At 50.3% G+C, this 144,179-nt stretch overlaps 2 long non-coding RNA genes and 2 pseudogenes across 9 annotated transcripts; 3 read left to right on the top strand and 1 right to left on the bottom strand.

Annotated features, from left to right (window-relative positions):
- Positions 1-62,529: 62,529 nt before the first annotated feature.
- Positions 62,530-64,793, top strand: LOC132497271 (phosphoethanolamine/phosphocholine phosphatase-like; annotated as a pseudogene).
- Positions 64,794-66,612: 1,819 nt separating this feature from the next.
- LOC132498035 (uncharacterized) lies at positions 66,613-76,063 on the top strand. Its single transcript, XR_009533663.1, has 3 exons — positions 66,613-66,843; positions 74,667-74,861; positions 76,000-76,063. It is a non-coding gene; the product is annotated as an uncharacterized LOC132498035 (long non-coding RNA).
- On the bottom strand, positions 67,150-134,039 carry LOC132498033 (uncharacterized). 8 transcript variants are annotated; one of them, XR_009533655.1, is made up of 7 exons: positions 133,849-134,039; positions 132,605-132,701; positions 86,453-86,529; positions 79,959-80,035; positions 79,303-79,422; positions 74,643-74,885; positions 67,150-73,888 (listed from the first exon to the last, which is right to left on the bottom strand). It is a non-coding gene; the product is annotated as an uncharacterized LOC132498033 (long non-coding RNA). The 8 variants fall into 8 exon arrangements; XR_009533660.1 differs by lacking the exon at positions 132,605-132,701 and having other exon boundaries at positions 67,150-68,099; positions 72,208-73,888; XR_009533661.1 differs by lacking the exon at positions 132,605-132,701 and having other exon boundaries at positions 67,150-72,447; positions 73,354-73,888.
- Positions 96,403-98,114, top strand: LOC132496723 (dipeptidase 2-like; annotated as a pseudogene).
- Positions 134,040-144,179: the final 10,140 nt, after the last annotated feature.

Below are 144,179 nucleotides of genomic sequence, written 5' to 3'. Positions count from 1 at the left end.
CTATAGAGGCCTTTATGCTCCTCCTAGGCCTTGCCTTGACACTGTCCTTAAATAAGGCCTTGACCCTATTCCTAACTAAGGGCCTAGCCATAAACCTAGCTCGAGCCCCAGCCCCAGCACCAGTCCTAGCCCCAGTCCCAGTCCCAGCCCCAGCCCCAGCCCCAGCCCCAGGCCTAGCCTTAGCCTCAGCCCCAGCTCCAGCCCCAGCCCCATCCCTAGCCTCAGCCCCAGCCCCATCCCTAGCCCCAGCCCCAGCCCCAGCCCTAGCCCCATCCCTAGGCCCAACCCCAGCCCCTGATGCTGATCCTACAGAGGCCGTTATGCTCCTCCTAGGCCTTGCCCTGACACTGTCCTTAACTCAGGCCTTGACACTCCTACTAACTCAGGCCATGATACTGTCCCTAAATAAGGCCCTGTCAGTGTCCCTAACTAAGGGTCTGACACTTCTCCTAACTCTGGCCCTGCCATTATACATAAAAAAGGCTCTGACGCTCGTCCTAATCGAGGGCCTGACACTGTCCCTCACTAAGGCCCTGACACGACTTCTAACTCAGGGCCACATTATACCTAACGAAGGCTCTGATGCTAACCCTAACTATGGCCCTGACAGTGACCCTAACTAAGGTCTTGACACTATTCCTAACTAAGGGCCTAGCCCTAGCCCTAGCCCTAGCCCCAGCCCCAGCCCTAGCCCCAGCCCAAGACGCAGGCCCAACCCTAGCCCTAGCCCCAGCCCCAGCCCCAGTCCTAGCCCCAGCCCCAGGCCCAACCCCAGCACCTGATGCTCATCCTACAGAGGCCCTTATGCTCCTCCTAGGCCTTGCCCTGACACTGTCCTTAACTCAGGCCTTGACACTACTACTAACTCAGGCTGTGATACTGTCCGTAACTAAGGCCCTGACAGTGTCCTAGCTAACTAAGGGCCTGACTCTCCTCCTAACTCTGGCCCTGCCATTATACATAAAAAAGGCTCTGACGCTCGTCCTAATCGAGGGCCTGACACTGTCCCTCACTAAGGCCCTGACACGACTTCTAACTCAGGGCCACATTATACCTAACGAAGGCTCTGATGCTATACCTAACTATGGCCCTGACAGTGACCGTAACTAAGGCCTTGACACTATTCCTAACTAAGGGCCTAGCCCTAGCCCTAGCCCCAGCCCCAGCCCTAGCCAAAGCCCTAGCCCCAGTCCTAGCCCCAGTCCCAGTCCCAGCCCCAGCCCCAGCCCCAGCCCCAGCCCCAGCCCCAGCCCCAGCCCCAGCCCCAGCCCCAGCCCCAGCCTTAGCCTCAGCTCCAGCTCCAGCCCCATCCCCATCCCTAGCCCTAGCCCCAGCCCCAGCCCTAGCCACAGCCCTAGCCACAGCCCTAGCCACAGCCCTAGGCCCAACCCCAGCCCCTGATGCTGATCCTACAGAGGCCGTTATGCTCCTCCTAGGCCTTGCCCTGACACTGTCCTTAACTCAGGTCTTGACACTACTACTAACTCAGGCCGTGATAGTGTCCCTAACTAAGGCCCTGACAGTGTCCCTGTCTAAGGGACTGAATGTCCTCCTAACTCTGGCCCTTCCATTATACATAAAAAAAGCTCTGACACTCGTCCTAAGCGAGGCCCTGAGACTGTCCCTCACTAAGGCCCTGACACTAATTCTAACTCAGGGCCAAAGAATACCTAACGAAGGCTCTGATGCTAACTCTAAGTAAGGCCCTGACAGTGACCCTAACTAAGGCCTTGACACTATTCCTAACTAAGGGCGTAGTCCTAGCCCTAGCCGCAGCTCCAGCCCCTAACCCTGATCCTAGAGAGGCCATTATGCTCCTCCTAGGCCTTTCCCTGACACTGTCCTTAACTAAGGCCTTGACACTATTTCTAATTAAGGCCCCAGGCCCAGCGCCAGCCCCAGCGCAGCCCCAGCCCCAGCCCCAGCCCCAGCCCTAGCTCCAGTCCCAGCCCCAGCCCTAGCCCCAGCCCCAGCCCCAGCCCCAGCCCCAGCCCCAGCCCCAACCCCAGCCCCAGCCCCAGCCTCTGATGCTTATCCTACAAAGGCCCTTATTCTCCTCCTAGGCCTTGCCCTGACACTGTCCTTAAATCAGGCCTTGACACTACTAATAACTCAGGCCGTGATACTGTCCCTAAGTACGGCCCTGACAGTGTCCCTAACTAAGGGCCTGACTCTCCTCCTAACTCTGGCCCTGCCATTATACATAAAAAAGGCTCTGACGCTCGTCCTAATCGAGGGCCTGGCACTGTCCCTCACTAAGGCCCTGACACTAATTCTAACTCAGGGCCACATTATACCTAACGAAGGCTCTGATGCTAACCCTAAGTAAGGCCCTGACAGTGACCCTAACTAAGGCCTTGACACTATTCCTAACTAAGGGCGTAGTCCTAGCCCTAGCCCTAGCCGCAGCTCCAGCCCCTAACCCTGATCCTAGAGAGGCCCTTATGCTCCTCCTAGGTCTTTCCCTGACACTGTCCTTAACTCAGGCCTTGACACTACTACTAACTCAGGCCGTGATACTGTCCCTAACTAAGGCCCTGACAGTGTCCCTGTCTAAGGGACTGCATGTCCTCCTAACTCTGGCCCTTCCATTATACATAAAAAAAGCTCTGACACTCGTCCTAAGCGAGGCCCTGAGACTGTCCCTCACTAAGGCCCTGACACTACTTCTACCTCAGGCCCTGTCAGTATACCTAACGAAAGCTCTAATGCTAACCCTAACTAAGACCTTGACAGTGACACTAACTAATGCCTTGACACTATTCCTAACTAAGGTCCTAGCGCTAGCCCTAGCCCCAGCCCCAGCCCCAGCCCTAGCCCTAGCCCCAGCCCCAGCCCCAGCCCTAGCCACAGCCCTAGGCCCAAGCCCAGCCCCTGATGCTGATCCTCCAGAGACCCTTATGCTCATCCTAGGCCTTGCCCTGACACTGTCCTTAACTCAGGCCTTGACACTCCTACTAACTCAGGCCATGATACTGTCCCTAAATAAGGCCCTGTCAGTGTCCCTAACTAAGGGTCTGACACTTCTCCTAGCTCTGGCCCTGCCATTATACATAAAAAAGGCTCTGACGCTCGTCCTAATCGAGGGCCTGACACTGTCCCTCACTAAGGCCCTGACATGACTTCTAACTCAGGGCCACATTATACCTAACGAAGGCTCTGATGCTAACCCTAAGTATGGCCCTGACAGTGACCCTAACTAAGGTCTTGACACTATTCCTAACTAAGGGCCTAGCCCTAGCCCTAGCCCCAGCCCCAGCCCTAGCCCCAGCCCAAGACGCAGGCCCAACCCTAGCCCTAGCCCCAGCCCCAGCCCCAGCCCCAGCCCCAGCCCCAGGCCCAACCCCAGCACCTGATGCTCATCCTACAGAGGCCCTTATGCTCCTCCTAGGCCTTGCCCTGACACTGTCCTTAACTCAGGCCTTGACACTACTACTAACTCAGGCTGTGATACTGTCCGTAACTAAGGCCCTGACAGTGTCCTAGCTAAGGCCTTGACACTATTCCTAACTAAGGGCCTAGCCCTAGCCCTAGCCCTAGCCCCAGCCCCAGGCCCAGCCCCAGCCCCAGTCCCAGCCCGAACCCCAGGCCGAGCCCCAGCCTCTGATGCTTATCCTACAAAGGCCCTTATGCTCCTCCTGGGTCTTGCCCTGACACTGTCCTTAACTCAGGGCTTGACACTACTCCTAAGTCAGGCCGTGATACTGTCCCTAAATAAGGCCCTGACAATGTCCGTAACTAAGGGCCTAACTCTCCTGCTAACACTGGCCCTGCCATTATACATAAAAAAGGCTCTGACGCTCGTCCTAATCGAGGGCCTGGCACTGTCCCTCACTACGGCCCTGACACGAATTCTAACTCAGGGCCACATTATACCTAACGAAGGCTCTGATGCTAACCCTAACTATGGCCCTGACAGTGACCCTAACTAAGGCCTTGACACTATTCTTAACTAAGGGCCTAGCCGTAGCCATAGCCCGAGCCCGAGCCCCAGCCCCAGCCCTAGCCCCAGTCCCAGCCCTAGCTCTATCCCCAGCCACCGCCCCAGTCCGAGCCCCAGCCCCAGGCCCAACCCTAGCCCCTGATGCTGATCCTACAGAGGCCCTTATGCTCCTCCTAGGCCTTGCCCTGACACTGTCCTTAACTCAGGCCTTAACACTACTACTAACTCAGGCCGTGACACTGTCCCTAACTAAGGCCCTGACAGTGACACTAACTAAAGCCTTGACACTTTTCCTAACAAAGGGCCTAGCCCTAGCCCTAGCCCCAGCCCCAGCCCTAGCCCCAGCCCTAGCCCCAGTCCCAGCCCCAGCCCCAGCCCCAGCCCCAGCTCCAGTCCCAGCCCTAGCCCCAGCCCTAGGCCCAGTCCCAGCCCCAGTCCCAGCCCCAGCCCCAGCCCCAGCCCTAGGCCATGATGCTGATCCTATAGAGGCCCTTATGATCCTCCTAGGCCTTCCCCTGACAATGTGGTAACTAAGGCCTTGACACTATTTCTAACAAAGGCCCCAGGCCCAGCCCCAGCCGCAGCCCCAGCCCCTGATGCTGATCCTATAGAGGCCTTTATGCTCCTCCTAGGCCTTGCCTTGACACTGTCCTTAAATAAGGCCTTGACCCTATTCCTAACTAAGGGCCTAGCCATAAACCTAGCTCGAGCCCCAGCCCCAGCACCAGTCCTAGCCCCAGTCCCAGTCCCAGCCCCAGCCCCAGCCCCAGCCCCAGGCCTAGCCTTAGCCTCAGCCCCAGCTCCAGCCCCAGCCCCATCCCTAGCCTCAGCCCCAGCCCCATCCCTAGCCCCAGCCCCAGCCCCAGCCCTAGCCCCATCCCTAGGCCCAACCCCAGCCCCTGATGCTGATCCTACAGAGGCCGTTATGCTCCTCCTAGGCCTTGCCCTGACACTGTCCTTAACTCAGGCCTTGACACTCCTACTAACTCAGGCCATGATACTGTCCCTAAATAAGGCCCTGTCAGTGTCCCTAACTAAGGGTCTGACACTTCTCCTAACTCTGGCCCTGCCATTATACATAAAAAAGGCTCTGACGCTCGTCCTAATCGAGGGCCTGACACTGTCCCTCACTAAGGCCCTGACACGACTTCTAACTCAGGGCCACATTATACCTAACGAAGGCTCTGATGCTAACCCTAACTATGGCCCTGACAGTGACCCTAACTAAGGTCTTGACACTATTCCTAACTAAGGGCCTAGCCCTAGCCCTAGCCCTAGCCCCAGCCCCAGCCCTAGCCCCAGCCCAAGACGCAGGCCCAACCCTAGCCCTAGCCCCAGCCCCAGCCCCAGTCCTAGCCCCAGCCCCAGGCCCAACCCCAGCACCTGATGCTCATCCTACAGAGGCCCTTATGCTCCTCCTAGGCCTTGCCCTGACACTGTCCTTAACTCAGGCCTTGACACTACTACTAACTCAGGCTGTGATACTGTCCGTAACTAAGGCCCTGACAGTGTCCTAGCTAACTAAGGGCCTGACTCTCCTCCTAACTCTGGCCCTGCCATTATACATAAAAAAGGCTCTGACGCTCGTCCTAATCGAGGGCCTGACACTGTCCCTCACTAAGGCCCTGACACGACTTCTAACTCAGGGCCACATTATACCTAACGAAGGCTCTGATGCTATACCTAACTATGGCCCTGACAGTGACCGTAACTAAGGCCTTGACACTATTCCTAACTAAGGGCCTAGCCCTAGCCCTAGCCCCAGCCCCAGCCCTAGCCAAAGCCCTAGCCCCAGTCCTAGCCCCAGTCCCAGTCCCAGCCCCAGCCCCAGCCCCAGCCCCAGCCCCAGCCCCAGCCCCAGCCTTAGCCTCAGCTCCAGCTCCAGCCCCATCCCCATCCCTAGCCCTAGCCCCAGCCCCAGCCCTAGCCACAGCCCTAGCCACAGCCCTAGCCACAGCCCTAGGCCCAACCCCAGCCCCTGATGCTGATCCTACAGAGGCCGTTATGCTCCTCCTAGGCCTTGCCCTGACACTGTCCTTAACTCAGGTCTTGACACTACTACTAACTCAGGCCGTGATAGTGTCCCTAACTAAGGCCCTGACAGTGTCCCTGTCTAAGGGACTGAATGTCCTCCTAACTCTGGCCCTTCCATTATACATAAAAAAAGCTCTGACACTCGTCCTAAGCGAGGCCCTGAGACTGTCCCTCACTAAGGCCCTGACACTAATTCTAACTCAGGGCCAAAGAATACCTAACGAAGGCTCTGATGCTAACTCTAAGTAAGGCCCTGACAGTGACCCTAACTAAGGCCTTGACACTATTCCTAACTAAGGGCGTAGTCCTAGCCCTAGCCGCAGCTCCAGCCCCTAACCCTGATCCTAGAGAGGCCATTATGCTCCTCCTAGGCCTTTCCCTGACACTGTCCTTAACTAAGGCCTTGACACTATTTCTAATTAAGGCCCCAGGCCCAGCGCCAGTCCCAGCGCAGCCCCAGCCCCAGCCCCAGCCCCAGCCCTAGCTCCAGTCCCAGCCCCAGCCCTAGCCCCAGCCCCAGCCCCAGCCCCAGCCCCAGCCCCAGCCCCAACCCCAGCCCCAGCCCCAGCCTCTGATGCTTATCCTACAAAGGCCCTTATTCTCCTCCTAGGCCTTGCCCTGACACTGTCCTTAAATCAGGCCTTGACACTACTAATAACTCAGGCCGTGATACTGTCCCTAAGTACGGCCCTGACAGTGTCCCTAACTAAGGGCCTGACTCTCCTCCTAACTCTGGCCCTGCCATTATACATAAAAAAGGCTCTGACGCTCGTCCTAATCGAGGGCCTGGCACTGTCCCTCACTAAGGCCCTGACACTAATTCTAACTCAGGGCCACATTATACCTAACGAAGGCTCTGATGCTAACCCTAAGTAAGGCCCTGACAGTGACCCTAACTAAGGCCTTGACACTATTCCTAACTAAGGGCGTAGTCCTAGCCCTAGCCCTAGCCGCAGCTCCAGCCCCTAACCCTGATCCTAGAGAGGCCCTTATGCTCCTCCTAGGTCTTTCCCTGACACTGTCCTTAACTCAGGCCTTGACACTACTACTAACTCAGGCCGTGATACTGTCCCTAACTAAGGCCCTGACAGTGTCCCTGTCTAAGGGACTGCATGTCCTCCTAACTCTGGCCCTTCCATTATACATAAAAAAAGCTCTGACACTCGTCCTAAGCGAGGCCCTGAGACTGTCCCTCACTAAGGCCCTGACACTACTTCTACCTCAGGCCCTGTCAGTATACCTAACGAAAGCTCTAATGCTAACCCTAACTAAGACCTTGACAGTGACACTAACTAATGCCTTGACACTATTCCTAACTAAGGTCCTAGCGCTAGCCCTAGCCCCAGCCCCAGCCCCAGCCCTAGCCCTAGCCCCAGCCCCAGCCCCAGCCCTAGCCACAGCCCTAGGCCCAAGCCCAGCCCCTGATGCTGATCCTCCAGAGACCCTTATGCTCATCCTAGGCCTTGCCCTGACACTGTCCTTAACTCAGGCCTTGACACTCCTACTAACTCAGGCCATGATACTGTCCCTAAATAAGGCCCTGTCAGTGTCCCTAACTAAGGGTCTGACACTTCTCCTAGCTCTGGCCCTGCCATTATACATAAAAAAGGCTCTGACGCTCGTCCTAATCGAGGGCCTGACACTGTCCCTCACTAAGGCCCTGACATGACTTCTAACTCAGGGCCACATTATACCTAACGAAGGCTCTGATGCTAACCCTAAGTATGGCCCTGACAGTGACCCTAACTAAGGTCTTGACACTATTCCTAACTAAGGGCCTAGCCCTAGCCCTAGCCCCAGCCCCAGCCCTAGCCCCAGCCCAAGACGCAGGCCCAACCCTAGCCCTAGCCCCAGCCCCAGCCCCAGTCCTAGCCCCAGCCCCAGGCCCAACCCCAGCACCTGATGCTCATCCTACAGAGGCCCTTATGCTCCTCCTAGGCCTTGCCCTGACACTGTCCTTAACTCAGGCCTTGACACTACTACTAACTCAGGCTGTGATACTGTCCGTAACTAAGGCCCTGACAGTGTCCTAGCTAAGGCCTTGACACTATTCCTAACTAAGGGCCTAGCCCTAGCCCTAGCCCTAGCCCCAGCCCCAGGCCCAGCCCCAGCCCCAGTCCCAGCCCGAACCCCAGGCCGAGCCCCAGCCTCTGATGCTTATCCTACAAAGGCCCTTATGCTCCTCCTGGGTCTTGCCCTGACACTGTCCTTAACTCAGGGCTTGACACTACTCCTAAGTCAGGCCGTGATACTGTCCCTAAATAAGGCCCTGACAATGTCCGTAACTAAGGGCCTAACTCTCCTGCTAACACTGGCCCTGCCATTATACATAAAAAAGGCTCTGACGCTCGTCCTAATCGAGGGCCTGGCACTGTCCCTCACTACGGCCCTGACACGAATTCTAACTCAGGGCCACATTATACCTAACGAAGGCTCTGATGCTAACCCTAACTATGGCCCTGACAGTGACCCTAACTAAGGCCTTGACACTATTCTTAACTAAGGGCCTAGCCGTAGCCATAGCCCGAGCCCGAGCCCCAGCCCCAGCCCTAGCCCCAGTCCCAGCCCTAGCTCTATCCCCAGCCACCGCCCCAGTCCGAGCCCCAGCCCCAGGCCCAACCCTAGCCCCTGATGCTGATCCTACAGAGGCCCTTATGCTCCTCCTAGGCCTTGCCCTGACACTGTCCTTAACTCAGGCCTTAACACTACTACTAACTCAGGCCGTGACACTGTCCCTAACTAAGGCCCTGACAGTGACACTAACTAAAGCCTTGACACTTTTCCTAACAAAGGGCCTAGCCCTAGCCCTAGCCCCAGCCCCAGCCCTAGCCCCAGCCCTAGCCCCAGTCCCAGCCCCAGCCCCAGCCCCAGCCCCAGCTCCAGTCCCAGCCCTAGCCCCAGCCCTAGGCCCAGTCCCAGCCCCAGTCCCAGCCCCAGCCCCAGCCCCAGCCCTAGGCCATGATGCTGATCCTATAGAGGCCCTTATGATCCTCCTAGGCCTTCCCCTGACAATGTGGTAACTAAGGCCTTGACACTATTTCTAACAAAGGCCCCAGGCCCAGCCCCAGCCGCAGCCCCAGCCCCTGATGCTGATCCTATAGAGGCCTTTATGCTCCTCCTAGGCCTTGCCTTGACACTGTCCTTAAATAAGGCCTTGACCCTATTCCTAACTAAGGGCCTAGCCATAAACCTAGCTCGAGCCCCAGCCCCAGCACCAGTCCTAGCCCCAGTCCCAGTCCCAGCCCCAGCCCCAGCCCCAGCCCCAGGCCTAGCCTTAGCCTCAGCCCCAGCTCCAGCCCCAGCCCCATCCCTAGCCTCAGCCCCAGCCCCATCCCTAGCCCCAGCCCCAGCCCCAGCCCTAGCCCCATCCCTAGGCCCAACCCCAGCCCCTGATGCTGATCCTACAGAGGCCGTTATGCTCCTCCTAGGCCTTGCCCTGACACTGTCCTTAACTCAGGCCTTGACACTCCTACTAACTCAGGCCATGATACTGTCCCTAAATAAGGCCCTGTCAGTGTCCCTAACTAAGGGTCTGACACTTCTCCTAACTCTGGCCCTGCCATTATACATAAAAAAGGCTCTGACGCTCGTCCTAATCGAGGGCCTGACACTGTCCCTCACTAAGGCCCTGACACGACTTCTAACTCAGGGCCACATTATACCTAACGAAGGCTCTGATGCTAACCCTAACTATGGCCCTGACAGTGACCCTAACTAAGGTCTTGACACTATTCCTAACTAAGGGCCTAGCCCTAGCCCTAGCCCTAGCCCCAGCCCCAGCCCTAGCCCCAGCCCAAGACGCAGGCCCAACCCTAGCCCTAGCCCCAGCCCCAGCCCCAGTCCTAGCCCCAGCCCCAGGCCCAACCCCAGCACCTGATGCTCATCCTACAGAGGCCCTTATGCTCCTCCTAGGCCTTGCCCTGACACTGTCCTTAACTCAGGCCTTGACACTACTACTAACTCAGGCTGTGATACTGTCCGTAACTAAGGCCCTGACAGTGTCCTAGCTAACTAAGGGCCTGACTCTCCTCCTAACTCTGGCCCTGCCATTATACATAAAAAAGGCTCTGACGCTCGTCCTAATCGAGGGCCTGACACTGTCCCTCACTAAGGCCCTGACACGACTTCTAACTCAGGGCCACATTATACCTAACGAAGGCTCTGATGCTATACCTAACTATGGCCCTGACAGTGACCGTAACTAAGGCCTTGACACTATTCCTAACTAAGGGCCTAGCCCTAGCCCTAGCCCCAGCCCCAGCCCTAGCCAAAGCCCTAGCCCCAGTCCTAGCCCCAGTCCCAGTCCCAGCCCCAGCCCCAGCCCCAGCCCCAGCCCCAGCCCCAGCCCCAGCCTTAGCCTCAGCTCCAGCTCCAGCCCCATCCCCATCCCTAGCCCTAGCCCCAGCCCCAGCCCTAGCCACAGCCCTAGCCACAGCCCTAGCCACAGCCCTAGGCCCAACCCCAGCCCCTGATGCTGATCCTACAGAGGCCGTTATGCTCCTCCTAGGCCTTGCCCTGACACTGTCCTTAACTCAGGTCTTGACACTACTACTAACTCAGGCCGTGATAGTGTCCCTAACTAAGGCCCTGACAGTGTCCCTGTCTAAGGGACTGAATGTCCTCCTAACTCTGGCCCTTCCATTATACATAAAAAAAGCTCTGACACTCGTCCTAAGCGAGGCCCTGAGACTGTCCCTCACTAAGGCCCTGACACTAATTCTAACTCAGGGCCAAAGAATACCTAACGAAGGCTCTGATGCTAACTCTAAGTAAGGCCCTGACAGTGACCCTAACTAAGGCCTTGACACTATTCCTAACTAAGGGCGTAGTCCTAGCCCTAGCCGCAGCTCCAGCCCCTAACCCTGATCCTAGAGAGGCCATTATGCTCCTCCTAGGCCTTTCCCTGACACTGTCCTTAACTAAGGCCTTGACACTATTTCTAATTAAGGCCCCAGGCCCAGCGCCAGCCCCAGCGCAGCCCCAGCCCCAGCCCCAGCCCCAGCCCTAGCTCCAGTCCCAGCCCCAGCCCTAGCCCCAGCCCCAGCCCCAGCCCCAGCCCCAGCCCCAGCCCCAACCCCAGCCCCAGCCCCAGCCTCTGATGCTTATCCTACAAAGGCCCTTATTCTCCTCCTAGGCCTTGCCCTGACACTGTCCTTAAATCAGGCCTTGACACTACTAATAACTCAGGCCGTGATACTGTCCCTAAGTACGGCCCTGACAGTGTCCCTAACTAAGGGCCTGACTCTCCTCCTAACTCTGGCCCTGCCATTATACATAAAAAAGGCTCTGACGCTCGTCCTAATCGAGGGCCTGGCACTGTCCCTCACTAAGGCCCTGACACTAATTCTAACTCAGGGCCACATTATACCTAACGAAGGCTCTGATGCTAACCCTAAGTAAGGCCCTGACAGTGACCCTAACTAAGGCCTTGACACTATTCCTAACTAAGGGCGTAGTCCTAGCCCTAGCCCTAGCCGCAGCTCCAGCCCCTAACCCTGATCCTAGAGAGGCCCTTATGCTCCTCCTAGGTCTTTCCCTGACACTGTCCTTAACTCAGGCCTTGACACTACTACTAACTCAGGCCGTGATACTGTCCCTAACTAAGGCCCTGACAGTGTCCCTGTCTAAGGGACTGCATGTCCTCCTAACTCTGGCCCTTCCATTATACATAAAAAAAGCTCTGACACTCGTCCTAAGCGAGGCCCTGAGACTGTCCCTCACTAAGGCCCTGACACTACTTCTACCTCAGGCCCTGTCAGTATACCTAACGAAAGCTCTAATGCTAACCCTAACTAAGACCTTGACAGTGACACTAACTAATGCCTTGACACTATTCCTAACTAAGGTCCTAGCGCTAGCCCTAGCCCCAGCCCCAGCCCCAGCCCTAGCCCTAGCCCCAGCCCCAGCCCCAGCCCTAGCCACAGCCCTAGGCCCAAGCCCAGCCCCTGATGCTGATCCTCCAGAGACCCTTATGCTCATCCTAGGCCTTGCCCTGACACTGTCCTTAACTCAGGCCTTGACACTCCTACTAACTCAGGCCATGATACTGTCCCTAAATAAGGCCCTGTCAGTGTCCCTAACTAAGGGTCTGACACTTCTCCTAGCTCTGGCCCTGCCATTATACATAAAAAAGGCTCTGACGCTCGTCCTAATCGAGGGCCTGACACTGTCCCTCACTAAGGCCCTGACATGACTTCTAACTCAGGGCCACATTATACCTAACGAAGGCTCTGATGCTAACCCTAAGTATGGCCCTGACAGTGACCCTAACTAAGGTCTTGACACTATTCCTAACTAAGGGCCTAGCCCTAGCCCTAGCCCCAGCCCCAGCCCTAGCCCCAGCCCAAGACGCAGGCCCAACCCTAGCCCTAGCCCCAGCCCCAGCCCCAGTCCTAGCCCCAGCCCCAGGCCCAACCCCAGCACCTGATGCTCATCCTACAGAGGCCCTTATGCTCCTCCTAGGCCTTGCCCTGACACTGTCCTTAACTCAGGCCTTGACACTCCTACTAACTCAGGCCATGATACTGTCCCTAAATAAGGCCCTGTCAGTGTCCCTAACTAAGGGTCTGACACTTCTCCTAACTCTGGCCCTGCCATTATACATAAAAAAGGCTCTGACGCTCGTCCTAATCGAGGGCCTGACACTGTCCCTCACTAAGGCCCTGACACGACTTCTAACTCAGGGCCACATTATACCTAACGAAGGCTCTGATGCTAACCCTAACTATGGCCCTGACAGTGACCCTAACTAAGGTCTTGACACTATTCCTAACTAAGGGCCTAGCCCTAGCCCTAGCCCTAGCCCCAGCCCCAGCCCTAGCCCCAGCCCAAGACGCAGGCCCAACCCTAGCCCTAGCCCCAGCCCCAGCCCCAGTCCTAGCCCCAGCCCCAGGCCCAACCCCAGCACCTGATGCTCATCCTACAGAGGCCCTTATGCTCCTCCTAGGCCTTGCCCTGACACTGTCCTTAACTCAGGCCTTGACACTACTACTAACTCAGGCTGTGATACTGTCCGTAACTAAGGCCCTGACAGTGTCCTAGCTAACTAAGGGCCTGACTCTCCTCCTAACTCTGGCCCTGCCATTATACATAAAAAAGGCTCTGACGCTCGTCCTAATCGAGGGCCTGACACTGTCCCTCACTAAGGCCCTGACACGACTTCTAACTCAGGGCCACATTATACCTAACGAAGGCTCTGATGCTATACCTAACTATGGCCCTGACAGTGACCGTAACTAAGGCCTTGACACTATTCCTAACTAAGGGCCTAGCCCTAGCCCTAGCCCCAGCCCCAGCCCTAGCCAAAGCCCTAGCCCCAGTCCTAGCCCCAGTCCCAGTCCCAGCCCCAGCCCCAGCCCCAGCCCCAGCCCCAGCCCCAGCCCCAGCCTTAGCCTCAGCTCCAGCTCCAGCCCCATCCCCATCCCTAGCCCTAGCCCCAGCCCCAGCCCTAGCCACAGCCCTAGCCACAGCCCTAGCCACAGCCCTAGGCCCAACCCCAGCCCCTGATGCTGATCCTACAGAGGCCGTTATGCTCCTCCTAGGCCTTGCCCTGACACTGTCCTTAACTCAGGTCTTGACACTACTACTAACTCAGGCCGTGATAGTGTCCCTAACTAAGGCCCTGACAGTGTCCCTGTCTAAGGGACTGAATGTCCTCCTAACTCTGGCCCTTCCATTATACATAAAAAAAGCTCTGACACTCGTCCTAAGCGAGGCCCTGAGACTGTCCCTCACTAAGGCCCTGACACTAATTCTAACTCAGGGCCAAAGAATACCTAACGAAGGCTCTGATGCTAACTCTAAGTAAGGCCCTGACAGTGACCCTAACTAAGGCCTTGACACTATTCCTAACTAAGGGCGTAGTCCTAGCCCTAGCCGCAGCTCCAGCCCCTAACCCTGATCCTAGAGAGGCCATTATGCTCCTCCTAGGCCTTTCCCTGACACTGTCCTTAACTAAGGCCTTGACACTATTTCTAATTAAGGCCCCAGGCCCAGCGCCAGCCCCAGCGCAGCCCCAGCCCCAGCCCCAGCCCCAGCCCTAGCTCCAGTCCCAGCCCCAGCCCTAGCCCCAGCCCCAGCCCCAGCCCCAGCCCCAGCCCCAGCCCCAACCCCAGCCCCAGCCCCAGCCTCTGATGCTTATCCTACAAAGGCCCTTATTCTCCTCCTAGGCCTTGCCCTGACACTGTCCTTAAATCAGGCCTTGACACTACTAATAACTCAGGCCGTGATACTGTCCCTAAGTACGGCCCTGACAGTGTCCCTAACTAAGGGCCTGACTCTCCTCCTAACTCTGGCCCTGCCATTATACATAAAAAAGGCTCTGACGCTCGTCCTAATCGAGGGCCTGGCACTGTCCCTCACTAAGGCCCTGACACTAATTCTAACTCAGGGCCACATTATACCTAACGAAGGCTCTGATGCTAACCCTAAGTAAGGCCCTGACAGTGACCCTAACTAAGGCCTTGACACTATTCCTAACTAAGGGCGTAGTCCTAGCCCTAGCCCTAGCCGCAGCTCCAGCCCCTAACCCTGATCCTAGAGAGGCCCTTATGCTCCTCCTAGGTCTTTCCCTGACACTGTCCTTAACTCAGGCCTTGACACTACTACTAACTCAGGCCGTGATACTGTCCCTAACTAAGGCCCTGACAGTGTCCCTGTCTAAGGGACTGCATGTCCTCCTAACTCTGGCCCTTCCATTATACATAAAAAAAGCTCTGACACTCGTCCTAAGCGAGGCCCTGAGACTGTCCCTCACTAAGGCCCTGACACTACTTCTACCTCAGGCCCTGTCAGTATACCTAACGAAAGCTCTAATGCTAACCCTAACTAAGACCTTGACAGTGACACTAACTAATGCCTTGACACTATTCCTAACTAAGGTCCTAGCGCTAGCCCTAGCCCCAGCCCCAGCCCCAGCCCCAGCCCTAGCCCCAGCCCCAGCCCCAGCCCTAGCCACAGCCCTAGGCCCAAGCCCAGCCCCTGATGCTGATCCTCCAGAGACCCTTATGCTCATCCTAGGCCTTGCCCTGACACTGTCCTTAACTCAGGCCTTGACACTCCTACTAACTCAGGCCATGATACTGTCCCTAAATAAGGCCCTGTCAGTGTCCCTAACTAAGGGTCTGACACTTCTCCTAGCTCTGGCCCTGCCATTATACATAAAAAAGGCTCTGACGCTCGTCCTAATCGAGGGCCTGACACTGTCCCTCACTAAGGCCCTGACATGACTTCTAACTCAGGGCCACATTATACCTAACGAAGGCTCTGATGCTAACCCTAAGTATGGCCCTGACAGTGACCCTAACTAAGGTCTTGACACTATTCCTAACTAAGGGCCTAGCCCTAGCCCTAGCCCCAGCCCCAGCCCTAGCCCCAGCCCAAGACGCAGGCCCAACCCTAGCCCTAGCCCCAGCCCCAGCCCCAGTCCTAGCCCCAGCCCCAGGCCCAACCCCAGCACCTGATGCTCATCCTACAGAGGCCCTTATGCTCCTCCTAGGCCTTGCCCTGACACTGTCCTTAACTCAGGCCTTGACACTCCTACTAACTCAGGCTGTGATACTGTCCGTAACTAAGGCCCTGACAGTGTCCTAGCTAACTAAGGGCCTGACTCTCCTCCTAACTCTGGCCCTGCCATTATACATAAAAAAGGCTCTGACGCTCGTCCTAATCGAGGGCCTGACACTGTCCCTCACTAAGGCCCTGACACGACTTCTAACTCAGGGCCACATTATACCTAACGAAGGCTCTGATGCTAACCCTAAGTATGGCCCTGACAGTGACCCTAACTAAGGTCTTGACACTATTCCTAACTAAGGGCCTAGCCCTAGCCCTAGCCCTAGCCCCAGCCCCAGCCCTAGCCCCAGCCCAAGACGCAGGCCCAACCCTAGCCCTAGCCCCAGCCCCAGCCCCAGTCCTAGCCCCAGCCCCAGGCCCAACCCCAGCACCTGATGCTCATCCTACAGAGGCCCTTATGCTCCTCCTAGGCCTTGCCCTGACACTGTCCTTAACTCAGGCCTTGACACTACTACTAACTCAGGCTGTGATACTGTCCGTAACTAAGGCCCTGACAGTGTCCTAGCTAACTAAGGGCCTGACTCTCCTCCTAACTCTGGCCCTGCCATTATACATAAAAAAGGCTCTGACGCTCGTCCTAATCGAGGGCCTGACACTGTCCCTCACTAAGGCCCTGACACGACTTCTAACTCAGGGCCACATTATACCTAACGAAGGCTCTGATGCTATACCTAACTATGGCCCTGACAGTGACCGTAACTAAGGCCTTGACACTATTCCTAACTAAGGGCCTAGCCCTAGCCCTAGCCCCAGCCCCAGCCCTAGCCAAAGCCCTAGCCCCAGTCCTAGCCCCAGTCCCAGTCCCAGCCCCAGCCCCAGCCCCAGCCCCAGCCCCAGTCCCAGCCCCAGCCCCAGCCCCAGCCCCAGCCCCAGCCCCAGCCCCAGCCTTAGCCTCAGCTCCAGCTCCAGCCCCATCCCCATCCCTAGCCCTAGCCCCAGCCCCAGCCCTAGCCACAGCCCTAGCCACAGCCCTAGCCACAGCCCTAGGCCCAACCCCAGCCCCTGATGCTGATCCTACAGAGGCCGTTATGCTCCTCCTAGGCCTTGCCCTGACACTGTCCTTAACTCAGGTCTTGACACTACTACTAACTCAGGCCGTGATAGTGTCCCTAACTAAGGCCCTGACAGTGTCCCTGTCTAAGGGACTGAATGTCCTCCTAACTCTGGCCCTTCCATTATACATAAAAAAAGCTCTGACACTCGTCCTAAGCGAGGCCCTGAGACTGTCCCTCACTAAGGCCCTGACACTAATTCTAACTCAGGGCCAAAGAATACCTAACGAAGGCTCTGATGCTAACTCTAAGTAAGGCCCTGACAGTGACCCTAACTAAGGCCTTGACACTATTCCTAACTAAGGGCGTAGTCCTAGCCCTAGCCGCAGCTCCAGCCCCTAACCCTGATCCTAGAGAGGCCCTTATGCTCCTCCTAGGTCTTTCCCTGACACTGTCCTTAACTCAGGCCTTGACACTACTACTAACTCAGGCCGTGATACTGTCCCTAACTAAGGCCCTGACAGTGTCCCTGTCTAAGGGACTGCATGTCCTCCTAACTCTGGCCCTTCCATTATACATAAAAAAAGCTCTGACACTCGTCCTAAGCGAGGCCCTGAGACTGTCCCTCACTAAGGCCCTGACACTACTTCTACCTCAGGCCCTGTCAGTATACCTAACGAAAGCTCTAATGCTAACCCTAACTAAGACCTTGACAGTGACACTAACTAATGCCTTGACACTATTCCTAACTAAGGTCCTAGCGCTAGCCCTAGCCCCAGCCCCAGCCCCAGCCCTAGCCCTAGCCCCAGCCCCAGCCCCAGCCCTAGCCACAGCCCTAGGCCCAAGCCCAGCCCCTGATGCTGATCCTCCAGAGACCCTTATGCTCATCCTAGGCCTTGCCCTGACACTGTCCTTAACTCAGGCCTTGACACTCCTACTAACTCAGGCCATGATACTGTCCCTAAATAAGGCCCTGTCAGTGTCCCTAACTAAGGGTCTGACACTTCTCCTAGCTCTGGCCCTGCCATTATACATAAAAAAGGCTCTGACGCTCGTCCTAATCGAGGGCCTGACACTGTCCCTCACTAAGGCCCTGACATGACTTCTAACTCAGGGCCACATTATACCTAACGAAGGCTCTGATGCTAACCCTAAGTATGGCCCTGACAGTGACCCTAACTAAGGTCTTGACACTATTCCTAACTAAGGGCCTAGCCCTAGCCCTAGCCCCAGCCCCAGCCCTAGCCCCAGCCCAAGACGCAGGCCCAACCCTAGCCCTAGCCCCAGCCCCAGCCCCAGTCCTAGCCCCAGCCCCAGGCCCAACCCCAGCACCTGATGCTCATCCTACAGAGGCCCTTATGCTCCTCCTAGGCCTTGCCCTGACACTGTCCTTAACTCAGGCCTTGACACTACTACTAACTCAGGCTGTGATACTGTCCGTAACTAAGGCCCTGACAGTGTCCTAGCTAAGGCCTTGACACTATTCCTAACTAAGGGCCTAGCCCTAGCCCTAGCCCTAGCCCCAGCCCCAGGCCCAGCCCCAGCCCCAGTCCCAGCCCGAACCCCAGGCCGAGCCCCAGCCTCTGATGCTTATCCTACAAAGGCCCTTATGCTCCTCCTGGGTCTTGCCCTGACACTGTCCTTAACTCAGGGCTTGACACTACTCCTAAGTCAGGCCGTGATACTGTCCCTAAATAAGGCCCTGACAATGTCCGTAACTAAGGGCCTAACTCTCCTGCTAACACTGGCCCTGCCATTATACATAAAAAAGGCTCTGACGCTCGTCCTAATCGAGGGCCTGGCACTGTCCCTCACTACGGCCCTGACACGAATTCTAACTCAGGGCCACATTATACCTAACGAAGGCTCTGATGCTAACCCTAACTATGGCCCTGACAGTGACCCTAACTAAGGCCTTGACACTATTCTTAACTAAGGGCCTAGCCGTAGCCATAGCCCGAGCCCGAGCCCCAGCCCCAGCCCTAGCCCCAGTCCCAGCCCTAGCTCTATCCCCAGCCACCGCCCCAGTCCGAGCCCCAGCCCCAGGCCCAACCCTAGCCCCTGATGCTGATCCTACAGAGGCCCTTATGCTCCTCCTAGGCCTTGCCCTGACACTGTCCTTAACTCAGGCCTTAACACTACTACTAACTCAGGCCGTGACACTGTCCCTAACTAAGGCCCTGACAGTGACACTAACTAAAGCCTTGACACTTTTCCTAACAAAGGGCCTAGCCCTAGCCCTAGCCCCAGCCCCAGCCCTAGCCCCAGCCCTAGCCCCAGTCCCAGCCCCAGCCCCAGCCCCAGCCCCAGCTCCAGTCCCAGCCCTAGCCCCAGCCCTAGGCCCAGTCCCAGCCCCAGTCCCAGCCCCAGCCCCAGCCCCAGCCCTAGGCCATGATGCTGATCCTATAGAGGCCCTTATGATCCTCCTAGGCCTTCCCCTGACAATGTGGTAACTAAGGCCTTGACACTATTTCTAACAAAGGCCCCAGGCCCAGCCCCAGCCGCAGCCCCAGCCCCTGATGCTGATCCTATAGAGGCCTTTATGCTCCTCCTAGGCCTTGCCTTGACACTGTCCTTAAATAAGGCCTTGACCCTATTCCTAACTAAGGGCCTAGCCATAAACCTAGCTCGAGCCCCAGCCCCAGCACCAGTCCTAGCCCCAGTCCCAGTCCCAGCCCCAGCCCCAGCCCCAGCCCCAGGCCTAGCCTTAGCCTCAGCCCCAGCTCCAGCCCCAGCCCCATCCCTAGCCTCAGCCCCAGCCCCATCCCTAGCCCCAGCCCCAGCCCCAGCCCTAGCCCCATCCCTAGGCCCAACCCCAGCCCCTGATGCTGATCCTACAGAGGCCGTTATGCTCCTCCTAGGCCTTGCCCTGACACTGTCCTTAACTCAGGCCTTGACACTCCTACTAACTCAGGCCATGATACTGTCCCTAAATAAGGCCCTGTCAGTGTCCCTAACTAAGGGTCTGACACTTCTCCTAACTCTGGCCCTGCCATTATACATAAAAAAGGCTCTGACGCTCGTCCTAATCGAGGGCCTGACACTGTCCCTCACTAAGGCCCTGACACGACTTCTAACTCAGGGCCACATTATACCTAACGAAGGCTCTGATGCTAACCCTAACTATGGCCCTGACAGTGACCCTAACTAAGGTCTTGACACTATTCCTAACTAAGGGCCTAGCCCTAGCCCTAGCCCTAGCCCCAGCCCCAGCCCTAGCCCCAGCCCAAGACGCAGGCCCAACCCTAGCCCTAGCCCCAGCCCCAGCCCCAGTCCTAGCCCCAGCCCCAGGCCCAACCCCAGCACCTGATGCTCATCCTACAGAGGCCCTTATGCTCCTCCTAGGCCTTGCCCTGACACTGTCCTTAACTCAGGCCTTGACACTACTACTAACTCAGGCTGTGATACTGTCCGTAACTAAGGCCCTGACAGTGTCCTAGCTAACTAAGGGCCTGACTCTCCTCCTAACTCTGGCCCTGCCATTATACATAAAAAAGGCTCTGACGCTCGTCCTAATCGAGGGCCTGACACTGTCCCTCACTAAGGCCCTGACACGACTTCTAACTCAGGGCCACATTATACCTAACGAAGGCTCTGATGCTATACCTAACTATGGCCCTGACAGTGACCGTAACTAAGGCCTTGACACTATTCCTAACTAAGGGCCTAGCCCTAGCCCTAGCCCCAGCCCCAGCCCTAGCCAAAGCCCTAGCCCCAGTCCTAGCCCCAGTCCCAGTCCCAGCCCCAGCCCCAGCCCCAGCCCCAGCCCCAGCCCCAGCCCCAGCCTTAGCCTCAGCTCCAGCTCCAGCCCCATCCCCATCCCTAGCCCTAGCCCCAGCCCCAGCCCTAGCCACAGCCCTAGCCACAGCCCTAGCCACAGCCCTAGGCCCAACCCCAGCCCCTGATGCTGATCCTACAGAGGCCGTTATGCTCCTCCTAGGCCTTGCCCTGACACTGTCCTTAACTCAGGTCTTGACACTACTACTAACTCAGGCCGTGATAGTGTCCCTAACTAAGGCCCTGACAGTGTCCCTGTCTAAGGGACTGAATGTCCTCCTAACTCTGGCCCTTCCATTATACATAAAAAAAGCTCTGACACTCGTCCTAAGCGAGGCCCTGAGACTGTCCCTCACTAAGGCCCTGACACTAATTCTAACTCAGGGCCAAAGAATACCTAACGAAGGCTCTGATGCTAACTCTAAGTAAGGCCCTGACAGTGACCCTAACTAAGGCCTTGACACTATTCCTAACTAAGGGCGTAGTCCTAGCCCTAGCCGCAGCTCCAGCCCCTAACCCTGATCCTAGAGAGGCCATTATGCTCCTCCTAGGCCTTTCCCTGACACTGTCCTTAACTAAGGCCTTGACACTATTTCTAATTAAGGCCCCAGGCCCAGCGCCAGCCCCAGCGCAGCCCCAGCCCCAGCCCCAGCCCCAGCCCTAGCTCCAGTCCCAGCCCCAGCCCTAGCCCCAGCCCCAGCCCCAGCCCCAGCCCCAGCCCCAGCCCCAACCCCAGCCCCAGCCCCAGCCTCTGATGCTTATCCTACAAAGGCCCTTATTCTCCTCCTAGGCCTTGCCCTGACACTGTCCTTAAATCAGGCCTTGACACTACTAATAACTCAGGCCGTGATACTGTCCCTAAGTACGGCCCTGACAGTGTCCCTAACTAAGGGCCTGACTCTCCTCCTAACTCTGGCCCTGCCATTATACATAAAAAAGGCTCTGACGCTCGTCCTAATCGAGGGCCTGGCACTGTCCCTCACTAAGGCCCTGACACTAATTCTAACTCAGGGCCACATTATACCTAACGAAGGCTCTGATGCTAACCCTAAGTAAGGCCCTGACAGTGACCCTAACTAAGGCCTTGACACTATTCCTAACTAAGGGCGTAGTCCTAGCCCTAGCCCTAGCCGCAGCTCCAGCCCCTAACCCTGATCCTAGAGAGGCCCTTATGCTCCTCCTAGGTCTTTCCCTGACACTGTCCTTAACTCAGGCCTTGACACTACTACTAACTCAGGCCGTGATACTGTCCCTAACTAAGGCCCTGACAGTGTCCCTGTCTAAGGGACTGCATGTCCTCCTAACTCTGGCCCTTCCATTATACATAAAAAAAGCTCTGACACTCGTCCTAAGCGAGGCCCTGAGACTGTCCCTCACTAAGGCCCTGACACTACTTCTACCTCAGGCCCTGTCAGTATACCTAACGAAAGCTCTAATGCTAACCCTAACTAAGACCTTGACAGTGACACTAACTAATGCCTTGACACTATTCCTAACTAAGGTCCTAGCGCTAGCCCTAGCCCCAGCCCCAGCCCCAGCCCTAGCCCTAGCCCCAGCCCCAGCCCCAGCCCTAGCCACAGCCCTAGGCCCAAGCCCAGCCCCTGATGCTGATCCTCCAGAGACCCTTATGCTCATCCTAGGCCTTGCCCTGACACTGTCCTTAACTCAGGCCTTGACACTCCTACTAATTCAGGCCATGATACTGTCCCTAAATAAGGCCCTGTCAGTGTCCCTAACTAAGGGTCTGACACTTCTCCTAGCTCTGGCCCTGCCATTATACATAAAAAAGGCTCTGACGCTCGTCCTAATCGAGGGCCTGACACTGTCCCTCACTAAGGCCCTGACATGACTTCTAACTCAGGGCCACATTATACCTAACGAAGGCTCTGATGCTAACCCTAAGTATGGCCCTGACAGTGACCCTAACTAAGGTCTTGACACTATTCCTAACTAAGGGCCTAGCCCTAGCCCTAGCCCCAGCCCCAGCCCTAGCCCCAGCCCAAGACGCAGGCCCAACCCTAGCCCTAGCCCCAGCCCCAGCCCCAGTCCTAGCCCCAGCCCCAGGCCCAACCCCAGCACCTGATGCTCATCCTACAGAGGCCCTTATGCTCCTCCTAGGCCTTGCCCTGACACTGTCCTTAACTCAGGCCTTGACACTACTACTAACTCAGGCTGTGATACTGTCCGTAACTAAGGCCCTGACAGTGTCCTAGCTAAGGCCTTGACACTATTCCTAACTAAGGGCCTAGCCCTAGCCCTAGCCCTAGCCCCAGCCCCAGGCCCAGCCCCAGCCCCAGTCCCAGCCCGAACCCCAGGCCGAGCCCCAGCCTCTGATGCTTATCCTACAAAGGCCCTTATGCTCCTCCTGGGTCTTGCCCTGACACTGTCCTTAACTCAGGGCTTGACACTACTCCTAAGTCAGGCCGTGATACTGTCCCTAAATAAGGCCCTGACAATGTCCGTAACTAAGGGCCTAACTCTCCTGCTAACACTGGCCCTGCCATTATACATAAAAAAGGCTCTGACGCTCGTCCTAATCGAGGGCCTGGCACTGTCCCTCACTACGGCCCTGACACGAATTCTAACTCAGGGCCACATTATACCTAACGAAGGCTCTGATGCTAACCCTAACTATGGCCCTGACAGTGACCCTAACTAAGGCCTTGACACTATTCTTAACTAAGGGCCTAGCCGTAGCCATAGCCCGAGCCCGAGCCCCAGCCCCAGCCCTAGCCCCAGTCCCAGCCCTAGCTCTATCCCCAGCCACCGCCCCAGTCCGAGCCCCAGCCCCAGGCCCAACCCTAGCCCCTGATGCTGATCCTACAGAGGCCCTTATGCTCCTCCTAGGCCTTGCCCTGACACTGTCCTTAACTCAGGCCTTAACACTACTACTAACTCAGGCCGTGACACTGTCCCTAACTAAGGCCCTGACAGTGACACTAACTAAAGCCTTGACACTTTTCCTAACAAAGGGCCTAGCCCTAGCCCTAGCCCCAGCCCCAGGCCTAGCCCCAGCCCTAGCCCCAGCCCTAGCCCCAGTCCCAGCCCCAGCCCCAGCCCCAGCCCCAGCTCCAGTCCCAGCCCTAGCCCCAGCCCTAGGCCCAGTCCCAGCCCCAGTCCCAGCCCCAGCCCCAGCCCCAGCCCTAGGCCATGATGCTGATCCTATAGAGGCCCTTATGATCCTCCTAGGCCTTCCCCTGACAATGTGGTAACTAAGGCCTTGACACTATTTCTAACAAAGGCCCCAGGCCCAGCCCCAGCCGCAGCCCCAGCCCCTGATGCTGATCCTATAGAGGCCTTTATGCTCCTCCTAGGCCTTGCCTTGACACTGTCCTTAAATAAGGCCTTGACCCTATTCCTAACTAAGGGCCTAGCCATAAACCTAGCTCGAGCCCCAGCCCCAGCACCAGTCCTAGCCCCAGTCCCAGTCCCAGCCCCAGCCCCAGCCCCAGCCCCAGGCCTAGCCTTAGCCTCAGCCCCAGCTCCAGCCCCAGCCCCATCCCTAGCCTCAGCCCCAGCCCCATCCCTAGCCCCAGCCCCAGCCCCAGCCCTAGCCCCATCCCTAGGCCCAACCCCAGCCCCTGATGCTGATCCTACAGAGGCCGTTATGCTCCTCCTAGGCCTTGCCCTGACACTGTCCTTAACTCAGGCCTTGACACTCCTACTAACTCAGGCCATGATACTGTCCCTAAATAAGGCCCTGTCAGTGTCCCTAACTAAGGGTCTGACACTTCTCCTAACTCTGGCCCTGCCATTATACATAAAAAAGGCTCTGACGCTCGTCCTAATCGAGGGCCTGACACTGTCCCTCACTAAGGCCCTGACACGACTTCTAACTCAGGGCCACATTATACCTAACGAAGGCTCTGATGCTAACCCTAACTATGGCCCTGACAGTGACCCTAACTAAGGTCTTGACACTATTCCTAACTAAGGGCCTAGCCCTAGCCCTAGCCCTAGCCCCAGCCCCAGCCCTAGCCCCAGCCCAAGACGCAGGCCCAACCCTAGCCCTAGCCCCAGCCCCAGCCCCAGTCCTAGCCCCAGCCCCAGGCCCAACCCCAGCACCTGATGCTCATCCTACAGAGGCCCTTATGCTCCTCCTAGGCCTTGCCCTGACACTGTCCTTAACTCAGGCCTTGACACTACTACTAACTCAGGCTGTGATACTGTCCGTAACTAAGGCCCTGACAGTGTCCTAGCTAACTAAGGGCCTGACTCTCCTCCTAACTCTGGCCCTGCCATTATACATAAAAAAGGCTCTGACGCTCGTCCTAATCGAGGGCCTGACACTGTCCCTCACTAAGGCCCTGACACGACTTCTAACTCAGGGCCACATTATACCTAACGAAGGCTCTGATGCTATACCTAACTATGGCCCTGACAGTGACCGTAACTAAGGCCTTGACACTATTCCTAACTAAGGGCCTAGCCCTAGCCCTAGCCCCAGCCCCAGCCCTAGCCAAAGCCCTAGCCCCAGTCCCAGTCCCAGCCCCAGCCCCAGCCCCAGCCCCAGCCCCAGTCCCAGCCCCAGCCCCAGCCCCAGCCCCAGCCCCAGCCCCAGCCCCAGCCCCAGCCCCAGCCTTAGCCTCAGCTCCAGCTCCAGCCCCATCCCCATCCCTAGCCCTAGCCCCAGCCCCAGCCCTAGCCACAGCCCTAGCCACAGCCCTAGCCACAGCCCTAGGCCCAACCCCAGCCCCTGATGCTGATCCTACAGAGGCCGTTATGCTCCTCCTAGGCCTTGCCCTGACACTGTCCTTAACTCAGGTCTTGACACTACTACTAACTCAGGCCGTGATAGTGTCCCTAACTAAGGCCCTGACAGTGTCCCTGTCTAAGGGACTGAATGTCCTCCTAACTCTGGCCCTTCCATTATACATAAAAAAAGCTCTGACACTCGTCCTAAGCGAGGCCCTGAGACTGTCCCTCACTAAGGCCCTGACACTAATTCTAACTCAGGGCCAAAGAATACCTAACGAAGGCTCTGATGCTAACTCTAAGTAAGGCCCTGACAGTGACCCTAACTAAGGCCTTGACACTATTCCTAACTAAGGGCGTAGTCCTAGCCCTAGCCGCAGCTCCAGCCCCTAACCCTGATCCTAGAGAGGCCATTATGCTCCTCCTAGGCCTTTCCCTGACACTGTCCTTAACTAAGGCCTTGACACTATTTCTAATTAAGGCCCCAGGCCCAGCGCCAGCCCCAGCGCAGCCCCAGCCCCAGCCCCAGCCCCAGCCCTAGCTCCAGTCCCAGCCCCAGCCCTAGCCCCAGCCCCAGCCCCAGCCCCAGCCCCAGCCCCAGCCCCAACCCCAGCCCCAGCCCCAGCCTCTGATGCTTATCCTACAAAGGCCCTTATTCTCCTCCTAGGCCTTGCCCTGACACTGTCCTTAAATCAGGCCTTGACACTACTAATAACTCAGGCCGTGATACTGTCCCTAAGTACGGCCCTGACAGTGTCCCTAACTAAGGGCCTGACTCTCCTCCTAACTCTGGCCCTGCCATTATACATAAAAAAGGCTCTGACGCTCGTCCTAATCGAGGGCCTGGCACTGTCCCTCACTAAGGCCCTGACACTAATTCTAACTCAGGGCCACATTATACCTAACGAAGGCTCTGATGCTAACCCTAAGTAAGGCCCTGACAGTGACCCTAACTAAGGCCTTGACACTATTCCTAACTAAGGGCGTAGTCCTAGCCCTAGCCCTAGCCGCAGCTCCAGCCCCTAACCCTGATCCTAGAGAGGCCCTTATGCTCCTCCTAGGTCTTTCCCTGACACTGTCCTTAACTCAGGCCTTGACACTACTACTAACTCAGGCCGTGATACTGTCCCTAACTAAGGCCCTGACAGTGTCCCTGTCTAAGGGACTGCATGTCCTCCTAACTCTGGCCCTTCCATTATACATAAAAAAAGCTCTGACACTCGTCCTAAGCGAGGCCCTGAGACTGTCCCTCACTAAGGCCCTGACACTACTTCTACCTCAGGCCCTGTCAGTATACCTAACGAAAGCTCTAATGCTAACCCTAACTAAGACCTTGACAGTGACACTAACTAATGCCTTGACACTATTCCTAACTAAGGTCCTAGCGCTAGCCCTAGCCCCAGCCCCAGCCCCAGCCCTAGCCCTAGCCCCAGCCCCAGCCCCAGCCCTAGCCACAGCCCTAGGCCCAAGCCCAGCCCCTGATGCTGATCCTCCAGAGACCCTTATGCTCATCCTAGGCCTTGCCCTGACACTGTCCTTAACTCAGGCCTTGACACTCCTACTAACTCAGGCCATGATACTGTCCCTAAATAAGGCCCTGTCAGTGTCCCTAACTAAGGGTCTGACACTTCTCCTAGCTCTGGCCCTGCCATTATACATAAAAAAGGCTCTGACGCTCGTCCTAATCGAGGGCCTGACACTGTCCCTCACTAAGGCCCTGACATGACTTCTAACTCAGGGCCACATTATACCTAACGAAGGCTCTGATGCTAACCCTAAGTATGGCCCTGACAGTGACCCTAACTAAGGTCTTGACACTATTCCTAACTAAGGGCCTAGCCCTAGCCCTAGCCCCAGCCCCAGCCCTAGCCCCAGCCCAAGACGCAGGCCCAACCCTAGCCCTAGCCCCAGCCCCAGCCCCAGTCCTAGCCCCAGCCCCAGGCCCAACCCCAGCACCTGATGCTCATCCTACAGAGGCCCTTATGCTCCTCCTAGGCCTTGCCCTGACACTGTCCTTAACTCAGGCCTTGACACTCCTACTAACTCAGGCCATGATACTGTCCCTAAATAAGGCCCTGTCAGTGTCCCTAACTAAGGGTCTGACACTTCTCCTAACTCTGGCCCTGCCATTATACATAAAAAAGGCTCTGACGCTCGTCCTAATCGAGGGCCTGACACTGTCCCTCACTAAGGCCCTGACACGACTTCTAACTCAGGGCCACATTATACCTAACGAAGGCTCTGATGCTAACCCTAACTATGGCCCTGACAGTGACCCTAACTAAGGTCTTGACACTATTCCTAACTAAGGGCCTAGCCCTAGCCCTAGCCCTAGCCCCAGCCCCAGCCCTAGCCCCAGCCCAAGACGCAGGCCCAACCCTAGCCCTAGCCCCAGCCCCAGCCCCAGTCCTAGCCCCAGCCCCAGGCCCAACCCCAGCACCTGATGCTCATCCTACAGAGGCCCTTATGCTCCTCCTAGGCCTTGCCCTGACACTGTCCTTAACTCAGGCCTTGACACTACTACTAACTCAGGCTGTGATACTGTCCGTAACTAAGGCCCTGACAGTGTCCTAGCTAACTAAGGGCCTGACTCTCCTCCTAACTCTGGCCCTGCCATTATACATAAAAAAGGCTCTGACGCTCGTCCTAATCGAGGGCCTGACACTGTCCCTCACTAAGGCCCTGACACGACTTCTAACTCAGGGCCACATTATACCTAACGAAGGCTCTGATGCTATACCTAACTATGGCCCTGACAGTGACCGTAACTAAGGCCTTGACACTATTCCTAACTAAGGGCCTAGCCCTAGCCCTAGCCCCAGCCCCAGCCCTAGCCAAAGCCCTAGCCCCAGTCCTAGCCCCAGTCCCAGTCCCAGCCCCAGCCCCAGCCCCAGCCCCAGCCCCAGTCCCAGCCCCAGCCCCAGCCCCAGCCCCAGCCCCAGCCCCAGCCCCAGCCTTAGCCTCAGCTCCAGCTCCAGCCCCATCCCCATCCCTAGCCCTAGCCCCAGCCCCAGCCCTAGCCACAGCCCTAGCCACAGCCCTAGCCACAGCCCTAGGCCCAACCCCAGCCCCTGATGCTGATCCTACAGAGGCCGTTATGCTCCTCCTAGGCCTTGCCCTGACACTGTCCTTAACTCAGGTCTTGACACTACTACTAACTCAGGCCGTGATAGTGTCCCTAACTAAGGCCCTGACAGTGTCCCTGTCTAAGGGACTGAATGTCCTCCTAACTCTGGCCCTTCCATTATACATAAAAAAAGCTCTGACACTCGTCCTAAGCGAGGCCCTGAGACTGTCCCTCACTAAGGCCCTGACACTAATTCTAACTCAGGGCCAAAGAATACCTAACGAAGGCTCTGATGCTAACTCTAAGTAAGGCCCTGACAGTGACCCTAACTAAGGCCTTGACACTATTCCTAACTAAGGGCGTAGTCCTAGCCCTAGCCGCAGCTCCAGCCCCTAACCCTGATCCTAGAGAGGCCATTATGCTCCTCCTAGGCCTTTCCCTGACACTGTCCTTAACTAAGGCCTTGACACTATTTCTAATTAAGGCCCCAGGCCCAGCGCCAGCCCCAGCGCAGCCCCAGCCCCAGCCCCAGCCCCAGCCCTAGCTCCAGTCCCAGCCCCAGCCCTAGCCCCAGCCCCAGCCCCAGCCCCAGCCCCAGCCCCAACCCCAGCCCCAGCCCCAGCCTCTGATGCTTATCCTACAAAGGCCCTTATTCTCCTCCTAGGCCTTGCCCTGACACTGTCCTTAAATCAGGCCTTGACACTACTAATAACTCAGGCCGTGATACTGTCCCTAAGTACGGCCCTGACAGTGTCCCTAACTAAGGGCCTGACTCTCCTCCTAACTCTGGCCCTGCCATTATACATAAAAAAGGCTCTGACGCTCGTCCTAATCGAGGGCCTGGCACTGTCCCTCACTAAGGCCCTGACACTAATTCTAACTCAGGGCCACATTATACCTAACGAAGGCTCTGATGCTAACCCTAAGTAAGGCCCTGACAGTGACCCTAACTAAGGCCTTGACACTATTCCTAACTAAGGGCGTAGTCCTAGCCCTAGCCCTAGCCGCAGCTCCAGCCCCTAACCCTGATCCTAGAGAGGCCCTTATGCTCCTCCTAGGTCTTTCCCTGACACTGTCCTTAACTCAGGCCTTGACACTACTACTAACTCAGGCCGTGATACTGTCCCTAACTAAGGCCCTGACAGTGTCCCTGTCTAAGGGACTGCATGTCCTCCTAACTCTGGCCCTTCCATTATACATAAAAAAAGCTCTGACACTCGTCCTAAGCGAGGCCCTGAGACTGTCCCTCACTAAGGCCCTGACACTACTTCTACCTCAGGCCCTGTCAGTATACCTAACGAAAGCTCTAATGCTAACCCTAACTAAGACCTTGACAGTGACACTAACTAATGCCTTGACACTATTCCTAACTAAGGTCCTAGCGCTAGCCCTAGCCCCAGCCCCAGCCCCAGCCCTAGCCCTAGCCCCAGCCCCAGCCCCAGCCCTAGCCACAGCCCTAGGCCCAAGCCCAGCCCCTGATGCTGATCCTCCAGAGACCCTTATGCTCATCCTAGGCCTTGCCCTGACACTGTCCTTAACTCAGGCCTTGACACTCCTACTAACTCAGGCCATGATACTGTCCCTAAATAAGGCCCTGTCAGTGTCCCTAACTAAGGGTCTGACACTTCTCCTAGCTCTGGCCCTGCCATTATACATAAAAAAGGCTCTGACGCTCGTCCTAATCGAGGGCCTGACACTGTCCCTCACTAAGGCCCTGACATGACTTCTAACTCAGGGCCACATTATACCTAACGAAGGCTCTGATGCTAACCCTAAGTATGGCCCTGACAGTGACCCTAACTAAGGTCTTGACACTATTCCTAACTAAGGGCCTAGCCCTAGCCCTAGCCCCAGCCCCAGCCCTAGCCCCAGCCCAAGACGCAGGCCCAACCCTAGCCCTAGCCCCAGCCCCAGCCCCAGTCCTAGCCCCAGCCCCAGGCCCAACCCCAGCACCTGATGCTCATCCTACAGAGGCCCTTATGCTCCTCCTAGGCCTTGCCCTGACACTGTCCTTAACTCAGGCCTTGACACTCCTACTAACTCAGGCCATGATACTGTCCCTAAATAAGGCCCTGTCAGTGTCCCTAACTAAGGGTCTGACACTTCTCCTAACTCTGGCCCTGCCATTATACATAAAAAAGGCTCTGACGCTCGTCCTAATCGAGGGCCTGACACTGTCCCTCACTAAGGCCCTGACACGACTTCTAACTCAGGGCCACATTATACCTAACGAAGGCTCTGATGCTAACCCTAACTATGGCCCTGACAGTGACCCTAACTAAGGTCTTGACACTATTCCTAACTAAGGGCCTAGCCCTAGCCCTAGCCCTAGCCCCAGCCCCAGCCCTAGCCCCAGCCCAAGACGCAGGCCCAACCCTAGCCCTAGCCCCAGCCCCAGCCCCAGTCCTAGCCCCAGCCCCAGGCCCAACCCCAGCACCTGATGCTCATCCTACAGAGGCCCTTATGCTCCTCCTAGGCCTTGCCCTGACACTGTCCTTAACTCAGGCCTTGACACTACTACTAACTCAGGCTGTGATACTGTCCGTAACTAAGGCCCTGACAGTGTCCTAGCTAACTAAGGGCCTGACTCTCCTCCTAACTCTGGCCCTGCCATTATACATAAAAAAGGCTCTGACGCTCGTCCTAATCGAGGGCCTGACACTGTCCCTCACTAAGGCCCTGACACGACTTCTAACTCAGGGCCACATTATACCTAACGAAGGCTCTGATGCTATACCTAACTATGGCCCTGACAGTGACCGTAACTAAGGCCTTGACACTATTCCTAACTAAGGGCCTAGCCCTAGCCCTAGCCCCAGCCCCAGCCCTAGCCAAAGCCCTAGCCCCAGTCCTAGCCCCAGTCCCAGTCCCAGCCCCAGCCCCAGCCCCAGCCCCAGCCCCAGTCCCAGCCCCAGCCCCAGCCCCAGCCCCAGCCCCAGCCCCAGCCCCAGCCTTAGCCTCAGCTCCAGCTCCAGCCCCATCCCCATCCCTAGCCCTAGCCCCAGCCCCAGCCCTAGCCACAGCCCTAGCCACAGCCCTAGCCACAGCCCTAGGCCCAACCCCAGCCCCTGATGCTGATCCTACAGAGGCCGTTATGCTCCTCCTAGGCCTTGCCCTGACACTGTCCTTAACTCAGGTCTTGACACTACTACTAACTCAGGCCGTGATAGTGTCCCTAACTAAGGCCCTGACAGTGTCCCTGTCTAAGGGACTGAATGTCCTCCTAACTCTGGCCCTTCCATTATACATAAAAAAAGCTCTGACACTCGTCCTAAGCGAGGCCCTGAGACTGTCCCTCACTAAGGCCCTGACACTAATTCTAACTCAGGGCCAAAGAATACCTAACGAAGGCTCTGATGCTAACTCTAAGTAAGGCCCTGACAGTGACCCTAACTAAGGCCTTGACACTATTCCTAACTAAGGGCGTAGTCCTAGCCCTAGCCGCAGCTCCAGCCCCTAACCCTGATCCTAGAGAGGCCATTATGCTCCTCCTAGGCCTTTCCCTGACACTGTCCTTAACTAAGGCCTTGACACTATTTCTAATTAAGGCCCCAGGCCCAGCGCCAGCCCCAGCGCAGCCCCAGCCCCAGCCCCAGCCCCAGCCCTAGCTCCAGTCCCAGCCCCAGCCCTAGCCCCAGCCCCAGCCCCAGCCCCAGCCCCAGCCCCAGCCCCAACCCCAGCCCCAGCCCCAGCCTCTGATGCTTATCCTACAAAGGCCCTTATTCTCCTCCTAGGCCTTGCCCTGACACTGTCCTTAAATCAGGCCTTGACACTACTAATAACTCAGGCCGTGATACTGTCCCTAAGTACGGCCCTGACAGTGTCCCTAACTAAGGGCCTGACTCTCCTCCTAACTCTGGCCCTGCCATTATACATAAAAAAGGCTCTGACGCTCGTCCTAATCGAGGGCCTGGCACTGTCCCTCACTAAGGCCCTGACACTAATTCTAACTCAGGGCCACATTATACCTAACGAAGGCTCTGATGCTAACCCTAAGTAAGGCCCTGACAGTGACCCTAACTAAGGCCTTGACACTATTCCTAACTAAGGGCGTAGTCCTAGCCCTAGCCCTAGCCGCAGCTCCAGCCCCTAACCCTGATCCTAGAGAGGCCCTTATGCTCCTCCTAGGTCTTTCCCTGACACTGTCCTTAACTCAGGCCTTGACACTACTACTAACTCAGGCCGTGATACTGTCCCTAACTAAGGCCCTGACAGTGTCCCTGTCTAAGGGACTGCATGTCCTCCTAACTCTGGCCCTTCCATTATACATAAAAAAAGCTCTGACACTCGTCCTAAGCGAGGCCCTGAGACTGTCCCTCACTAAGGCCCTGACACTACTTCTACCTCAGGCCCTGTCAGTATACCTAACGAAAGCTCTAATGCTAACCCTAACTAAGACCTTGACAGTGACACTAACTAATGCCTTGACACTATTCCTAACTAAGGTCCTAGCGCTAGCCCTAGCCCCAGCCCCAGCCCCAGCCCCAGCCCTAGCCCCAGCCCCAGCCCCAGCCCTAGCCACAGCCCTAGGCCCAAGCCCAGCCCCTGATGCTGATCCTCCAGAGACCCTTATGCTCATCCTAGGCCTTGCCCTGACACTGTCCTTAACTCAGGCCTTGACACTCCTACTAACTCAGGCCATGATACTGTCCCTAAATAAGGCCCTGTCAGTGTCCCTAACTAAGGGTCTGACACTTCTCCTAGCTCTGGCCCTGCCATTATACATAAAAAAGGCTCTGACGCTCGTCCTAATCGAGGGCCTGACACTGTCCCTCACTAAGGCCCTGACATGACTTCTAACTCAGGGCCACATTATACCCAACGAAGGCTCTGATGCTAACCCTAAGTATGGCCCTGACAGTGACCCTAACTAAGGTCTTGACACTATTCCTAACTAAGGGCCTAGCCCTAGCCCTAGCCCCAGCCCCAGCCCTAGCCCCAGCCCAAGACGCAGGCCCAACCCTAGCCCTAGCCCCAGCCCCAGCCCCAGTCCTAGCCCCAGCCCCAGGCCCAACCCCAGCACCTGATGCTCATCCTACAGAGGCCCTTATGCTCCTCCTAGGCCTTGCCCTGACACTGTCCTTAACTCAGGCCTTGACACTACTACTAACTCAGGCTGTGATACTGTCCGTAACTAAGGCCCTGACAGTGTCCTAGCTAAGGCCTTGACACTATTCCTAACTAAGGGCCTAGCCCTAGCCCTAGCCCTAGCCCCAGCCCCAGGCCCAGCCCCAGCCCCAGTCCCAGCCCGAACCCCAGGCCGAGCCCCAGCCTCTGATGCTTATCCTACAAAGGCCCTTATGCTCCTCCTGGGTCTTGCCCTGACACTGTCCTTAACTCAGGGCTTGACACTACTCCTAAGTCAGGCCGTGATACTGTCCCTAAATAAGGCCCTGACAATGTCCGTAACTAAGGGCCTAACTCTCCTGCTAACACTGGCCCTGCCATTATACATAAAAAAGGCTCTGACGCTCGTCCTAATCGAGGGCCTGGCACTGTCCCTCACTACGGCCCTGACACGAATTCTAACTCAGGGCCACATTATACCTAACGAAGGCTCTGATGCTAACCCTAACTATGGCCCTGACAGTGACCCTAACTAAGGCCTTGACACTATTCTTAACTAAGGGCCTAGCCGTAGCCATAGCCCGAGCCCGAGCCCCAGCCCCAGCCCTAGCCCCAGTCCCAGCCCTAGCTCTATCCCCAGCCACCGCCCCAGTCCGAGCCCCAGCCCCAGGCCCAACCCTAGCCCCTGATGCTGATCCTACAGAGGCCCTTATGCTCCTCCTAGGCCTTGCCCTGACACTGTCCTTAACTCAGGCCTTAACACTACTACTAACTCAGGCCGTGACACTGTCCCTAACTAAGGCCCTGACAGTGACACTAACTAAAGCCTTGACACTTTTCCTAACAAAGGGCCTAGCCCTAGCCCTAGCCCCAGCCCCAGCCCTAGCCCCAGCCCTAGCCCCAGTCCCAGCCCCAGCCCCAGCCCCAGCCCCAGCTCCAGTCCCAGCCCTAGCCCCAGCCCTAGGCCCAGTCCCAGCCCCAGTCCCAGCCCCAGCCCCAGCCCCAGCCCTAGGCCATGATGCTGATCCTATAGAGGCCCTTATGATCCTCCTAGGCCTTCCCCTGACAATGTGGTAACTAAGGCCTTGACACTATTTCTAACAAAGGCCCCAGGCCCAGCCCCAGCCGCAGCCCCAGCCCCTGATGCTGATCCTATAGAGGCCTTTATGCTCCTCCTAGGCCTTGCCTTGACACTGTCCTTAAATAAGGCCTTGACCCTATTCCTAACTAAGGGCCTAGCCATAAACCTAGCTCGAGCCCCAGCCCCAGCACCAGTCCTAGCCCCAGTCCCAGTCCCAGCCCCAGCCCCAGCCCCAGCCCCAGGCCTAGCCGTAGCCTCAGCCCCAGCTCCAGCCCCAGCCCCATCCCTAGCCTCAGCCCCAGCCCCATCCCTAGCCCCAGCCCCAGCCCCAGCCCTAGCCCCATCCCTAGGCCCAACCCCAGCCCCTGATGCTGATCCTACAGAGGCCGTTATGCTCCTCCTAGGCCTTGCCCTGACACTGTCCTTAACTCAGGCCTTGACACTCCTACTAACTCAGGCCATGATACTGTCCGTAACTAAGGCCCTGACAGTGTCCTAGCTAACTAAGGGCCTGACTCTCCTCCTAACTCTGGCCCTGCCATTATACATAAAAAAGGCTCTGACGCTCGTCCTAATCGAGGGCCTGACACTGTCCCTCACTAAGGCCCTGACACGACTTCTAACTCAGGGCCACATTATACCTAACGAAGGCTCTGATGCTAACCCTAACTATGGCCCTGACAGTGACCCTAACTAAGGTCTTGACACTATTCCTAACTAAGGGCCTAGCCCTAGCCCTAGCCCTAGCCCCAGCCCCAGCCCTAGCCCCAGCCCAAGACGCAGGCCCAACCCTAGCCCTAGCCCCAGCCCCAGCCCCAGTCCTAGCCCCAGCCCCAGGCCCAACCCCAGCACCTGATGCTCATCCTACAGAGGCCCTTATGCTCCTCCTAGGCCTTGCCCTGACACTGTCCTTAACTCAGGCCTTGACACTACTACTAACTCAGGCTGTGATACTGTCCGTAACTAAGGCCCTGACAGTGTCCTAGCTAACTAAGGGCCTGACTCTCCTCCTAACTCTGGCCCTGCCATTATACATAAAAAAGGCTCTGACGCTCGTCCTAATCGAGGGCCTGACACTGTCCCTCACTAAGGCCCTGACACGACTTCTAACTCAGGGCCACATTATACCTAACGAAGGCTCTGATGCTATACCTAACTATGGCCCTGACAGTGACCGTAACTAAGGCCTTGACACTATTCCTAACTAAGGGCCTAGCCCTAGCCCTAGCCCCAGCCCCAGCCCTAGCCAAAGCCCTAGCCCCAGTCCTAGCCCCAGTCCCAGCCCCAGCCCCAGCCCCAGCCCCAGCCCCAGCCCCAGTCCCAGCCCCAGCCCCAGCCCCAGCCCCAGCCCCAGCCCCAGCCCCAGCCTTAGCCTCAGCTCCAGCTCCAGCCCCATCCCCATCCCTAGCCCTAGCCCCAGCCCCAGCCCTAGCCACAGCCCTAGCCACAGCCCTAGCCACAGCCCTAGGCCCAACCCCAGCCCCTGATGCTGATCCTACAGAGGCCGTTATGCTCCTCCTAGGCCTTGCCCTGACACTGTCCTTAACTCAGGTCTTGACACTACTACTAACTCAGGCCGTGATAGTGTCCCTAACTAAGGCCCTGACAGTGTCCCTGTCTAAGGGACTGAATGTCCTCCTAACTCTGGCCCTTCCATTATACATAAAAAAAGCTCTGACACTCGTCCTAAGCGAGGCCCTGAGACTGTCCCTCACTAAGGCCCTGACACTAATTCTAACTCAGGGCCAAAGAATACCTAACGAAGGCTCTGATGCTAACTCTAAGTAAGGCCCTGACAGTGACCCTAACTAAGGCCTTGACACTATTCCTAACTAAGGGCGTAGTCCTAGCCCTAGCCGCAGCTCCAGCCCCTAACCCTGATCCTAGAGAGGCCATTATGCTCCTCCTAGGCCTTTCCCTGACACTGTCCTTAACTAAGGCCTTGACACTATTTCTAATTAAGGCCCCAGGCCCAGCGCCAGCCCCAGCGCAGCCCCAGCCCCAGCCCCAGCCCCAGCCCTAGCTCCAGTCCCAGCCCCAGCCCTAGCCCCAGCCCCAGCCCCAGCCCCAGCCCCAGCCCCAGCCCCAACCCCAGCCCCAGCCCCAGCCTCTGATGCTTATCCTACAAAGGCCCTTATTCTCCTCCTAGGCCTTGCCCTGACACTGTCCTTAAATCAGGCCTTGACACTACTAATAACTCAGGCCGTGATACTGTCCCTAAGTACGGCCCTGACAGTGTCCCTAACTAAGGGCCTGACTCTCCTCCTAACTCTGGCCCTGCCATTATACATAAAAAAGGCTCTGACGCTCGTCCTAATCGAGGGCCTGGCACTGTCCCTCACTAAGGCCCTGACACTAATTCTAACTCAGGGCCACATTATACCTAACGAAGGCTCTGATGCTAACCCTAAGTAAGGCCCTGACAGTGACCCTAACTAAGGCCTTGACACTATTCCTAACTAAGGGCGTAGTCCTAGCCCTAGCCCTAGCCGCAGCTCCAGCCCCTAACCCTGATCCTAGAGAGGCCCTTATGCTCCTCCTAGGTCTTTCCCTGACACTGTCCTTAACTCAGGCCTTGACACTACTACTAACTCAGGCCGTGATACTGTCCCTAACTAAGGCCCTGACAGTGTCCCTGTCTAAGGGACTGCATGTCCTCCTAACTCTGGCCCTTCCATTATACATAAAAAAAGCTCTGACACTCGTCCTAAGCGAGGCCCTGAGACTGTCCCTCACTAAGGCCCTGACACTACTTCTACCTCAGGCCCTGTCAGTATACCTAACGAAAGCTCTAATGCTAACCCTAACTAAGACCTTGACAGTGACACTAACTAATGCCTTGACACTATTCCTAACTAAGGTCCTAGCGCTAGCCCTAGCCCCAGCCCCAGCCCCAGCCCTAGCCCTAGCCCCAGCCCCAGCCCCAGCCCTAGCCACAGCCCTAGGCCCAAGCCCAGCCCCTGATGCTGATCCTCCAGAGACCCTTATGCTCATCCTAGGCCTTGCCCTGACACTGTCCTTAACTCAGGCCTTGACACTCCTACTAACTCAGGCCATGATACTGTCCCTAAATAAGGCCCTGTCAGTGTCCCTAACTAAGGGTCTGACACTTCTCCTAGCTCTGGCCCTGCCATTATACATAAAAAAGGCTCTGACGCTCGTCCTAATCGAGGGCCTGACACTGTCCCTCACTAAGGCCCTGACATGACTTCTAACTCAGGGCCACATTATACCTAACGAAGGCTCTGATGCTAACCCTAAGTATGGCCCTGACAGTGACCCTAACTAAGGTCTTGACACTATTCCTAACTAAGGGCCTAGCCCTAGCCCTAGCCCCAGCCCCAGCCCTAGCCCCAGCCCAAGACGCAGGCCCAACCCTAGCCCTAGCCCCAGCCCCAGCCCCAGTCCTAGCCCCAGCCCCAGGCCCAACCCCAGCACCTGATGCTCATCCTACAGAGGCCCTTATGCTCCTCCTAGGCCTTGCCCTGACACTGTCCTTAACTCAGGCCTTGACACTACTACTAACTCAGGCTGTGATACTGTAAGTAACTAAGGCCCTGACAGTGTCCTAGCTAAGGCCTTGACACTATTCCTAACTAAGGGCCTAGCCCTAGCCCTAGCCCTAGCCCCAGCCCCAGGCCCAGCCCCAGCCCCAGTCCCAGCCCGAACCCCAGGCCGAGCCCCAGCCTCTGATGCTTATCCTACAAAGGCCCTTATGCTCCTCCTGGGTCTTGCCCTGACACTGTCCTTAACTCAGGGCTTGACACTACTCCTAAGTCAGGCCGTGATACTGTCCCTAAATAAGGCCCTGACAATGTCCGTAACTAAGGGCCTAACTCTCCTGCTAACACTGGCCCTGCCATTATACATAAAAAAGGCTCTGACGCTCGTCCTAATCGAGGGCCTGGCACTGTCCCTCACTACGGCCCTGACACGAATTCTAACTCAGGGCCACATTATACCTAACGAAGGCTCTGATGCTAACCCTAACTATGGCCCTGACAGTGACCCTAACTAAGGCCTTGACACTATTCTTAACTAAGGGCCTAGCCGTAGCCATAGCCCGAGCCCGAGCCCCAGCCCCAGCCCTAGCCCCAGTCCCAGCCCTAGCTCTATCCCCAGCCACCGCCCCAGTCCGAGCCCCAGCCCCAGGCCCAACCCTAGCCCCTGATGCTGATCCTACAGAGGCCCTTATGCTCCTCCTAGGCCTTGCCCTGACACTGTCCTTAACTCAGGCCTTAACACTACTACTAACTCAGGCCGTGACACTGTCCCTAACTAAGGCCCTGACAGTGACACTAACTAAAGCCTTGACACTTTTCCTAACAAAGGGCCTAGCCCTAGCCCTAGCCCCAGCCCCAGCCCTAGCCCCAGCCCTAGCCCCAGTCCCAGCCCCAGCCCCAGCCCCAGCCCCAGCTCCAGTCCCAGCCCTAGCCCCAGCCCTAGGCCCAGTCCCAGCCCCAGTCCCAGCCCCAGCCCCAGCCCCAGCCCTAGGCCATGATGCTGATCCTATAGAGGCCCTTATGATCCTCCTAGGCCTTCCCCTGACAATGTGGTAACTAAGGCCTTGACACTATTTCTAACAAAGGCCCCAGGCCCAGCCCCAGCCGCAGCCCCAGCCCCTGATGCTGATCCTATAGAGGCCTTTATGCTCCTCCTAGGCCTTGCCTTGACACTGTCCTTAAATAAGGCCTTGACCCTATTCCTAACTAAGGGCCTAGCCATAAACCTAGCTCGAGCCCCAGCCCCAGCACCAGTCCTAGCCCCAGTCCCAGTCCCAGCCCCAGCCCCAGCCCCAGCCCCAGGCCTAGCCTTAGCCTCAGCCCCAGCTCCAGCCCCAGCCCCATCCCTAGCCTCAGCCCCAGCCCCATCCCTAGCCCCAGCCCCAGCCCCAGCCCTAGCCCCATCCCTAGGCCCAACCCCAGCCCCTGATGCTGATCCTACAGAGGCCGTTATGCTCCTCCTAGGCCTTGCCCTGACACTGTCCTTAACTCAGGCCTTGACACTCCTACTAACTCAGGCCATGATACTGTCCCTAAATAAGGCCCTGTCAGTGTCCCTAACTAAGGGTCTGACACTTCTCCTAACTCTGGCCCTGCCATTATACATAAAAAAGGCTCTGACGCTCGTCCTAATCGAGGGCCTGACACTGTCCCTCACTAAGGCCCTGACACGACTTCTAACTCAGGGCCACATTATACCTAACGAAGGCTCTGATGCTAACCCTAACTATGGCCCTGACAGTGACCCTAACTAAGGTCTTGACACTATTCCTAACTAAGGGCCTAGCCCTAGCCCTAGCCCTAGCCCCAGCCCCAGCCCTAGCCCCAGCCCAAGACGCAGGCCCAACCCTAGCCCTAGCCCCAGCCCCAGCCCCAGTCCTAGCCCCAGCCCCAGGCCCAACCCCAGCACCTGATGCTCATCCTACAGAGGCCCTTATGCTCCTCCTAGGCCTTGCCCTGACACTGTCCTTAACTCAGGCCTTGACACTACTACTAACTCAGGCTGTGATACTGTCCGTAACTAAGGCCCTGACAGTGTCCTAGCTAACTAAGGGCCTGACTCTCCTCCTAACTCTGGCCCTGCCATTATACATAAAAAAGGCTCTGACGCTCGTCCTAATCGAGGGCCTGACACTGTCCCTCACTAAGGCCCTGACACGACTTCTAACTCAGGGCCACATTATACCTAACGAAGGCTCTGATGCTATACCTAACTATGGCCCTGACAGTGACCGTAACTAAGGCCTTGACACTATTCCTAACTAAGGGCCTAGCCCTAGCCCTAGCCCCAGCCCCAGCCCCAGCCCCAGCCCCAGCCCCAGCCCCAGCCCCAGCCCTAGCCTTAGCCTCAGCCCCAGCTCCAGCCCCATCCCCATCCCTAGCCCCAGCCCCAGTCCCAGCCCTAGCCCCAGCCCTAGCCACAGCCCTAGGCCCTACCCCAGCCCCTGATGCTGATCCTACAGAGGCCGTTATGCTCCTCCTAGGCCTTGCCCTGACACTGTCCTTAACTCAGGTCTTGACACTACTACTAACTCAGGCCGTGATAGTGTCCCTAACTAAGGCCCTGACAGTGTCCCTGTCTAAGGGACTGCATGTCCTCCTAACTCTGGCCCTTCCATTATACATAAAAAAAGCTCTGACACTCGTCCTAAGCGAGGCCCTGAGACTGTCCCTCACTAAGGCCCTGACACTAATTCTAACTCAGGGCCAAAGAATACCTAACGAAGGCTCTGATGCTAACTCTAAGTAAGGCCCTGACAGTGACCCTAACTAAGGCCTTGACACTATTCCTAACTAAGGGCGTAGTCCTAGCCCTAGCCGCAGCTCCAGCCCCTAACCCTGATCCTAGGGAGGCCTTTATGCTTCTCCTAGGCCTTTCCCTGACACTGTCCTTAACTAAGGCCTTGACACTATTTCTAATTAAGGCCCCAGGCCCAGCGCCAGCCCCAGCGCAGCCCCAGCCCCAGCCCCAGCCCCAGCCCTAGCTCCAGTCCCAGCCCCAGCCCCAGCCCCAGCCCCAGCCCCAACCCCAGCCCCAGCCCCAGCCTCTGATGCTTATCCTACAAAGGCCCTTATTCTCCTCCTAGGCCTTTCCCTGACACTGTCCTTAACTCAGGCCTTGACACTACTACTAACTCAGGCCGTGATACTGTCCCTAAGTACGGCCCTGACAGTGTCCCTAACTAAGGGCCTGACTCTCCTCCTAACTCTGGCCCTGCCATTATACATACAAAAGGCTCTGATGCTCGTCCTAATCGAGGGCCTGGCACTGTCCCTCACTAAGGCCCTGACACGACTCCTAACTCAGGGCCACATTATACCTAACGAAGGCTCTGATGCTAACCCTAACTATGGCCCTGACAGTGACCCTAACTAAGGCCTTGACACTATTCCTAACTAAGGGCCTAGCCCTAGCCCTAGCCCTAGCCCCAGCCCCAGGCCCAGCCTCAGCCCCAGCCCCAGCCCCAGTCCCAGCCCGAACCCCAGGCCGAGGCCCAGCCTCTGATGCTTATTCTACAAAGGCCCTTATGCTCCTCCTAGGTCTTGCCCTGACACTGTCCTTAACTCAGGGCTTGACACTACTCCTACGTCAGGCCGTGATACTGTCCCTAAATAAGGCCCTGACAATGTCCGTAACTAAGGGCCTAACTCTCCTGCTAACACTGGCCCTGCCATTATACATAAAAAAGGCTCTGACGCTCGTCCTAATCGAGGGCCTGGCACTGTCCCTCACTACGGCCCTGACACGAATTCTAACTCAGGGCCACATTATACCTAACGAAGGCTCTGATGCTAACCCTAACTATGGCCCTGACAGTGACCCTAACTAAGGCCTTGACACTATTCTTAACTAAGGGCCTAGCCGTAGCCGTAGCCCGAGCCCGAGCCCCAGCCCCAGCCCTAGCCCCAGTCCCAGCCCTAGCTCTATCCCCAGCCACCGCCCCAGTCCGAGCCCCAGCCCCAGGCCCAACCCTAGCCCCTGATGCTGATCCTACAGAGGCCCTTATGCTCCTCCTAGGCCTTGCCCTGACACTGTCCTTAACTCAGGCCTTAACACTACTACTAACTCAGGCCGTGATACTGTCCCTAACTAAGGCCCTGACAGTGACACTAACTAAAGCCTTGACACTTTTCCTAACAAAGGGCCTAGCCCTAGCCCTAGCCCCAGCCCCAGCCCTAGCCCTAGCCCTAGCCCCAGTCCCAGCCCCAGCCCCAGCCCCAGCCCCAGCCCCAGCCCCAGCTCCAGTCCCAGCCCTAGCCCCAGCCCTAGGCCCAGTCCCAGCCCCAGTCCCAGCCCCAGCCCCAGCCCCATCCCCAGCCCCAGCCCTAGGCCATGATGCTGATCCTATAGAGGCCCTTATGATCCTCCTAGGCCTTCCCCTGACAATGTGGTAACTAAGGCCTTGACACTATTTCTAACAAAGGCCCCAGGCCCAGCCCCAGCCGCAGCCCCAGCCCCTGATGCTGATCCTATAGAGGCCTTTATGCTCCTCCTAGGCCTTGCCTTGACACTGTCCTTAAGTAAGGCCTTGACCCTATTCCTAACTAAGGGCCTAGCCCTAAACCTAGCCCTAGCCCCAGCCCAGCCCTAGCCCCAGCCCCAGCACCAGTCCTAGCCCCAGTCGAAGTCCCAGCCCCAGCCTCAGCCCCAGCCCCAGGCCTAGCCTTAGCCTCAGCCCCAGCTCCAGCCCCAGCCCCATCCCTAGCCCCATCCCTAGCCTCAGCCCCAGCCCCATCCCTAGCCCCAGCCCCAGCCCCAGCCCTAGCCCCAGCCCTAGGCCCAACCCCAGCCCCTGATGCTGATCCTACAGAGGCCGTTATCCTCCTCCTAGGCCTTGCCCTGACACTGTCCTTAACTCAGGTCTTGACACTACTACTAACTCAGGCCGTGATACTGTCCCTAAATAAGGCCCTGACAGTGTCCCTAACTAAGGGTCTGACACTTCTCCTAACTCTGGCCCTGCCATTATACATAAAAAAGGCTCTGACGCTCGTCCTAATCGAGGGCCTGACACTGTCCCTCACTAAGGCCCTGACACGACTTTTAACTCAGGGCCACATTATACCTAATGAAGGCTCTGATGCTAACCCTAACTATGGCCCTGACAGTGACCCTAACTAAGGTCTTGACACTATTCCTAACTAAGGGCCTAGCCCTAGCCCTAGCCCCAGCCCCAGCCCTAGCCCCAGCCCAAGACGCAGGCCCAACCCTAGCCCTAGCCCCAGCCCCAGCCCCAGTCCTAGCCCCAGCCCCAGGCCCAACCCCAGCACCTGATGCTCATCCTACAGAGGCCCTTATGCTCCTCCTAGGCCTTGCCCTGACACTGTCCTTAACTCAGGCCTTGACACTACTACTAACTCAGGCTGTGATACTGTCCGTAACTAAGGCCCTGACAGTGTCCTAGCTAACTAAGGGCCTGACTCTCCTCCTAACTCTGGCCCTGCCATTATACATAAAAAAGGCTCTGTCGCTCGTCCTAATCGAGGGCCTGGCACTGTCCCTCACTAAGGCCCTGACACTAATTCTAACTCAGGGCCACATTATACCTAACGAAGGCTCTGATGCTAACCCTAACTATGGCCCTGACAGTGACCCTAACTAAGGCCTTGACACTATTCTTAACTAAGGGCCTAGCCGTAGCCGTAGCCCGAGCCCGAGCCCCAGCCCCAGCCCTAGCCCCAGTCCCAGCCCTAGCTCTATCCCCAGCCACCGCCCCAGTCCGAGCCCCAGCCCCAGGCCCAACCCTAGCCCCTGATGCTGATCCTACAGAGGCCCTTATGCTCCTCCTAGGCCTTGCCCTGACACTGTCCTTAACTCAGGCCTTAACACTACTACTAACTCAGGCCGTGATACTGTCCCTAACTAAGGCCCTGACAGTGACACTAACTAAAGCCTTGACACTTTTCCTAACAAAGGGCCTAGCCCTAGCCCTAGCCCCAGCCCCAGCCCTAGCCCCAGCCCTAGCCCCAGTCCCAGCCCCAGCCCCAGCCCCAGCCCCAGCTCCAGTCCCAGCCCTAGCCCCAGCCCTAGGCCCAGTCCCAGCCCCAGCCCCAGCCCCAGCCCCAGCCCCAGCCCCAGCCCCAGCCCTAGGCCATGATGCTGATCCTATAGAGGCCCTTATGATCCTCCTAGGCCTTCCCCTGACAATGTGGTAACTAAGGCCTTGACACTATTTCTAACAAAGGCCCCAGGCCCAGCCCCAGCCGCAGCCCCAGCCCCTGATGCTGATCCTATAGAGGCCTTTATCCTCCTCCTAGGCCTTGCCTTGACACTGTCCTTAAATAAGGCCTTGACCCTATTCCTAACTAAGGGCCTATCCCTAAACCTAGCCCTAGCCCCAGCCCCAGCACCAGTCCTAGCCCCAGTCCCAGTCCCAGCCCCAGCCCCAGCCCCAGCCCCAGGCCTAGCCTTAGCCTCAGCCCCAGCTCCAGCCCCAGCCCCATCCCTAGCCTCAGCCCCAGCCCCATCCCTAGCCGCAGCCCCAGCCCCAGCCCCAGCCCCAACCCCAGCCCCAGCCCCAGCCTCTGATGCTTATCCTACAAAGGCCCTTATGCTCCTCCTAGGCCTTGCCCTGACACTGTCCTTAACTCAGGCCTTGACACTACTACTAACTCAGGCCGTGATACTGTCCCTAAGGTCCTGACCGTGGCACTAACTAAAGTCTTGACACTTTTCCTAACAAAGGGCCTAGCCCTAGCCCTAGCCCCAGCCCCAGCCCTAGCCCCAGCCCTAGCCCCAGTCCCAGCCCCAGCCCCAGCCCCAGCCCCAGCCCCAGCCCCAGCTCCAGTCCCAGCCCTAGCCCCAGCCCTAGGCCCAGTCCCAGCCCCAGCCCCAGCCCCAGCCCCATCCCCAGCCGCAGCCCTAGGCCATGATGCTGATCCTATAGAGGCCCTTATGATCCTCCTAGGCCTTCCCCTGACAATGTGGTAACTAAGGCCTTGACACTATTTCTAACAAAGGCCCCAGGCCAAGCCCCAGCCGCAGCCCCAGCCCCTGATGCTGATCCTATAGAGGCCTTTATGCTCCTCCTAGGCCTTGCCTTGACACTGTCCTTAAGTAAGGCCTTGACCCTATTCCTAACTAAGGGCCTAGCCCTAAACCTAGCCCTAGCCCCAGCCCAGCCCTAGCCCCAGCCCCAGCACCAGTCCTAGCCCCAGTCGCAGTCCCAGCCCCAGCCTCAGCCCCAGCCCCAGGCCTAGCCTTAGCCTCAGCCCCAGCTCCAGCCCCAGCCCCATCCCTAGCCCCATCCCTAGCCTCAGCCCCAGCCCCATCCCTAGCCCCAGCCCCAGCCCCAGCCCTAGCCCCAGCCCTAGGCCCAACCCCAGCCCCTGATGCTGATCCTACAGAGGCCGTTATGCTCCTCCTAGGCCTTGCCCTGACACTGTCCTTAACTCAGGTCTTGACACTACTACTAACTCAGGCCGTGATACTGTCCCTAAATAAGGCCCTGACAGTGTCCCTAACTAAGGGTCTGACACTTCTCCTAACTCTGGCCCTGCCATTATACATAAAAAAGGCTCTGACGCTCGTCCTAATCGAGGGCCTGACACTGTCCCTCACTAAGGCCCTGACATGACTTCTAACTCAGGGCCACATTATACCTAACGAAGGCTCTGATGCTAACCCTAAGTATGGCCCTGACAGTGACCCTAACTAAGGTCTTGACACTATTCCTAACTAAGGGCCTAGCCCTAGCCCTAGCCCCAGCCCCAGCCCTAGCCCCAGCCCAAGACGCAGGCCCAACCCTAGCCCTAGCCCCAGCCCCAGCCCCAGTCCTAGCCCCAGCCCCAGGCCCAACCCCAGCACCTGATGCTCATCCTACAGAGGCCCTTATGCTCATCCTAGGCCTTGCCCTGACACTGTCCTTAACTCAGGCCTTGACACTACTACTAACTCAGGCCATGATACTGTCCCTAAATAAGGCCCTGTCAGTGTCCCTAACTAAGGGTCTGACACTTCTCCTAACTCTGGCCCTGCCATTATACATAAAAAAGGCTCTGACGCTCGTCCTAATCGAGGGCCTGACACTGTCCCTCACTAAGGCCCTGACACGTCTTCTAACTCAGGGCCACATTATACCTAACGAAGGCTCTGATGCTATCCCTAACTATGGCCCTGACAGTGACCGTAACTAAGGTCTTGACACTATTCCTAACTAAGGGCCTAGCCCTAGCCCTAGCCCCAGCCCCAGCCCCAGCCCCAGCCCAAGACGCAGGCCCAACCCTAGCCCTAGCCCCAGCCCCAGGCCCAACCCCAGCACCTGATGCTCATCCTACAGAGGCCCTTATGCTCCTCCTAGGCCTTGCCCTGACACTGTCCTTAACTCAGGCCTTGACACTACTACTAACTCAGGATGTGATAGTGTCCGTAACTAAGGCCCTGACAGTGTCCTAGCTAACTAAGGGCCTGACTCTCCTCCTAACTCTGGCCCTGCCATTATACATAAAAAAGGCTCTGTCGCTCGTCCTAATCGAGGGCCTGGCACTGTCCCTCACTAAGGCCCTGACACTAATTCTAACTCAGGGCCACATTATACCTAACGAAGGCTCTGATGCTAACCCTAAGTAAGGCCCTGACAGTGACCCTAACTAAGGCCTTGACACTATTCCTAACTAAGGGCGTAGTCCTAGGCCTAGCCCTAGCCGCAGCTCCAGCCCCTAACCCTGATCCTACAGAGGCCCTTATGCTCCTCCTAGGCCTTGCCCTGACACTGTCCTTAACTAAGGCCTTGACACTATTTCTAATTAAGGCCCCAGGCCCAGCGCCAGCCCCAGCGCAGCCCCAGCCCCAGGCCGAGCCCCAGCCCCAACCCCAGCCCCAGCCCCAGCCCCAGCCTCTGATGCTTATCCTACAAAGGCCATTATTCTCCTCCTAGGCCTTGCCCTGACACTGTCCTTAACTCAGGCTTTGACACTACTACTAACTCAGGCCGTGATACTGTCCCTAAGTACGGCCCTGACAGTGTCCCTAACTAAGGGCCTGACTCTCCTCCTAACTCTGGCCCTGCCATTATACATAAAAAAGGCTCTGATGCTCGTCCTAATCGAGGGCCTGACACTGTCCCTCACTAAGGCCCTGACACGACTTCTAACTCAGGGCCACATTATACCTAACGAAGGCTCTGATGCTAACCCTAACTATGGCCCTGACAGTGACCCTAACTAAGGCCTTGACACTATTCCTAACTAAGGGCCTAGCCCTAGCCCTAGCCCTAGCCCCAGCCCCAGTCCCAGCCCCAGCCCAAGACGCAGGCCCAGCCCTAGCCCTAGCCCCAGCCCCAGCCCCAGTCCTAGCCCCATCCCCAGGCCCAACCCCAGCCCCTGATGCAGATCCTACAGAGGCCCTTATGCTCCTCATAGGCTTGGCCCTGACACTGTCCTTATCTCAGGCCTTGACACTACTACTAACTCAGGTCCTGTCATTATACCTAACGAAAGCTTTGATGCTAAACCTAACTAAGGCCCTGAGAGTGACACTAACCAAGGCCTTGACACTATTCCTAACTAAGGCCCCAGCCCTAGCCCGACCCCTAGCCCCAGCTCCAGCCGTAGCCCAAGCCCAAGCCCCAACCCCAACCCCAGCCCCAGCCCCAGCCGCAGCCCTAGCCCCTGATGCTGATCCTATAGAGGCCCTTATGATCCTCCTAGGCCTTCCTCTGACAATGTGGTAACTAAGGCCTTGACACTATTTCTAAGGCCCCAGTTCTAGCCCCAGCCGCAGCTCCAGCCCTTGATGCTGATCCTACAGAGGCCCTTATGCTCCTCCTAGGCCTTGCCCTGACATTGTCCTTAACTCAGGTCTTGACACTACTACTAACTCAGGCCGTGATAGTGTCCCTAACTAAGGCCCTGACAGTGTCCCTGTCTAAGGGACTGAATGTCCTCCTAACTCTGGCCCTTTCATTATACATAAAAAAAGCTCTGACATTCGTCCTAAGCGAGGCCCTGAGACTGTCCCTCACTAAGGCCCTGACTCTACTTCTACCTCAGGCCCTGTCAGTATACCTAACGAAAGCTCTAATGCTAACCCTAACTAAGACCTTGACAGTGACACTAACTAAGGCCTTGACACTATTCCTAACTAAGGTCCTAGCGCTATCCCTAGCACCAGCCCCAGCCCCAGCCGTAGCCCTAGCCCCAGCCCCAGCCCCAGCCCTAGCCACAGCCCTAGGCCCAACCCCAGCCTCTGATGCTGATCATACAGAGGCCCTTATGCTCCTCCTAGGCCTTGCCCTGACACTATCCTTAACTCAGGCCTTGACACTACTACTAACTCAGGCCGTGATACTGTCCCTAAATAAGGCCCTGACAGTGTCCCTAACTAAGGGCCTGACGCTCCTCCTAACTCTGGCCTTGCCATTATACATAAAAAAGGCTCTGATGCTCGTCCTAATCGAGGGCCTGACACTGTCCCTCACTAAGGCCCTGACACAACTTGTAACTCAGGGCCACATTATACCTAACGAAGGCTCTGATGCTATCCCTAACTATGGCCCTGACAGTGACCGTAAGTAAGGCCTTGACACTATTCCTAACTAAGGGCCTAGCCCTAGCCCTAGCCCCAGCCCCAGCCCTATCCCCAGGCACAGCCCTAGCCCTAGCCCCAGCCCCAGCCCCGTCCTAGCCCTAGCCCCAGGCCCAACCCCAGCACCTGATGTTCATCCTACAGAGGCCCTTATGCTCCTCCTAGGCCTTGCCCTGACACTGTCATTAACTCAGGCCTTGACACTACTACTAACTCAGGCTGTAATACTGTCCGTAACTAAGGCCCTGACAGTGTGGCTAACTAAGGGCCTAACTCTCCTCCTAACTCTGGCCCTGGCATTATACATAAAAAAGGCTCTGTCTCTCTTCCTAATCGAGGGCCTGGCACTGTCCCTCACTAAGGCCCTGACACTAATTCTAACTCGGGGCCAAATTATACCTAACGGAGGCTCTGATGCTAACCCTAAGTAAGGCCCTGACAGTGACCCTAACTAAGGCCTTCACACTATTCTTAACTAAGGGCGTAGCCCTAGCCTTATCCCTAGCCTCAGCCTCAGCCCCAGCCCCAGCCCTAGCCTCAGCCCCAGCCACAGACCTAGCCCATGATGCTGATCCTATAGAGGCCCTTATGATCCTCCTAGGCCTTCCCCTGACAATGTGGTAACTAAGGCCTTGACACTATTTCTAACAAAGGCCCCAGGTCCATCCCTAGCCGCAGCCCCAGCCCCATCCCTAGACCCAGCCGCAGCCGCAGTCCCAGTCCTAGCCCCAACCCCAACCCCAACCCCAGCCCCAGCCCTAGCCCCTGATGCTGATCCTATAGAGGCCTTTATGCTCCTCTTAGGCCTTGCCCTGACCCTGTCCTTAAGTAAGGCTTAGACCCTGTTCCTAACTAAGGGTCTAGACCTAAACCTAGCCCTAGCCCCAGCGCCAGCCCTAGCCCCAGCCCCAGCCCCAGTCCTAGCCCCAGTCCCAGTCCCAGCCCCAGCCCCAACCCCAACCCCAGCCCCAGCCCTAGCCCTAGCCCTAGCCTTAGCCTCAGTCCCAGCCCCAGCCCTAGCCCCATCCCTATCCCCAGCCCTAGCCCTAGCCCCAGTCCCAGCACCAGCCCTAGCCCCATTACTTTCCCTAGCCCCAGCCCTAGCCCCAGCACCAGCCGTAGCCCTAGCCCTAGTCCCAGCCCCAGCCAAAGGCCCAGCCCCTGATGGTGATCCTACGGAGGCCCTTATGCTCCTCCTAGGCCTTTCCTTGACAGTGTCTTTCAGTAAGGCTTTGACATTACTACTAACTTAGGCCGTGATACTGTCCCTAACTAAGGCCCTGACAGTGTACCTAACTAAGGGCCTGACTATCCTCCCAACTCTGGCCCTGCCATTATACATAAAACAGGCTCTGACACTCGTCCTAACCAAGGCCCTGAGGCTGTCCCTCACTATGGCCCTGACACTGCTTGTAAGTCAGGCCCTGACTTTATACCTAATGAAGGCTCTGATGCCAACCCTAACTATGACCCTGACAGTGACCCTAACTAAGGCCTTGACACTATTCCTAACTAAGGGCCGAGCCCTAGCCCTAGCCCTAGCCCTAGCCCTAGCCCCAGCCCCAACCGCAGGCCCAGCCCTATCCCTAGCCCCAGCCACAGCCCCAGTCCTACCCCCAGCCCCAGGCCCAACCCCAGCCCTTGATGCTGATCCTACATAGGCCCTTATGCTCCTCCTAGGCCTTGCCCTGACACTGTCCTTATCTCAGGCCTTGACACTACTACTAACTCAGGCCCTGTCATTATACCTAACGAAAGCTCTGATTCTAAACCTAACTAAGGCCCTGACAGTGACACTAACTAAGGCCTTGACACTATTCCTAACTAAGGCCCCAGCCCTAGCCTGACCCCTAGCCCCAGCTCCAGCCCTAGCCCAAGCCCCAGCCCCATCCCTAGACCCAGCCGCAGCCGCGGTCCCAGTCCTAGCCCCAACCCCAACCCCAACCCCAGCCCCAGCCCTAGCCCCTGAGGCTGATCCTATAGAGGCCTTTATGCTCCTCTTAGGCCTTTCCCTGACCCTGTCCTTAAGTAAGGCCTTGACCCTATTCCTAACTAAGGGCCTAGCCCTAAACCTAGCCCCAGCCCCAGTGCCAGCCCTAGCCCCAGCCCTAGCCCCAGTCCCAGCCCCAGCCCCAGCCCTAGCCCCAGGCCCAAGCCCAGCCCTAGCCCTAGCCCCAGCAACAGCCCCAGTCCTAGCCACAGCCCCAGGCCGAACCCCAGCCCCTGATGCTGATCCTACAGAGGCCCTTATGCTCCTCCTAGGCCTTGCCCTGATACTGTCCTTAACTCAGGCCTTCACACTACTACTAATTCAGGCCCTGTCATTATACCTAATGAAAGCTCTAATGCGAAACCTAACTAAGGCCCTGACAGTGACACTAACTAAGGCCTTGACACTATTACTAACTAAGGCCCCAGCCCTAGGCCGACCCCTAGCCCCATTCCCAGCCCCTGCCCCAGCCCCAGACCCAGCCCCAGCCTCAGCCCTAGCCCTAGCCCCAGCCCCAGCCTTAGCCTCAGCCCCAGCCCCAGCCCCAGCCTTAGCCTCAGCCCCAGCCCCAGCCCCAGCCCCAACCCTAGCCCCTCATGCTGATCCTATAGAGGCCCTTATGATTCTCCTAGGCCTTCCCCTGACATTGTGGTAACTAAGGCCTTGACACTATTTCTAACTAAGGCCCCAGGTCCAGCCTCAGCCGCAGCCCCAGCCCCTGATGCTGATACTATAGAGGCCTTTATGCTCCTCATAGGCCTTGCCTTGACACTGTCCTTAAGTAAGGCCTTGACCCTATTCCTAACTAAGGGCCTAGCCCTAAACCTAACCCCAGCCCCAGCCCCAGCCCCAGGCCCAGCCCCAGCCCCAGCCCCAGCCCTAGCCTTAGCCTCAGCCCCAGCTCTAGCCCCAGCCCCAGCCCTAGCACCAGCCCCAGCCCCAGCTGTAGCCCCAGCCCCAGCCCCAGCCCCAGCCACAGCCCCATCCCCAGCCCTAGCCCTAGCCACAGACCCAGCCCTAGCCTTAGCCTCAGCCCCAGATGCAGCCCCAGCCCCATCCCTAGGCCCAGCCCCAGCCACAGACCTAGCCCTATCCCCAGCCCCAGGCCCAACCCCAGCCCCTGATGCTGATGCTACAGAGGCCCTTATTCTCCTCCTAGGCCTTGCCCTGGCACTGTCCCTACCAAAGGCCATGATGCTGGTCATAAAGAAGGCCCAGGTTCTCTCAGTAACTAAGGCCTTCAAACTGTCCCTCGGTCCTTTCCTGACCTTATCCCTAGCCCGTAACCTGACTCAGTCCATAGTTAATATCCTGCCTCTCATCCTTCGTAAAGCCCTAATGCTGTCCCTAACTAAGGCCCTGAATAGTCCTGTTAAGGCCCTGACACTGTCTGTAAGTAAGGCCCGGAAGCTGTCCCTAATGTAGGCCCTGCTGATAGTAATAACTAAAGGCCTGACACTATACTGAGCTAATATACTGACCCATGTCTAACCAAGGTCCTGACACTATTCCTAAGTCAGCCCTGACGCTGTCCCCAAATAAAGCTGTGAGGTTGTCGCTAACATAGGCCCTGAAGCTACCCGTAACTGAGGCCCTGACGCTCTCCCTAACTCAGGCTCTGATCATGTCTTAAGACCGTAATGCTGATTCTACAGAGGCCCTGATGCTGCTCCTGAGTCATGCCCTGACAGTGTCCCTAGCTAAGGGCCTGACGCTAGGCCTCAGTCACACTCTGACCATCTCTCTGTCAGACTCTGACGCTGTCCCTACCTGAAGCCCTGACACTCGTTCTGAACAAGGCCCTGATCCTCTCATTAACTAAAGTTTGACACTATCCGTAGGTTATTTCCTGATACTATATCTAGACTTCAACCTAACCGTTTCTTTAGCTAAAGTTGAGCTTCTTATGCCAACTAAAGCCCTGATGCTGTGCCTAACTGAGGCCCTGACTTTAGTCCCAAGGCCGTGACACTGTCCCTAACTGAGGCCTAGATGCTCATCCTAAGTCAGGGCCTCATACTGTCCCTACCTAGGGCCCTGACACTATTCCTAATGGAGGCCCTGACACAATCCCTAACAAAGTCCTTGACACTACTGCTAACTCAGGCCCTGACAGTGTCCCTAAATAACGCCCTGATACTACTCCTAACTCAGGCCATGACATTGTTCCTAAAACGAAGGCTCTGATACTACTCTTAACTCAGGCCCTGATATGATACCTAACAAAGACTCTGATGCTATTCCTAACCAAGGCCCTGACACACACTGTCCCTATCTAAGGCCTTGACATTGCTCCTAACTCAGGCCCTCACACGATTACTAACAAAGGCTCTGTTGCTAGTCCTAACTAAGGACCTGACACTGTCCCCAACTAAGGCCCTGACACTACCCCTAACTCAGGCCTTGACATGATACCTAACAAAGACTGTGATGCTAGTCCGAACTAAGGCCAAACACTGTCCCTAACTAAAGCCTTGACACTACTCTTAAGTCAGGGGCCTTAGTTAGGTCCTGTTTCAGCACCTTAGTTAGGAATAGCATGAGAACCTTTGTTAGGTATCGTGTCAGGGCCTAAGTTAGGAGTACTGTCAGGGCCTTAGGTACAGTGTCAGGGGCTGAGTTAGGAGTACGGTGAAGGCCTTGGTGAGGACAGTGTCAGGGCCTTAGTTAGGACTATTCAGGTCCTTAGTTAGGGACAGAGTTAGGGCTTCAGGTAGGCTAATTATTACTTACTTAATTAAGCCTTGTTAGGTATCGGGTCAGGGCCTAAGTTAGGAGTACTGTCAGGGTCTTAGTTAGGGACAGTGTGAGGGCCTTGGTTAGGACTAGCATCTGAGCCTTTGTTAGGGACAGTGTCAGGGTCTTAGTTAGGACTAACGTCAGGACCTTCTGTTAGGTACACTGTCAGGGCCTGAGTTAGGATTAGTGTTAGGGCCTTTGTTAGGGACAGTATCAGGCCCTGACGTTGGACCAGCATCTAGGCCTTAGTTAGGGACAGTGTCATGGCCTTGGGGCTAAATTCAGGGCCTGATTTAGGCACAGCATCAGGGCTTTAGTCGGCATAAGAGGCTCGACTTTAGCTAAAGATAGAGTTAGGTTAATATCTAGGTGTAGTGTCAGGAAATGACCTGGGGATAGTGTCAATACCATAGTTACTGAGAGTACCAGGGGCCTTGTTTACAACCAGTGTTAGGGCTTCAGGTAGGGACAGCATCAGAGCCTGACGTAAGGAGAGAGACGGCCTGAGTGAGGCTTAGCATCAGGCCCTTAGCTAGGGACCCTCTCAGGGCATGACTTAGGAGCAGCATTAGGGCCTTTGTAGGATGAGCATTAGGGTCTTTGTTAAAGACATGACCAGGGCCTGAGTTAGGAGTAGGTTCAGGGCCTTAGGTAGGGAGAGTGTCAGGGCCTTAGTTAAGACTAGCATCAGAGCCTTTGTTAGGTATCGTGTCAGGGCCTGTGTTATGTGTAGTGTCAGGGTCTTTGTTAGGGACAGTGTCTGACCTGAGTTAGGAGTAGTGTGAAGGCTTTAGTTAGGGCCAGTGTCAGGGCCTGAGTTAGGAGTAGTCAGTGACTTAGTTAGGGACAGCATTAGGGCTTCAGGTAGGATAAGAGGCAGGACATTATCTATGGATCGAGTCAGGTTATGGGCTAGGGAAAATGTTAGGAAATGAGCGATGGATAGTTTGAAGGCCTTAGTTATTCAGAGCATCAGGGCCTTATTTAGGACCAGCGTCAGGGCCTTATCTAGGGAAAGTGTCAGGCCAGGCTTAGGAGCAGCACAGTTGCCTCTGTAGGATGAGCATCAGGGTCTTTGTTAAAGACATTCTCAGGGCCTGTGTTAGGGACAGCCTCAGGGCCTCACTTAGGGACAGCGTCAAGGCTTACATCAGGAGAGTTCTAGGACGTTATTAAGACATTTGTTAGAATATATTCTCAGGATAGTGTCAGGACTTTAGATATTGACGGCAGCAGGGCCTTAGTTAGGGTCAGTGTCAGGGCCTTAGGACTAGCATCAGAGCCTTCAAAGGAATCGTGTGAGGGCCTATGTTAGGAGTAGTGTCATGCCTCTAGTTAGGGCCAGTGTCAGGGCCTGAGTTAGGTGTAGTGTCAGGGCCTTAGTGAGGGACAGCGTCAGGGCCTTAGTTAGGACTAGTGTCAGAGCCTGAGTTAGGAGTAGTGTCAGGGCCTTAGGACTAGCGTCAGGGCCTTCTGTTACGTAGTGTCAGAACCTGAGTTAGGAATAGTGTTAGGGCCTTAGTTAGGAACAGTATCAAGCCCTGACCTAGGAGAAGCATCTAGGCCTTAATTAAGGACAGTGTCATGGACTTGGGACTAAATTCAGGGCCTGAGTTAGGCGCAGCATCATGGTTTTAGTTATCATCAGAGGGAGGACATTAGCTAGTGACAGGGTCAGGTTAACATCTAGGGATCGTGTCACGACGTTAGTTACTGAGAGTACCAGGGCCATTTTTAGAACCAGTGTCAGGGCTTCAGGTAGGGACAGCATGAGAGCCTGACTTCGGGAGAGTGACAGGGCCTGAGTGAGGCCTAGCGTCAGGCCTTTAGCTGGGGACACTGTCAGGTCATGACTTCAGAGCAGCATCAGGGCCTCTGTAGGATCAGCATTACGGTCTTAGTTAAAGACATGTTCAGGTCCTGAGTTAGGAGCAGGTTCAGGGCCTTAGTTACGGAGAGTGTCAAGGCCTTAGTTAGGGGTAGCATCAGAGCCTTTGTTAGGTGTCGTGTCAGGGCCTGAGTTAGGACTAGTCAGGGCCTTAGTTAGGGACAGCATTAGGGCTTCAGGTAGGATCAGAGGCAGGACATTAGCTGTGGATCGAGTCAGGTTAAGGGCTAGGGATAATGTCAGTAAATGAGCAAGGGATGGTTTGAGGGCTTTAGTTACTCAGAGCATCAGGGCCTTATTTAGAAGCAGCGTCAGGGCCTTATCTAGGGACAGTGTCCGGGAAAGGCTTAGTCGCACCACAAATGCCTCTGTAGGATCAGCATCAGGGTGTGGGTTAAAGATAGTATCGGGGTGTCTGTTACGGACAGCCTCGGGGCCTCACTTAGGGACAGCATCAAGGTTCACTTAGGAGAGTTTCAGGACTTCAGTAAGAGATGGATATAAGCTTAGGATTGTGTCAGGATATAGATATTGACAGCAGCAGGTCTTTATATAGGGACAGCGTCAGGGCCTGAGATAGGAGTAGCATCGGTGCTTTTGTTAGGTTAGGGTTAGGGTTATGGATAGAGGTTTTGGGTTAGAGGTTTAGGGTTAGGGTTAGGTGTTAGGGTTAGCATTAGTGTTAGTTATGGGTAGGGTTAGGTTTAGGGTTAGGGTTAGGGATTAAGGTTTAGGGTTTAGGGTTAGGTTTAGGGTTTTAGGGTTTTAGGGTTTTAGGCTTTCAGGGTTAGGGTTTAGGGTTAGGGTCAGGGTCAGGGTCAAGACTAGGGTTTTGGGGTTAGGATTTAAGGGTTACAGTGAGGGTTAGGGTAAGAGGGTAGGCTTAGGGTTAGCATACGGGTTACAGTACAGGTTAGGGTATGGCTACGGCTTAGGCTTAGGGTATGTGTTAGGGTACAGTTTAGGCTTAGGGTATGGATTAGGGTTAGGATACAGGTTAGGGTACAGTTTAAGGTTAGGGCACGGGTTAGGGTTGAGGTATGGGTTAGGGTCCGGGTCAGGGTCGGGTTAGGGTTAGGGTTTAGGGGTTAGAGTTAGGGTTAGTGTTAGCGAACGGGTAACGTTTATGGTAAAGGTGAGTGTTAGGGTAGCGTTAAGGTTAGGTTTAGGGTTAGGGTAAGGTTTAGGGTTAGGGTTACAGGTTAGGGTTAAGGTTAGTGTTAGGGTTAGTGTTGGGTTAGGGTTAGGTTTAGGGTTAGGGGTTAGGGTCAGGGTCAGGTTCAGGGTTAGGGTTAGGTTAGGCTTAGGGTATGGGTTAGGGTATTGTATGCCTTAGTTTTAGGATTCGGGTATGGGTTAGGGTACGGCTTCGGGTTAGGGTTAGGGTATGGGTTAGGGTACAGGTTAGGGTATGGGTTAGGGTATGGGCTAGTGCTAGGTTACTATTTAGGGTGTGGAGCAAGGGTGTCCTGAAGGGAGTGGCTTGGGTTCAGGAGGCAGTGGAGACTGTGTTTCGTGGCAGAGTCTTGCACCTGTGACATTTCATTCTCGAGGTCAGCACGGCAGCGCGGATCCACCATCTGCCCATTTTTCTGTTCCTTCATCGCTCACTCATTCCCTTGCTCATTCGTTCATTGACCCTCTCAATCCGTGACTTGAGCAGTTACTAAGGGTGTACTGTCTGCAGCAAACACAGGATGCAGAGGGCCCGAGAGATCTCGCCATTGGTAAGACTAAGGCCTGCTCAGCGTGTCACTCACGGTGAGCCCGGGAGTGAACTGTGCACCAGGGCAGGGGCTCCAGGGGGACGAGAAGACCATGCAACTGGGGTGCTGCCGCTTCCTGCCTCCTCTCCCTCAGGCTCCCTGGCCTTCCCGCGTCCCTGTGGCACAGCTCTGTGTTTGCTCACCCTTTGTGTGGTAGAGGCCTGGAGGAGATGGTCAGTGTCCTCATGGGAGGATCCTGCTGCCCACAGAGCACCTGGGACTCTGAATCCAAGTTCAGCAAGGGGAATACTCTGGAACTTTCTGACCCTCCAGGCACCAGAAGCCTGGGAGCTTGGCTGGGCTCCCGTACCCACTTCTTATGCAGTCTCCCTGGATCCCCCATGCCACCACAGTGAGTATCCAGAAGGTGCTTTGTGAGGCCCTTTCCAGTCTGGGCAGCACCAGGGCCCTGGGGCTCTTCCAGGCCCAGAGCATCTCTGAGTATGTTCCAGTGTAGTGAAAAATTGACAGTTTTCACACAGTGTAGAACAAGCCTGGCGGTTATTTATGGTTTGTGTTGTGTGTGATTTTTTATGGTCTTGGAGAGTCCTATCATTTTTTTTATGCATCAGCACATTTTCCCACAGCACGTGCTTGAGTCCACAGGCTCAGGGGGTATTCCTGGGTTCTCTGGTCAGGAAGGCCCAGTCAGACTGGAGGGGAGACTGACCACACCCAAGGCCTGGTCCTTGTCAGGCAGAGGGCAGGAGATAGTCCAGTTGAGGTAGGATTGAGGCTCATTCCAGGAGGGTCATCCTGACTGTGGTCTAAAGAGATGCTGCTGCTTCTGGGAATATTTTTTTCTAGAGGAGAAAAACAGAGATGTTGTATAGAGCATGACTTGGACTAACAGGCAAAGGCAAGTCCGTGCAGGCCTGCGAGAGGGGGATCATGTCTCCCAGATCTTCATGGACTGTAGACCCAGCACCTCTGCAATCAGCCCCAGGTGGAGCAGCATTAAGACATAGAAGAAGTGGACTTGGGTCAGACTGCAGGTTTGTGATTGTGCACAGAGACGGCTGACTGTTTCCCAACTCCAGGGTTCTAGAACTGGGGCCTCTGGAGGGCATAGGCATTCAGGAATATGGTGAAGTGCTTATGGAAGAGTAGTTAGCAAAATGTAAGCCTCAGCCCAGAGCAAGATACCATGCAAGATAACACAAGACCTCCTGTCAGGAAGTAGCACAGACATGACCTGCAACTGACACTCAGACTTGCTTCTCCCACAAGCGGCTGGGGCAGCGGAAGGCTCGGCTGAGGCAGCTGAGCAGGCTGGGTCTGTACCCCACGACTGGGCAGGGCAGAGCGTGCTTGAGCCTTCAGCTAGCCTCTGTGACAGATGCAGGGCTGTGACCATCTTTATTTCCCAGGGACCATCTGGTGTCTCCTCGTTCTTGGGGAGGGTGAAACAAAAACAAACTTTGTGAAATTTCCTGAGCCTTTGTGTGTATGTGTGTGTATTACGTGAGTGTGCACAAGCATGTGCATGTGTGTGCTGTCTGTGCACAGGTCTGTGTACATCCGAGTGCATGTGAGTGTGTTTATGTGCAGGCAGGCACATGTGTGTATGCACGTGTTTTTGCATGCACAGCACATGTGATTGTGTGCCTGTGTGTGACTGCAGTCCACCTTTTCATGTGTGTGTGTACATGTGTGTGAATGCCGGTATGTACGTGCACATGTGTGTGTACACATGCGTGCTGTGGGGGGATGAGGAAGGCATGGGGTTGTTGCTTTCTGGTGTCGCCTTCCCCCACCCTCCCTTTTGCCATTGCCTCAGCACTTTGTGGTGAAGTGTAGAGACTCAAGGAGGACCACTACCCACTACCATCAGTGATCTGCCTGCTCATCCTCATGGTCATCCATCTGTCCAGTAAACATCCCTGAGCCTGTGCCATGTTCTGGGGCCTGGGGTCCACAGTGAAGCAGGCGCATGCTCTCAGCTCTGCTCAGCCCAGCCGGGCGCGGGGCAGAGAAGCTGCAGGCCAGGTGTGTCTGCGGAGGGAGAGGTTACCTCTGGCTGGTGGGTCAGTGGAGGTGGCAGCTGAGCTGAACTGAAGGAGCGGGATGGACGGAGCTCGCTCTAGAGGAGGGTGGGGGCAGGGGAAGGGGCTGGGTGCCTGGCTCGCGGGGAGGACGCATCGCAGAGGGGCTGCAAGGGTGGCCAGACAGCTAGCTTTTTTTTTTTTTTTTTTTTTTTTTCTTTTTGCGGTATGTGGGCCTCTCACTGTTGTGGCCTCTCCCGTTGCGGAGCACAGGCTCCGGATGCGCAGGCCCAGCGGCCATGGCTCACGGGCCCAGCCGCTCCGCGGCATATGGGATCCTCCCAGACCGGGGCACGAACCCGTATCCCCTGCATCAGCAGGCGGACTCTTAACCACTGCGCCACCAGGGAGGCCCCAGACAGCTAGCTTTGACTTCGTTTTATAGACAGAGAGAACAGTTTTGGAACGAGAGTGACAGGATCAGGCCCACACATTTCCTCTGGTGGTGGCTGAGGGGTTTGATGGCAGAAGAGAGGAGATGGGCCGAGGAACAGGGGTGACGGTGGGGGCTGTGCCTCCGCCAGGCTTCCAGCCTCTTTGTGGTGGTCCCTTGGGTCCACAAGGTTAGCACGCACCTTGTTTGAGGCCGGAATGGGGCTTCCTCTTCATTCCCTCTTTCCCAGAAGTAAACGCAACACAGTTTGGAGTTGGTGAGACTGAGGGGGCCATCTTGCAGGAAAGGCAAGCGTCAGCGTTGGCTGGGGTGCCTACCCGGGGTCAAGGGGGAACCCTTAGCCAGACCCGCAGACCCCAGGGAAGGACACGGTGTGCTCAGAGAGGCAGGGATAGTCAGGAGAGCCAGGTGTGCAGAGAAGGCTCGGCCAAGGGGGCCCTGGGGGCTCAGGCACTCAGGGAGTGAGGGGAGGGGTGGCCAGACAGCCGTGAATGAGGCCCAGGGGTCGACGGGGTCGTGCTGTGTGCAGGGTGGACACACACGGCCCGAGGCTGTTCTGTAGGGAACGTCTCCCGGCTGCAGTGGGCTCTGGAAATTGTCTGCGGGTTGCCATGCCTCCTGGGGCTCTCCGGCCCAGGCCCTAGCCGGGAGCTGCCTGTCCAGCCTACCCCAGCTCCACCTACAGACTGCACAAGGCTGGGCGGGCGGGATGGGCTCCTCGTGTCTCAGTTGCCATGACCTGTGACGTTTCCTTTCCAGTTGCCAGATCCATTGTAGGTATATATGTACAGTTTGTTGCGTTGTCTTGCGCCACCCGTTGGCTTAGGGAAGAACTGCCCTAGTAGGTTGGCCTGCAAGGTTTGCTACTTAAGAGCCTCCATCTGACATACTCTTCCCTGTCCGAAATGCAAACACAGCACACACTCCCTGCCTGGTTTGGGAATGATGACACCTCACCTCTCGCCCCTCCTACCCTGTCCTGCCCACACTCCAACCTCAAGGACACTTCGGTTCCCCATCTGACTCCCGACCCCTCCAGCTGGCTGGGGACAGGCAGCCTCATGACACAGTGTGCACAAAGGTTTCTGGCCGGGCTGTGAGGATGGGGACCAGGTCCCACCTGTGCCAATGAAGCAGGCGTCTCACCTGGATTTGTCTCCGGGCTCTTGAAGGTGGACTGAAGGTCAGACCAGAGGCCAAGGGCCCCAGAGGAGGGGGCTGTGGGCACAGGTAGACCAGGAGCAGCTGCCCCTCTGGTCAGCAGAGTCCAACAACCCAGGGCTTTCTGGTTCCTGGGGGGAGGAGAGGGCAGAGGCAGTGGGGGCCCAAAGACAGGTCCTGCTTCACCTCTGGATGGAGCCACTCAGCTGAGCCCAGGTTTTGAGGAATTAGAGTTAAAGGATGCAGGCTAGAGGGTCAGGGTTAGAGGGTCAGGTTAGATGGTCTGAGTCAGGGTCAGGGTAAGGGTTAGGAGTTTACAGGTCAAGGTCGAGTATCTAGGGGCTAGGGGTTAGGAGCATTAGGGTTTAGGATTAGAGATGAGGAGGTTAGGGTTAGGGAGGGAACAGTAGTGATTTGGGCGTTAGGGTTAGTGGGTTAGTGTTAAGCACAACTGGCCCACGGCCCGCCTAACCCCACACCTCTGAGTCCTGTAGGATGGACAGGACTTGCCCGGGGTCACTCACGAGTGTGGGGTTCACCTGGGCTGCTGGTTATCTACCCCCATCCTGGAACCTGAGAGTAGAACGAAACGTCTGCTCTGGTCACTGTCTGTTTCAAATCCACCTCAACCTCAGTCAACGGCTGTTAGGGCCTCAGAAGCCCACAGGGTTTCCTCCTACCATCTGAACTGGAGAGAGTAGTGCTGGCCCCACTTGGCCTGGGCAGCCCGGGTCCAGCACAGGCCTGACTGAGCTCACTCCATGGTCATGTTATGAATTTATATAGAACTTGGTGCAGCGACCTACCAGCCCCCAGGTGCTGCCTCCTGAGGGCTGCTGGGGCCCTCCTGGGACTGTAGGCATCCTTTGTCCCATCTGAGTGGGCATCAATAGACATCAAGTCTCAGGACAGCCCTTGACCTCTGACCATCCAGGAAGTCATCTGTGGTCCTCCAGCTCAAGCCAGTCCAGTCTCTGTCAAGTCTCTGTGGCCAATTACTGAGCTGACCTTGCTGCTGGGCAATTGAACAGCTACCTGGGCAGCACAGACAGCCCTTTGGGATGTTTCAGTTACTAACATCCTTGTGGTTGAGAAAAGGGCCTCCCCCTCACAGGCTCATAGCCTGCCAAGAGAGGTAATAACCGTCTAAACATTTGAGTGTGTCCCTGACACAACAACCATACAGCAGACCATGGCCTTGCAATCCTTTGGGATTCCAGCTGTAACAAACTTTTGATATTCATACTCATTAAGAGTCAGAGATACGGGAGCAACTGGGCCACCCAGTAGACAGTTTCTCATTGAGGCTGCATGGTCTTGGAGAGCCACGTGCACCCATGTGGTCTCTGAAAGCTGCCAATGACGGATTCCATGATACGGCATAATCCTTGAGCCTCCCACTGCTTCATTGAGCAAGAATTTCCTAACCACCATAGCATTTAGTCTCTGCTCTTTGTAAAGGAGGGAGGAGGCTGGATAAATGAGCAGTATTGTTCTTGGGGGATGGGTGAGTCATGTGGCCAGGGGGCAGGTGTGACTCCTGGGCTCCCACCACCAGAGACATCAAGGAGGGCTGTGCCTTTTGCAAGAGGAAGAGGTTCTTGCTGTTGTGGACGGACAGCAAGAGCACTGGATGGGTGGCTGCAGCCCCTGACCCTAAATCAGCCCCTTCCTTCCTTGGCCTTCAGATCCCACAGCTGTGCAGTGGGCCGTCAGTGGTGTGGAATCTGCCGCTTTCCCCAATCTAGCATCTGTTCTCATGCCAAAGTCCAGAACCTCAGCTTTTCTTTGGGAACTTACCTGTTTCCAGTCCAAAGAGTTCCAGAGGGCTGATGCTACGTTCCACCCACCTTGAAGATGGGCATATGATCCACATTTAGCCAATCCCATGTTCCATCCTAGGGGTGCTCTGATGGGTTCCAGGACGATGCTATGATCCAAACCAGGCCAATGACGTTTATTTTATTTTATTTTTTGGCCATACTGTGCACGCAGGATTTTAGTTCCCTGACCAAGGATTGAACCTGTGCCCCCTACATTGGGAGCTCAGAGTGTTAACCACTGGACCACCAGGGAAGTCCCATCCCCTCATTTTCAAAACTGCTATGGATTTAAAGCACACAAGATGGTTGTGATATGAGTGGCCTTTTCAGTATGACTTCTTTGACTTAGAATGTTTTCAATGTTTATCTATGTTGTAACATGTATTATCAGTGTTTCATTCATTTTTTTATTGTGGTTAAAAATACATAACATGGGGTTGGGGGGCAAGTGGAGGGAACGGCCCAGATGCACACCATTCACGGACCCTCTGGACTGGAAGGACTCGTGAGAGCCGGAGCCCAGAAATCCGGGGATGGGTAAGATGCAGCATCCCCTCCAATTCCCATAAGCGCCCCTTGCTCCATCCTGCACCCAAATACCTCAGCTAGGCCCTCTCCCCACTCTTGACACTCCAGACTCAGCCAGGACAGACCTCTGCAGCCGCTGCTCCCCACCCTGCAGGAGAAGCTCAGAGGTCCTGTCCCCCTTTCCTTTGAGGGACTCTTTTTGGTGACCACAAAAGGATTTGGTCGCTCAGGACAAAGCTGGTAGAGGACAGTGGGATGGCTGTGCCCGGCGCGCCACGCTTCCTCCTGACTTTCGACTTGGACAAGAGTATCGTGGATGAAAACAGCGACGACTCTGTTGTGCACGTGCCGCGGCGGGCCAGCAGCTGCCTGAGAGCCTGCGTGCCACCTAGCTCGAGGGCTTCTACAACGAGTACATGCAGCGCGTCTTCCAGTACCTGAGCGAGCAGGGCGTGCGGCCGTGGGACTTGCGCGCCATCTACGAGGCCATCCCCCTGTCGCCCGGCACGGGCGAGCTGCTGCAGTTTGTGGCCAAGCAGGGCGCCTGCTTTGAGGTTATTCTCATCTCAGACGCCAACACCTTTGGCGTGGAGAGTGCGCTGCGCGCCGCCGGCCACCACGGCCTGTTCTGACGCATCTTCAGCAACCCATCGGGGCCCGACCCTTGGGGGCTGCTGGCGCTGCAGCCCTTCCACGCGCACAGCTGCGCTTGCTGCCCCGCCAACATGTGCCAGCACAAGGTGCTCAGCGACTATCTGCGCGAGCAGGCCCACGATGGCGTGCCCTTCGAGCACCTTTTCTACGTGAGCGACGGCGCCAACGACTTCTGCCCCACGGGGCTGCTGGCAGGCGGCGATGTGGCTTTCCTGCGCCGCCACTACCCCATGCACCGCCTTATGCAGGAGGCGCAGAAGGCCGAGCCCAGCTCCTTCCGCGCCAGGGTGGTGCCCTGGGAAACCTCCGCCGAAGTGCGCCTACACCTGCATCAGGTGCTGAGGACGTGGCCTGCAGGGGCCACCCGGGCGGGGAGGGGGTGGGGCGGTGGGGGTCGGGAAAGAGAAAGCTAGTTTTATTACTCCCTTTCCCTTGCGTTTTGGTATATCCCTCCAGGATTTCCCAGAATCCCAGGTTGGTCCATTTGGGGACTGGAGGAGGGAGTTGGGAGCTGTCCCCATCTGTGCAGTTAACCGAGGTCAGCTGCCTCCCCCAGTTCCACTGCAAGCGAATTCTGGAGTCTGGCCGCAGCAGCGTGGCACGCATATCTGAGCAGGCAGCAGTGTTTCCACAAACCTTGTCCTCTCAGTTGGGAGGACGGGGTTCCCTGTCAGGGTCGAGAAGGAACATGTCCCGCCACGTTGCGGTTAACTGTTTCCTTGGGCTGCGTGGCCTCCCTCCTCCAGTCTTCTGTCCAGAGGACCCAGGCCCCGAAATGTACCCCCCGACCTCCCCCGCACCGGACTCCCCACAGAGAGAGGTGCTCCCTGCCGATGGTCCCAGGCCTAGATCTTTACCTACTGTGACCCTACACTACACTCCTTGCCCCCCGCCCCCCCACCCTGTTAGCATCCCCACAGGGTAAAAAGCTCGAGGGAACAGTCACCTGTTGGTGGAAAGAGGTAGCACACTGTTCCGGGGCTCGGGTCTGGCCAGCCAGGGACCTCACAGAGCCCGAAGATGTCTCCTTGCACCACAGCCTCGTCTATGCAGCAAGAAACCAAGGACTTAACCAAAGTCGCCCCACTGACTGGGCCCTTTTGAGTCCCCCTCCTCCTGTATGGAACAGAAAGCCATGATGCTGTAAAGCAGAGCCAGTGGAAACCCAAGGCCCACCTCCCTCTTGTGGAGTTTCAGAGCTGTAAAGGAGGTGAAGGGGCGGAGGTGAGCGAGGTGTCTCACGCTGCCGTCTGGGGGATGAGGGCGAGGTGAGCTCTGCTCTCAGAGAGCCCCACCTAAGTGAGGGAGCTGGTCCCCACTCTTGGAGGAGTGCCCAGCCTGGGGAACCAAGACTGAATACATAACAAAGCAGGCAACAGGCAAAAGAGCAGGGTGCGGCCCACCTTCACAGAGGGGCACAGGGGTCTAGTGTGGAGGGCTCAGTGAGCACTGAGGAGATGGGAGATACTGCTGCTTAGGGCAGGCAGAGGAGGCTCAATGAGCGGGAGCCTTACAGGTGGGTTGCCTTTCAGTCCCTCGGCCCGCTAGCCCTGCAGGGCAATCATCAGGAGGTCATCAGAATTTTATTCAAAGTTGGCACTTGCAGCTGGAGACCCTGTCTTGCATGGCGTAAGGGTCCCCTGTGGATAAGGTCACCAAGCTCCTTGGCTTCCAGTTCTTTCCTGTCTCCAGCAGGCCTCTGGGTGCCTCCTCTGTCTTTACCCGGACGCCTTCCCACTGCAGTGGGGGAAAGGAAGAGACACAGCTCACAGCCCAGGAGGTGTGCCGGGCTGGTCCAGTCTTGACTGGAGCAGGCTTTGGTGTGGGACTCAAGAGGCTCACTCAAGGCGGTGCTTGGGTCAGCATCCCAGAGATCCCAGGTTGTCAGCAGCTGGGCTGCACATAGTTCCCGGGGAAGAATCCAGACCCCTCTGAGCCGATGCCCTCACAGCAGCCATCGGAGTAGTGGCGGGTGATGCAGATAATGGTGCCCTCAGAGAAGGAGAGTTCATTGTCCTTCTGGCGGGTGTATGGGTACAGTGTCATTACTGCAGGGCGGGAGGAGAGGGGTGCCATGAGACGTGCCTCCTGCCCTGCCACAGGGATGCTTGTGCCCACATACTGGACTCTAGGGGGCAATGTGGGGAGTGGGGCAGGAGATGCCTTCTTCAAAGTCCCAGGACTCCTCCCCAGCTGAGCTAATATTCAGTATCAGGCCAGCTGCTTCCCTCCTCTGTGGGGGTGCGGTGGGGTGGAATAAAAGGCTCCACAAGTGTGACACAAGCCATCCCCTCCACTCCAAGAAACTTCAGTGTTTGAGAGCAGGGCCCCAGGATCTACCCATTTTTGTAATCTGCTTTCAGCCCCCGTTCAGCCTGTTCTTCCCACAATGTCTCTGGCAGGTGCTGGAGGTATTGCTCAGTAGGTGCTCTAGTAGGTGCTCAGTAAATACAGCAACATTGAACAGTGTAGACTTGGCCGAGTGAGCCTTGGGCAAGTCACTTAGTTTAACCTCTCAGGCTCAGCTTCGTCTGTTAAATTGGAGTGTGAAGATCCTAGGAGGTTAAGTAAAAGAAAATGGATGAGAAGCTTCGACTCTGGGGTCTGGTATAAAGCTGGGGCTAAATTATGTTAAAACCCCCCACATAACATTTACCATTTAAATCATTTTGAGCATACAGTTCTATGGCATTAATTACATTCACGTTGTTGTACAAATATTCTCAGCATCCACCTCCGGAAGTCATTCATTTTCCCTATGGAAAGTTCTGTATCAGTTTCTCTAAATTTTTGCCAACATTTGTTATTTTTAGCTTTCTTGATCGTAGGCCTTCTAGTGTGTGGAGGGGTCGGCGTTGTGGTGTTAACTTGCATTTCATCACGACTAATGACGATTAACATCTCTTCATGTGCTTGCTGACCATTTGTATGTCTTATCTGGAGAAGGGTCTTTTGAAGCCCCTTTTCCATTTAAAACATTGGGTTGTTTGCCGAGTCCCGCCAAGCGCTCCTCCTGGCGGCGTTGGTGTCGGTGAGTCCAGCCTGGAGCGGTCTCCGCGCCGCAGGGGCCCGCGCCCCGGGGCATCGCTAGCTGCTTCTCAGGAGAGGAGACGCCCGCCCCCCGGCGCCCGTGCCTGGAGCGCCGAGATCGTGCTGCGCCGTGCAGACGCGGCGCCGGCGGGGCGGGTCTTGCTAGGCATTGGGTGCGGGTCACCTGAGCGCAGCGGCGGTCTGCGCGCCTCTCCCGGAGGAGAATGTCCCGCAAGTGGGCGTTCCGGCGCCCGTGCCTGGAGCGCCGTGATTGTGCTGCGCCGCGCGGACGCGGCGACGGCGGGGCGGGTCTTGCTCGGCATTGGCTGTGGGTCACCTGAGCGCGGCGGCGGTCTGCGCGCCTCTCCCGGAGGAGCGTGTCCCGGAAGTGGGCGTCCCGGCCAGAGCGCATCTGGCCCGGGGCATCCTTGGGGCTCCTAGCTGTTAGCACCACACGAGCTTGCGGGGGGCTAGGTAGCCAGCGCTCGGCGGCTGGGAATGACCCGTCCCGTGGGTCCCAGGCACCCCAGCGGAATCCGAGCGCGGAGCGGAGGGCTGCGGACCGCAGGTAAGGGGACGGGGGTTGGTGGGGGTGGGTGGAAGAAGGAACGAGGAATTACACCAGAGCTGTTTGGTACAGGGGCAGAAACAGAAAACTCAGACGTAGCACTGCAGAGGCCATGGGAGTTAAGTTGTAAATGCTGCTGGCTTTCAGTAGCCTGCGGCCATTCTCTTCTGTAGCTGATGGGGTACAAAGCTCTACTGGGTTGTTCTTTGCATGGGATAGTCTTGTTTTGCAGAAATTCAGCTCAGAGCCATCCTTGATGTGTAAGTGTAAGGTCGGATCTTAACAAACGGCATCGCGAAACAGAGGAACGCTTCAAGTGAGCTTTATTAGGGGGCGCTCCCGGGCGAGGTTCACTGGTCCGAGAGAAAGGGACCAGAGAAGTCGCCCCCAGGCGAGGGCTGGGCAAGATTTTATAGGGGAAGAAGGGAAAGGGGTGTGGTGAATCTGGGAGGGCGCAGGGAATTCCTTATCTGGTGGTCTCTTCGGGTGTCGTGGCACTATCTGGTGCCGGTTACATCAGTCTTGGGACCGCTAGTCCCATCCCTCGAAAGGCGGGAAGGCTGGGCCGGGTGGAAATCCCCCAGGTCAGTTCCTGGAACTGGGTGGTCCGGAATGTCTCCAGGTCAGTTTCTGGAACTGGGTGGTCCGGAGAGTTTCGGTCTGATGCAACCTGTGAATCTGATTGCGTTCCCCTGCCTCGGGCCAGTTGGCCTTACATCCCGACATCTTTGGTGTAATGGGGCGGCGTTCCGATCTCTGGCTACTTCATGCTGAATGTGGGCGTCGAAAGGGGAGTCGGGCGACCAGAGGTCCGAGGCTTAGGGGAGACCAGTGGGGGTTTCTGTAGGAAGCAAGGTGTAAGGACTGAGGAACATTTGGTTTGTGGCCACCCGAGAGACTTCCTCCATGCGCCAGCGAAGGAACCTAAGAAAACGGGGGGCAAACATGAGCAAGATACAGATGAGAATTAAGGGGCCTCAGATTGGTGTTAGCCAGGTATAGAGGGTGGATCGCCACCAATCGGGAATTGGGGAGGCGGACTGTTGGTGTTTGCGTTGGAGTTCTTCTCTTAAGCGATGGAGGGCGTTTACAGCAGCATTCCTCCTGTAGGAAGAGGCAGGTACCTCCTTTGTCGGCCGTCAGGAGGTCCAGGGCTCGTCGATTCTGGAGAGCGACTCGGGCTATGGAGGTGATTTGGCACTGGAGAGAGGAGATGGAGGCGGCGGAGCCTTCAATGGCTAGCTGGAGCTTATGTTCTAAGTCGCGGAATGTTGAAACACTATGTGTTAGAGCTCCCCCCCGCCCCCCCGATGCCTGCAGCGACCAGGGAGGAGGCGAGAGAGATGCCTGCGACCAGAGGAAGAAAGATAGCTCTTTTTTGTCGGGTAAAGGGCGGCGTGATTAGCGAGGAAAATTCATCTTGGCTATACAGTGTGAGTTGTGGGACGAGAGTAACAGAGATACATGGGAAGGGGGAGGAAGAATTGATCTCTTGTGAGGGAACCATTGCACCACAAAAACATGCCTGGTGGTGCTTCAATTGATGTGTTTACCGTGAGGGATGTGTTGCAAAGAAACCCAGTATCAGGTAGATTTGGGGGGCTGCTGTAACAGATGGTGAGATATTTTTGAATCAAGGAATATGGGGACTTTTAACGGGGAAGAAGGTGGGTTTTGGGATGTGTAGGAAGTAGAATTGAAGGGCTGGTCGAGTGGGACAGCAGCCAAGGGCGGCCGGCCAAGTGAGGCACATAGAAAGCAGTCGGAGATGTTACCTATTCCTGTGTGGTTGAGTATCTGTAGTGTTTGTTTGGTCAGTTCGGCTGCTGCTGCTAGGGCCCGAAGGCATGGTTGCCATCCCCGAATGGTTGGGTGTAGCTGTTTGGAGAGGTAAGCCACGGGGCGGTAGGAAGGCCCTACAGGCTGGGCAAGGAGTCCAGTGGCTATTCCGGCCCGTTCATCCACAAAAAGGTGAAAAGGTCGGTTTGGGTTGGGCAGAGAAAGGGGAGGAGAAGATATCAGAGCGTTACGGAGGGTGAGAAAGGCCTGTTGAACGGCGGAAGGAGAGGTGAGGGGTCCTTGAGGGGTTTCCTTAGCGGCTAGATATAAGGGTTTAGCGAGGAGAGCAAAGTTAGGGATCCAGTGTAGGAAAAATCCTATAAGGCCCCAAAAAGAGAGAATTTGTTCCGCTGTTTCCGGAGGCTGGAGTTCACGGATAATCCGGGTGCGATCGGCTGTTAGATCTTTTGTGGTAGGGTTAAGATGGAGCCCCAGGTAGGTTACAGAAGATACAGATAACTGAGCTTTGGCTGGGGAGACCCGATAACCGCGAGAGCCAAGGTGATTGAGGAGATCTGCAGTATGTTGTCTTGAGAGGCTGAGATAGGCTACAAAGGAGGAGGTCATCTACATATTGAAGGAGTGTGCTGGGGGTACGGGAGCAGGAAGTGAGGTCCTGTGCCAGCGCCTGACCGAAGAGGTGAGGAGTGTCGCGGAAGCCCTGGGGAAGAACTGTCCAGGTGAGCTGACTGGAAGTATGAGTATCCGGATCCGTCCAGGTAAAGGTGAAGAGGAAATAGGAGTCGGGATGTAGAGGGATAGTGAAAAAGGCATCTTTGAGATCCAGAACCATAATGTGGGTTGTGGATGGGGGGATATGGGAGAGCAAGGTGTATGGGTTTGGTACTACTGGGTGGAGAGGGATTATGGCTTCATTGATTAGTAGGAGGTCCTGGACCAGGCGATAATCCCCAGAGGCCTTGCGGACAGGCAGGATGGGGGTGTTTCAGGGAGAGTCAGTGGGGATAAGGAGTCCCTGGTTTAGGAGTCTGGTGATAATAGGTTGTAGGCCCCTAAGGTGAGTCTCAGAGATGGGAAACTGGGGCCTTGATGGAAATTTGGAGGGGTCCTTTAGGCCGATGAGGACGGGGGAATGGTGTGTTGCTATTATGGGCTTAGAAGCATCCCAGACATGGGGATTGATTGGGTTCCGTGTGATTGGAAGAGGGGGATAGGAGGGGGAGGGTTCTAGAGACAGGCCGAGAAGAGGAAGCAGGAGTTGGGAGGAGGGGACCTTAGGGTTGAGTCTATCCAGCTGGAGGGAGGCCCCTAAGTGGAAAAGGGCATCTCGGCCTAGCAAGGGAACTGGGCAGGATGGTATGACTAAGAAGGAATGAGTAAAAGGGAGTCCTTTGTTACGACATGGGAGTCGACCGGTCTGGAGTGGGAAGGATGGTTTGCCATCAATACCCATGACCGAGATCTGGGAAGGAGAAACTGGCTCGGAATAAGTAGGCAGGACCGAAGAGGCAGCCCCCGTGTCCACCAGAAATGAAATGGACTTATCCGCTACCTGTAGCGTTACCCTGGGCTCGGTGAGGGTGATGGGGGTCTTCGAGTCCGGGTGCCATCAGTCGTCAGCCAATCCCAGCAGTTCGAGTGGTAATGCCATTGGGTCGGCCCGCCCCCCCACGTGGAGACGCTGAGGGAGGGCCAGTCGTAGGGCAGTCACTCTTCCAGTGGCCCGTTAACCCGCAGCTGGGACAGGGCTTAGAAGGAGGTCGGGGATTGGGACATTGGCGAGCCCAGTGGCCTTCTTTTCTGCATTTGAAGCAGGCCCCCGGCGGGGTTGCCTTTTGCGGACCCCATGGATGCTGTGATACATGGGAGATGGCCGGCCTTAGGGCGGCTACAAGAGGTTGGGTTTGGAGGGCCACCTTCTGGTGCATCCGAGCCTGTCAGCTGGATCCTGCTAAATCCTCACGGCCATTGTAGACTTTAAAGGCCATCTTTACCAGATCTCGAATAGGGGTTTGAGGGCCGTCTTCTGCCCGTTTTAATTTCTTTCGGATGTCCGGGGCTGATTGGGTGATAAAATGGGTGGCTAGGACCGCTGCCCCTGCCAGGGTGTCGGGATCCAGTTGGGTGTAGAAAGTTAAGGCCGCTGTAAGGCGATTGAGAAAGATAGCTGGATTTTCGTTAGGTTCTTGGATTATCTCTTTTAGTTTTTCAAAACGGACTACCTTATGAGCAGCAGCCTGCATGCCAGCCAGGAGGCACTGGATCATGAGGTCGTGTTTATGACGGCCATCTTGGCCATCCTGATAAGTCCAGCCTGGATTGGTACCAGGTACAGCAGTCACTCCGACAGGCATGGAGTTGTCGGTAAGGTGAACCTGATCTGCATGGTTTTGGGCAGCAGTTTGAATTCTTTCCCTCTCATCAGGGGTCAGAGTAGAAGATAGGATCACAGAGATATCATACCAGGTTAGATCGTAAGCTTGAGAGAGGTAGCGAAATTATTTGATGTAGCGGGAAGAGTCCGCCGAAAAGGAGCCTAATCACGTTTCTATTTGAGAGAGAACTTGGAGGGAAAAGGGAACATGAACTCTAATCCTTCCGCTCCTTCTACCTCCCTCAGAGGGCAGAGGAGATTTGGATCTTGGGAGTCATGAGAGAGTGTATGTGCACTAACTGGCAAAGCAAGGGGCGAGGGAGGAGAAACCGTTGAGGGAGGTGGGGGAGCGGTTGGATGGGCCGCGGCGGCTGCGGGATGAGGAGGGACCGCTTCAGGGTTGGGTGGAGGCTGGAGAGGAGCTCTGGAAGGGGGAGAGGCGAGAGATTCGGGTGGGTCGCCTAGTGGAGAGGAGTCCTCATCAAAGGAAATTAGGGGCTTGGATGTAGGAGATGTCTGTTTGGCAAGAAAGATCTGGGAAGTGGAACAATCGACGTAGAGGGAGGGGCGGGAGCGTAAATACCAGAAGGCCTGAACATAGGGGACCTCGGATCATTTGCCCATCCTGCAGCAGTAATTATCTAGATCACGGAGGATGTTAAAATTGAAAGTCCCTTCAGGAGGCCATTTGGATTGATTGTCTAGAGGATATTGTGGCCTGGCCACAGTGGAATAGAAAATAAGCCGTCGGCAACGGAGAACTTGGGAGAAACCGAGGGCTGTAAAATTGGCTAGGAGACACCCCAGGGGTGTCTTAGAATCTGGTTTCGATTCTGAGGTTCCCATGACCCCCAGTCTGTCCCTGAGTGAATGGAGGAGAGAGGCGTGCCTGGTCTCAGTCTCCAATTCACGGCAGGTCGGAGGGCAGTCAGGTGATTGGGACGTCTCCACAGTTCCATAGACCTCACTTGCTATATGGTCGGTCTTTTGATATATGTATTTAATAGGTATTTGTACACGTATGGTAACCCTAATCTTAATTTTTCCATTCACCCCACCTATCCTTTTAGATAAGCATACTTCTAAGTCTGTGAGTGTCTTTCTCTGTGGAAATATGTTCATTTGTGTTAATTATTAGTTAACACCTCTAAGTGATACCATAGGATATAGGTTTTGGCTTTCTGACTTACCTCATGTTCTGTGATTATCTCCAAGCTCATCTATGGTGCCTCAAATAGCAGTGTTTCATTGTTTTCCGTGGCTAATATTCTGTTGTATAAATAGACCACTTCTTCTTTATCTGTTCATCTGTTGATGGACCTTTTGGTTGCTTCACTGTCTTGGCTATTGTGAATAAGGCTGCAGTGCAGATTTTGCAGCCCGGGTCTTCTCGATTCAGGTCTCAGGTGAGAGGCCCAGTGGTGTGACTGCTGGATTGAATGGTACCTCAATTTTTATTTTAATTATAGCTCCCTTCTGTTCTCATTATTGGCTGTTACCACTTTACATCTCACCAGAAGCTAGAGGGTACAGTGTTCTCTAAAACCCCTTCAATATTTATTGTTTGTAGTCTTTTTGCTGATGGCCAGTTGACTGGTGTGAGTTGAAACCTTTTTGTAGAGTAGATTTGCACGAGTCTAATAATTACCAAGGTTGAGCTTTTTACCCATTTTCCTTTTTTTAAAAGAGAGTGAGCCAAATTAACCTCTTCATATTATTTTCTTGAAAAATTTGCAGTTTTGAATTTTTTTGGCCATTCCCTACCTCCGCACAGTTGTTTAGGGCAGGTGTCCTTTACAGCCGTGAGTCCTTCTAATGTTAAGTGACCATTAGCTGTGGGTTTAAAGCCGCTCTTGTGGGAAACGGCCACAAGGCGGCAGCATTTCTACATTTCCAACTCTGGGTTTTTGGGCAACAGAGCTTTCCTGGAAATTGTGTTAGTACGCAGCAAATTAGAGTGGAATGTGCCAGCGCAAAGCCCCAAGAGCATATATATCCTAAATTGTTTGCTTTTTAAATTTAATTTTTATTAATTATCAGAGCAAATTTGATAAAAATGTAGATTCTCCTAGGTGTACAGTTTCTGATTCATCCTATCAATGTATCTGTCTATTCCTCTTTGGATCCTTTCCCGTGTATATTATAGAGTGTTGAGTAGACCTCTCTTTGTATTCCATAGGTATTGTGTAATTATATATTTCATATGTATTAGTACATGTCTGTTAACCCCCATATCCTAATTCATACATTCCTTACACCTTTCCATTTGGTTTTCTGAATCTATGTGTGTCCTTCTCTTGGAAATTATTTCATGGGTATCAATTTTTAGGTAATACCTGTAAGTGATGTCATAGGATGTCTGTCTTTCGGTTTCTTTCTTACTTCAAGTTGGGTGATTGTCTGTAGATCCTTCTGTGGTGGTGCCAACGGCACTGTTCCATGCTTTTTCATGGCTAATATTCCATTGTGTACATGGACGACTTCTTCTTGGTGCATTTTTCTGTTGATGGACATTTTGGTTTCTTCCAGGTCTTGGCTATGGTACATGTTGCTGCAGTGCAGGATTGCCAGCCTGTGTCTTTTTGATTCTGGTCTACTCATGTGATAGGCCCATTAGTGGGCCTACCAGATCACATGGTAGCTCCATTTTTACCCTTAAACGCACCTCCATTCTGTTCTCACTACTGGCTGTTACCAGGTTACATCCCACCAGCAGCTAAAGGGTACACAGTTCTCTAAAACCCCTTCAGCATTTATTCTTTGTAGACTTTTTTTTTGCTGATGATCATCCTGAAGGCTGTGAGGTGAAAGTTTTTGTACACTGGATTTGCATGGCTTTATTAATTCCTGATGTTCAGCTTTTTTCCATTCCTGTTTTTTTAACAAAAAAAGAAAGAAAAAGAAACAGAACACAAATGTGCGTAAAATGTGCCTCTTGAAACTGTCGTTTTGAAATGTGGACGTCTTTTGAATTTTTTGTTCGATATACGACCCCAGGATTTGTTTTCAGGGCAGGTGTGATTTACAGGCCTGCACTTATTTTGAATATCAACTGACCATTAGCGCTGGGATTAAAGCTGCTGTTGTGGGAAACGGCCACAAGGCGGCAGCATTTTTCCATTCCCAAATCTGGTTACTAGGGCAGCAGAGCCTTTCTGGAAGTCCTGTGCTTAGGTTGTAAATTAAAATGGAATGTGCCAGGAGAAACCCCCATAAGTTTATCTTACATTAATTCTTGTTCGTTGTTTTAGTTTTTTAATCAGGGTAATGATTAGAATATTGTTTGTCCTAGGTGTACACAATCTGGTTCATTTGTGCATTATATATGTATATATATATATTCCTGTACAGAGCCAATTCCCATGTAAATTATTGCAGAGTGTTCCATAGACCTCCCTTGCTATATGGTCGGTCTTTTTAATATATGTATTTAATAGGTATTTGTACACGTATGGTAACCCTAATCTTAATTTTTCCATTCACCCCACCATTCCTTTTAGATAAGCATAGTTTGTTTTCTAAGTCTGTGAGTGTCTTTCTCTGTGGAAATATGTTCATTTGTGTCAGTTGTTAGATAACGCCTATAAGTGGTATCATAGGATATGTCTTTTGCTTTCCGACTTACCTCATGTTCTGTGATTATCTCCAGGATCAACTATGGTGCCTCAAAGAGCAGTGTTTCATTGTTTTCCATGGCGAATATTCCATTTTGTACATGGACCACTCCTTCTTTTTCCACTCATCTGGTGATGGACATTTTGGTTACTTCCATGTCTTGGTTATTGTGAAAATTCCTGTAGTGCAGCTGTTGAAGCCTGTGCCTTCTCGACTCTGGACTTCTCAGGTGAGAGGCTCAGCAGTGGGCCTGCTGCATGGAAATGGTGGCTCAATTTTTACGTTTAAATGCAGCTCCTTTCTGTTCTCATTATTTGCTGTTACCACTTCACATCTCACCAGAAGCTAGAGGGTACAGAGTTCTCTAAAACCCCTTCAGCATTTATTGCTTGTAGACTTTTTGCTGATGGTAGTTGACATGTGTGAGTTGAAAATTTTTGGAGGTTAGACTTGCATGAGTCTAATAATTCCTGATGTTGAGCTTTTACCCATTTTCCTCTTTTTTGAAAATGAGTAAAACTTACCCCTCCATACTATCTCCTTGAAAATTTGCCAGTTTTGAATTTTTTTAGCCATTCCCTACCTCCGCACAATTGTTTAGGGCAGGTGTCCTTTACAGCCCTGAGTCCTTGGGAATGTTAAGTGACCATTAGCTGTGGGTTTAAAGTTGCTCTTGTGGGAAACAGCTACAAGGCGGCAGCATTTCTACATTTCCAACTCTGGGTTTTTGGGCAACAGAGCTTTCCTGGAAATTGTGTTAGTAAGCAGCAAATTAGAGTGGAATGTGCCAGCGAAAAGCCCCAAGAGTTTATATCTCCTAAATTATTGTTTGTTTTTTAAATTTAATTTTTATTAATCAGGGCAAATTTGATAAAAATGTAGATTCTCCTAGGTGTACAGTCTCTGGTTCATCCTATCAATGTATCTGTCTATTCCTCTTTGGATCCTTTCCCGTGTATGTTATTATAGAGTGTTGAGTAGACCTCTCTTCGTATCCCATAGGTACTTGGTCATTATATATTTCATATGTATTAGTACATGTCTGTTAACCCCCATATCCTAATTCATACATTCCGTACACCTTTCCATTTGGTTAAACATAATTTGGTTTTCTGAATCTATGTGTGTCCTTCTCTTGGAAATTATTTCATGGGTATCAATTTTTAGGTAACACCTATAAGTGATGTCATAGGATGTCTGTCTTTCGGTTTCTATCTTACTTCATGTTGGGTGATTATCTGTAGATCCTTCTATGGTGGTGCCAACGGCACTGTTCCATGCTTTTTCATGGCTAATATTCCATTGTGTACATGGACGACTTCTTCTTGGTGCATTTTTCTGTTGATGGATATTTTGGTTTCTTCCAGGTCTTGGGATGGTACATGTTGCTGCAGTGCAGGATTGCCAGCCTGTGTCTTTTTGATTCTGGTCTACTTATGTGATAGGCCCATTAGTGGGCCTACCAGATCACATGGTAGCTCCATTTTTACCCTTAAACGCACCTCCAATCTGGTCTCACTACTGGCTGTTACCAGGTTTCGTCCCACCAGCAGCTAAAGGGTACACAGTTCTCTAAAACCCCTTCAGCATTTATTCTTTTAGACATTTTTTTGCTGATAATCATTCTGACGGCTGTGAGGTGAACGTTTTCGTACAGTGGACTTGCATGGCTTTATTAATTCCTGATGTTCAGCCTTTTTCCATTCCCATTTTTTTAACAAAAAAAGAAAGGAAAAGAAACAGAAGCCAAATATGCATAAATTATGACTCTTGAAACTGTCGGTTTGAAATATGGACGTCTTTTGAATTTTTTGTTCGATATATGACCCCAGGATTTGTTTTCAGGGCAGGCGTCATTTACAGGCCTGAAATTATTTGGAATATCAACTGACCATTAGCGCTGGGATTTAAGCTGCTGTTGTGTGAAACGGCCACAAGGTGGCAGCAGTTCTCCTTTACCAAATCTTGTTACTAGGGCAACAGAGCCTCAATGGAAGTCGTGTTCTAGGTTATAACTTAGAATGGAATGTGCCAGGAAAAAGCCCCTTAAGTTTATGTCTCACTACTTCTTGTTCATTGTTTTTATTTAATTTTTATTTTTTTATCACAGCAAGTTTTATTACAGGGTTTGGCTTGTTCTAGGTGTGCAAGATGTGGTTCTTTTATACATAAACATATGTCTATTCTTCCTGGGATCCTTATCCCATGTACGTTATGACAGAATGTTGAATAGTCTTCTCTTGGTATTCCGTAGGTCTTTGGTGATTATATATTTCACCTGTGTTTGTATACATCTGTTAACCCCAATATCCTAATGTATCCAATCCTCACACCTTTCCATTGGTGAACCATAAATTTGTTTAATGAATCTCTGATAGCCCTTCTCTGTGGGAATATCTTCACTGGTATCAATTTTTAGGTAACACCTATAAGTGATATCATACGATATGTGTCTTTCTCTTTCTGACTTACTCCAGGTTGTGTGATTACATCTAGAATCATCTACGGTGCTGCACAGGGCAATGTGTCCTTTTTTTCCTTGGCTAATATTTTGTCTGTACTGGTACCAGTTCTTCTTTGTCCACTCATCTGTTGCTGGACTTTTTGGTTACTTCCATATCTTGGCTATTGTAATACTGTGCAGTGCACATTTGCCTTCCTGTGCCTTTCCAATTCTGTCTTCTTTGGTTATAGGTCCAGGAATGGGCCTGCTGAATGATATTGTAGCTCAATGTGTACCTTTTAAAGGCATCTCCATTCTGTTCTCATTAGTGGCTCTTTCCAGGGTACATCCCACTGAAAGCTGAGGGTATGCATTTCTCCACAACACCTTCAGCATGCATGCATGCATTCATTCATTCATTCATTTATTTTCGTTTGTTTGTTTTGCAGTACACGGGCCTCTCACTGTTGTGGCCTCTCCCGTTGAGGAGCACAGGCACCCGCGGCATGTGGGATCTTCCCAGAACGGAGTACGAACCCGCGTCCCCTGCATCGCAGGTGGACTCTCAACCACTGCGCCACCAGGGAAGCCCCAGCATTTATTGATTATGGGTTTCGTGCTGAAGGTTATTCTGAGGGGTGTGAACTGATACCTCTTTGTGGTTGAATTTCCGTGTGTCTCATAATCCCTTGACATTAAGCTTTAAGGCATGTCCTTCTTATTTTTCAAACTGTGATTACAGCTTAGCTCTTCAAAGTGTTTTCTTAAAGTATGTGTCACATTTTGAAATTTTTTGGCCATTACCTCCCTCAAGACATTTTGAGGGCAGGTTTCATTTACAGCCCTGCAGTACTTGTTCACATGAAGTGACCATTAGCACAGGCTTTAAATCTGCTTTTGCAGGTAACGGCCAGACGGTGGCAGCCTTTCTAAGTTGCCCACGCTGGTACTAGGGAAACAGACCTTCCTGCCAGTGGTGTTCCTCGGTTATAAATTAGAGAGGAATGTGCCCAGGTAAACCCCCAAATGCTTACGTCTCCTTACTTATGTTTGTTTTTAAATTTAATTTAAACTTTTTATTGGAGTAATATTTCACTGTGTACATGGACCACTGCTTCTTGGTACACTCCTCTGTTGATGGACATTTTCGTTGCTTCCAAGTGTTGGCTATGGTAAGTATTGCTGGAGTGCAGAATTGCCAGTCTGTGAGGTTTTGATTCTCATTTTCTCAGGTGACAGGTCCAGCAGTGGGTATGACTGATTGCCTGGTAGCGCAATGTTTCCCTTTTCAAAGCACCTCCATTGTGTTTTCATTAGTGGCCCTTACCACATCCCCCTTAGAACAGAGGGTACGCACTTCTCCACAATTGCTTCAGCATTTACTGCTTGCAGCATTTTTGCTAATGGCCATTCTGAGTGCTGTGAGCTGATAGGTTTTTGTAATTTGGGTTTGCGTGTCTTTACAAATACCTAAAATTCATCATTTTTCCAAGCCGTTTTTGTTTCTGTTTAAAAAAAAGGAGAACAAAGTGTGCATACAATATACCTCTTGAGATTGTCTTCTTGGAAGTTTGCCCTCTTTTGAATTTCTTATTCGGTTTTCGACCCCAGGAATTTTTTGGTGGACAGGTGCCATTACAGAACTGCACGTTTGGTGAATAGTTAGTGACCATTAGCAGTGGGTTTAAAGCTGCTGTTGTGTGAAACGGCCACTAGGAGGCAGCATTTCTCCATTCCCCAATCTGGGTAGTAGGGCAGCAGAGCCTTTCTGGAAGTCGTGTTCCTAAGTTGTAAATTAGAATGGAATGTGCCAGGAGAAACCCCCATACGTTTATGTCTTATTACTTCTTGTTGGTTGTCTTAATTTTTGTAATCGGGGTAATGATTAGAATATTGTTTGCCCTAGTTGTACACAATCTGGCTCATTTGTACGTTATATATGTCTATTCATATACAAATCCTCTTCCCATGCAAAATATTACACAGTGTTCTGTAGACCTCCCTTGCTATATGGTCGGTCTTTGTGACACATGTATATAATATGTATTGGTATATGTAACACTGATCTTAATTTATCCATTCCTCCCACCTTTCCTTTTAGATAAGTATAGTTTTTTCCTACATCTGTGAGTGTCTTTCTCTGTGGAAATATTTTCCTGTGGGTCAGTTATTAGATAACGCCTATAAGTAATATCATAGGATATACGTCTTTTGATTTCCAACTTACCTCATGTTCCATGATTATCTCTAGGCTCATCTGTGGTGCCTCAAAAAGAGCAGTAATTCATTGTTCTCCATGGTGAATATTCCATTGTGTACATGGACCTCTTCTTCTTTATCCATTCACCTGTTGATGGACATTTGGGTTGCTTCACCATCTTGGCTATTGTGAATAAGGCCGCAGGGCAACTGATACAGCCTGTGTCTTCCCGATTCTGGACTTTTCAGGTGAGAGGCCTAGCGGTGGCCTGCTGCATCGAATGGAAGACGTAGGGAGTAACCAGGCATGTCAGTTACCTTGGCAGCCCTGGGAAAAACATTACCAAGTGACACGAACACTCCCAGGAGCCTACATTTGTTTCCACAATAAGTAAACATTTCTCATTTCTAAAGTACTATACTGTGAAATATGCATCTCAGTCACAACTAGAGGTTACTCCGTGTCTGCTGTGAGTGGGAGGAAAACAGAAGGGCCTTACGCAGTACCTAAAGCAATGAAAAGAAGAAACTAGGGTCCACGGGCAGAGACAGACAGGCTCAGTCAGGCTCCTATCACTATGACATTCTGAGGAGATCACGTTGTAAGGGCTCGAGCACGAGAAAGCAGCCACTAACCAGCTACCCTGTCTCAAATATGTGGAGAAAGACAATGTAAATGCTTACCTATGTATTATTCTTTTCTGATCATTCTTTCAGTGTATCCCTTCTGGCTTTGTGCAAAGCGATTCTTTGTTTTGTACCTGAAAAATGAGTGGCACATGTAAATGGATGAAACATGTCAGAGCAGACATCCAACGAGCACTTCAGCTAACGAACGACGAGCTCCGAGTTCTGGGAAAGAATCGTAAAAGTGGTGTAGAATCACAATATCTTAGAGCATCCTTTATATGAAATCCCCTCTTGCATATCACCAGTCACTGGTCATCAGCCTATACATGAACTTTGCAGTGACAGAAAACCCAGCACTGTCTAGACAGGTCTAGGCACTTCTAGTTGCTACAGCAGTCTACATCAAGTTCAGAATCTGACTCCCTGTCACGCATCAGTCCCAGTCTGCCTTCTGCAATGGTACACCCCATGGCACACCTCATCTCTTTTCCATCTGGCCCATTTCCCAAACACATGAGGACAATTTTGTTCTTCCTAAAGCTCTCTTCTCCCACGTCACCCTCCTAAATCACTCCTTCCTTCCTGTGTTTGTGACTTTGAGGAGCCCCCAAGGTTTTCTCATCCCAAGGCCATGACAAGCAATGGCATCAGTGTGCCTGCTACAGATTCTAGGAAAGGGGCAGGGCCACACAAGGGTCTGGCAAATGTGACTGACAACCCGATGTGAGAGTACATGTGAGAACCTCAGCCTCTCTTCAGTCCTCAGCCTCTATCCAAGGTTTCTCCATAGCACACTATTGACATTTTGGGCCAGATAATTCTTTTGGGGTGGTGGGGAGGGCTGTCCTATGCCTTGTACGATATGTAGTAGCATCCTGGCCACTACCCACTAGATGTCTGCAGCACCGCCGACCCCCCACACCCCGGATGTGACAAAGAAAAATGTCTCCAGCCATTGTGAAACGTTCTGGAGGACGGGTGATGGCAAAATCACCCTCACTCAGGAGCCACTGCTCTTTCCAGTGACTCTGTTCACCCATGAGGACTCAAAACCCTCTCCTCTGCTGGCTTAGCATTCAACTCTCCAGAACGTCTATCGTGTATCAAAATGCTATTTGAAATTTGATAGTATTTATCTCTATAACGGTATCTGATGAAAGTAAAACTCTTTCGCCAGATGTTAATAACCTCCCAGGTGATTAATCCACGTTTACCTTATCTCCTACCCAAGACACTGGAAATTACAGAAATGATCGGACACCCATTTTCGGTATCCGTTCAGGAAGTACCTGTTGTCTAAGGCTTTTTGGCAACCTGAACAACTGAACTAAAGTAAAATATTCTGCCTGACCGTGGCTTTGTGAGACAAGACACAAACCTGTAGCAGGACCCTCCTCTCTGCCGTTTACGGAATTGAGGTATCTGACTGGAAAGCCGTTGGAGGTGAACTACCCAAGAAAGCAGTGGGTTCAGGATGAGAATTTGGAAAGGGTGACAAGGGAGGGGAGAATGAACCTCAGCTGAAAAGAAAGGGGAAAAGTACCAAGAGATGAGTTCTCTTGACTGAAGAGAAGATACGCTGAAAGCCATCAGCTTGCCCTCGGGGCCCTCAGCTCTCTGGGGAGCTCTAAGGGAAGGGTGAGCCTGGACCTACGACTCCGGACTCCTGGTCTCGGCCCCCAGGCCTGACCCATTCACTCAGACTCTCAATAAATACTTGTATTCAAAGACCTTACACGGGGACCACATCTGGGAAAACATCGCCGCACCCTCATCATAAGTCACGGGGAGACCCGAACTGGCCAAGCCATGACAGGAGCTGTGAGGGCGACAAAAGAGCATGGCAGGGATCGGACATCGGATCGCCAGAAGCCCTCCGCCCTCCTGGTTCGTAATGCCAGGGCCCCATCGCCGCGCATCGTCGGACCCCGGTCCTGCCTCCGCCGCGCGCCCTTCCCCAAGGTTGGCGGGGGTCTGGAGTAACCATCCCCGGTTCGGACCTACAGACCTCGCCGCTGCTGAGCTCTACAGATCCCGCTCCTTCCACACAGTTCGCCGAGTCCGCGGGCCTTACTGAGCCGCGCCGGCCACCGTCCGCGAGGCCTTGGCACGCCTGTGACGTCACTGTCGTGCGCCTCTCCCGCAACAAGGGGTGTATGGCTCTCGCACGGCGGCTTCGGCTGTTGTCGCTCGCGGCTCGGTTGCTTCTGGCGCCTCGCCGCGACCTGACGGTCTGCGGTCCCATCGAGCCCCTGCCCATGGTGCGCATCCTGCGGGCTCTACAGCGGCGGCAGGAAGAGCGGCAGAGCGGGCAGCGGAGCCCCCCGCGGCCGGTGCTGGCGCGACCTGGGCCGCTGCCACAACGACTGAGCTCACGTGCCGCAACTACTGAAGCCCACACGCCTAGAGCCGGTGGCCCCCAACAAGAGAAGCCACCACAATGAGAAGCCGGTGCACCGCAACGAAGAGGAGCCCCCACTCACCGCAACTAGAGAAAGCCCACGTGCAGCAGCGAAGACCCAACCCAGCCAAAAGTAAACAAATAAATAAAATGAAAAAAGATACAACACAGTATTGTTAACCATAGTTGCCATGCTGCACATTACATCCCAGAACGTATTTGTCTTGTAACTGGAAGTTTGTATCCTCTGACCACCCTCACCCATTCCCCCCCCCACCTCATCCCCATAGGTTAAAATTTTAAATAGAGGAGCCCAGATAAACTTCAATGAGCAGGTGACATCTGAGCAGAGATCTGAGTTAGCCAAGTTCGTATCTAATGGAAGAGCGCACAGGAGAGGTAAGGGCCGGTGCAAAGACCCTGGGGCAGGAGCTTGTCTGGTGTGTTGGAAGAACAGGAAGGAGGCCACTGTGGTTGCAGCACAGAAAGGAGAAGAGGGTAACGGAAGTCAGATACACAATGGATGGAGAGCAGTGAGCAGGTAGGACACAGTGGTCGTACCCCGAATGGCCTTGTCGGACGCTCTGCGGGCTGTGTTAGTGCTTCACGATAGGAGCCAGTGAAGGATTTTAAGGAGAGGAGTGGCATGACTGATCACATTCCCCATGATCACGCTGACTGCTGTATGAAAAACAGACTGTGGGGGCCACGGTAGACACTGGCAGATCATCAGAAGGCTCTTCTGCCACCGATGTCAGAGATGATGGTGGCTCAGGACGGAGAGATAGTAGGGGAGGTGGCGAGAAGTGGTCACATTCTAAAAATATTTTGAAGGTAGAGCAACAGGAGTAAAACGAAGAAAATCCAAATCCCATGGCCCAGAGATAACTGTTAATTTATTTATTCTAAGCAAACTCGGTCCCTCCTAAAAACCACAAAGCTTGCCAAGGATGCTCTTCTCAGAGGTACTACCTTTGTACTACTCAGCCCACTCCAGCATGCCCTCCCCCTCTGCCACTCTCCCAAAACTGCTCTGATTCAAGTCACCAATTACCTCGAAGTGGCTCAATCTATGAGACACTGACCTGTCCTCAATCGTGTTCTGCTAGCAGCACATGGCATGGTGGAGCCTCCCCTCTTGCTTGATCTCTCTCCTCCCTGGGTTCGTCGACCGCACACTCTCCCAGTTTTTCTCTCTACCCCTGCTTTGCAGTCTCTTTTCCTGGTTTCACCTCCTGCCCTCACATGTTGAGGTTGCTCCTCAGTCGTGGGCCCTCTTCCCTGCTAATTTCACACATCCTGCCCCACAAATTTATTCACTCCCATGGTATAAAATACTGGCCACGGTCATCTCCAAAGGCATCCCAACCTCACACCAACTGCTCAAAACACATCCCCACTCGGATGTGTTAAGGGCATCTCCTACTTCACGTGTAGAAAACAAAGCCTTGATCAACCTTCCTAAGCCTCGTACTCTGTCTCCAATTATTTATTCAGCGGACACTTACTGAGCCCCTAAGATATGCCAAGCACTGCTAGGCACTAGAGACCAAAAGATGAGGCAGGAGGGTAAGGTTCAATAGAACAGAGGGTTATAGAAAGGGAACTTACAGATATGTGTGAAAATAAAAGTGTGCATGGTGCTGTGATGGAGCACTTACGTAAGGCTGTAGGAGTCTAGCTCCGCAGCGAAGAGACTGATGGGGGTTGAGGAGGGCCTCCCTCAAAAAATAATCTCTGTGGACTTCCCTGGTGGCGCAGCGGCTCAGAATCCGCCAGCCAGCACTATTTACAATAGCCAGGACATGGAAGCAACCCAAGTGTCCGTCGACAGACGAATAGATAAGAAGATGTGGCACATATATACAATGGAATATTACTCAGCCATAAAAAGAAATGAAATTGAGTTACTTGTACTGAGGTGGATAGACCTAGAGTCTGTCATACGGAGTGAAGTAAGTCAGAAAGAAAAACAAATACCGTACGCTAACACATATGTATGGAATCTAAAAAAATAAAATAGTTCTGATGAAGCTAGCGGCAGGACAGGAATAAAGACGCAGACGTAGGGAATGGACTTGAGGACACGGGGAGGGGGAAGGGTAAGCGGCGATGAAGTAATAGAGTGGCACTGACATATATACAATACCAAATGTAAAATAGCTAGGTAGTGGGAAGCAGCGGCATCGCAAAGGGAGATCAGCTCAGTGCCTTGCCACCACCTAGAGGGGTGGGATCAGGAGGGTGGAGGCAGACTCGAGAGGGAGGGCATATGGGGATATACGTATGCATAGAGCTGATTCACTTTGTTATACAGCAGAAACTAACACACCATTGTAAAGCAATTATACTCCAATAAATATGTTTAAAACAAAACAAAACAAAAACAAAAACAGGAATCCACCTGCCAATGCAGGGGACACGGGTTTGCTCCCTGCTCCAGGAAGATCCCGCATGCCTCGGAGCAACTAAGCCCATGAGCCACCGCTACTGAGCCCGTGCGCCACAACTTCTGAAGCCCGCGCACATAGAGCCCGTGCTCCACCAACAAGAGAAGCCCCTGCAGTGAGAAGCCCGTGCCCCATGACGAAGGGTAGCCCCTCCTCGCCGCAACGACAGAAAGCCCACGCGCAGCAACGAAGACAACGCGACCAAAAATTGATTAATTAAAGCTTATATTTTAAAAAAAAAACAAAGAAAAAAATCTCTGCTGGGAATTCCCCGGTGGTCCTCTGGTTAGGACCCTGTGCCTCCAGTTCAGGGGGCCTGGGTTCAATCCCTGGTTGGGGAACTAAGATCCTGAAAGCCGGCACCACAGCCCAAATAAAAATGAAATAAAATAAAATATATTAAAATAAAAAAAGAAAGGATCTCTGATTCAAGGTCTAAAGGGTGAGAAGGTGTTTATCAGGCCAATATGTGGGGAGAAAATTTTTCCCATTTCAGTAAGTAGCACCTCCATTTACCCAATTACACACCATTAACCCACATTCCCCACATCCAATTCATCGCTTACTCGTATTCGCCTCCAAGCCATCACTAACCTTCCAAATATGACTCTAACGTGCCTACTTTACTCCACCTCCAAGGCCACCACTGTGCACAAAGCCAGTCTCCTAATGAGTCTCCCCAAGTCTTCTCCCGCCCCCTCCTATCCATTCTCTTACAATAGCCAGTATGGTGTCTGAAAAAGGCATCTCTGCTAACACCACTTCCCTGTTTATACCCTGCAATGGCTTCCCACCAACTTTAGGATAAATCCCAAACAGATGATGGACTGGAGGTTGGAAGACCAGAAGGAGGTAGGGTGTTAGGTTAGAAAGAGGGATAAAGGGTCTAGGCAAACAGCGAAAAGGGCTGAAAAGAAAATGATCGGCACTTGTACAACAGTCCGGATGCAGGCAGGAGAATGCAGGAATAGCGAAGGAATACGAATAGCCAGCCACTTTTTATTTCTGCAATGCCTTTGCAATTCCCAAAGTGCTTCACTTATAACTGTGATTCTCAAACCTAGCTGTACATTGGAATCATCTGGAGAGATTTTTAAAACTACCAATGGCCAGCCCTCACCCCATTTTAATCAGAATATACACTTCACTAGGGCAGGAATTTCGTCTGTTTCACTCACTGTCCATATGAAAAGTACCTGGGACATACATGGTGCTCAGAAAATATATACTGAATGAATAAATGAAGGAAGGAATGTACCACTATCACCTGAGATCCAAGGAGACATTCTTTTCAAAACTTAGGGAGTAACCAGGCAACGTCAGTTACCATGGCAGCCCTGGGAAAAACATTACCATGTGACACTAACATTCCCAGGAGCCTACATTTGTTTCCACAGTAGGTAAACCTTTCTCATTTCAAAGTACTATAATGTGAAATATGCATCTCAGTCAGAACTAGAGGTTACTCAATGTCTGCTGTGATCGGAGGAAAAGAGAAGGGCCTTACACAGTATCTAAAGCAATGACACGAAGAAACTAGGGGCCACGGGCAGAGACACACAGGCTCAGACAGGCTCCAATCTCTATGACATGCTGAGGAGATTCACTTTGTAAGGGCTCGAGCACGAGAAAGCAGCCACTAACCAGCTACCCTACCCTGTCTCAAATATGTGGAGAAAGTCAATGTAAATGCTTACCTGTGTATTATTCTTTTCTGATCATTCTTTCAGTGTATCCCTTCTGGCTTTGTGCAAAGCGATTCTTTGTTTTGTACCTGAAAAATGAGTGGCACATGTAAATGGATGAAACTTGTCAGAGCAGACATCCAAGGAGCTCTTCAGCCAACGAACGAGGAGCTCCGAGTTCTGGGAAAGAATCGTAAAAGTGGTGTAGAATCACAATATCTTAGAGCATCCTTTATATGAAATCCCCTCTTTCATATCACCAGTCACTGGTCATCAGCCTATACATGAACTTTGCAGTGACAGAAAACCCAGCACTGTCTAGACAGGTCTAGGCACTTCTAGTTGCTACAGCAGTCTACATCAAGTTCAGAATCTGACTCCCTGTCACGCATCAGTCCCAGTCTGCCTTCTGCAATGGTACACCCCATGGCACACCTCATCTCTTTTCCATCTGGCACATTTCCCAAACACATGAGGACAATTTTGTTCTTCCTAAAGCTCTCTTCTCCCACGTCACCCTCCTAAATCACTCCTTCCTTCCTGTGTTTATGACTTTGAGGAGCCCCCAAGGTTTTCTCATCCCAAGGCCATGACAAGCAATGGCATCAGTGTGCCTGCTACAGATTCTAGGAAAGGGGCAGGGCCACACAAGGGTCTGGCAAATGTGACTGACAACCCGATGTGAGAGTACATGTGAGAACCTCAGCCTCTCTTCAGTCCTCAGCCTCTATCCAAGGTTTCTCCATAGCACACTATTGACATTTTGGGCCAGATAATTCTTTTGGGGTGGTGGGGAGGGCTGTCCTATGCCTTGTACGATATGTAGTAGCATCCTGGCCACTACCCACTAGATGTCTGCAGCACCGCCGACCCCCCACACCCCGGATGTGACAAAGAAAAATGTCTCCAGCCATTGTGAAACGTTCTGGAGGACGGGTGATGGCAAAATCACCCTCACTCAGGAGCCACTGCTCTTTCCAGTGACTCTGTTCACCCATGAGGACTCAAAACCCTCTCCTCTGCTGGCTTAGCATTCAACTCTCCAGAACGTCTATCGTGTATCAAAATGCTATTTGAAATTTGATAGTATTTATCTCTATAACGGTATCTGATGAAAGTAAAACTCTTTCGCCAGATGTTAATAACCTCCCAGGTGAATAATCCACGTTTACCTTATCTCCTACCCAAGACACTGGAAATTACAGAAATGATCGGACATCCATTTTCGGTATCCGTTCAGGAAGTACCTGTTGTCTAAGGCTTTTTGGCAACCTGAACAACTGAACTAAAGTAAAATATTCTGCCTGACCGTGGCTTTGTGAGACAAGACACAAACCTGTAGCAGGACCCTCCTCTCTGCCGTTTACGGAATTGAGGTATCTGACTGGAAAGCCGTTGGAGGTGAACTACCCAAGAAAGCAGTGGGTTCAGGATGAGAATTTGGAAAGGGTGACAAGGGAGGGGAGAATGAACCTCAGCTGAAAAGAAAGGGGAAAAGTACCAAGAGATGAGTTCTCTTGACTGAAGAGAAGATACGCTGAAAGCCATCAGCTTGCCCTCGGGGCCCTCAGCTCTCTGGGGAGCTCTAAGGGAAGGGTGAGCCTGGACCTACGACTCCGGACTCCTGGTCTCGGCCCCCAGGCCTGACCCATTCACTCAGACTCTCAATAAATACTTGTATTCAAAGACCTTACACGGGGACCACATCTGGGAAAACATCGCCGCACCCTCATCATAAGTCACGGGGAGACCCGAACTGGCCAAGCCATGACAGGAGCTGTGAGGGCGACAAAAGAGCATGGCAGGGATCGGACATCGGATCGCCAGAAGCCCTCCGCCCTCCTGGTTCGTAATGCCAGGGCCCCATCGCCGCGCATCGTCGGACCCCGGTCCTGCCTCCGCCGCGCGCCCTTCCCCAAGGTTGGCGGGGGTCTGGAGTCACCATCCCCGGTTCGGACCTACAGACCTCGCCGCTGCTGAGCTCTACAGATCCCGCTCCTTCCACACAGTTCGCCGAGTCCGCGGGCCTTACTGAGCCGCGCCGGCCACCGTCCGCGAGGCCTTGGCGCGCCTGTGACGTCACTGTCGTGCGCCTCTCCCGCAACAAGGGGTGTATGGCTCTCGCACGGCGGCTTCGGCTGTTGTCGCTCGCGGCTCGGTTGCTTCTGGCGCCTTGCCGGGACCTGACGGTCCGCGGTCCCAACGAGCCTCTGCCCGTGGTGCGCATCCCGCGGGCTCTACAGCGGCGGCAGGAAGAGCGGCATAGCGGCCAGCGGAGCCCCCCCACGGCCGATGCTGGCGCGTCCTGGGCTGACGCTGATGTCAGTGCGGCGACCCGACTTGAACCAGCCGGCTCACCTCACGCTGGGCTCTTGGAACCCGCGCCACTCTCTTCGTGGGGCTGGAGGAATCGGTGCACCCACGCGGACCATTTCTCCATCGAGTGCGCGCAACAAGAGGCTCCAGCGCTGCGGAACCTTTCGCCCAAGGGCAGCTGCACTGAAGTGTCTGGAGCTCCCCGTTCTGAGCGCACTACAAGAGGCTGCTCCCGAAGTTGTTTGGCCCACAAACGTGCAGTTGAGTACCATTCCCCCACTTCTTCGGGCTGCCACATTCTCTGCACCGCAGAAACCGGCAGTGGCAAAACTCTCAGCTACATGCTACCTCTCCTTCAACGGCTGTTGGGCCAGCCAAGGCTGGACCCCTGTCGTATCCCTGCTCCTCGAGGCCTGGTTCTTGTGCCTTCTTGAGAATTAGCCGAACTGGTGCGTGCTGTGGCCCAGGCCTTGGGCAGCTCCTTGGACCTCCAGGTGCGGGAGTTAGGGGGAGGCCATGGCATGAGGAGGATCAGGCTGCAACTGTCCAAACAACCTCCAGCAGATATTCTGGTGGCCACTCCGGGGGCTCTGTGGAAGGCCCTGAAAACTCAACTGATCAGCCTGGAGCAGCTCTCCTTCTTGGTGTTGGATGATGCAGACACGCTGTTGGATGAAATCTTCCTGGAACTGGTGGATTACATCTTGGAGGGGAGCCATATAGCAGAAGGCTCAGCTGACATAAAAGACCCCTTCAATCCCAAAGCTCAGTTAGTGCTGGTGGGTGCCACATTTCCCGAAGGTGTAGGCCAGCTGCTGAGTAAAGTTGCCAGCTTAGACTCTCTAACCCCCGTTACCAGTGACAAGCTCCACTGCATCATGCCTCATGTCAGACAGACATTCATGAGGCCGAAGGGAACAGAGAAGGTGACTGGGTTGGTACAGATCCTTAGGCAGCATGACAGAGCATAAAGACTGGCGCCGCAGGAACTGTTCTGGTGTTCTGTAATTGCTACAGCACTGTGAACTGGCTGGGGTATGTATTCTGGATGACCACAAAATCCAACACTTAAGACTGCAGGGACAAATGCCAGCCTCAATGAGAGCAGGCATCTTCCAGTCCTTCCAGAAGGGCTCCCGAGACATTCTTCTCTGCACAGACATCGCCTCTCAGGGCCTGGACAGCACCCAGGTGGAGCTAGTCATCAATTATGATTTCCCTCTCACCCTGCAAGACTACATCCACAGAGCAGGGAGGGTGGGCCGGGTGAGGATCGAGGTGACAGTTACTGTCATCAGCTTTGTGACCCATCCCTGGGACGTGAGCCTGGCTCAGAAGATTGAACTGGCAGCTCGCCAGAGGAGAAGCCTTCCAGGACTGGGGTCCTCAGTGAACAGAGCCTTTGCACCAGCAAACCTTATTGCAGCAGGCTTATATATGATGCCATAACAGGGACCTTTCCCTCTGTGCTGGATGGGTGAGCACACTTGTCAGTAGGGTGCTCTGGGCTGCCTAGTCACCTTCTGAAGACCCGGGCTGCTGTCTGGCTTCAAAAGGTAAGTTGCTGGCCAACACTTGAGGGTGAACTACTGAGCTTGGATCTCTGTAGTCTTTCACGTGAAGAATAATGTCGATCTTGGCTCTGTATTATGTCATGGTTTCTAACAATAAGCGATGTTTCTATGGGTGCCCCTTAATAACAGTGTCCACTGGGGCAGAATTCAGTAGACCGTGAGAAGATTCACACTCGAAACTACCACACTTAGGACGAAGGCTGTTTCAATTGATGTTTTAGTTTAAATTTTGTTTCCTGCCCCCAAACATCCATTAAGCCTCCAGGAGAAGGAAAAGGGGATGTGACTAGCAATAAAGAGAAATTTTCTTCACAACAATGGCCATGGCAAGCTTAGGCACTTTTGGTGAAATCTCTCTGGGAAGTACTGACAGAGGAATAAAAGGCAAACTGACACAGAAACATTGCTTGGTGTGCATTTCCAGGCTCTGCCTTCTTTCTCTTCTCTTGGTGGCAGGTGGAGGAAGAGAAGAAAAGGTTAAACTTTTTTATAAACCAGCAGAATAAGCTTATAACATCCTCTCACTATCTCTGCATAGGTTCTAGTCTCTGCAGCATTATATAAGCTTTGCCCAAAGTAATGAACTGTTGAAAGTCAAATGTAATACTTCACCAAACAACTTAAAAATGCTTGTGCACTGGAAAGGGTTAAGTTGCAGAGAACACAAATGGACCCAGAGCAACCTTTGCCGAAAGAGAATATTGTGCTAAATGTACAGTCATAGCTCTTTTCCATATGAAGAAACAGTCAGAAGGATAAAAGAACTTGGTCAAAATCACACAAGTCAGTAGGAAAGAATCTGGTTTGTCTGTCCTCAGGGTTGTGTTCTTTAACCACCAGGCTAGCTTTTCTCAAATCTGAGTCATGCATAGAATAACTATACACCTCTGCTTGCCTTGAATATTCCCTATTTATACATATGCCTGCTGCAGTTTTTTATATTGACCACTTTGACTCCCAAAAGCAACCGAGAATACACAATAATTTGGTCTCTCTATCCATGGACCACTGTGGTGGGACTGCCCAGGAAGCTTATGAAAAGTGCAGCTTCCTGAGCCCTACTCCAGATCTAGATAAGTTTTCTGAGGGTTGGCTCAAGAATCCAGGTACAAGGCTTTTTAAGTGGTTTGGTGGAACCCCCCAGGTGATTCTCTCGCTCTCTTAAGTTAATAAACCGTTTATTCTGCCTCCCCCAGATGCCCAGCCAGGTCCTGTTAAGGTAGGAGTCCCCACACCACATCAGAGGGATGCTCCCAGCCAAGAAATCTCTGGAGCCTTGGAGATTCTGAATGGTCTCATGCTGGCCCACCTGCCATGACAAACCTCCGCCAGAGCAAGCATTCCCCTTCACATTTTACCTTCTACCACTCCCAAAGGCAGTCTGCTCCAATGAGGCCTGACTTCGTCTGTCCTAACGGGCACCCACTGATTCAAGCAGTTTAGGGACAGAAGGTGCTGTGGTTCTCAACCAGGGTGGCCCAACCTCTAAAAGGGTAGTCCAAGCAGTCTCTACCTCCTGGGCACATCCCCTCTGCAACAGCCCCAGTAAACGAAGGTCCCATCTTTGCTTTTTCAAGGTCGGCAACAGGGAGTCCCCTCCTAAAGAAGGTTCTCTCTCATTGCCACACTATCAAAAGCTGCCCCAAATGTGGTTCCTTCCTGTGGGCCTGATCAGGCTAAGGGCAGAGTTGTCTCTTTCCTTCTCTGAGTCGGACCAAGTTGTCTTACTAACCCCTCTTCACAGTGTTGACCATGATTTTCACGGGGGCTGCTGCTGAGCCTTTATCTCATCCTTTCATGGTGGAGAGAGAGAGGATTATAATGATTTTTACTTCTAGGGGAGAGGGGAGTGTAATGATTATGTTGTCATTTTGTATTATGTCCTTTTGTCATGAATTTGTTTTGAATTTCATATTAAAATGGGCCCACCGTTCCCACTTTGTGAGGTCATTCAGCACCCTCATTTTGCACCTTTAACCTCTCTCTCAGTATCACTTGGAAATGTTTGAAACGGCATGAGCTTGTCCTCACATTCCTATCAGCTGTAAATCCGGAGCCCCGACATGAACGTAACCATCGAGCAGAACCCCTCTCCACTAGCTGTGTAACACTGGGTAGGCTCCTTAACATCTTGGTTTTTCTAAGCCCTCAGGTGTAAAAATGTGAGGGTTCTATGAATTTATATTTGGGGCAGGACAAGGTCGAGAAGAGTGTGTCTTTGCTTGTATTCTTCCAAACTGGAATGTCTTCCCTCTCTTCCCCATGGGTCCAAATCTCACTTGTCCTTCAGGCCCACTGCCAAGGAGCCTTCCCTGATTCCCCAGTCCACACAATTCTCTGCCTCTTAGGGTCAGTGCCATACAACGTAGCTGTCTCAACGTTAATCTTGCCTCTCAAGCCAATTTCAGAATGTGGGTCTCTCTTGCCCTCCTGGGGCCCCTGGGGCTGTACCAGCCCACCTGCACGCCCCACGTGGGGTGTCTACTAGACTAGGGCATGGGTGGGGAGGCCCAGGTGTGAGGGACCAGGCAGAGTACCTCTGCCTCCACCCTGCTCTCCTCCACAAAACTGCCCCTCCTCCTGAAGCCTGACCGCAAGTCACAGGTTCCTTATTATGACCTCACTGGGTAGTGATGACCTCACAGGCCTTCTCACAGTTTCCATGGCAGCATAACTATGGAAATGTGCTGCCCTCAGAGAAACTGCCCTACCAGTTCTCCACCAGATACCAATCTCTTTGGTTGTCTGAGAGAGAATGTCTGACCGGATCGTCTATATTTACTCAAACCTGTGCTCTGTTCCCTGGCTGGGCAGTGCAGCAGGTACACCGAGACCGAGCACCTGTAGAAGAGGCATGGTGTACACACAATCTCACCTGGCTGCCACATGTTCCTGTGGGGCTTGCCCACTACGTAAACCTCAGCACTTTCCCAGCTGTAAGTAATACCAGTGACCTGGGACACCTTCAGGGTCCCACAGTGCTCACTGCTGAGGACAAGTGAAAGGTCATCCCTGAACTAGTGTTCAGGAAGCTTCTGATCTTTATAAATGTTGCCTTCCGCTTTGGGCTACAGGATGCTTCCATTCAGACCCTTTCCTGGTTGGCCTCTTAGCAAAAGGCAAGTGCATTTTTCTTGGCAGACAGTAAACGGAGCAGTTTGAGGAAGAGGGCCACTCTTGAACCGCACCTTCAAACCCAGGCACCTCTGTGCTGTCATGTACACATCTATATCGGTCCCCTCAGACACATCCCATACTGAGCTGCTGAGTACTAGGGGAGAGGGTGGTGCCTTATTCATGGGAAGACCGGAAGAACCAAGGGGGGTGATGAAGTGCTAGTGAGACTGGAGGGCTGAGCAGATGGTGTCCCAGGAGGCTGGGTGGATGTGAGCCTACACTTGGTACCCAGAACCCGGTTCTGAGTCTCCTGATCACTCTGCCTCAGTATTTGGCCTTGTTCTAATCTAGATAAAAGTATCAGAGGGCTAGAGTTCAGTGTGGTTGTAACAGGCATTATAAATGGGGCTCAAGAGGGGTTGCCAAAGCGGGAGGGGTCCTTAACCAATTTATATTAGATTATCTTTTTCCAAAACTTGAAAGACGTTTCCATTAAAGCCTCAGAAGTGACACACTGCAAGAAATGTTTTCTCTGTTGTGGAAGGGAGAGATGGAGAGGATCATGATTGCAATTTCTTTCGGGTTCTACTGTTTTCCCTGGCAACGGTGAAGAGACTACCTCACCTGATGCAGCCGTAGGCTCTAGGAATTGCTTTTGCAGCCAGTGTCCCTTCTCTAGGGACTCATAGAGGTGATGGGCCAAGTCTGTGTTTTGGATGTCAAGTAGATTAAAGGTCTTCAGCCAGAAACTGGGAGAGACATGAGAGGAAATTCTGGCAGGAGACTGTGTACAGCAGAAGTGACTGATCAGTTCTGACTTTCTTTGCAGCAGCTGTGGCTCCCATTTCTCCTCCTAAACCTGGTCACTACCATGTCCTCAACCGAGGGTGTGGAGAAACGCAGTTGGGCCGGCATGGGGAGACATACTGCCTGGTTGGTGGCTACCGGGCCTACGGGGATGCTCCTTTGGCCATGCCAGCAAAGGCGGAAGCCGAGAAGCCAGTCCCCAGATGTGCTCCCGAGAGAAAGCACGCTCCGGAAGAGTCGGACGAAGATCTCGGTTGCTCCAGACCCAAAATCCGTCGATTGTAGCATGGTGCCAGAAGGCGGACTCCACAGAATCTTGCTGGCTGAACCATTCTGAAGACAGGGCAATGGTTTAACTGCCTAAGACAGCGAATGCCTCTTCCTGCAGTGACCCCTCCCGCCCCTCCCACCGCCCACTACCACAGATTAGAACCTGCGTCGTTCTGTCAGCCTTCCTCAGCCAGGAGCCTCCCTGCACACTAAATGGCCATAAGCAAGGAGCCTCAGAAAGTGAGGTTTGAAATGAGAGTCTGCCCTGAACATCCCAGGGCGGAAGCTGGCCTGGAAGAAAACCTGGCATTCCTCTGCTCAATCCTCACGGGCCCCTTTGTGAGCTGGAGAAAGTGAAGTCTGCCCTCTGCGAGCCGAGGAGGATGCAGGAGCAGAGACAGGGTGCAGAGAAGCCTTAGCAGTCTACCACGTGGGCTCCTGCCCTGAGCCATTGTCAGCGGCCACCACCACAAACCAGTGGGGAGCTGGGCTTTTTGAAACTGAAAGCAGCAATCTGTGGCTTCCCAAAGAGCCTCCTGCCTGGGGTTTCAGGAGGCAGGACAGAGAGGCTGAGGAAGCCCTGCTCCCTGAAGCAAGAACAGGATGGAGAGTCAAGCAGCACGCACCCTGCCCCGAGGTTCACATGCTCCTTTATTGCCAGGCCTTTCCGTGCCCAGTGGCGTCCCTTACTGCTCAATAAAATGTTCTTCTGTAACAGATTTGTAGGGTCGCCAGTGCTCAGACTTAGGTCACTAGCCCTGTGCTAGGCACTCCTGCCACCTGGGGAAGGTTCCAAAGGTGGAACAGCTCCAGGGGGTGCCAGGGATCAGAGCAAAAACTTGAGAGGCTGGGGATGCAGGAGTTTGGGCACAGTCCCTAAATCATCTCAGTGGTTGAGCTGCTGTGAGAAGGCACATCCCCAGTGTGCGTGTGTGTGTGTGTGTGTGTGTGTGTTGGGGGGAGGGGGTCCCTAGAGGAGGCAGCTAGAGGGAGGGCCTGAGGCTGGAAATGGGGAATGGCGTGCGGCCTCTGAGCAAGCACAGGCACTTAGCCCCTGAGGTTTCTGGGAAAGCTAGAGCCACAAGGGCCACGAGATAAGGCAAGCGTAGCAGCAGAACCCAGGTGCCAGGTCTTTCTTCAGAACCTACACTTCTCCACGAGGCCGGGCCTTCCACGCTGAGGTAGGAGGGATCCTGGCCAGAAGGTCAGCCAGCAGCTCTGGGACGAAGGTTGCTGCGGCGGGGGCTCTTCTGCCATGGAAGCGACTTCATTTCCTTCCACACAAATAGCCTACTGACTGAGTTCCTGCTCTGTTGAGTAAAAGGGTGTTGACTCTCCCCAGAAGGTTGTTCAGTTCACATCCCAAAAGTCCCTCTATTCAGGCCCTGGGGAGGTGTAGCAGCTCCTGAGGGCGCTCTCCTGAGGCTGGCTGACAGAAGTGGGGGAGGTTCCTGATAGTTCCCAGGCGCTGGTTCAAGTCCCCAGAGAATGGTCATGCAGGTTGGGGAGTCAAGTAGGAGGAGAGAGAAGGTCGGGGGCAGAGGGCTCCCTCCTGAATCCAGAGCTCACAAGGTTACCCCCCCATTTCCAGAAATTATCTCTTCCCCCACACCAGCCCCCATGGCCCAGTACCGGGAAACCGGGAGCCCAGAGCACTTGTGGCCACAGAGACCCTCGCACGCAGCTCTCGGGGTGGGCGGGGCCGGCTGCAGGCAGATGGGGACGAGGTGTGCTCCCAGGAGGCCACGGGCTGCAGGTGGCCCTCTGAGAGAAGCACCCCATTTTGGACAGGAAGGTTAGAGGCGGGGGAGAGCACCCTAGGGCGCCCCCTCGGAGCAGTGGGTGTGGGAAGAGGGGTGGGGGCGGAGGGAACCCGCGATGGGAGGCGAGTGGGCTCTCAGCAGAGGCCAGCTTAGCCCGCGGGAGCTGCCTCTGAGCAGGGGGCGGGAGGGCAGTGCCGCCCTGTGGCTGCCGGGCTTCCCGGATCCGGATCGTGGCTCTCCGCACACGGGTCGCAGGGTCCTGTGACTCTATATCCCCTCCCTCACCGCGCCCCCCTCGCGAGGCCGCACCGCTGGGTGGCCTGTGTCGACGGGCAGAACCCCATCGCCCGCCCCTCTCAGACCCGCCTCTGCCCGCCTGCCTTGCCCTGCGCAGCTTGCGGCCCGGGGGCCTCAAAGGTCCCTGTGCACGCAGCCAGCGGCCTCTGCTGTGCCTGCTGCTCCTGCTGGGTCTGCTGCTGTGACCGGTAACCCTCGTGCAGACCACGCTGGGCACCTCCAGCACCCCAAGTCCGCGGGAGTGCACGCGGGCCCTGATGCGGGACTTCCCGCTTGTGGAAGGGTGGCTGCAGTGTGTGCGGGCTGCTGGGGGCCGGTGGGGGCCTAGCCTGGCCCTGGGCAGAGGAGGAGGTCCGGAGCATGTAGCGCTATTGGGGAGGCTCCCTCACACCACCCCTGGATGTCCTCTCCATCATCTATGGATGCCCTTCCCCTTCTCTGTCATCCCCTCCCTGGTGGGAAATCCTCAGCCCAGGCCTCAGCTGCTCCTAGTATAGTCTGTGTGACAGTGTGAGGTGGGGGACCCCCAGGCTGGCCCAGGCCAGGCAATGTGTCCTGCCCGATCCCAAGACCTAAGGAGCCCACCCATTTGCCTTGACCTCCCTCCAGCCACAACAACATGCCCCTGGTCCTGAGGCAGTTTTACCACAATGGGCTATACCATGGTAATCTGCGCAATTTCAGCCATGGCTAGACCAGCTTGGACAGGCTGAAAGATGGTCTCGTGGGTGGCCAGGTACCAAAGGGACACACAAGGTGCCACCATGGCTGCTGGGGAATGTGGGGCAGTTTGGGGGCCACAGAGACCACAGGTTAGTCACATTGGAACGAAGTTACCATAGTGACCTAGAAAGTGCCATGCCAAGGATGCTGGGGGCTACAGGGGTCACAGTGAGCCCACCTGACGGGCTTCCAAGTACCACAGAAAAAGCAACGCATTACATGTGACTTCTGGGCACAGTAAGTGCTGTGCCAGCTGAGGAGGCTATGAGAAGCCCAAGGAGTTCCAATGCCCAAACTAAGCCCTGGCCTTCCCTCAGTTCTGGTCAGCCTACGTCCCATGCCAGACCCACGAACGGGATGCTGTGCGCCTCATCCTGGAACAAATTGACCTCATCCGCCTCATGTGTGCCTCCTATTCTGAGCTGGAGCTTGTGACCTCAGTTAAAGGTAGACGGGGGACTTCCCTGGTAGTCTAGAGGTTAAGACTCCACGCTTCCACTGCAGGGGGGTCGGGTTTGATTCCCGGTGGGGGAACTGAGAGCCCTCATGCTGCATGGCACGGCCAAAAAAAAAGGTAAACAGAGTGGTGGTAGTGGGTGTTAGGGACTTCAGTAAGCTACCCCTGCCTCTGAAAATGATCATCTGACCTATGTGCCCCCAGCTCTCAACAATACCCGGAAGTTGGCTTGCCTTACTGGTGTGGAGGGCGGGCACTCACTGGACAGTAGCCTCTCCATCTTGTGTACCTTCTATGCGCTGGGTGTGCGCTACGTGACACTCACCCACACCTGCTACATGCCCTGGTGAGCACCTGAATATATTCAGGAAAAAACGCATTCACCCTTTTTGGCCAACCAAACAAGCGGGCAATGCAAATCAACACTGCAAAGAAGTCTCACTAGGCATTGGTCAAAAGGGCCATGCTGAAAAAGTGTAAAAACCAGAAATGCAGGGCAAGTCAAGGAGAAAAGGGGGCTTTTTTACGCTGATGGGCGTGATATAAATTGCCAACGGCCACTCTCGAAAATTGTATGGTGTTTCCTAAAACATCTAAAAAACAGAGCTACAGAGCACAGGGCACTTCCACTCATGGGCTTATATCTTGAGAAAACCAAAAATCGACAGGACACAGGCACCCCAAATTTTAGGGCTGCTGTGTTCACAAAATCCTCGACTCAGGTACACCTTAAGTATCTCATGAAAGAGAAAAATGGATAAACAAGTTGTAGTACTTATGTACAATGGAATATCACTCAGCCATGAAATCAATGTCCTAAGGCTAGTAGCAGCATAATGAGTGGATTTAGGTACGATGATTCTAAGAGAAATACGTCACACAGATAAAGAAACTTATCATAAGATATCAGTTATAGACGGAAAGTAAAAATCGCTATATGAACTAAATTACAAAACAGAACAGAGTCACACATTTAGAAAACACACTTATGGCTGCTTAAGGGGAAAGGTGAGGTGGGGTGATGCATAAAACAACAGTTTGAAATTAGCACAGATACCGTTCAATCAACCAAATATGTAATAGAGAAGACATACTCATTGCTCAGTGAACTGGACTCAACACACCTTATTCACCACAGAAGAATATATCCGCGTAGTAAGAATCTTAAAAAGTATTTATTGATATTTCTTGGTAAGTGAAAATAGTGGGTATAAAGGGGCACAAACACAGCACTGAAAATCAGCTAAATCCCATTATAAATACAAATTACAAAAAAAAGCAAAGATAGTGAAAGAGAGAGAAATTCTTACAAAATTCTTTCAGTGGCTGTGGTGCAACCTGGATTGACCACATCTAGACCCACAGCTGGAAGAGACATAAGGCTGGACACTCTTGGGGGCAACCGGATTGGTGAGGTTGCGTGAGCAAATGCAGACCCTTTAAAGTAATACTGTGTGCTACCCATTCCATGGGTCAGAAATCTCCAGGTTCAAGGGAATCTTCCTACAGCTAAAACATGCATGGGAAACCCAGAGGATGGTACACCATATGATCGGGAAACGTTTCTAAAACGCACCTCATTTTTCATCTCGTGGTGCTTGGGTTCGCCATTCCAGCTGCTTTACCAACAATCTCCCCACTTGGAGAATCAGCACCTTTAACCTCCTGTTTCGTACAGTTTGCAATTTGTCCAGAGGTTGAACGGGTAGAGGGGGAACCAATGAGAGATGAGCTCTAGGTGTTTGGACAGACACATGTCACTCTAATTTCCAATCAGGAAGAAGAATTAACCAAAGGCTCTGCCTGCCCCCCGGAACCAGAATAGGGCCTGAAGCAATCCTGCGGTTTGGAGGCCAGCTCCCAAAAAGGCGAGTTGAAAAATGGATCTCAGAGGCACTAAAATTCACAAACCTGCAGGATAATAAATGATAACTTTCGTACCTTATTGAGGTAAGGCAACGAAGAGGATTTGAAAACAAGGCAGAATTGCAGGAAACCGTTTTCAAGAGGTAGATCGGAGTCGCCTTTAAAGCACATGAAAAGCGGCAGAACTTCGACAATGATGCAGTTGGCCAAAATGGGCGTACGTTTTTTTTTCCTGAATATATTAAGGAAAAAATGCGTAGGCCCTTTTTGGCCAACCAAGCAAGTGGGCAATGCAAATCAGCACTACAAAGAAGTCACACTTCGCATCGTTCAAAAGGGGTTTTACCATATTTGAAATTCCAATATTTTAGCCTGTCACGTTTTTGGATTTTAGAAAAAAAAATATTTTAAATGAGACAAAAATTATTTTTTATGACCCAAAAAGACAGCAATAGTTTTATATTTTTATCTATTTCACTTGCACACAAAAGTCTCATGGGGTTATGTAAAGCAGTCCTGTTGGATGCTGTGCATGGTGCAAATATGGATTAAAGCTTTGGAATCTTAAGCTTCACTCACCTGAAACTTTTAAATTAGGATGCAAGCAGTCCTTTCCAACATGTGAACAGAGAAGGACACTGTCTTTATTTTATTTGTCAGGTAATTAATCTGTCTTTTGCCCCAAGGAGAGAAACACCTGGCACTTCTATCACTGTGTTGTACAAAAATCTTTGAACACAGAGTGCAAGCAGAGGCTGATACAAGATGTGAAAGAAAAAAAAAAGAGAGAGACCCCTGTGGCATTTTCTCCTAACTTATTGCAATCTCCCATTTAAAATGTGGGAATAATCAATCTTCTGAGGAAAAAGGCCCAAGGAAGCTTTTTGCTTTTGTGGAATAATGCAATGCCTAAAGATTTCATGAGGCAAGAAGAATTAATGAGAATGACCATGAGAAATCAAGAAAAGTCAGATCCATGGATGAAGTGATGTTTACCTCTGTGAATCAATGAGAAGTAGGAGCAAATGAAAAGAAAGCTGAATACAACATTTTCTGAATAAATGTAACCTTTCAGCTGTCACAGACAAATTAATGCTCACTATGATACAACATATTTAGTTCAGAAAGTTAACTTAAATTTAAAGCTTAACAATTAGATTTATTGAAGAAACGAAAACATATTTGTGGTTTAGAATATATAATGTGTTCTGCAACAGATAAGATTACATAAATAAATAGAAATAAGACTAAATAGAGGAAAATAACAAATTAGATGTTATTAACATTAAAAACTGACACTCATCTAAAGAAAGAGGAAAGACAGAAAGACAGAAGAACTTATATCAAGTATATATTTAAAACTCCTAAATAGGAAGTCTTCAGATGTTAAAAAAAAAAAGTCTTCAATAAGAAGATAATGTAATAGCAAAGATGGGAAAAATATACCAAAAGATATTTCAAGAAAGAGAGTACAGAACGTTAAGTAAACATATCAAAAGATGCTTGGCTTCTTAGTAGTCAATTAAATGCAAAAAAGTCATACCTGGAATTATCACTCACCAACCAGAAAGTTCAAATGAAAATGACAGGTATTATCAAGTTTGACAAGAATGTGTGTAATCCTTGAATCTCATTCACTGCTGCTGAGGATGAAAAATCATACAAATGTTTTGAAAATATTTAGAAGTATCTTAAAAGATAAACAGATGAAAGCTATGAGTCAAAAATTTTACGACTACATGTATATTGAACAATAATTTATACACATACCACCAAAGCTCAAGTTCTAGTATGTATATACCAGTGCAATTCTCAATAGACCCAAACTGAAAATCACTCATATTGTAATACATTTTGGAAAAAATTAATTAATAGTTAAATATTTACACTATGGAATCCTTTGCAACAGTGTCAGTGCATGACAACAACAACAGGCAACCATATAGGCGTATTCATAAACAACATAAAATAAAAAAGCCCAATCCAAAAGTGATTTTACTGTGCCATTACATTTATATAAAATACAAAATACAGGTAAAGTGATCTTTTTGTTAGATACCAGAACAATATTAAACCTTAAGGGGAGTCACTAGAATTGGACAAGGGGGGCTCTGAGTATCTGGCAATTTTCTGTGTCTGTATCTGGAAGCTACGTATAGAGTGTATGCAGATTCTGAATTTTCTGAAATTTGTCATTTCCTTACAAACCATGCATATTTTTAGTTGTTTTTTATACATAACAAAAAGTAAAAATGATAGACTAGGGAAGGTAATTATATTAGCACTTTAATATCCATGCTTTTCAAGGTGGAAGTGAAAGGTATTAAATACTTGACACTGTGATTACTTCTTAAAAGTAAGGTGAAAATTTCAGATTAATAAATAAGACATACTTCTTCATATATCATCCTCAAAGAGGAGGGGTAGAAAGGAGTATTATTATTTTTTATTTAATATACAACAGTTAAGACAGAAAATAATGAAAACAGACTAGGTTTAAAAAAGAGCACACTGGACTTCCCTGGTAGCTCAGTGGGTAAGAATTTGCCTGCCAATGCAGGGGACAGGGGTTCAATCCCTGGTCTGGGAAGATCCCACAGGCTGTAGAGAAACTAAGCCAATGTGCCACGACTACTTGGCCTGCGTTCTAGAGCCTGCAAGCAACAACTACTGAGCCTGCGTGACACAACTACTGAAGTCCATGCACCTAGAGCCCATACTCCACAAGAAGAGAAACCACAGCAAGGAGAAACCCATGCACCACAATGATGAGTAGCCCCTGCTCGACACAACTAGAGAAACCCTGTGCAGCCTCGAAGACCCAACACAACCATAAATAAATAAAATTAAGTATTGTGACTGGTGAGATGACTCACTCATGTGGCTGTAAGTAAGAGGCCTCAGCTCCTTGCCACATGAATCTCTCCTTAGGGCTGCTTGAGTGTCCGCATGACATGGCAGCTGGCTTACCCCAGGATGAGTGATCTAGCAGAAACCAAAGCAGAAGCTCCAATATCTTTTATACCTTTGGAAGCTGCACTTTGTCATTTCTGCAATGTCTTATTAGTTAAAACATCAGCCCTTTTCAACTGTGAGGAGGCACACAGGTGCATGATGACTGGGAGATAATTAGGGTATGATTAGGGCCTTCTTGGAGGCTGGCTACCAAGGTGGCTGACTCACCGAACACTGAATTTTGTTTTCTTCACTGATGGAGAGAAAATGGTGAGTGAATCTCATTGGTGTTCTTTGAGATGTACCAAAGCTAGCTCTTGCTCTCACCCCCAGCTGTGTGGCTGAGAGGGTCTTGGTGCTCCAGCCGGGTGTCAGGCCTGTGCCTCTGAGTTGGGAGAGCAGAGTTCAGAATATTGGTCTACCAGAGACCTTGGGCACCTTGTAATATCAAAACGGCGAAAGCCTCCCAGAGATATCCGTCTCAATGCTAAGACCCAGCTCCACTCAAAGACCAGTAAGATCCCGTGCTGGACATCCAATGCCAAACAACTAGCAAGACAGGAATGCAGGCCCACCAATTATCAGAGAGGCTGCCTAAAATCATAATAGGTCACAGACACCCCAAAACACAACACCGGATGCGGACCTGCCCAACAGAAAGACAAGATCCAGACAAACCCACCAGAACACAGGCACCAGTCCTCTCCACCAGAAAGCATACACAACCCACTGAACCAACCTTAGCCACTGGGGGCAGACACCAAAAACAACGGGAACTACGAATCTTGAGCCTGCGTAAAGGAGACCCCAAACACCGTCCACAAAGCCAAATGAGAAGACAGAGAAACACAGAGCAGATGAAGGAACAAGGTAAAAACCCACCAGACCAAACAAATGTAGAGGAAATAGGCAGTCTACCTGAAAAACAATTCAGAGTAATGATACTAAATATGATCCCAAATCTTGGAACTAGAATGGAGAATATACAAGACATGTTTAACAAGGACCTAGAAGAACTAAAGAGCAAACAAACAATGATGAACAACACAGTAAATGGAATTGAAAATTTTCTAGAAGGAAACAATAGCAGAATAACTGAGGCAGAAGAATGGATAAATGACCTGGAAGATAAAATAGTGGAAATAACTACCACAGAGCAGAATAAAGAAAAAAGAATGAAAAGAATTGAGGACAATCTGAGACACTTCTGGGACAATGTTAAACACACCAACATTCGAATATAGGGGTCACAGAAGTAGAAGAGAAAAAGAAAGAGACAGAGAAAATATTTGAAGAGATTATAGTTGAAAACTTGGCTAATATGTGAAAGGAAATCGTTAATCAAGTCCAGGAAGTGCAGAGAGTCCCATACAAGATACACCCAAGGAGAAACATGCCAAAACACATATTAATCAAACTATCAAAAATTAAATGCAAAGAAATAATATTAAAAGCAGCAAGAGAAAAACAACAAAAAACATACAAGGGAATCCCCATAAGGTTAACAGCTGATCTTTCAGAAGAAACTCTGCAAGCCAGAAGGGACAGGCAGGACATATTTAAAGTGAAGAAAGGAGAAAAGCTACAACCAAGATTACTCTACCCAGCAAGGATCTCATTCAGATTCGACAGAGAAATTAAAACCTTTACAGACAAGCAAAATCTAAGAGAATGCAGCACCACCAAACCAGCTTTACAACAAATGCTAAAGGAACTTCTCTAGGCAGGAAACGCAAGAGAAGGAAAAGACATACAATATCAAACCCAAAACAATTAAGAAAATGGTAATAAGAACATACATATCAATAATTACCTTAAATGTAAATGGAGTAAATGCTCCAACCAAAAGACACAGACTGGCTGAATGGATCTGAAAACACGACCGGTATATATGCGGTCTACAAGAGACCCACTTCAGACCTAGGGACACATACAGACTGAAAGTGAGGGGATGGAATAAAATATTCCATGCAAATGGAAATCAGAAGAAAGCTAGAGTAGCAATTTTCATATCAGAAAAAAGAGACTTTAAAATAAAGACTATTACAGGAGACAAAGAAGGACACTACATAATCATCAAGGGATCAACCTAAGAAGACATAACAATTGTACATATTTATGCACCCAATATAGGAGCACCTCCATACATAAGGAAAAGGCTAACAGCCATAAAAGGGGAAATCGAAGGTAACACAATCGTAGTAGGGGACTTAACACCCCTCTTTCAACAATGAACAGATCATCCAAAATGAAAATAAATAAGGAAACACAAGCTTTAAATGATACATTAAACAAGATGGACTTAATTGATATTTATAGGACATTCCATCCAAAAACAACAGAATACACTCTTTCTCAAGTGTTTGAGGAACATTCTTCAGGATAGATCATATCTTGGGTCACAAATCAAGCATTGGTAAATTTAAGAAAATTGAAATTGTATCATGTATCTTTTCCGACAACGCTATCAGAATAGATATCAATTACAGGAAAAAAATCTGTAAAAGAATACAACCACATGGACGCTAAACAATACACGACTTTATAACCAAGAGATCACTGAAGAAATCAAAGAGGAAATTTAAAAATACCTAGAAACAAATGGCAATGAAAACATGACGACCCCAAACCTATGGGATGCCGCAAAAGCAGTTCTAAGAGGCAAGTTTATAGCAATACAATCCTGCCTTATGAAACAAGAAACATCTCAAATAAACAAGCTAAGCTTACACCTAAAGCAATTAGAGAAAGAAAGAAACAAACAAAAAAACCCAAAGTCAGCAGAGGAAAGAAATCATAACGGTCAGATCAGAAATAAATGAAAAAGAAATGAAGGAAACAGCAAAGATCAAAAAAACTAAAAGCTGATTCTTTGAGAAGATAAACAAAAGTGATAAAACCATTAGCCAGAGTCATCAAGAAAAAAAGGGAGAAGACTCAAATCAATAAAATTACAAATGAAAAAGGAGAAGTAACAACTGACACTGCAGAAATACAAAGGATTATGAGAGGTTACTGCAAGCAACTATATGCCAGTAAAATGGACAACCTGGAAGAAATGGACAAATTCTTAGAAAAGCACAAACTTCCAAGACTGAACCAGGAAGAAATAGAAACTATAAACAAACCAATCCGAAGCACTGAAATTGAGACTGTCATTAAAATCTTCCAACAAACAAAAGCCCAGGACCAGATGCCTTCAAAGGCAAAGTCTATCAAATATTTAGAGAAGAGTTAACACCTAACCTTCTCAAACTCTTCCAAAATATAGCAGAGGGAGGAACACTCCCAAACTTATTCTATGAGACCACCATCTCCCTGATACCAAAACCAGACAAAGATGTCACAAATAATGAAAACTACAGGCCAATATTACTGATGAACATACATGCAAAAATTCTCAGCAAAATACTAGCAAAAAGAATCCAACAGCACATTAAAAGGATCATACACCATAATCAAGCTGGGTTTATCCCAGTGATGCAAGGATTCTTCAATACATGCAAATCAATGTGATACACCATATTAAAAAACCTGAAGGATAAAAACCATATGATCATCTCAATACATGCAGAAAATGCTTTCGACAATATTAAACAGCCATTTATGATAAACCTCTAGAAAGTAGGCATAGGGGGAACTTTCCTCAACATAGTAAAGGCCATATATGACAAACCCACAGTCATCATTGTTCTCAATGGTGAAAAAGTGAAACCATTTCCACTAAGATCAGGAACAAGACAACGTTGCCCACTCTCACCACTATTATTCAACACACTTTTGGAATTTTTACCTACAACAATCAGATAAGAAAAAGAAATAAAAGGAATCCAACTCGGAAAAGAAGAAGTTAAGCTGTCACTGCTTGCCACTAGATGACATGATACTATATATAGAGAATCCTAAAGGTGCTACCAGAAACCTACTAGAGTTAATCAATGAAGTTTGTAAGGCTGCAGGATACAAAATTAATGTACAGGTATCCCTTTCATTCTCATAAACTAAAGATGAAAACTCTGAAAGAGAAATTAAGGAAACACTCCCATTTACCCATGCAACAAAAGGAATAAAATACCTAGGAATAAACCTACCTAAGGAGACAAAAGACTTTTACTCAGAAAACTATAAGACACTGATGAAATAAATCAAAGATGACACAAACAGGTGGAGAGATATACCATGTTCTTGGATTGGAAGAATCAACACTGTGAAATGACTATACTACACAAAACAATCTACAGATTCAATGGAATCCCTATCAAAATAGCAATGGCATTTTTCAGAAAACTACCACAAAATATTTCCCAATTTGTATGGAAACACAAAAGACCCCGAACAGCCAAAGCAATCTTGAGAAGAAAAACAGAGCTGGAGTAATCAGAATCCCTGACTTCAGACTATACTACAAAGCTACAGTAATCAACACAGTATGGTACTGGCACAAAAACAGAAATATATATCAATGGAACAGGAGAGAAAGCCCAGAGATAAACCCAGACACATATGGTCACCTTATTTTTGATAAAGGAGGCAAGAATATAGAATGGAGAAATCACGGCCTCTTCAATAAGTGGTGCTGGGAAAACTGGACAGCTACAGGTCAAAGAATTAAATTAAAAGACTCCCTTACACCATACACAAAAATAAACTCAAAATGGATAAAAGACTTAATGTAAAGCCAGACACTATAAAATTCTTAGAGGAAAACATAGGCAGAACACTCTATGACATCAATCACAGCAAGATCCTTTTTGACCCACCTCTTAGAGAAATGGAAATAAAAATAAAAATAAAAACATGGGACCTAATGAGACTTAAAAGCTTTTGCACAGCAAAGGAAAACGTAAACAAGATGAAAAGACAACCCCCAGAATGGGAGAAAATATTTGCCAATGAAGCAACTGACAAAGGATTAATCTCCAAACTTTACAAGCACCCCCTGCAGCTCAATATCAAAGAAACAAACAAGCCAATCCATAAATGGGCAGAAGACCTATTAGACATTTCTCCAAAGAAGATATACACATTGCCAGGAAACACATGAAAGAATGCTCAACATCACTGATCATTAGAGAATTGTAAATCAAAATTACAATGAGGTATCATCCCACACAGGTAAGAAGGGCCATCATTCAAAAAATCTACAAACAATAAATGCTGCAGAGGTGTGGAGAAAAGGGAACCCTCTTGCACCGTTGGTGGGAATGTAAATTGATACACAGACACTATGGAGAACAGTATGGAGGTTCCTTAAAAAACTAAAAATAGAGCTACCATATGACACAGCAATCCCACTACTGGGCATATACCTGGAGAAAACCATAATTCAAAAAGAATCATGTTCCACAATGTTCATTGCAACTCTATTTGCAATAACCAGGTCATGGAAGCAACCTAAGTGTCTATCAACTGATGAATGGATAAAAAAGATTTTGCACGTCTTCAATATAAAATGGAATATTATCAGCCATAAAAATAAATGAAATTGAGTTATTTATAGTGAGGCGGATGGACCTAGCGTCTGTCATGCAGAGTGAAGTCAGTCAGAAAGACAAAAACGAATACTGTATGCTAACACATATATATGGAATCTAAAAGAAGAAAAAAAATGGTTGGGAAGAAACTACGGGCAGGACAGGAATACAGACGCAGACGTAGAGAATGGACTTGAGGACATGGGGAGGGGGAAGGGTAAGCGGGACGAAGTGAGAGAGTGGCATTAACTTATATATACTACCAAATGTAAAATAGATAGCTAGTAGGAAACAGTTGCATAGCATGGGGAGATCAGCTCAGTGCTTTGTGACCACTTAGAGGGGTGGGAAACGGAGGGTGGGAGGGAGATGCAAGAGGGAGGAGAAATCGGGATATATTTATATGTATAGCTGATTCACTTTGTTATACAGCAGAAACTAACACACCATTGTAAAGCAATTATAGTCCAATAAAGATGCTAAAAATAAATAAATAAATAAATAATTTATACCTCCCCCAAATTAAGTCTCTTTAAAAATAAATAAATAGGGCTTCCCTGGTGGCGCAGTAATTGAGAGTCCGCCTGCCGATGCAGGGGACGCGGGATCGTGCCCCGGCCTGGGAAGATCCCACATGCCATGGAACGGCTAGGCCCGTGAGCCATGGCTGCTGAGCCTGCACGTCTGGAGCCTGTGCTCCGCAACGGGAGAGGCCACAACAGTGAGAAGCCCGCGTACCGCAAAAAATTAATTAATTAATTAATTTAAAAAAAGGGTACTCAATAACATGGTAACTCTAAACCTAAGTATTTTCAATACTACAGCAAAGGTAAATGGATTAATGTCTCCTATTAAAGTGTAATTTTTTATATTATGTGCAACTAAAATTTTTTCCCAATATACAGGTAAAATAAAATAATTACTTTAGAAAGGTGAAAACATTCCATGTATTTAAAAACAGTAAAACGATAAGCATATGATATGCATCTTAGATAAAGTAGTGTTTAATTTCAGAACAATTTGTCATTATTGTAACTAGTACTATTATCCCAATTTCTTAAAAATATTTCAATACTTTTTCTATTTGAAAAAATACTTTAATATTTTTTTCTCTGCTCTTTTGTGGTCTAATACATGGTAAGTATTTAGCTGCTAACATAACTTAAAAATATATGTTGTTTTTTACAGCCAAACAAAACTGAATCAAGAAGAAATAGATAACTTGAACAGACTGATCACTACAAGCAAAATAGAAACTGTAATTTGCAAAAACTCCCTACCCACAAAAATCTAGGATCAGATGGTTTCACAGGCAAATTCTACCAAATATACAAAGCAAAACTTACACTGATTCTTCTCAAACTCTTCGAAAAGATTGAAGATTAAGGAATACATCCAATGACATTCTATGAAGCCACCATCACCCTGATATCAAAACCAGATGGGGGGGACTTCCCTGGTGGCACAGTGGTTAAGAATCCATCTGCCAATGCAGGGGACATAGTTTCAAGCCCTGGTCTGGGAAGATCTCACATGCCGTGGAGCAACTAAGCCTGTGTGCCACAACTACTGAGCCTGTGCTCTAAAGCCCACGAGCCACAACTACTGAGCCTGATAGCCACAACTACTGAAGCCCATGCACCTAGAGCCCATGCTCTGCAAAAAAGAAGCCAGTGCAGTGAACAGCCCGCACACCACAATGAAGAGTAACCCATACTCGCCACAACTAGAGAGAGCCCGTTCACAGCAACAAACACCCAATGCATCCAAAAATAAATAAATAAATAAATTTACTGAAAAATAAAAAAACACAGATGGGGACTTTTCTGGTGGTCCTGCAGTTAAGATTTTGCCTTCCAGTGCAGGGGGTGTGGGTTCAATGCCTAGTGGTGGAGCTAAGATCCCACATGCCTCACAAATAAGAAACCAAAACATAAAACAGAAGCAATACTGTAACAAATTCAATAAAGACTTAAAAAAAACAACACAGAGAAAGACACTAGCAAAAAAGAAAATTGCAGGCCAATATCTCTGATAAATATGGATGCAAAAATTCTCAACTGAATATTAGAAAACCGAATCTGACAGCACTTAAGAGGATCATACACCATGATCGAATTTGATTCACCCCCGTGTCACAAGGTTGTTTCAACATATGCAAATCAATCAACATGATACACTCCATCAACAAAGGAAAAACACAAAACAAATGATCATCTCAATAGATGCCAAAAAAGCATTTGAGAAACTTCAACATCCATTCATGATAAAAACGCTTACCAAAATGGGTATAAAGGAAACACATCTCAACATAATAAAAGCTATTTATGACAAACCCACAGCCAATATAATATTCAATGCTCATGACAAAATATCAAAGAAGCACGGAAAAGTGATGGAGGAGATGGAGAAACTTCTCAGTGTGCAGGTGCAGGATCAACATCAGCGCTAAATCCTGCTCAGCTTATGGTGATTCAAGAGAAAGCTAAAAGCCTTTATGAAGACTTGAAGAAGAAACACGGGAAAGAATCAGAGGGCATATTTTTTAATGCCAGCCATGGCTGGTTTCATCGGTTCCAGGGTAGAGCCAACCTCAACAAGGTAAAAGTAAGTGGAGAGGCAGCAGGTGCAGATAGGGTAGCTGTCCAGGAACTTCCTGAAACACTTCGAGAAATTATTGATGATGGTGTGCATTTACCCAACCAGGTGTTTAATGTGGATGAGACACAACTGCACTGGAAGAGGATGCCAGACGGAAGCTACATCAGTAAGAAGGAAAAGTTGATGCCGGGCTGTAAAGCAGCAACAGATAGGCTAACTGTTGTTTGGTGGCAATTCTTCCAGTGATATGAAGCTGAAGCCTCTCTTAGTTCATCATTCAGAGAACCCAAGAACCCTTAAAAACATAGCCAATGACTCTCTTCCTATTGTGTGGAAGAGTAACCCCAAATCCTGGATTACACAGGCCACGTTCCAGGACTGGTTTTGCCAACACTTTATCCCAGATGTAGAGAAATATTGCTCGGAGAAGGACGTCCCAGAAAAACATTCTTTTGCTGCTTGACAATGCTCTGGGCCACGCCCCTTTCATGGATGACTTTTCCCAACGTCAAAGTAGTGCATCTGTCACCGAATACTGCATTGCTCATCCATCCTATGGACCAGGAAGTTATAGCGACTTTCAAGAAATATTATTTATGTCACACTTTTTGTCAGGCAGTAAAGGTAAGTGAGAAATCAGGAAGAACCTAGGGACAATTTTGGAAGGACTATAACATCTACAAGGCCATAAAAAACATTGACTTTGCATGGTGTGAGCGTATGTTGGTCACCATGAATGGGGATTGGAAGAACCTTTGCCCACAGTTTGTTCATGATGTTTGTGGATTTGAGAAGGCAGATCAGAAGTCTGAAGAGGTCTTCAGCAACGTAGTGACCCTCAGTGAGAAGCTGGAGCTAGATCTGCAAGAGGACGATTTCACTGAACTCCTTGCTGTGCAACATGAGGAGCTTACTGATGGAATTGGAGGCGCAGAGAAAGGATGAAGAGGGACAGGAGGAAGAAGAAGTAACTGAAGAACTGAAGAGATTCACGACACAGAAAATGCCAAGGGAATCTTCTAAATTTGAGGAGGCACTGTTAGTTTTGGAGGCACAGGGCTCGAACCTACAATGGTACCCAAAGGTGGCAGCAGCCGTTCAGAACGCAAACCAGTGCTACCATGTCATCATCTATGATGAGAAGAAACGAGCTACAACCCAGACATCAATGGATCATTTTTTCAAGAGGGTAGATAGAATTAAATCCAGCAAGGAACCAGAACCTGTGTCATCAATGTCAGGCATGAGTGAAATTGGAGCTTGCCCCCTGTCTCCCACTGCTGATAATCCTTCACCTCTACCATCTCCCACCTCCTCTCCCTCCTCCAATCAGTAACTCTTCTCGCCTGTTCCCTTGATGCCAGCCCCAGTATCCCAGCTGTTGTACTGTATTACTGTACTTTTCAAGTTACTGTACTGTAAGACTAAAAATGTCTTCTTTGTTTTTGTGTTTGTTTCTTATATATTGTTTGTGTGAAAAGTATTATAAACCTATTATGGTACAATACCATATAGCCGACTGTGTAACCTGGGTACCTCGGCTAACTTTGTTGGACTTACAAACAAGTTGGACTTACAAACACACTCTTGGAACAGAACTTGTTCATACGTAGCGGACTTACAGTAAAAGCAAAAAAGAAACAGGAACTAATCAAACTTATAAGCTTTTGCACAGCAAAGGAAACCATAATCAAAATGAAAATACAACCTATGGGCTGGGAGAAAATATTAGCAAATGATGAGACTGACAACGGCTTAATTTACAAACTATACAAACAGCTCCTACAACTCAATAACAATATAACAAATAACTCAATGGAAAAATGGGTAGAAGACCTAAATAAACATTTCTCTAAAGAAGACATACAGATAGCCAATAGGCACATGAAAAGATGCTAATCATCACTAATTATTAGAGAAATGCAAATCCAAACTACAATGAGGTATCACTTCACACAGATCAGAATGGCCATCATTAAAAAAAATCTACAATTAACAAATGCTGGATGGGGTATGGAGAAAAGGGAACCCTTCAGCACTGTTGGTGGCCATGTAAGTTGGTGCAGCCACTATGGAAAACAGTATGGAGGTTCCGCAAAAAAACTATAAAAAGAGTTGCCATATGATCTAGCAATCCCACTTCTGGACATATATCTAGACAAAATTATAATTCAAAAAAATATATAAAACCCTATGTTCATAGACGCACTATTTATAATAGCCAAGACATGGAAACAACCTAAATGTTCATTAAAAAATGAATGTATAAAGAAAGTGTGGTATACGTATACAATAGATATTACTCAGACATAAAAAAGAATGAAATAATGCCATTTGCAGCAACATGGATGGACATAGAGATAATGATACTAACTGAGGTAAGTCATAAAGGGAAAGACAAATACCATATAATATCACTTACATGTGGAATCGAAAACAGGACACAAATGAACATGTCAGCAAAACAGAAACAAACACACAGATATAGAAAACAGAGTTGTGGTGGCCAAGGAGAGAGTGATGGAAAGATTGGGAGTTTTGGAATAGCAGAAGCAAACTATTCTACTTAGGATGGACAAGCCACAAAGACCTACTGTACAGCAGGGGAAACTATATTCAGTATCCTGTGATAAACCATAATGGAAAAGAATATATATATATATATATATATATATATATATATATGACTGAATCACTTTGCTGCACAGCAGAAATTAATACAATAATGTATAAAGGCTGCAGAGGGTATGGAGAAAAGGGAACCCTCCTGCACTGTTGGTGGGAATGTAAACTGATACAGCCACTATGGAAAATATGGAGGTTCCTTAAAAGCTAAAAATAGAACTACCATATGACCCAGCAATCCCACTACTGAGCATATACCTGGAGAAAACCATAATTCAAAAAGATACATGTATCACAATATTCACTGTAGCACTATTTACAAGAGCCAGGACATAGAACCAACCTAAATGTCCATCGACAGATGAATATAGAAAGAAGATATGGCCTGAATATATAATGGAGTATTACTCAGCCATAAAAAGGAATAAAATTGAGCTATTTGTAGTGAGGTGGTTGGACCTAGAGTCTGTCATACAGAGTGAAGTACGTCAGAAAGAGAAAAACAAATACTGTATGTGAACACATATATATGGAATTCAGAAAAATGGTACTGACGAACCTAGTGACAGGGCAGGAATAAAGACACAGATGTAGAGAACGGACTTCAGGACACAGGGCTGAAGGGGACACAGGGACGTAGTGAGAGAGTAGCACTGACATATATACACGACCAAATGTAAAAGAGCGAGTGGGAAGCTGCCGCATAGCACAGGGAGATCAGCTCGGTGCTTTATGTCCCCCACAGGCGTGGGATAGGGAGTCTGGGAGGGAGCCTCAAGACGGGGGGATATGGGGATATACGTATACATATAGGTGATTCACTTTGTTGTAAAGCAGAAACTAATACAGTGTTATAAAGCAATTATACTCTAATAAACATGTATTTTAAAATACCACAACGTTGTAAATCAACTACACTAGAAAATATTTCTTAAGTGAAAAAGATTTTTTGAATGTATGTTTTATCGTGTGTGTGTACCACAGGTTCAATATATATGAATTATGTCAAATTGATTACATTGTTTTTCAAAATAAAGAATTTTTGATATTCTATATCAGCTGCATAATATAAATGCAGAAAAACTATTTTTTTTCCTAAAGTTCAGAAATACCCATTTTGCTCATTCAGTATACTATAAACCACTAACTGTTAAAAAGGGATTCATGGGCCTCCCTGGTGGCGCAGTGGTTGAGAGTCCGCCTGCCGATGCAGGGGATATGGGTTCGTGCCCCGGTCTGGGAGGATCCCATATGCCGCGGAGCGGCTGGGCCCATGAGCCATGGCCGCTGAGCCTGCGCGTCCGGAGCCTGTGCTCCGCAACGGGAGAGGCCACAACAGTGAGAGGCCCGCGTACAGCAAAAAAAAAAAAAAAAAAGGGATTCATGACCTCTTTCTTCCAAAGAAATATTTCTGCACTCACACAAGTTTAATAGAATGTTCCACCATGAACTGGCTTCCCACCTTAGAGACACGAGATTTACATCCTGAAATCTCTTTCTTGCAAAAATGTCCAAATAGCATCCTAGCATTACAGAAAAGAAATGCTTTTTGCCAGATCTCAAATTACATACAACTTTATCACGACATCATGTATGTTTTTTTCCACACACACAGACTGCATTTTATTTTTACAAGAGAAAAATCAACTGACACCAAACATTGTAAATGGATGACCACAGCAAAAGCAACAATGATTGTAATTACCAAACATGAAACACACTCATACTATTGTCATAATATTGACATTCATTCCAGGAATCCTCCACAGCTCCTTTAATTTGCAGTGAAAGACACCATTTTTTTTTTTTTTTTTTTTTTTTGCAGTACGCGGGCCTATCAGTGTTGTGGGCTCTCCCATTGTGGAGCATAGGCTCCGGACGTGCAGGCTCAGTGGCCATGGCTCACGGGCCCAGCCTCTCCGCAGCATGTGGGATCTTCCTGGACTGGGGCACGAACCCGTGTCCCCTGCATCGGCAGGCGGACTCTCAACCACTGCACCACCAGGGAAGCCTGACATCATATATATTTAAATTATCAGCACTCACCTGAGATCTTCAAAAATCAACAAAAACATAATTTTGTGCTCTCTTTCATTTATTCTGGTTCTAAGTGCTCATTTCTAAACGAAAGTATTTAAGTATGTTAACGTCATCTTATAACATCATATTTCAAATGACTACCGTCTCTCCAAAGATGCAATATGAGGAACTCATAATTAGGCTCTCCAAAGTTTTACTCTTTGAATCTGTATTACACTTCTGCTGAACTTCACACTGCTCATTATTCTCTGAGAATATTCTTTTTCTTGTATGCCCATCTCACATGCTCTTTCATTTCATGAAGTTTTTTCCTACAATTTTATGCCTAGTTTATTTCTGAGAAAATGCATTATTCCAGATTGATAATTATAGACACAAAGACTTCTATATAATTCCCTGAGAGTTTCAAAAACTCCTTCTTCTTTTTTTTTTAAATACCTAGATTCTGAAGCTCTCCACAAAGCATTACTAAAATTGCATTTACATAGTATCTACATATTAATCACACATTAATGCATTTACAATTGTATTATGCTTTATTGCTAATTTTGGAGCATAAACGTAGCTGTCTTATTTACCACCCTCTTGGAAATCACTTTAATATTTGCCCTTAGGACTTGAAAGAGAATGGATAAATAAAAACCTGAAGAATATGCAAATACAATTTATATATTTCTCATAAAATTAGGTGATTATCTAACCTTTATCCAGAAAAAAGAAGAGCCCACATACTCTGCAGTCATGATACTCGAGAATGTGTGGTCTTCCAGCAGGAAAACATGCAGTAATCCACGTGGCAGAGTTTACCTGTGACCAGCTGGGGTTAGTGTCCTATGCATTCCTTACATGCAACATATCAGGAGTGGCCAAACTGAATTTGTCAGTTGTGGCAATAAGTATAATGAAGATTTGTAGCAGGTCATGCTCATATATGCAGCACAGGTACAATCAACATTTTGCTCAATTCTGGTAGATCTAAATCTGTATCTGTTACCTTGTCTTTAACGAGGAAATGTCAGAACTGACTTACCAAAAAAAAGTGTTTTGTTTGTTTGTTTTAATTACAGTCACAGTGAGTAAGACATAGCTCAGAACAACTAATGTGACTTAGTGATTCTCTCATCAGGAAATGCAGTTTCTACTTCCCTGTTTATTCTCCACATCTTGTAGTAAGTTAAGTTTCAGTGAAAGATAAATCTACAGAGTGAAAAGAAAAGAAAACTTACATGTGTTGATAAGATCATTCTGACAGGTTTTACCACGTATGTCAGTGCTTCTGGTGATGGACACAAGCTAGAGCTCCCTACTCTGACATTTTCACTGATGTCATTCCCCTTGACCCTCAATTTGAAAGTGGATAAAAATGTTTTCTATGTTTTCTTCTTTAAGAAATTAAATAAAGAATGCTGTCTAGACATGATCCTCTAATGACTTTCAGTCAGTGGTCATCAAGAGAAGAAAAGCACAGAATCTCATCCCCACAGAAGGGTGACATTCAGTCAGGTAAGAAAATTCTCCCCAAAATCAGAGCTTCATCTTTAACATTCAATCAAAGGCTTTCACAGGTTCTTCATACTCTGCACTCAGCTTTACCATACGGGATTGGCTCTGAGAATCTCACACCAGATGACTGACAAACATGTCATAGTACACTGATCTGGGACCAGATCCTGCCTCTCTTAGTGATCTCCCGCAGGGACATTGCAATATTCTAGGATATTTCCTGGAGCCCTCTACTCTATACAGGTACACTTCCAAGTAGAAACAGAAGCTTTGATTCTCACTGGGACCCCTGCTCTGTCCAACCAACCTCTCTAGAAATATGATGTTCTAATCTCTCCTGATTAGAACATTGCACGGTCTCTCACTGTGCTAATTTAGTAAAGGTAAAAGAGAAACAAGAAAGAGCAAACTATGCAGGGAGCAATATATAAGATTCCTTTACTTCATGTATTTATCTGATATACACAAATATTGAGAAATATAGATTCATTTCATAATGGTCAAGAAAAGAGGAGGAGGAACCTCCATGCCAACAGTATATATAAATTGGAATCAATCCTGCATAAGTTCCAGCTAAAGCTTAGCTACGAGGTACTAACTCTTCTCATAAAGCAGCAATAGTTCTCCATCATTTGAAGCACACTGAGGACTCAGACAGCTGGATGCTGAGGGTGTAGTCTCCTCACTCGAATTCTGTACCTGCATCACAGAGCAATGAAATATTCCCAAAGAATTATTAAGGATGAGGTGGGGAGCCGAAATAAAAAAGATGAAACCACAGTCTGCCCTACCATCTGTACTGCTGGATGTTACCACCATCTTGGCCCAGTATGACCTTCCCACTTTTGTCTGGGCCTCCCTACTTCCCACCTCCATCCTCTCATTATATCTTACCTACACATGGAAACGACTCTAGTTTTTCCACTGATCTTCATCAACAAGCAATCCAAATAGCAACTGTGTATATAACTCCTTAGAAACCTCAGGTATGACTCAGTAATACATGACCTTCGAAGTTAAAAGTTTTCCTAATTCCCTTTATTATTATTTTTTCCAATTTCCATGTACTTACACTCTCAGGACCTCCACTGTTCTCAGGTTCGTCTTCCCTGCAAAATCTGTCAACTTAGACATAGACTTAAGTACCACCCTCTAATTATCTCCTAGGGAATCCAGTTTTTAAAAAAGCCTCAGCAAGCCTTATGGACTTTAGTAAAGACTCTTAAAGATAACCCAGGGGAGATAGCAGTACACCCACAGATATCTATTTAATACACCCTCAGAGGAATTTTGTTTCTTTTGTATAAAGTCTCTTCTGTCCAATGAAGACTCTCAGCTCTTCTTCTTCAACATATGCAGTGTCTCACCCTTCTGATTACTCTCTGCTGTATCCCAGGGCCACTCCCTTTCCTGATATTACATTCTTTCCCAATTTTGTTAGTAACATCAAATAACATAAAGTATAACATGTTAATTATTATAAAGTGCACCGTTCAGTGATATTAAATACATTCATATTATTGGACGATCAACATCGCCATTTATCTTTCTAATTCTTTTCTACGTTTTAAAACTGTAACTCTATATCCTTTAAACATAACTTTCCTTTTTGTTCCATAACCACCTGAAAAGCATCATTACCCTCCCAATTTCTATGGTTTTGACTACACTAAGTACCCCATATAATTGAAATAAGTAGTTGCATTGTTATGACTCACTAAAAGTCACAAAAATGGCATATTTGGTAGCTAAATTTCCTCAGGATTCATCCATGTTGTAGCATATTCCTAGATGTTTTCCTTCTTAACACTGAATAATATTGTATTATATGGGTATACCACACTTTGCTTATCCAGGAACTAGTGGATGAACATTTAGGTTGCTTTCATATTTTAGCTACTGTGATTATTACTGCTCTATACACTGCAGTACAAATATTACTTTAAGACCCCGATTTCAATTCCTTTGGGTATACCTCATAGTAAAAATTTCCTGGATCATGTAGTAATTCTATTTTTCAATATCTGAAAAATTGCCATACTCTTTTGCAAAGCAGCTGTATCATTCTACATTCCCACTGACAGAGCACAAAGCTTCCAACTCCCTCACATCCTCACCAATACTTGTTTTCTGCTTGTGTATGTGTCTGTGTGCTTGTGTGTGTATGCATGCACACAAATATATAAACATGCATTTAATGATATGGAGCATCTATTCACGTGCTTAGTCATTTGTACATCTTTTTGAAGAACCATCTATTCAAGTCTTTTATCCATTTTTGAATCAGGGTGTTTGCTTCTTGTTGAGTTGTAGGAGTTCTCTGTATATTCTGAATAGAAATCTCTTGTCAGATAGATGGCTTTCAAATATTTTCTCCCATCTTGTGGGTTGCCATTTTATTCTGTTTACATTCCTTTGATACACATTTTTTTAAATATGTACTGCAAATTGTTTATTTTTTTGTTAGCTGTACCTTTGTTGTTCCTTCGTTTCATATTGAGGAAATCACTGCCAAATACAATGTCATGAAGCTCTTCTCCTGTGTCTTCTTCTAAGACTTTTTATTTTATTAGGTCTTATATTTAGTTTTTTGATATGTTTTCATTAATTTTTGCATATGATGTTAGGTAAGAGTCCATCTTCCTTCTTTTGCATGTTGACAACAAGACTTCTCAGCATCATTTGTTGAAAATACTGTCCTTTCTACTTTGAAAAGACTTGGCAACTTGTCAAAACCCATTTGGCCATATATCAGGGTTTATTTCTGGGTGTTCTATTCTATTCTATTGGTCTTGAATAAGGGAAAAAATAGTATAACCTATCCAGGTTGATAAAGAACATAAAGAAAGACCAGGACTGAGATTAGGAGGGCAATATAAAAAAGCAGGGAGTAAAAGACAGTGTGAGAGAAGATCTTGTACTTGCAAGTTCATGGAAATATGATCATGTTAAATCACTAAACGCCTGACTTTGAACAATACCGTAAATATGCTAGCAAGAAACGTAACACTTACCCATCTCTGGGAAATACAGTATGGGCAAAAAGATAAACTACACACAAATATATTAAAAAGGGAAGGGTTTTCATGGTGTGAGAATATTGTGGGATTTGAAATACAATTTACTTCTGTTCTACCATTGTCTCTAAAATTTATCAAAGTGTATATACAAGCAATTCCAATTCTGGTAATGTGCTTGACAGGTTTAATATGAACTTCAGCAGACCAGTAAATGTACATTGATAGTAGGACTGTTCCCTAATCCAAAAAACAAAACACAAAAACTGGAAAGACTTAGAGTTCACTTTGTCAACACACATACAGATGCAGCGATGGTTAACGGTCCAAAAAAAGAAGGTGAGCATGGGTGCAAGAGGTTAATCCCCAGTCTGGTGTGGGGTGCAGAGTTTGAGGGTAAAACCGGTAGAAAATGCTTTTGTTCTACCCTTGATTTTTTGAGGTATGGAAATTCACAGGTCACTACCTTCATTTCAAAATGAATGAATGCACTATTCAATTTTTTTTAAAACAGGAGAAGTAAACATGAGTGATAATAAATTTTAAACTGTCGCTAGTCAAATAAGATACTAAGAAAAATTAAATCATATGATTTAAGAATGAAGTGGAGAGATTGTCTAAGATGGTAGCATTCAAAGACCCAGAGTTTGATGCCTCTCATGGGCACACCAAAGTCACAACTGTTTACAGAACAGCAATTGATGAAAAAGGCCGAGACCTACCATAAAAGATGTTTTAGAGCTAAAGATATAAGTAAGGCACCTCGGCAAGACAGGAAGGAAGGGCAAAATCTCAACAGAGTCAAGACTCATCCCCCCAGGTGGGTGGCCCACAGATGGGAGAATAATTACAATTTCTGAGGTGCACTCAGGTGGCAAGGGGTATGAACCCAACATCAGGCTCCCAAGCCCAGGGACCCTGTGCTGGAAAGAAGGGTTCCTAGAAAGTTGGGCTTTGAAGACCAGTGGTGCTTATTTTCCAGAGAGCCTGAGGGTTGTGGGAAATAGAGATTCCACACTTAAAAGATGCTCACAGGGCTCCCCTGGTGGCTCAGTGGTTGAGAGTCCACCTGCTGATGCAGGGGACACGGGTTCGTGCCTCGTTTCGGGAGGATCCCACATGCCGCAGAGCGGCTGGGCCCGTGAGCCATGGCCGCTGAGCCTGTGCGTCTGGAGCCTGTGCTCCGCAATGGGAGAGGCCACAGCAGTGAGAGACCCATGTACTGCAAAAAAAAAAAAAAAAAAAAAAAATGCTCACAAAATCCCACATGACCCGAGAATCAGAACAGAAGCCGTCATTTGAACGGATCCTGGGTCACACCTGCCTCCTGATCTTGGCGAGTCTCCCAGAGAGTCCAGAGGCAACTACAGCACAGCCTCAGGGACACAGACACTGGCAGCAGCCACTTGGGGTAGCTCCTTCTACCTCGTGGCCACTGGTACCAGCAAGCATAATTTCAGAGTCCTCCCTCTATCTTTTTAGCCTCAGGGTCTAGCCCTATCCATTTCCACCAGACTATAGACACAAGTACTAGGATGCTGCAGGCCAAGCAACTGACTGAGCAGGGGCATAGCCCCATCCACCAGCAAACAGGCTGCTTTCAGACCCTCTCAATGCACAGCTGCCGCTGGACATGGGCCCAGCCACCAAAAGCCCCAGGACCAGCCTCCACACCTAAGTGGAGAGGCACCAGCCCCAGAGTCCTTGGCCCCTCTGACAAGTGAGCCTGCTCTGGCCTTGGAATCAGTCTCACCGTCGGCAGGTGATTGCTGCACAGGGACTGGATGGAGCTTGGACCTACCCAACAGCAAATCTGCTCTAGCAGTGGGATCAGCCTCATACACCAACAGGCACACACCAGCTCCAGGAATACCACAGCCCAGCAGCCTGTGTGACCAGAACACTCACTTGCAGGCCAGAAGCAGCCATGGACTCACTTGCATCTTGACCCTGCCCATCAGAATGACAGCACAAGATTAGGGATACCCCAGACCCTGCAGATAGCTGTGTCAGGAACAGTGATCCAACACCAACTCTGAGACTCCTGGGCCCTGCAGCCAGAACTCAGGACCTGTGTCTTCCTCCCAGTAGCCAGCATCACCCCAGTGACTGGGCACTAGCCCTGATATCACCTGGACTGCAATTCTACCCATAAGTGAACCAGCACTAGATTTGGTGTCCCACAGAGTCGTGCAGCCAACTGCCTTATGATTTAGCCTCACCAAGCAGCACAGACAGCCTCCATACAAGGCAGAGTCTGTCAAACAAGCCGTCTGGGGGCAGCCAAGCCTACCAGACCACCCACAGTAGTCAGCCCACCACAACAGAAGAGCCCAAGTAGCCCACATAGGGGGTACACCTAGAACATATAGTTCTAGTGACCAGGGGACAGTGGGCTTCTGGGACACATAGGACCCCTCCTACAAAAGGCCACTTCTAGAAGGTCAGGAAATGTAACGAACCTACTACATACACAGCAATAAAAACAGCAAGTTAAGAAAAATGAGGTGACACTGAAACACGATCCAAATGAAGGAACAAGATAAGAGCTCAGGAGAGGATCTACGTGAAGGGGAGGTAGCCAACCTCCTCAACAAGTAGTTCAAGGTAATGACTACAAAGATGATCAAAGAACTCAGAAGAGGATCTACGTGAAGTGGAGGTAGCCAATCTCCTCAACAAGTAGTTCAAGGTAATGACTACAGAGATGACCAAAGAACTCAGAAGAGGATCTACGTGAAGTGGAGGTAGCCAACCTCCTCAACAAGTAGTTCAAGGTAATGACTACAGAGATGACCAAAGAACTCAGAAGAGGATCTACGTGAAGGGGAGGTAGCCAACCTCCTCAACAAGTAGTTCAAGGTAATGACTACAGAGATGATCAAAGAACTCAGAAGAGGATCTACGTGAAGTGGAGGTAGCCAACCTCCTCAAAAAGTAGTTCAAGGTAATGACTACAAAGATGACCAAAGAACTCAGAAGAGGATCTACGTGAAGGGGAGGTAGCCAACCTCCTCAAAAAGTAGTTCAAGGTAATGACTACAAAGATGACCAAAGAACTCAGAAGAGGATCTACGTGAAGGGGAGGCAGCCAATCTCCTCAAAAAGTAGTTCAAGGTAATGACTACAAAGATGACCAAAGAACTCAGAAGAGGATCTACGTGAAGTGGAGGTAGCCAACCTCCTCAAAAAGTAGTTCAAGGTAATGACTAGAAAGATGATCAAAGAACTCAGGAGAAGATCTACGTGAAGTGGAGGTAGCCAACCTCCTCAAAAAGTAGTTCAAGGTAATGACTACAAAGATGACCAAAGAACTCAGAAGAGGATCTACGTGAAGTGGAGGTAGCCAACCTCCTCAAAAAGTAGTTCAAGGTAATGACTACAGAGATGACCAAAGAACTCAGAAGAGGATCTACGTGAAGTGGAGGTAGCCAACCTCCTCAAAAAGTAGTTCAAGGTAATGACTACAGAGATGACCAAAGAACTCAGAAGAGGATCTACGTGAAGTGGAGGTAGCCAACCTCCTCAAAAAGTAGTTCAAGGTAATGACTACAAAGATGACCAAAGAACTCAGGAGAAGATCTAAGTGAAGTGGAGGTAGCCAATCTCCTCAAAAAGTAGTTCAAGGTAATGACTACAAAGATGACCAAAGAACTCAGAAGAGGATCTACGTGAAGTGGAGGTAGCCAATCTCCTCAAAAAGTAGTTCAAGGTAATGACTACAAAGATGACCAAAGAACTCAGGAGAAGATCTAAGTGAAGTGGAGGTAGCCAACCTCCTCAAAAAGTAGTTCAAGGTAATGACTACAAAGATGATCAAAGAACTCAGGAGAGGATCTACGTGAAGTGGAGGTAGCCAATCTCCTCAACAGAGAGTTCAAGGTAATGACTATAGAGATGATCAAAGAACTCAGAAGAGGATCTACGTGAAGTGGAGGTAGCCAATCTCCTCAACAGAGAGTTCAAGGTAATGACTACAAAGATGACCAAAGAACTCAGAAGAGGATCTACGTGAAGTGGAGGTAGCCAATCTCCTCAAAAAGTAGTTCAAGGTAATGACTACAAAGATGACCAAAGAACTCAGGAGAAGATCTACGTGAAGTGGAGGTAGCCAATCTCCTCAAAAAGTAGTTCGAGGTAATGACTATAGAGATGACCAAAGAACTCAGAAGAGGATCTACGTGAAGTGGAGGTAGCCAACCTCCTCAAAAAGTAGTTCAAGGTAATGACTATAAAGATGACCAAAGAACTCAGAAGAGGATCTACGTGAAGTGGAGGTAGCCAACCTCCTCAAAAAGTAGTTCAAGGTAATGACTACAAAGATGACCAAAGAACTCAGGAGAAGAGTGGACGACCAGAGCAAGAAGGTAGAATTTTTTTAAAAAGAGTTAGAGCACTAAAGAACAACAAAACAGAGATGAGGAATACAATAACTGAAATGAAAAATACACTAAAAGGAAACTACTGTAGACTAAATGACACAGAGGAATGAATCAGAAAACTGAAGGACAGAGTACTGGCAATCACTGAAGATGAACTGTAAAACAATAGATTAAAATGAAATGAAGAAAGTTGAACAGACATGTGAAACATCAAGTGTACTAATATTTGCATTATACTGGTCCCAGAAGCAAAAGGGAAAGAGAAAGCAGTGTAGAGCATACCTGAAGACATAAGAGCTGAAAACTTCCATAACCTGGGAAAGAAAACAGACATCCAAGTCCAGTAAACACAGTAAGGCCAAAACAGGATCAACCCAAACAGGACCACACCAAGACTCATTGTAATTAAAATGGCAAAAAAATAAAGATAAAAAGACACTATTAAAAGGAGCAAAGGAAAAGCAACAAGTTACAAACGTGCGAACTTGCATTAAGTTATCAGCTGACTTTTCAGGATAACCTCTGCATGCCAGAAGGGAGTGAGTGGCATGGTACATTTAAAGTCATGAAAGGGAAAAGCTTATAACCAAAAATACTCTACCCAGCAAGGCTCTCCTTCAGATTTGATGGTGAGATCTAAAGTTTTACAGAGAAGCAAAACTAAAAGAGCACAGTATCGCCAAACCAGCTTTATGAGAAATCTTAAAGGGGCTTTTCTTAGTGAAAAAGAAAAGGCCATGACTGAAACATAAAAATTAGAAAAGGAAACTTACTAACGGAAAAACCTCATTGGATAAGGCAAATATTCAACAAAGGCAGTAAATCAACCATGTACACAGCTAATAGGAAGGATGAAAGAAAACAGTAATAAAATCATCTATATTCACAATAAGAAGTTAAGGGACACACAAAACAAGTAGATGTAAAATATAAGGTCAAATTCAGTAACTGTGGGGGAGCAGGGTAACAATGCAGGGTTGTTAGTGTCCATGTAAAATTAAGAGCTCAGCAACTTAAATAATCACACTCACACATACACACACACACACACACACACACACCTGAAAGAAATCCAAACATAATATTAAAGATAGTCCTCACGTCACAGATGAATAAAAGGGGAAGAAAGGAACAGTGAAGAAATTAAAGAGGGATTCTAAAAATACCCAAGAGAAATGAAAATGAACACACAGTGATCCAAAATCTATGGGACACAGCCAACGCAGTTCACAGGGGGAAGTTATAGTGATACAAGCTTATTCTTAGGAAACAAGAAAAATATCAAATAAACAACCTAACATTACACCTGAAGGAATTAGAAAAAGAAGACAAAAACAAAACTCAAAGCTGTCAGAAAGAAAAAAATTAAGAAAACAATACCATATGCAATCACACTAAAAATAATAAGATACCTAAGAACAAACACACCTCAGCAGGTAAAAGACATGTACTCAGAAATGTATCAGCCATTGGTGAAAGAAGTTGAAGGCAACAGAAAAAGATGAGAAAATATAGCAGGTGCATGGACTGGAAGAATTAATACTGTTAAAATAACCATACTGCCAAAGACAATCTACAGATTTAATGCAATCCCTATCAGAATACCAAAGCATTTTCATAGAACTTGAAAAAGTAATTTTAAAATTTGTATAGAAACACAAAGACCCCAAATAGCCAAACAATCTTGAGAAAGAACAGAGCTGGAGGCATCAGGCACCTTTACTTCAGATTATACTGCAAAGCGACAGTAATCAAAGAGCATCGGACCGGAGCAAAAACAGACACAAAGATCACTGGAATAGAATAGAGATCCCAGAAATAAGCCCACACGCGTATATTTAATTGATTTATGACAAAGCAGGCAATATGGAGAAAGAACTGTCTCTTCAATAAGTGGTACTAGGAAAACTGGTCAGCTACATGGAAAAGAATAAAATTAGAGTATTTTAGCACACCGTATATAAAATTAATGCAAAACTGAATAAAGACCTAAATGTAGGACCACAAAACCCCGAGAGGAAAATACAGAACATTCTTCAACATAAATGATAGCAACAGTTTTGCGTTCAGTCTACTAAGGCAAATGAAACAAAAGCAAAAATAAACAAATGGGACTTCACTAAACTTAAAAGATTTTGCACAGCAAAGGAAACCAAAGACAAAATGAAAAGACAACCTGCTGAAGGAGAGACAATATTTGCACATGATAAGAGGTTAACACCAAAAAGATGACCAAGCAAGGGTTCATATCTAACCTACAGAAACAGCACATGCAACTCAATATCAGAACAACACCCAAAATATTTTTTTAAAAAATGAGAAGACCTAAATAGACATTTTTCCAAGGAAAAAATACAGATAGACAGCCAGAATGCACAAAGATGCTAAACATAGCTAATCGGCAATAAAATGCAAATCAAAACTATGAGATATATCACCTCAGTCTTGTCAGAATGGCTGTCATCAAAAAGGTCACAAATAACAAAGGTTAGTGAGGATGTGGAGAAAGGGAAACTCTTGTAAACTCTTGATGTGAATGTGAAGTAGTGCAGCTACTGTGGAAAGAAGAATGGAGGTTCCACAAAAAACTAAAAATAGAACTACCATAATATCCAGCAATTTCCCTCTTGAGTATATCAGAAGAAAACAAAAACACTATTTAAAAAAAAATAATAACTGCACACCAATGTTCATAACAGCGTTATTTGCCATAGCCAAGATATAGAGTCAAACTAAGTGTTCATCAATAGGTTAGGGGATAAAAAAATGATATTTATGATGACTTCAGCAAAAAATGAAATTTTGCTATTTGCAAGAACATGGATGGACTTGGAGGGTATTATGCTTAGTAAAATAAGCCGCAGAGAAAACAAGCCTGGTAGGTTATCACTTACACGTGGCATCTAAAACATTGAATACAACAACAACAACAATGAAACAGACTCACAGATTAAAGAACAGACTAGTGGTTACCAGCAGGGAGAGACAGGGTGGAGGAGCAAAATAGTGGTAGGAGATTCTGAGGAAGAATCCACTATGTATAAAATCAATAATCTACAGTGACGTTCTGTATAGCATGGGGAATAGAGCCACTCTTTTATAATAAGTATAAATGGAGAAGAACCTAAACATTTATGAGTCACCATGTTGTACCTCTGAAACTAATATAATAATGTAAATTAACTATAGATCAATAAAATATAAAGTAAGAAACAATAAAGGAGAGACAGATTATTAGATAGAAATCAATTAAATAAACACAAGTTTTGGAAATCAAGGAATTAAAAAACAACATGTAAGACAACATTGGCCTTTAAAGTGTACGATCTATTCATTTAAAAGAAATCATTTAAGTGGTGAAAAATGGTACCCATTCTCACAATTTTGTATATCTAGGATAAATTATTATCTACAAAAATATGTTACAAATATTCACTCAAAAAGAAAGAGAAAATTTGGATTAACCCATTTTAGTATACAAATTTAATATCAAAGTCTCTATGTAACATTGATGTGAATAAGTTCTGTTAGCCACTTCTAGTTTCTTTGTGATGTAAAATCTTTTAAAGCATAAAAATCAGCCTTTCTACATCATTCCATTAGACATACCTAGAAGTTAAAAGAAATGAGAAGACAGAAAAATCAACCAGGAAGGTGAATTTACTGAGAAACAGCCATTCGTTCTCCCTCCTCCTTTGCTTTTCCTCCTTTTCCAGGTCTCTTTCGGTTCCAATCAAGAGAAGTCTTGAGAATTCTGAGAATATTTCTTTGAGGGCTTCAAACCACCATACCTATGTCCTCTGCCACAACTACACACACGGGAACAAAAATAAACCTCTGCTATCTACTCATGTAGGAGAGATTCATGCAAAATAAACTCCTACATGGAGACCAACAGGTGAGTTTTCTACCTGTTCTTTATAATGTCCTTCCATTATAGTAAATCCCACACATTATGAGGCAGAAGGGGTTATGTGAGCTCTTCCTTGAAGTCAAAAACCTTGCATTCATTTCAAGTACCTGGTGATCATAGGGTACAGCCAGGGAAGGTGCCATCACCCTCGGGGCGGGGGGTGGCGGTGAATGGGCTTCCGCAACCATGCACCTCCTGATGAACAGATTCTGAAGAAACAAAGGGCGGTCACACCGCAGCCAGCCTGTCAGACTGTCGGGCCACTGGGCAACCCCACCAGTCTGGAAGTGCCCCATAAGTTGCTCAAAGCAAAACTCTACACCCCCACCGTGAAGCCAGGCAATTTGGGCCAGAGAGTCAGAGGAGACCGGTAATCAACTCCTCCTCTCTGCTCACCTCCTTGGGGTTACAGCAACCACATCTCCAAACCCAACTCTGATCCTGGAGTGCCAAGGTGGGAGCACAGGTGGGCTCTGCCGGTGCTTCAGCGCCTTCTGGGAAGCCCCCTAGTTTGAATATGATTTGAGTTTGATCCTGAGAAACCATCAGAACTTCCCACCAGAGATAAATGAGGAGATTCTGGCCTTTATTAGTGCGCACAGTGAGCCCGGTTGTCTTGGCTGTACTTGCCAACCCTCCTATTTTACGCACCTATGTTTATCCACCTTCCTCCCTGTGAGTACCTTTGATTAACCCTGAGCTCAGACTCCTGACCTATTACAGTGACTTTTTCAGTCTTTCTTTAAAAATGTACAGGTAGGGTTTCTCTGGTGGCGCAGTGGTTGAGAGTCCGCCTGCAATGCAGGGGACACAGGTTCATGCCCCAGTACGGGAGGATCCCACATGCCGTGGAGCGGCTAGGCCCATGAGCCATGGCCGCTGAGCCTGTGCGTCCAGAGCCTGTGCTCCACGACGGGAGAAACCACAACAGTGAGCGGCCCGCGTACCGCAAAAAAAAAAAAAAAAAAAAAAGGACAGGTAATAAAATGAATTTAACCTAGAAGCAGCAGCTCAGTAAGGGAAATAAAATCATCAGAAGTTATCTAATCACAGCCACAGCCATCCAGGGCCCTGTCTTATCTGCTGGGGCATAAGAATGGGACCTTCCTAAACTTGAAGGGCATCCAATCAGATAAGTTGATTACGCTCACCTCTGGCTCTTGGAGGGACTGCTAGGCAGTCTACCCAGTGTATACTGACTGCAAAACACGGTCATGGTTTTGAAACACCTATGCTCCAGGAAAGATTTTTGCGGTGCATGGGGAAGGTTTCCTTTTGACATCAAGCAAAAAATAAGTCACCAAGCCCTTTGAGCACAGGGCTTCTTAAGAGGGAAGTAGAAGGAAGGAATGGGCAGAAAACATGATCTCCTCAGAAGTGCAGGGCGTTTTTCCAAAAGAGTAGGATTTAGTCTCAGTTTAAGGAGAACACCTTTAAATAGCTGGGACAGCTCCAAACTGCAGTTTAGGGAACGAGTGCTCCAAAAGAACAGTGCTTTACAAGTCCTGGCCAGGCAGCAAGAGGATGAAGAGTTGGTTTTGCATAGTTTTGAACGCAGGAGTAAAGAAACCGAGGCATCCCTGACTAAAAGGGCCTGAGATCCTATGGCATCAGTGGGTCAGTCAGTTGCAGGGGGCAGGGGGTGTGGGGGGCGATATTTCTATCTCAACGTCTCCCAGGGCAGCCACCCCTCCCAACCCCACCCCCCTACTCCCTTCACCCTTCCTCCCTCCACTGTTGGGTCCCCAGGGACAGCACTTCTTGAGCTGGAGCGCTCAAGCACCATCTCTGCAGTCTGGATTCTTCCTGGAGCCTGGCAAGTTCTGGGACAGGAAGCCAGGTCTGCAAGGCCGCTGGGGTGCAGTCAGCCCTGGAGGTCTGGAGGGGAAATGGAGCCCTGAAGCCCACCCATGTCCTTGAACCCGAGGGAGGAACACATCCTTCTAACAGTACTTCTCAGGGGTCAGCATGCTCCCCACCCGACGGTGATCCATACTCACTTGAGGCAACAAGGACTGCCTCTAACTGGCCCCCTCGATTGCGCCTTAAGGGTCCTCGCACATGTGTGAGAGCGCAGGCCCTGGATCTCTTTAGTCAGCCTAGGCCAGTGCTGCCGGGGTCCCTCCAGTCCCATCCCCCAGCCCCTCCCTCTGGGACTGTATCTAATAGAAGAAAGAGCACAGAGGAATTGGCTAAATCAAGGGACCTGGGAGCCTGGGTATGAGTTTGAAGACCGAGAACCTAAGGCACAATTACATATTATCGGAGACTCTTGTGGGGTGTGTGGGGTGAGGTTAGGAGGCTGAGAGGCTGAGTCGACCTGGTGAGTCCAGCCCCAGGACACCACACAGCCCCGTCCCCCCTTCCCTGCCATCAGACAAGGGGTGCCGCAACTCCAGCCGGGACTCTGCACTTCCCCCTCCCTGATTCTCCTCCAGAAGAGCAGGTGGTCCCGCTCTGAGGGCAGCGGCAAGACAACGGACCAAGTCCCCCCGCACTAAGGCGCTACTGGAAGCTCTTCCTGCACAGCAGTGCTGGCTTGGAGCAAACCCGAGCAGCGCCAAAGTTGGTCTCGTCCTGCAGCGGAGGGACACAGGGTTTAAGCCAGCTGCCCTGGCTTTAAAGCAATCAGCCCCCGCTTTAGGTCAGGTGACCCGACTTTACATCACTGTGTGCCCCTCAAGCCTGCAACTTCAAAAGTTGGGAACTTCACTTTGATCCCAGCACCTCACATAGCTGAATGCACACTAGTCACCCCCAAGCCTGGCTTAGAGGCAGGATATAAGGTAAGGGGATGGGCGTGCACTCATGGTGATGAGGGTGTACTTCATGTACCAGAAGGGTCTAGGCACTCTGGGGTACAGCTAGGAGTGCACGATACAGCAGCTCCCTGGCAAAGCTGGTGAGGCCCAGGGAGAGCAGACACACCCATGCGTGCAGAGGTTCCAGGACGGGAGCTGGAGCACAGCCAGCCAGGTGGGTGTGAAAGTGGAGGATCTGAGCCTTTTGTGAAAGGCAGACACAGAGGATGGATGAGAAACAAAGACCAGATGAAATATGGATTTGAAAAACACACCCTGCTCTTGAAATTGGGGTGGGGGGGCACCCCAGACTTGAGACTTCTTACTCCCCAGTACCTAGTGCTTTGGCCTTTGCCCAATTACTTATAAAATTTACTGATAATATCTAACCCATAGAATACTGCATTTGTAGTGGTATTGCATGTTAATGTTTCTATAGTGGAAAAATCTTTTCTACAAGAAACATGTACACTATCTGAAATCAACTAAAACCCCTCTTTATAAAGTACTATATTGGACTTCCCTGGTGGCGCAGTGGTTAAGAATATGCCTGCCAACGCAGGGGACATGGGTTCGAGCCCTGGTCAGGGAAGATCTCACATGCTGCGGAGCAGTTATGCCCATGCGCCACAACTAGTGAACCTGCAGGCCACAACTACTGAAGCCCGTGGGCCTAGAGCCGGTGTTCCACAACAAGCGCAGCAAGAGAAGCCACTGCAATGAGAAGCCCGCGCACCACAACAAAGAGTAGCCCCCGCTCGCCGCAACTGGAGAAAGCCCGCGCACAGCAACGAAGACCCAACACAGCCAAAAATTAATTAATTAATTAATTAATTTTAAAAAGTACTATATCCTTCTATACATCTTCTCTGGGAAGCACAGAGATGGCGTGGGAGAGTGAGAAAGACCAATATTTAGTGCACATCTCTCATGCAGGTGCTCTGCTGGCTCAGATACATTTATCCCCACTTTACAAAGGAGGAAATAAGCTCAGAGAGGTTTAGTAATGTTCCCAAAGCCAAACAGCTATTGAGTGGCAGAACCAAGATCTGAACCAAGTCTGTTACCTCCAAAGCCTAAGTCCTCATCACAACAAAACTCAATTAATATTTACATTTATCGAATTACATTGCAGCCTGGGGAGTTCTTGGCACAATCCTGAATAAGAGTGAGAAAGAAAGAAATAGCATTGTTCCTACAGTCAACCAAAATTTTTGGAGCAGCGGCTAGATGCCTGGTCCTTTTTGGGGTTCAGCAGTGATCACGACAGGAAAAGTCGTGCTTTCATGAACCATGTAGTGGGGAGGAGAGACGGGTGCAACTTGGGTGAGGGATTTCACCTTGCTGGGCCTCTGTTTTCTCATCTGGAAAATGGGATGGGTGTTCCTCATTTTCTGGGATTGTCCGGCTGGACATTCTCTGATTCCATAAGAAGCATTTGTTTTCCTGTTTCTTTAAAATTCATTCAAGCCATGAGCCGTGATGCATGTTGTTAGCTGCTCCCCAAATCACTCTTCCCCACCCTTTTCCTGTGATCAGGTCTTTCCCGAAACATGACTCACAATCAGTCAAGTCACAGAACCTAAGGGGCACCCAGCAGAAAAATTCCAACCCTTGCTTCTCAGGAGCTCTGTGGTCTACCTGCCAGGTAAACTTAACTCACCTGGGACAAGGTGGCCATCCCTGGTTTCACATCAACATGATCTCAGGCACAAACCTCCTTTTTTTCCATTTGGTCTTTAAGTTACTTGTTGAAACAACTGTACAAATATGACAAAGGTATAAATCAGGCATCTTCTGCCCTCAGCGCCTACTAATACATGATGTTCTGCCACTTTAAGGATAAAGATAGAACATTTCAACATTCTGCTGCCCTCATCATTTGTCATTTTTGTTGATATTTCTATTGAATACATCTTTCAATATTTTAACAATGGAACATTTATTTAGGTTGCTCCAGACCCAGCCTTTAGTGGTAAGGGATTTGTTGTCATATTTCTATTATGTTTCCTTTAAAAACCATTATCCTATTTAAATGGATTAAGTCAATTCTATAGGCATGTATCTTATGATATTCATGAAATGAATCCATAGAGGGCAGTAGTACAATTGATCGCACTTGAGAACCTCTAGTAGCACAGTTAAGTGTACATATTATCTACATGTAAACCAAAGTACATGCCGAGTGAGATTCTCCTACCCTTTTCACTCTGTGCCCCTCAAGCCTGTGAGAAATGGAATATTTCTTGCCATCTCAGTAAACAAAGGATATCACAGTCATCAGCCCTTGCAGCCCTCCAGTGTGAGCCGCGAGCCCTGAGGATCTCAGGATATGCAAATACAGAATGCAGGCCCCAGAGCGCTGAGGTGCATATGAAAGGAAGGAATTCAGGGAGCCCAGCCTCTGGCATCTCCTCAAACAAAGAAAAGCGCTGCATTCCTCACGTTGGGAAAGCCGGTTTTCCTTAGTTAACAATCACCTGCTGATGGTCCCCATTACCTGCGCCAGAGCCCTGCCCTGTCCCCTCCCCCCGGTCCTTTAGCTCAGGGAGGAAGGAGGGCAGAGGGACTCCGCTGAATAAGGGGCCTGCGAGCCTCGGGAGGAGTTTTTAGCTGCCTTCCCCGCAGTCGCGGGGAGGCGCGCTGACGCTGCAGCCGGGCCCTGCGCCTCCCTTGCCCCGTTTCCCCTCAGGACACTCAGGCCGACCCCCTCCCCACGCCCCCCAGGCCCCGCGAGCCAGGCCGAGGGCAGGGGCGAGAGGAGGGACCGAAGTTCCCGGGACCAGACGCTGGGGGCCGCCCTTTCTGCACAGCAGCGGCGGGTGGCAGCGAACCCCTGCCCCTCAGAAGCTGGTCTTGCCCTGCCGCCAGGGCACCGTACCAGGCGGAGGGTCGGCGCCCACTTACCCGGCCCGCCGTCCGCACGACTGTCGCGGCTTCGGCCTCCGGGGCCCCTCCAGAGCCGGCAGCGTCAGTGAGGCCGCCCTCGCCGCGGGCTCCGGGGCAGTTCCGTGAAGGCGGAGGGAAGAGACCCCGAGCCGGGAGCTCCAGCTCTGCGGAAACGCGGGCTCCGTTCTGGGCGCAGTGGGTGGGACCGCTCTGCCCCGAGGCCTTCTGGGAGGGACGGAGGCGCCGGGGGAGGGAGCCGCCAGGAGTGCAGGGCCCCGTCGGAGGTCCTGGAGGGGCGGCCCGGCCTGAGGGCCCCGCCCACTGTGACCGCAGCCCAGGCATTTTTCCTGGAGTCCTACACTACAAAGTTAGAAAGATACACGGTCTATAGTAAATATTCACAAATGATTGTTGCTGCTGTGCTTACTATCCTATTAAAGGTGTAAAATCCATAAAACACTTTAAGCTCAAAATTAAATATGAATTTTTACCTTTCTAATTATGTCTCTGCTATTCACAATTGTCGATAATGAATCAGACTGTGGCATCACTAGTTAAAAGTGAGCTTGTTAAAAAAATAGAACTCAGGCCCACCGGACCTACTGAATCACAATCTGAACTTTTACAATCTCCCCAGTGTACTTGTGTACCCATGAATAGTTGAAAGGTACATTTCTACCTCGACACGTCTTTTCTGTCTGAGAAATACACACATTTTATCCAATTTGATATAAATAAAACACTCAAAAATGCATATGCCTGTGTTGAAACCATCATTTTATCATTTCTTTTCCAGATAAGTATAGTCTCTATACTGGTTTTGTGGATCACATGCCACACTCTTTTCTTGTAGTTAGAAATAAGATAGAGAAACTTACTTTGTAAAAAAAAAAAAAAAAAAAAATATATATATATATATATATATATATATATATATATATATACATTAGTGGGTAATTGAAGACACTCTTCTAAATTAAAACCAGTTCTCTAAACTTGCTCTTTTCTTCTTGGGTCACATTATGAACTCTTCCCGTGGCCACACGGTATGTGTACTTTTAATTTCAGGGACTGCTGACATTCCAGGATATGGCCATAGTTTTCTCTCAAGAGGACAGGCAATGCCTGGACCAAGATCAGTGGGAACTGTCCAGGTATGTGATGTTAGACAAGTATAGGAACCTGCTCTCCTCGGGTGAGGATACCTTCCTTCCAGAATTCCTTATCCAACCACAGGGTTTAGAGTCCTTCATTTGTACAATGTCTCCTGGAATCTTCTGCTTCCTACAATAGGGTTCCAGATTGCAACGTTTCAGGAAAGATTGGGAGTTTGTGGGTATAATTTATCTTATTCTTTTAACATTGCAGCCTCCCTCAGCCGCATAGCACAGGGAGACCAGCTCAGTGCTTTGTGACCACCTAGAGGGGTGGGATAGGGAGGGTGGGAGGGAGGGAGATGCAAGAGGGAAGAAATATGGGAACATATGCTTATGTATAACTGACTCACTTTGTTATAAAGCAGAAAATAACACATCATTGTAAAGGAATTATACTCCAATAAAGATGTTAAAAATAACAAAAATAATAAAATAAAATTGCAGCCTCCCTTTTAATATACTTTGTAACTGCTTGGGCTGTGTCTATATGAACTGTGTACTATATGCTTCTGTCACAGTCCTTACAATATTTTATTGTCTTATTTTCTGTAACAATTCTCCATGGATTCTTTGGGCTTAAGGTATACTAAAAGGGAGACTGCGATTCTGGGACTTCCCTGGTGATGAAGTGGTTAAGAATTCGCCTGCCAATGCAGGGGACACGGGTTCGATCCCTGGTCTGGGAAGATCCCAGTTGCCACAGAGCAACTAAGCCAGTGGGCTACAACTTCTGAGCCTGTGTGCCACAACTACTGAAGCTGGTGCGCCTTGGGCCCGTGTGTCATTTATTTTTTGGAGAATCAACCACCTCTGAGTGATCAAAATTTAGACCAACTAGTCAAAATGCTTTATCACCTGTTCTAAAACACTGATCAACAGAACAAGTTTTACTAGGGATAACAGTGTAATTGTATTCTGGAGTTCATAGCGGCAATATGGTTTATGACCTTGATGCTGGATCACGACATTTCAATGGTATAACTGCTTTTAATTGTTCAACGATTAAAGTCTCACGTGGTCTGAGTTCAGACTGGAGTCATCCTGGTTGCTTTCTGTCTATTGCAGATTTCTGCCAGTAGGAAAGGACAAGAGCATTACGGCTTACTTTACAAAATGTCTGGAAACTAAATGATGATATACTCTACATTCAATTAATTTATACATACCCTACTGTAGAACCATGTGTGTTAAGGTGGCAGAGCCCGGTAATTATGTAAAACTGAAACCTTTATCTGCACTGGTTCAAGTCCTCTTCCTAAGAATATGTTTATAATCAACATTCTTTCACAAATGACCCAATTTAATTCACCATAGCATTCCTCATATTAATTAAATGGAAAATCCTAGGCTATATACAAATCCAGAAAGGGCCAACAATCCTCAGCCCCCATGGATGATTACAAACCATTGCTGAGGCATACAAATTACTTCTTAAAGAACCACTATGTCCATCAACATCATCAATTTATATATTATTGCCCCAATGCTAACCTTAACCCTGGCTCTCAAAACATGAATTCCTCTTCCCATATCTTACCCACTAATTAATATAAATGTTGGCATATTATGTATATTAGCCATATCACCTCTAGCCATTTATTCCATTCTCAGATCTGGATGAGCTTCACATTCAAAATACTCACTCACTGGAGCCCTAGGGACAGTAGCACACACAACCTCCTATGAAGTAATGTAGCAGTTATTCTACTCTCAGTCTTACTGATAAATGGATCATTTACACTTTCAACAGTAATTATTACACGAGAACGCCTATGACTAGTTTCCTCCTGACCCCTACCCAGAATTTGATTATCTCCGCGGTAGCAGAAATCCAATGAAGCCCCACTTGAGTTAACAGAAGTAGAATCAAAACCTGTATATGTCTTCAATGTAGAAAATGTAACAGACCCATTCACCCCGTCCTTCCTAGAGAATATGTCAATTTCCTTATAATAAACGTTTCCACAACAATCTATTTTTAGGAGCATTCAACAATCCCTAGGTGCCAGAATTATAGATTCTTTCATCTTGTGAATATAGTTTTTTTTAAAAAATGATTTTTTATAGTTTTACTGCCTTTAAACAAAATGTACTCCATTGCTGTGGAATATTCCTTCATAGGAGCGTGCATGGTTCATTTCTGCATCTGCTTGTGATGGTCTTCAGGTTCTTTCAGGTTTGGCTCCTGTGGCTGCAGAGTCCATGTCTGTGTGTCCTGGTGCAGGGCTGGGGGGGGGGGGTTGTGTTCAGCTGGGAGGAACACTGTGGGTCTGTGTGCACGGACTTCGCTCTCTGAGGCCCGATTGTTTCAGAAGTGGTTGCACCCCCCGCTGCGCACCAGGCTTTCCATTGCTCCACATCCTGCTGATATTTGATACTGTGTCTTCATGTCTGCCATTCTGGTAGGTGTGTGCACAGTAGTTTTCTTACGGTTTTAATCCCTCGGTTGTTAGTGAAGTTGTGCATCTTGTGTTATTCACGGACTACTTCCTGTTGTTTTTTTTTTAAAGTTTTAAAAATTGTGGTCCAATACACAAAACATAAACTTTACTATCTTAACCATTTTTAAGTGCACATTTCAGGGTCCAGAAGTAATTCGCACTGTTGTGCAAACTTGACCGCCATCGCCCTCCAGAATTTTTTCATCCTGCAAAATTGAAACAGTCCCCATTAAACACTCAGTCGCCATTGTCCCTCCCTCAGCCCCTGGCACTCACCATCCTACTTTCTGTCTCTATGTTTCCGACTGCTCTAGGGGCCTTGTATGAGTGGATCAAGCACTGTTTGTTTGTTTGTGTCTAGCTTACATCACTGAGCATTAATGCCCTCAAGGTTCATCCCTGCTGCAGCCTGTGTCAGAATTGCCTTCCCTTTTAGACTGAATAACATTCCCTTGTATTGATGGACCATGTTTTTCTTCTCCATTCATCCATTAGTGGACACATGTACTATCTACATTCATTTCTCCTGTCATAATATTTGTGGAATAACGTCAGAAAGTCCTATGAATCAAAAGTCATTTGCCATTAACTTTTTCCTTAAACTTTTTGTTGTGAAAAACATCAAAGCTAAGAAAAGGGAAAAATACATGTCAGCTTCACTTGTGTTCAGGACTTAATGCTTTACGGACTCACTTTATGGATTCACTTTATTCCCTGTGTGTGTGCTATGTACATGCGTGTGCATGTGCCTGTTTGCATACCTATGCTGTGCATGTGCATAGGTATGTGCACTTGCACACGTTCGTTAGTGTGCACTTGCTCACGTTAGTGTGTGCATGGGCATATGCATGCATGTGTGTTCATATGCTAGTGTGTGAATATATTTGTGCTGTGCACCTACATATGTTTGTGTGTGTGCTATGCCCGCCTGTGTGCACAACTGTGTGTTTGCTGGAACCACTTGCAGATATATCCACACGCAGCTGCTCTAACAATCCTGCGTAGCCACGTAAAGGTCACAGATCTCAGGGATTTAAATGGATGGAGCAGGATGTCCTGACACAGAGTCTGTCTTCCAATGACTGTCACGGTCTCAGTAACATCCTTCACACCTTCCTTAAGCCCCATTCAGGGTCCAGTTTAGACACCCATTACATTCAGTCACCTGCCCCAGGTCCCCTAAAGCTACAATGTCACAGTTGGAGAGGCCGGCCAAGGCTGGGGATGCCCCTCCTGTTGGCCTGGCCTCCAGGCCCTGCACTTGGCTCCTGTGTTCCCATCTCTCAGCCAGGCCCCGACTTGGATGGGGCCGCCACCTCTTTCCTCACAGTGTCCCATCACCCAGTCAAGGGGGTTCATTCTCCCAAAGTCAGCATCAGGAGTGGGGGCGTGACAGTCCCCACTGGGTCTCCTTCATGTGAGACCTTGTCCTTTTGAAAGAGCAGGCGCCCTGCCCTCGGGGGTGGGGGCTGGGGGGTGACATGCGGCCCACGGTGGGCAGGCGGGTCACCAGGTGGGGCGAGCCAGTGTGCAAGGAGCTCCGCGGTGGGTTCTCCTCTCCAACAGCTTCTGTGCCCCTACCTCTCCCCGTGACTCCCCTCGAAGACAGCGCGGTGCCCGGGACGGGAGCCATGGGAGCCGTCAGCCACCGCCCCCTCTACACACACCCACACGCACACGCACACACACACACACACGCACATGCACATGCACACGCTGCAGGGAAGCAGGACCTGAGTGCAGGGCTCTCAGTGGCCCTGAGCGCCCCGCCCGGAATTGGCCAGTGGAATGGACAGACCGGATCTCCCGGCCCGGACCATGCAGGACTGTCCTGCTTGGGTTCCAGTGCGGCCGCCTCCTTCTGGAAGCTTGGGAGGCTGGAATCAGGCCACTTCTTGTCTGTCCTGGCAGCAGACAGGGCTGCACTCTCAGAAGTTCATGGCTCACCCATGGATCCTGACCATCAGGTGGCCAGAGAAACTGGTAACATTTCTGTTTTGCCTGTTGAAATGTTTAATGACAAAGATTTTGTTCAGTTTCCTGATGTGGGTGTCCAAAGATGAGGGACCCATGTGTGTGATCTGTACCTCCTATGAGATCAGCCCTAAGCTAGTTTAAACATGGTCGAGTTCTGTCTACGTGGTAGATTTAGACCTCTGCATGTCCTTTCTACTGATTATGTTCAGAGCTGACCATGTGTTGTCTATAAGAAGAAGATTTAGGCCTGACCATGTTCTGTGTACGCTAGGACTATGGGAACCTGGGTAGAAACCCGACCTGGCCTCAGGACTGGGAAGCTCCGTGCCTGCATCTGAAGGTGAGTGCTTAAATGTCTGGGGTCTGGAACTGAGGTGGGCTTCTCTAAGTAACAGCCTCTCTTCTGAGTGTGGTTACTTGGTCCTCCCAAGGGTCAGTGCTCTGGTCGGGGCCTTAGTCTTAATCCCTGTAAGGTTCACCTTCCCTGGGGCTCGTGGAGAATCCACAGGAGGGCTACCTGGCAATAATTCCAATTCACCAGCACTTGCATGGTGCGTAGGGAGGCAGGTTTAGCTGGTGAATTGATTGCAGGGCATGCAGATCAGGCAAAAGTCCGATGGGTAACAGCTGAGGCTGCTGCTGAGCTCTCCTTCCATTCTACCGTCCCTACTCAGAAGCGTCCAGAGCTGCCCCTCTGCTTTCAGCCCTGCTGTCCTGTGAGTTATCTCAACAAGCATGTGAGACAAGAAAGGACTGAGCCTGCCAGAACCAAGTAGTGTGTTCAACTTTAGCATGAAAGCTTTAAAAACAGGTAAAATCAACAGAATCAAACTGAAAAAGGAGGACTTCTCTGGTACAAGTGTGGGGAGAGGAGACCCACCTGCCACATTTTCCCATCCCAGGAGGCCCCAGGAACACAGCTTGTTTCCACATGAGGGGATCCACCAGCAGAGCCATGGTGTCCTGACCAAGGGGACATGTCACCCCAGGTGCAGGGTCTGGGGAGGTGAGGTCACCCTGGAGACTGTGCACGTGTGACCCCAGTTGGGGGAGTCTGGGGAGGGCGGTTCACCCTGGGACTGTGGACATGTGACTCAGGTGGAGAGGTCTGGGTAGGAGGGGTCACCTGTTGAGAGAGAACGTGTGACTTTAGGTGCAGGGTCTAGGGAGGTGGGGTCACCGTGGTGAGTGTGGACGTGCGACCCCAGGTAAAGGGTGTGGGGACTGTGTGGCTCTCACCACATCTGCATGGGTCAGGATCACATGTACGGGGAGAGCCCATATGTGCTCTTTGCCTGCAGTGTGTCTTTTCCCCTTTGAGATTTCCAACCTCTGCATTAAGGGTGTTGACCTGATTAACCTGTGGTACCTTTTCTTCTCTTAGTCTTCTCACATTCATGTGAGGTCAGGCATGTTTGAGTGGGTTGCTGCTCTGTGTTCTGGTGAGTGACAATGCTTGGTGGTATCGTATTAATAACATATCATATCATATGTCTAATCTATGGGGGTCACCACTGCCTGGGTCCCCCTGGACAGAGGTCAGGTGAGCACAGACTAGCCCCCCCTAAGAATGGTCTCCCATGTGCCATGTGAGGGTACCGTGATGGCCCCTAAGGTAGTGGACTGTGTCTGGGCCTCCGACATCTGTGATGAAGGGGAGTCGAAATGGAATCACAGTGAACAAGACATTATTTTAAGAATTTATTTTAAGTGAAATAAAACACACGTCACATACCCTTTACCATCTTCACCATTTTAAGTGCACGTTTCTGAGGCATCAGATCTATTCACTTTCTCGTGGAGCCATCACCACCATCCCTAGAACTTTTCATCTTGCAAAACCAAAATTCCACAACCACGAACGTCTCACTCCTCATTCCCTCCCACTGCCCCTGGCACCGATATCCACTTCAGTCCTGAGTTGTGGACTCCAGGGCACCCACTGGAGTGGAATCCTGCCGTGTTTGCTGAGGGGTCACTTTGGAATAGCTGACTTTCAGTCTGAAGCTCTGCCTGTTTGCATCTGAAGAATCTGCATTTAAGGAGAGGGTGTATGAGGAAGGGGCTGTATGAGGGACAAAGGTGTCTGGGGTGCAGATGAGCCAGGACCTGACCAGCTGCCTGTTGGGTCCTCTGGTTCCGTCTCTTGGTCTGTGCCTCATCTGCATCATCACTGTTCCCGCTGGCACCCCTGGGGTGTTGTCTGAGTGAGATTCCCCTGGTGCCCCTGCTCTCCTGCCCTCCTCCTGCTGGTTGGGGAGGAAACTGCTTGCTGTGGGGTCTCTACTCCTGAGGCAGGAAGGACCCTGCAGCGTGGACCTGCAGAGTGTGGGTGTGGCCCCAAGAGCAGGGGACCCACATAGGACACAGCATTGGGGCGTGACAAGTGCTGGGGCTGCCTCATCACCGACAGGGAATGTTGCCAAGATGCTGCTCAGGAGGGCGTGGTGGGTGGCCTGGGACCCCAGAGGCCCCATTCCTATCCTGGATCTTGGAGGGTGCATCCCCATGGGCTCCAGATTCACCCCATATCTCAGCCATATCCCTCTGTCCTGTCTTTGACCTCAGGAAAACGACCTCTACTGATCATTGTCCACAACATAGGCCTGGTCCTGTCGGTATTAGGATTCTTTAATTTAGGCATCCTGGGAGAGCAGCTCTTTTTAGGCCTGAGAAGGAACAGCTCAGGAGTGTACAACAATTTCAGATGAAACTAACCTTCAATGACTATCTCTATAGTGCTAGGTTGTTGACTTCTATTAATCACTATTCTCCTGGTTTTAGCTCTGATGTGGGGATTACAGAGCAGTCAACATTTAAATCTTCTTAATCTGTGTATATGTAGCATCAGTATCATTACTGACCCATAGTTTTTATGCTTTGGGAAGAGTTATTGATTTCATGTATCATGTAAAGGATTCACAATGATGATAGAGCAGCTAAGATTACAATAATGGCTGGTAAAATGTTCAAATTTTCTCTACCTGTGCATCTATTGTACCTATATGAGTTAGTTTAATTGTCAATATTAGTGAAATAATATAGAGGACTAGAGAACTTCTTTTAAAAATCACTATTAATGTGTGTGATGAAAATGTAAAGGTTCTTCCATAATCGGTGATGTTGTATCTTGAGAGCTTAGATGAAATTGATATGCCTTCGTGATATACACTATTTTAGCCTATGATTTCACTTTGAAAATTTTACATCACTTTTTACTTTTATCTCATTTATTGAGAAAGACATAATTGTTATGCTGTTGGCTTCAAACTGCTTGAAAAGGACTTGAGTCCTACCTTATTTTACATTTACTTAGGTAGGACTTCAAATACAGGATATGGTGGAGGGCATCCGTGCAACCATTCTAGGTTAGGAGCAGCAGTTTCCACTGCTGAGACTTCTCCTTTGGACACAAATGGTTTTCACAGTATGAAGATTATTAACATTATTTCTGCTACTGAGACGAATGAGCCTAAAGACAAAATATTTCATGTTGTGTGTGCCTCAGAGGAATGTAGTAACCTCCCTGAGAGGCCAAGAAAGTGCTGCAGGAAGTCATATTTACTACTACAAATATACCTGTGAAGTGAGTTTTGCTACTGCTGAGTTAACTGTGTAACCTGAGAATAGTGGGAATCAGTGTAGGAAGCCTCCTATAATAGTGAAGACTGCTCCCATGGACACTACGTCATGGAAGTGTGCTACTACATAGTATGTATCCTGGAGGACAGTGTCTGGGGATGAGTTGGCTAAGATGATTCCTGTCAAACCACCTACTGTAAAAAGGAAAATAAAGCCTAAAACTCATAATAGAGTGGGATCTCATATAATATTACCTCCGTGAAGAGTTGCTAATCAGGGACTTCGCTGGTGATGCAGTGGTAAAGAATTGGCCTGCCAATATAGGTGAAACGGGTTTGATCCCCGGTCCAGGAAGATTCCACATGCCGCGGAGCAAAAAGCCCGTGCGCCACAACTACTGAGCCTGTCCTCCAGAGCCCATGAGCCACAACTACTGAAGGCCACATGCCTAGAGCCTGTGCTCTGCAACAAGAGAAGCCACCGCCATGAGAAGCCTGCGCATGGCGACGAAGAGTAGTTCCCGCTCACCGCAACGAGAGAAAGCCGGTGCGCAGCAATGAAGACCCAACACAGCCAAAAATAAAAAAATAAAAAAATTAAATAAAGAGTTTCTAATCGGCTAGATACTTTTACTCCTGTAGGGATAGAAGTAATTATGGTAGCTGATGCAAAGTATGCTACTGAGTCGACAGCTATCCTTATGGTAAATATAAGATGGGCCCACAGAGAAATCCTAAAAGGCCAGTGGACATGACTCATAATATTCCCAAATAGCTGAAAGACAGTTTTTGTCCTAAATCGTAATGTAATGAATGTAATGATATGTGAAATTATAACAAACCCTGGTAGGCCATGAATACACACACTTCAGGGTGACCAAAGAATCAAACTAGGTGTTGCTATAGGATTCGGTTTCCTTCTGCAGGGTCAAAGAATGTAGTGTTGAGATTTCTATCTCTTAACAGTGTGGCAATTCTGGCTGCTTGGACTGAGAGTGGTAATTATAGTAATATGGCTATAGTTAGGGAAGACTAAACAAATAATGGTGTTTGGTATTGGGATTTGACTGCTGGTTTTGGATTAAAGACTATAGTAATACAAGAAATAGCACGAAGAATTGAAGAGACACCTGCTAAAGGTAAGGAGGAAATGGTTAGGTCGACAGAGGCTCCTGCGTGGGCCAGATTGCAGG

This window comes from Mesoplodon densirostris, chromosome 10, assembly GCF_025265405.1.
Source record: "Mesoplodon densirostris isolate mMesDen1 chromosome 10, mMesDen1 primary haplotype, whole genome shotgun sequence".
Lineage (NCBI taxonomy): Eukaryota > Metazoa > Chordata > Mammalia > Artiodactyla > Ziphiidae > Mesoplodon > Mesoplodon densirostris.
This window is presented reverse-complemented; position numbering and strand designations above follow the sequence as displayed.